This window comes from Ictalurus punctatus, chromosome 27, assembly GCF_001660625.3.
Source record: "Ictalurus punctatus breed USDA103 chromosome 27, Coco_2.0, whole genome shotgun sequence".
NCBI lineage: Eukaryota > Metazoa > Chordata > Actinopteri > Siluriformes > Ictaluridae > Ictalurus > Ictalurus punctatus.
The window spans coordinates 10,289,459-10,433,637 of record NC_030442.2 but is presented as its reverse complement, the minus strand read 5'-3'; the positions used below and the strand labels follow the sequence as shown (position 1 = coordinate 10,433,637).

The 144,179-nt window shown below is 38.5% G+C and overlaps 1 protein-coding gene and 1 pseudogene across 2 annotated transcripts in view; one reads left to right on the top strand and one right to left on the bottom strand.

Annotated features, from left to right (window-relative positions):
• Positions 1-73,789: 73,789 nt before the first annotated feature.
• LOC128629251 (putative nuclease HARBI1) lies at positions 73,790-126,584 on the top strand (annotated as a pseudogene).
• Positions 126,585-137,956: 11,372 nt separating this feature from the next.
• Positions 137,957-144,179, bottom strand: part of mtss1lb (MTSS I-BAR domain containing 2b) — a 79,281-nt gene continuing 73,058 nt past the window's right edge. For both annotated transcript variants that reach the window (XM_053676560.1, XM_017459323.3), the window contains exons 13-14: positions 143,762-143,927; positions 137,957-142,757 (exon numbers count right to left, since the gene is read on the bottom strand). In XM_053676560.1, the coding sequence (XP_053532535.1) occupies positions 141,991-142,757; positions 143,762-143,927 (933 nt within the window). In that variant the 3' untranslated portion in view covers positions 137,957-141,990. The remainder of the gene's footprint in view (positions 142,758-143,761; positions 143,928-144,179) is intronic.

Genomic DNA, 144,179 nt, shown 5'->3' with positions numbered 1-144,179 from the left:
TTAAATAATTGCCAAAAAGGAGCAATATCTTGGTTATATGTGTGTCTGTTCTGGCATCAGAGAATGTCAAATTACAGTAGGATTTCAACAAAGTGCATACACTACATGCCACTACAGAATGTGATCATTGTCTGATTCTTCTTATTACTGTTTATTGAATTGGTTATGTATGTAGCATACTATGATATCTTTTATGACCCTCCCAAAAAATTGGATTTCACATATTTGGTATTGAAGTTCTCTCATTCTCTCTCTCTCTCTCTCTCTCTCTCTCTCTCTCATTCTCTCATTCTCTCTCATTCTCTCTCATTCTCTCATTCTCTCTCATTCTCTCTCATTCTCTCTCTCTCTCATTCTCTCATTCTCTCTCTCTCTCTCTCTCTCTCTCTCTCTCTCTCTCTCTCTCTCTCTCTCTCTCTCTCTCTCTCTCTCTCTCTCTCTCTCTCTCTCTCTCTCTCTCTCTCTCTCTCTCTCTCTCTCTCTCTCTCTCTCTAATATTTGCCAGTACAGCAGCAAGTTTGCTGGCAGGTTGCAAAGAGGTGCATGCACATGTTTTTAGGAAGGAATTTGATTATTGACTGACTCAGGGTATTGACAGATCCAGAGTATTTCAGTCATAAGTACATGTAATAGCACAGTGCATGCTTGAAAACAATCATATTTATTGCATGTTTCAGATAATTTTGTACATATAAATAATCTTCTTAATGTTCACAGATTTGTTCAGTTGTAATACAGTGATTCTACTCTTTCTTAAATGATCAAACTACTGAATACAACAGCAATACACATTAGTTAATAATCTATTAGTCTATTCTACTAGTCCATGTGTTCCTGATCTAAAGTGCTAAAATCTAATCTAAATCTAAAATCATGTTACCGACCTGTTGCCAATTAACCTAATTAGTTGCAAAATGTTCCTCCAGCTGTTTCTTTCTAGTAACACTTACTTTTCCAGCCTTTTTTTTTTTACCCCATCCTAACTTTTTTGAGACATGTCCATGAAATTAAAAATTACCTTATTTTTTTCTTGAAATGGTACATTTACTCAGTTTAAACATTTGATATGTTTTCTTTGTTCTATTGTGAATAACATATGGATTTATGAGATTTGCAAATCATTGTATTCTATTTTAATTTACATTTTACACAGCTTTCCTGAGCCTGAATTCTTCCTGAGACGGAGAATGTAAAAACAAAAGACACAGAGTAGCTGCTATTAGCAAAGGAGTGTTGTTTTATAGCCACTTTTAATTCCTTAGGAAGTGTCAGATACTGACATTTAATCAGCACTAAATAAACACAAGTTTGTTTGAAAGATATACAGTTTTCTAATTTGGCAACGGTTTATAGCCTAAGAGTGAATATGGATGACAATAGTTCTTGCATCTAAATTTTGGAAGACATGTGTGGGGTGGATCTTCCCCTCAACTTCTGAAAAGCAATTGGAGTAGAAAAATAAAACAGTGACTAGAAAAATAAACAGTTATATAACATACTTGGTATTGTGTTTCATTTTTCAAGATCATGTCAATTCTCTGTAGGATATTTTGCTTTTTCCAGTTCACAGTTCTGAATGTTTTATAGAAAAAGATATGTTTGCCAAGATAACATTCTTGAACATTCTTCTGATTTTCAAGGAGTCTTGGATTATATTGACAAATAATCATTACAAAAGTTGCTATAAATTACACTTTTATCTGTCCATCTGTATATATATATCCATCCATTGCATCTGTCTGTCTGTATCACATGTAATGCCCAAATAATTTTGGCCCCATGGAAAGCCCTGTAAACCAAAATTGGAGTTTGTACTAATGTAATATCATTTGTTAATGTCCATCAGAGGGGAATCTTACACCATGATGAATCCAAAGCCCATAAAAACAATTCTCCATCTCTCTCACTAAGCACAACTGCAAATCCAGAATATTTGGGGGATCACTTGGACTTTTTCCTCCACCGCTTTTTTTTTTTTTTTTTTTTTTACCACAACCATACCTTCTTGGGTTTTAGCTTGCCAGTTACCTCTTTGAGTTTTGTATTAAAAACATGCTGTCATCACACTGGCAGCGAATGTCATTAATATGAAATCAACCCATGGGTGGATTGGCTAAAATATTACAAACTGTTGAAAGTATGCTTAAAGGTACTTCCTCTCCCGCTGCCCATCCAAACAAACAGATCAGCTCATAGCACCTCTTTGAAAGTCCGTCAATCAGTGCAGCTTTACCCAAGAGCTGGTATTCTCCCTAAAATATTTTAATGAGGACCTGTTATTAGCTCTCCAGGAAGAAACACAGGAGACCCTGCATGTGCTGAACACCCTGCTAAGTGAGTTAAAACCAATGATGATGTGGAAGCATTTTTGATACACTCAAGCAAACTGGTGGGCATGAAGGCATGCACTTTTACTATCCTGCACTAGAAGTATGGCATTTGGCAGACGCCCTTATCCTGAGCGATTTTGAGAATTGAAAGGCTTTACATTTACTTTGCTCAAGCAGTGAGCAAGCCCAGCAGTGACAGCTTGGTGGTGCTGTGATTTGATCTCCAGTAATCCAATGCCTTAACCACTGAACTACCACTGCCCATTGTCTCACCAGAGAAACACATCAAGCTTACTGTAGACTTTTCTCTGTGGAAACCAGTGACTATCAGTGCCTAAAATCAGAGATTCTGTGAGGCTGTGTTGGACTGTTGGAAAACACCAATTTTATGTGTGATCTTACAACCCTGGTGCTTGCCTTCTGGTAATACACAGTGCAGCTCACACATTTGGCTAGCCAATGAATCTGATTAAAACATCAAAGTTGGTAAATGACCAATTTACGCATTTGTTCCTTGCAGTGTTAAAAAGAATAGTCACAAGTCCATGCCTCCAGGAACCTGTGCCGCTCAATTTGGTGAGCAGAGTATGATGATGCTGTATTTACTGGAAAGAGAAACGAGAAACCACATTCCCTGGCCCTGAATGAAAGGAGAGTACCTTTCAAAACCTTTCTGAGATTGATGCTGCAGAAAGGTCACTTTAATGGTGTATTACCAGAATTTCCATTCCCATGAGAGTAGTCAGTGGTGACACCAGACTAATCCAGACTAAGAAACCCATCTATGGGCAAACTCTACCCTCCAGGATAGAAATTACAAGGATGGAAGACAGTGGGTCTGAAGGCAGACTCAAACAAGAGCAGAAAACGTATAACCACCTAGGACACTTCTGAATACAGATCAGACTTGTCTCTTGACTCTGACTTGTATTTCTTCATCCATTCATTCATATTCCATGACCTTGTAACTTCCACACTTTAAAGTGAGAGGAATCCATCATTGTCCTGGCTGTACCTCAATTTCAAGCCAGCATGCCTGGCGCACATCCTCCACCTTTTCAAAGCCACCATAATGAGAGAAATTGCTTCCACTGGCCCCCTCTCCCCCATATCACTCCCTATTATTGAATACACCAAAATGGGCTATGTGATTCACATGCCATATTCATGTATGGCAACAATCTGCAAATCTATTGTGCCTAAGTCTGAAACAATAAAATAATAAAATAAATTCTGTTCTAAACAATGTTCTTTTAAATAGTTAACACCTTTTGGGCACATTTGAGCACAAGAACTTAAAGAAGATAAAGAATTTTTTTTTTAAATGTGATCAAGCTAGCATTATGAATTTAACAGCAAAGTGCAATGTGAAATTTGGTATTTGTTGGCATGAAGCAAAACAAAAATGTTCTGTGAATGAGTAAAATACAACTCAGTAATTTATTGTAAACACATAGCACTCCAATATGAAACATGACAGTTCCATTATCTCCAGAAAGCAGGCAATAATTTACCTATTTTCAAATCAGCACATCAAAAAAGCTCAGTATACCCAAACAAATAATGATACAAGAAACCTAAGTGGGTAACAGCATGTGGTTTTAGCCATAAATGGAAGATAGCAGCGGTAAAAACAGTCTAATAGAAAAGTAGAATGGGCAACTGGGTTATAAATTGCTGTGGCCCAGATCCGGCCCACACCTGACACTTTCATTTGGCCCACATACCTCGTGGAATGATAGCACTTGGGCAGTCCGCTCCTGTTTGCCAAATTTGGGCTACAAGCAAGCCATAGCAATGCTGCATGTACCACATTTTCGCCAAAGGTGGCCCACATTTATTTTGTGATATTTGGGCCATATTCACTATTTATCACATGGGCCACTTTGGGGTCACATTCAGATTACACATTGCCGTGAACACCGCATCTTTGCCTAAAAAGGCCCACTTGTGATTTGGGATATTTGGGCCATATTTGCTATTTTACATATGGGCCACTTCAGGCTCATACCCATTTTGTCCAGGTCCAAAAGAAGGACAGCAGTGCCACATCACTGTCTGAAGTGGCTCACAACCGGATGCTATCTGGGTAAAGACTTTGTTGTCATACAAACACAGAAAACAGCCTTGTCAAGAGACACAGGATTTGTCCCAAACACACCTCTGCATTAAAATCACAGCTTACAGTCTCTTTGCAAGCTTTGAATAGCAGTTCCCTAAACACACTACAAATCCAGCTTAGCAGCCTCTAAAATGCTTACATATTCTGCCTTGCACTTCAGCAGACCCTAATAAGAAACACATCCTGAGCAGATACAGAAACAAAGAGAAAAACAAAGGGGGGAGAAAACAGGCAGATAGACATAGGTCTTGAGTTGCTCGTCTGTTCTGGCAATATTATATGGCACTGAACCAACTAACACACTGAGGCAGCTGCAGCTGAGGACTTGGGCTATCATTGCACTATCAAAGCCTTCCAGCTTACACAAACTCTTTCTCTATTTATTTCTCCATTACTTTCTTTCCCCAATCTTCACCACCATGGTCTCTCCTCACAGTTCAAAAATAAGCAAACTACATCCTCATCAGCCTCAAGAAGCCCCAAAAAGCAGTCAAAGATTGGACAGTTGGAAATCAGGAGTGATCATGGTGGAAGATGAAAGTGATTAAGAAAGTAAAAAAAAAAACACTCTGAAACAACACAAACAACAAGACTGAAGCTCAACAGAGAATCCTCCTAGCTCTGTAACTCAAAGGCAATGTCTCCTTTGGGAAAATGGGGGACAATCCAAAGACTAGAGATACTATCTCTTTTTCTCTCTGCTCCAGGGCAATCAACTTATATTAATGTCAAAAAAATGCCTTGTCCTGGCCCATTCAGCCTCAAGGACGCTAATTCTGCCATTAGTCTCAATAAGGGACCAATTGCTAGCAGGATGGTTTGGGGAGGGGGCTGTTATGGTCTGTTATTGTGGACTGTGATTATTGGGCTCTAATGAGACATCTAGAGGCTGTAGGTCAGAGAAAACCAGCCCAAACATAAACCCCCAGCAGTGCCCCTAACATTAGAGATGGACTAACATCAGCCTGTGTTCCCATGATGAAGGGTTATGTGATTTTATTGCTGTACACAAGATATTGTTACTCTTTTGGCTGGAGGTCAAGCTTCCATAGAATTCTTAATGGTTGTCAAGAAGGATTTGAAGTGCAGATAGCTGATTCAATTACATGGGAAAATTTGTATTACTTACTACCAGGAACCGTTCCCTGAAAAAAAGTAACAGAGCTTAAAAAGATTTGATGGAGCTACATGGTCTCACAATTTAATCCAACCTTTACACTAAAGGGATTTATCTTAAAACAGACTTTTTTTTTTTTTTTTTAAATAATTTTATCAAAAGCATAGGAGTAATTTGGCCACTGGAGAGATCACTTTAATTGTAGTAGGGTTATTGTAGTTAATTGTAGTAGGGTCAGTTGTTACATAACAAGACTTGGACAGGAAGTAAGTGCTGGAGTAAAGTCTTTATTATTCACTAAGGTCAAGGTACTATGAGGCAGAAACCAAGGTCTAAACAAAGCTAGAGCTGAAATCAAGAAACATGAACTTAAACAAGGTGTGGAAACACTACCACCTTTAACTAACTTAAACAGCTATCAATTACCTAGAAATGAGGCAGGAAACACAAAACTTAGAACAAGACTATGACACGAAACTCTCGTTTAACTACGGCCTGAAACTATCGTTTAACAATGACATGACACTCACATTAACTAGGTCATGAAACTCTCATTTTACAATGACATGAAACTCTAAGACACAAGACACAAGACACAAGACACAAGACACAAGACACAAGACACAAGACACAAGACACAAGACACAAGACACAAGACACAAGACACGGAAATAACCACATGGCACCATTGCACCTTTCAGTATCTAATACCACACCTCCTGTGCAGCAACAAGGGGTTTAAATAACCAGTCACAATTACCTTAATTGCTGACAGCTGGTAACACTTGGAAACACACCCTTGTGCCTCCGCCAATAACTGAACAGGGAGGGGACAGGACAAAAACCAAAACAAGTGCACATGTTCATTGTAAACAAAGTCCTATCATCCATGTGCACTTCAAGCACGTGCACGCGCTCTCCAGCTGACCGTGCACGTCATCGCCGCAGCGCCATCTACCGCAGAGATTGTGACATCAGTGAACATGCTTCCATGACAATTCCGGAAAACATTTCCTTTCTGATGACTTTTAATGTCAGCGTTTATCAATCAGTTGAGAAAAAGACAGAAATACAAAAACACTGAAAACCAAGTTGACAGCACAGGCAGACAGATCTTATTGCCTACTGTACATTACTGCTCCGCTTCCCTTTCTCACCCCAAATAATACACTTTGGTTTTGTCTAATCATCCAACTTATCCTGATGAGTTTGTCATATGCTGTTCAGTCAAGCTGGAAGTGTTTGGCAGATTTTAACATTTTTGTTAAAAAAAAAAAAGAAAAAAAGAAAAAAAGAAAAGAAAGAAAATAAAAAAAGTAAGACAGCTGAAAAAAATTAAATAGGCCTACAACAAATTATCAAATCCAACACTTTATAAATTATTTTAATGGTAATGATAATTAATGATTAAGAAGTGATTCAAAACAATGTTTCATCTGAATCATCAGTGCAGATGATTTCAAACAAAGAGGTCAAGAATGCTATGGTGGTAACTGGCACGTGTATATACCTATTTATTTATTTATTTGTTTGTTTGTTTGTTTGTTTTATAACAACCAGGCTTGGGGGGGAAAGCTGCCATTGATGTGTTTCATAATGTGCATGTAAACATGTTATTTATGTCATGATGTGTTCCCATTGGTTTTCTATTTTGGTCATGAAACTGTTAGTAAACAGCTCATACCTCAGCTCTTTAACATGGTTAGGTATAACAGACATGAAAGTTTGGCTTGATTGCACCCTTTTGAAGACTGAAAATGAATGACTCTATGCACAGAGAAGACAGGATAAAGAGTCAAAATTGTTGAGTCATAGAGCTTTCCCCCAGTCCATGTGTCATGGAAACTCCCTGAGTTTCAAAATTTTATTGAGAGTGAAGTTAATACAAATAGGGCCGAGCTCTGGGCCAGCACACTGCATGCATGTAAATGGTCTGCACTTATATAGTGCTTTTTTAACCTTAGCAGTTCTTAGTCACTTTACGCTGGTTCTCATTCACCCATTCACATGCAATCACACACCAATGGTAGCAGAGCTGCCATGCAAGGTGCTAATTTTCCATCGGGAGCAACTTGGGGTTCAGTGTTTTGCCCAAGGACACTTCGGCATGTGGGCCGAGAATCGAGCCACCAACCGTACGATTAGCGGACAACCTGCTCTACCACCTTCGCCACAGTTGCCCATGTAAGAGAGTAAATTGTTCCTGTATATTGTTCCTCTCAACAAACACAGAATTGTATTTTTTGACATGTTACTGAAACTATGAGCAGGACCTATCCTCAAGGACACACTCATGCTTTATTCGTTATCCCCTCATTTTCTCTCTCGTGCTCTCTTGCGCTGTCTGCGGTATAATAATCACACCTGAAGAATTACACTTTATTTATGTCAGCCTTTGCAATGCATCATTCAACATGTTTAAGTACACCCTGTGTGTATGTTTTTGAGCATCTGTGCTATTAATGTGTGTGGATGTTGAAGACATTGACCATGTATATAATTACAACTAGCCACTGATATTTTTTCACCACCCTAATTAATCCTGGCAACATAACTCTGGTCTTTCTTCACAAGTACAAAAACACAATGAACTGCACACAGTCGATGCTTGTTCTCATTTCATTTTATGAAACAAAACACTATTGTGAACTGGCTGGACATAGTAATTATTCTGTGTACATTCTATTGACTTTGCTCCAAAACAACATACAACAGAGGCAGAATACAATACAAAATGTAAGGAGGATGGTGAAACAGGATCTCACAAAACGTAGTGCCAGAATGCTTGATGCTTTGGGTCTTGTGGTTCAGGGGCTTTTATGAAGATTGATGGCATTGTGAATTCTATACCAGGATATTTCAACCCAAAACCTGGTTGCTTTTGGCAGGAGGTTCAGACTTGGCTACAGACATAGCTTTCAACAAGATGATGGGCAAAACATACTTGCAACTCATTGCAGAAACACAAACTCAGTGTTCCGCAGTGACCATATCAGTGTCTCTTTGATTTAAACCGTGCTGAAAGCAACTGGTCTAATTTGGTGTTCTGCAAGGAGGAGTGGACTAAGACCTCTATAGAAGTGTTTCTGACCTTCTTAGACATTACAGGAAGAGACTTAGTGTTGTCAATAATTTTGAAACCAATTTTTGAAAATTAAGTAATGTCCCTGTAAGTTGAACTGAAGAGATCAAGTGTAATACTTTTTATATATTAATTTGTGTTCATTTTCATGAAGAGTGCTAATAATATTATTCTATATTAAATAACATTTATGCTATAGTTAAACGTATAGTACAGATTACTTTTAATCTTTCTAGGCCCTTGTGATTTGAGCCTAGAGAGAAATAAAAAAGATGAGGTATTGAACGAAAATAAATCTTGTACAAAGAAAATCTATGGAAAAACTGCTTAAAATGTGAGTTCTATGTGCCATATCCAGATAAGAAGCACATTGTGATGCTTGTAGCTGGCATTAAAATATGCACAGCTGTTTAGTTATTAGATCTCACATTTCTGTCCCCATTATGAAAATAAACTCATCTAGACCCAGATAAAGTCATTGTCAAGTTCCCAAGGGAGGAATGCTCATAGGCAGCGTGCTGTAACTCACTGCATCTGCTGCATTTGGCTCGGCTGTAGGTACACCACAGGGACATTCAAAACCAATGTCCCTGTCCAGTTTGTTGAAAGAACAAACTGCACATTGCTGATACCTATGCACTTGGTGAGAGTGTATTTACAATTATCTCCAGATTTTCTGTAATATTCAGAGGTCATGTCTGTCCCCATGGCTGTAGCAGTTGTCCATTTGAAATGCTGATGTCACAGGTGAAGTTTTTTGCCAGTCTCAACAGCTCTCTCCTTGATTCCAATGAATGCATTATAAGAATGGGTACCTCCTTAGAAATGGCAAACTGTTGGCAGAAGGAGTTAGGATTGAGGATTTTTGGCAGTCTCAATAGCCACACCAGCTTAGTGCAGTACTTCTCCCCACCAGTAGAGGGCTGTCTCTCAAGACCACTCAGCACTATGCAACATTTGTTCATTGGTGGACTTGATGGTTTTACCACCTGGTTCTCAAAATACATACAGTGCTTCTTATTTCTTAAATAGACTACATACATTCAGTGTTATGATGCACTACTCTTTTGAACTAGTGCCCTTGCATTCCCAGCAGCATTGTTTACATTCATCATTACAGTGAGATAGCAAGTTGTCATTCATGTTTCTCTATTATTCCTATATATACATAAAGTAGTATACCAGTTTTATAAAATCTGTATTTTTTTTATTTATTTTTTTTTACATTCGTAGTTTTGTATGTATTATGGAAAATATAGTTTGAAGCCTTTATAATGTCATGAATGCGATGAACTGGAAACACAGGATTATACCAAGAAAAATGTGGAAGTGTTGTATCCTTGTTCCTTTCCTTGCTTCCTTTCTTTGCTTCTTTGCTTTGCCCTTTGATGGAGCAGAAAAAACTAAACAAGAAAAGGGAATAAGGACATGTAAATGTCACTGACTCAGTGAAATGTTTCTTTAAAGCTTTAAAACTCATTGATGACATGTTTCCCAGCTGTATTAATGGTTTAACAGATCTACCCATGCAGAACACTAAATGGACACTAAATTATCCTCAACTAAAACCACATACTTAAACACTGATGATTTAGCCTAAACTAGATTCTGCTCATCACATGACTTCATTTTTAAACCAAGGCTTACAGTATTAATTGACAATCATGTAAGGATTTTTATTGTACCCATGGTTTATTTAATTATAGTACATCTATTTTATAGTATACAGTGTTCCTTTTGCCTTCTTTGACTAATGTTTTTAGATCGTTCCTATATCTTGGTCGCTGATACCTTGTCTGCTTACTGGATAACATTCTTTGACTACTGTTTTTAGATTGTTCCTGTATCTTGGTCGCTGAGTACTTGTCTGCTTACTGGATAACATTGGGGCAACACTGGGGCAGTCTTGGGGCAGTGGTGGCTTGGCGGTTAAGGCTCTGGGTTACTGATCAGAAAGTCGAGGGATCAAGCCCCAACACTACCAAGCTGCCTCTGTTGGGCCCTTGAGCAAGGCCCTTAACCCCCCCCTGCTCCAGGAGTGCTATATCATGGCTGACCCTGCGCTCTGACCCCAACTTTCTAACATGCTGGGGTATGCGAAGAAAAGAATTTCACTGTGTATATGTGATCAGTAAAGTCAGTTTGTCATCCTGAACATTATATTTCAATTCCAGGACTTGGATTTACACTTTGCCCATGAGTGCAACCCAATGTTACGCAAAATTTTATTTGTGATACAATTTGTGCACATTATCAAGAAGCTGCAAAATAAAACATGCAGTTCACTCTGAATGTAAAGGAATTGGCATCCTCTGACAAGACCATCAAAGTAGATAATAGAACTTGCCATTCAAACAAACCAGAACTTGTGTGCATCTGGGGGACACACATGCTAGTTGCCATTATATGTAATTACAGAACAATAACACAGTATACGTACCATTGGAGGAATTTAATCTTGAGATTGAAGTAAAGTATATTGGAAATATTTGTTGATTCCAGCAGGCATCAGTGGTTTATAAATGTAAGACCTCGTCTCTGGAGACTCCAATATGAGGTGTCAGTGCCATGGTTAGTAACTCCTGCTGGGCAGCTCACTGACATAAACAAAGCCACTTTCACTCAAGGCTGAGCGAAGCACAAGCTTCCACAGCTGGGGAACAATTATCACACCCACTCACCTCAGCTGGCAGATCATTTGGGTGAGAATAAAGAAGCAGCACACCTTTTTAAGAAGAGTGAACTGCAGCAAACACCATAGTAAATTACCACATGCTAACAGTCTCTTTCTATCTCCTTTACAGCATCACAAGACATTTCCTGCCCTCAAGCCTGACACTGAGAAAGCACAGTTGTGTCTTTGATGGAAAAGATCCAGTTTTCCACTAATTTCGGAGACAAATCATTTTCTAATACATGCAAAATAAACATCTACTTCAACTACCTCTGGATTTGATAACATATCATTTTAAGAATAAAGATACCAGAAAAGTGATGACATGAACTTTTAACCTTTATCCATCATGGTTCTTTAAGGACCAATATGGTTCTTTAGCAAATGTTTTCTAAAGAGTTACTTAAATTTAACAGATTGTAAAATACAAAGTTTAAATGCAATACAACAAATATTGTTTTTATTGCTTTTAGCTGTCTATTCTGTGCATGTTGCTGCTCAAAGGACGTTTTAATGGCATTAGTACTGTAGGGTCTATTTATTTTGTTAAGGATTCATCCATGCATCCATCCATTTTCTGTACCACTTATCCTACACAGGGTTGTGGGGACTTACGGACAATTTGGAAATGCCAGTCAACCTACAATGCATGTCTTTGGACTGGGAGAGGAAACCTGAGTACCTGGAGTAAACCCCCGAAGCACAGTGAGAACACGTGGTTCACACACACACACATTTAGCTGTATTGCTGTTACTTACACAGTCTAGTTTAATCTATAAACATAAAATCTTGTTAATTGTTAATATCAAATAGAAAAGATATTACTGGGAGTGCTCCTTACCAATAAATAAAAAAAAGTTAAATTTTATATGCTGATTTCTGTAAAGCTGCACAGTGACCATTGTTACAAGTGCTATGTAAATCAAATTTAAATGAATAAAACTGAAGGAGAAGCATTGGAAGAACAGGAACAATAATAATTTGAAAACCATGAAATCCAGATAAGATATTAGTGACTCATGAAACCATGTACATGAACAAATTAAATACTTTGTGAAGTGTCTTAATAATGTCCTTAAATGAGGACATCTCAGATAAACTTGGTGGACTGGAATTGGGCTAGAATTCAGGTGATGGGGAGTAGCACTGTTCAGTGATCCCATTAAAAATGCAAATTAAATTCACTAGTTAAAAAAAAAAAAAAAAAAAAAAAAAAAAAACCCTCACCATACCTACACTACTAATCAAAGATAAATTTAACCTTATTTTCTTGGTTTAACTTAAAAGTAAATATTTTTAACTAATTGTTTCCATAGATAAGTAGTTTCCTTCATTTAATATTTATAAGAAGCTCAGCCTATTTGTTTAACACTTTTCTTAGTCACTGCAGAAATTACACTTATACTGAAAATATTGATAATGTGTCAAAAATCTTATTCAAACAAACATCTACTCAAGAGAAAATAAAAAAGATGCTACACTTAAATAAATGTTTTTAATTGAGGAAATAATTGTAAGCTAAAATGAGTCCATTTTGCTTCTAACTCACCTGATTTAACCTAAACCAGATTAAACTGAGTAAATTCAGAAGTGGAGAAAATGTGCAGGATGGGGATACTCCAGAACCATGATTGAGAAACATTGATCTACAACATTATTCTCTACACAGTTCAAGCACCATAAAACCACTGCAGATTTGCTGGGGCAATAAACACCATCTCACAGGATATTTATTTCTCTGTTTCTCTGGATTATACTCTTTTTGTCATGTGGGCCACACCAAAAGTCTGATGGCTTGCTGGCTCATTTCCCACAGTCCGCCACTTGTAATAAGTCATACAAAATAAGTGGGCTGGCTGTCCAGGGGCAGTACACATTTCCTAGAAGACCATTACAGTACACCCATGTGTATAAAGTATATCAGAGTACAGAGCTAAAGAGACTAACTGTGTATGTAGTGTAGTGATTATGTATTTATGTTCCATTTGTGTATTGTGTTTTTCTCAGAATGAGAAATTTGATACATTTGTGTAGAGTAAGCATATAATTTTGCAGGCAGCTTGAGAGAGTCATGGATGTCCACGGAGACACGAGTAATCAATTAAATATGATTTCTGCCCATATTCAACTAACCAGAACTGTAGCCTGTTACTAAGTGCAGTTGAATTGGAAAAAATCCAAAGAAAGCGCTATTTAGATTTATAACGAGATATAGGATTTGGAGGAATTGGAAGAATACATGACTTCAGTGACCAGCAATTGATCAGCAAGTGCATTGATAATGTCATTGTCTCCAAGACAATCACTACACGCTCCAACCAGAAGCCATGGATGACTGCGGAGGTGCATGCACTGCTGAGGACCTCAGACTCTGCCTTCAGGGCAGGTGACAAGGCAGCCCTAAGAACAGCAAGGGCCAAACTGTTCCAGGCCATCAGAGAGGCACAGCATGCATACACCCAGAAAATCCACAGTCACGTCATAGACAGAGGTGACATGCAGAGCACGTGGCAGGGCATTCAGGCCATCAGCAACTACAGGACAACATTACCCACCTGTGACAGTGATGCCTCCCTTCCAGATGCACTGAACAACTTCTACACTCGGTTTGAGGCGCAGAATGATGTGGTGGCAAGGAAGACAGCTAACCACGGCTGATGTGAGGAAAACTCTACGCAGAGTCAACACACAGAAGGCTGCTAGACCAGACAACATTCCTGGCAGAGTGCTCAGAGGATGCGCACACCAGCTGGCAAATGTTCTCACTGACATCTTCAACATCTCCCTGAGCAAGCCGTTGTTCCAACATGCTTCAAGGCCACCACCATTGTCCTTGTGCCAAAGAAGTCTTCAGTGTCCTCAATGACTACCTCTTGAGTACTTCAAGAGGCTGGTCATGAGGTGCATCAAGACCTGCTGCCCCCTCACTGGACCCACTGCAGTTTGCGTACAATCCCAACCACTCAACGGATGATGCCATCGCTACCACCCTACATCTGGCCCTCACCCACCAGGACAAAAAGGACACCTATGTTTGAATGCTGTTCAGAGACTTCCGTTCAGCCTTCAACACAATCATTTCTCAGCACCTGATTGGAAAGCTGAACCTACTGGGCCTGAACATCTCCATCTGCAACTGGATCCTGGATTCCCTGACTGGGAGACCTCATTCAGTCCGGATCGGTAACAGAATCTCTAGCACCACCACACTGAGCACTGGGCCCCCCAGGGCTGTGTGCTCAGTCCACTGTTGTTCACTCTGCTGACTCATGGCTGTGCAGCAACACCCAGCTCCAATCACATCATCAAGTTTGCTGATGACATGATTGTGGTGAGTCTCATCAGCAAGAATGATGAGCCAGCATACAGAGAGGAGGTGCAACTGATAATGGACTCGTGCAGAGCCAAAAACCTGTCTCTGAATGTGGAAAAAATGAAAGAGATGGTTGTTGACTTCAGAAGAGCACAGAGCAAACACTCTCCACTGAACATCAACAGATCCTCCATGGATATCATCAAGAGCACCAAATTCTTTGGTGGAGAACCTCACATGGTCCTTCAACATCAGCTCCTTAGCCAAGAAAGCCCAGCAGCATCTCTACTTTCTGAGAAGGCTGAAAAAAGCCCATCTCCCACCCCTCATCCTCACTACATTCTATAGAGGAACTATAGAACTATAGGAACTATTATGAGCATCATGAGCAGCTGCATCAGTGTCTGGTTTAGAAACTGCACCATATTGGACTACAAGCCCCTGCAGCGGATAGTGTAGGACTTTGTCCCCATAACTGAGAGGTTGAGCCATAGGTGCCTCTCCACAGCAACCAAGCTACCCATTGAATGGCCGATATGACAGGCCGTTTACTTGGTCACCCGGAGAGACAAATCTGTGGCACAGTGAAGCTCTGCCACTGCCTCTGGCCCAACTCCCTCCCCAGTGTAGAACTCATTCAACAAGTCTGCTTGGTAGGCTTGCAACATTGCAACATGCCATTGTATGCAGTGACCCACAAGCGAGACTTGCTGCCACATAGGCCTTGCCCACCAATGTTGAGGTGGCCTTACATGGCTTAGAAGGCAAAGCCGACCTCCCTAAATTACCTGCGATGGAGAGAGGTGGCTCACAAGTGGATCAAGTGGTGGTAAGCAATGGGGAATGTGGCAGTGAGTCAGATTCATGAAGCAGCCGCGGCAAATGTGGGAAGAACAAAACCAGGGCGAAAGTACATAGACAAGCAAATGTGATGGTGGACTGAAGGAGTGCAAATGGTGATCAAGGTGAAGAAGCAGGCGTTCAAGATCTGATGGAACACGCGGCTAGGCACTGACCTGGACCATTACCGATCGTTGAAGTCTGCAGTGAAGCGGAGGTGGCCATCACAAAGAATTGGCAGTACCTAGACCTTTATGACCAACTGGACACGCCAGAGGGGGCAAACAAGATCTACCAACTTGCAAAGTCCCAACACCAATCCTCCCATGACATCAGCTATGTCATGCAAGTAAAGTGGGCAAACAACATGGTGAGACCCGCCAGCCATCCACAAGACAAGAACAAGACAGTGCACATGGCATTTCTGGACCTTGAAAAGGCATCGAGCTCATTTGGTGTGTCCTGCAATCCCATGGTGTCTCAGCAGAGTATGTGAGGTGGGTCAAATTACTACAACGTCACGAGCGCAGTCCGATGCCCATCCAGAACTCCACCATCAATCACCAAATGATGAATTTGCCAAAGTCATCGTCGGCATCCACCAGGGATCAACCCTGTCGACCCTCCTGTTCACCCTTGTATGGACACAGCGACAGCCGATTTGCACTGGACCCTTCTGTCCATGGATGATGAAGCGTCTAACAAATGAGATTTGCCTGGTGCTCCACAACCAAAAGCAAGCGTGGTACAACCGGCTCAAAGACAACGGAATGCGGCTCAATATCCAAAAGACTGAATACTGGGTGTGTGGCCCCCAGACCGATGGCACCATCAGCATTGACAGTCAAGAATTGAAGAAAAGTACCCATTTCAAATACTTTGGATCCCTGGCCTGCTCAGATGGCGATACCTTTCCCGACGCCCGAGCATGAATCAACTCGTCATGGTTGAAGTGGAGACAGGTCACTGGATTCCTGTGCAACAAGAAAATGCCAGACTAACTCAAGACAAAGATATACAAGACTGTCAATGACCCTGTCGCCCTCTGGAGCGGAATGGTGGCCAATGACCAAGAAGCACGAACAGGTTCTGCACGCCATGGAGATGAAGATGCTCCGGTGGTCACTCAGACTGACCCATCTCGACCATGTAATCTCAACTGAGGACATGCGTGCCAATAAATTCAACCCTGAGGATGTCCATGACTGAGCCAAGTGGAGACGATGGAGCAAAGCAGCAGACCCCATATGAATGGGAAAACAGCAGGAAAATGAGAGAGAACCTGAATAAAATCTTCATAACCATCCTCCTCTCAGTTCCAATTATTGAAATTAATTTGCAATAATTTGGCCCATTCTGTTGAAGAGTGCATCTTAGGATGTGTTGTCTTCCTCTGTTCTTGACACATTTCATGACAACATTTCCATGCTTCTGAAGCAAGAAAGACAAACTTATCAATAGTATACAACCCTAAGGAACAAACCAAAATCACTTGTTTTTGTTCTGAAAAAGTACATAAAAAGACTGTAAAGTTGGCTTTTGCGCCATGCCTACCCCTGGACCTGTCTCCTATGAACCTACAAATTAGATTTCCCATGATCCCCAGCCATGCAGAGAACTACAAACCATACCACATGGCTGGTCACAAGCAGCCTTTACCATTTATAATCCCCTTTTTTTTTTTTAAATCAAGCATACATACAGTATTAGCCAAGCACAATTTTTTCATCAGGCATACCTGTTCTCAGTCAAAGTCATCTTTTTCATCTTTGCAATATTTCTCCTGCATTTGTCAGTGATCTCAAATTCCTGTTGTTTTTTTATTATTATTATTTTTGTTTCAATTTTTATATTTTCCTAGTTTAGCCTGTTTGTAAAATTGCTTGACCCATGTTAACCTATTAATAACTATCTTGCTTGTTTAGGCTTGTTTGCCCTACATTTGCCTGGGAAAGATAAAAGTGTAAATTACAAATGTGTCTACCTCACATAATTCAAACATAACATATGATTATGCTTGGAAATGTAATGAGTTACATAACTCAATTTGTGTAAAATGCTACCCCTAGGGTTAGGGGTGAGGTTGGTGTTCATGGGATTTCAGTCAATCCAATCCAAATCCAATCACATCACTTGTTTGGATGGATATAAATTTCTCACACAGTATCAGAAGCATTATCATCTCATCTGTGACACATGTTGACATTGGAATGCATGGCTACCAATGAAACGGCCTAATTTGTCAGCATCAAGATTATTTCTAAAGTGAGCAGAAGTAACCACATTTCAAAACACCAGAAGATATGTTCAGAAAGGTGACCCAATATACAGTGCTCACAAGTTTTCAAGTACACAAGTATTCACACCCCTTGAACCACATACATTTTATATTTGCAGGTACAAATCCAACTAGTCCATATTGTAACGCATAAACTTTGCAGTCATGATCTATTTATGAATGCCCTTCTATAATTGATTCAGCAGCTAGCAGCTGGTTGTGAGGATTTTCTTGCCAGACAAGGCGTATTGCTTCAAAAGTTCATGCACTTTTCTCAGGAAAAAAAAGATTAAATCTGGGATTGAACAGAGTTGGAAAGCACTCTGCTAAAACATCCCCTTATGAGAATGTCTATTTTAGCAAACCTTGTATAAAATGTCTCTCTTCTGTGCTCATGTGTCCGCATGTACTCATGGGTCCTATTCTTGTCAGTGTGATCAGTGCCTGCTGGGAAATTCATCCAATTATGCCCTTGTGCCTGACGAGCCTGTACAACATAGCCTTGCTGCCCCTGCAGTCTGCCATTCTCTCTGCAGAAATGGCCATTAATAATGCAGCTCCAATCTTTGATTAGGACAAGCTCTCTGCCTCTCACTGTCTTTCCTCTAGCTGTTGTTTTTGTGGTCTGTGTATTCTATTATTCCTTTCTCAAACATTGATTCAATCCATATCTGATGTCATGCTCTTTCCTTCTTACTTTAAAGTATGAATCATGCTTCTGCATATGAGAGCAGTCATCAGTTATTTTCAACACTTGTCACAGTTAGCTAGAGAGGGAATACAGTATCTCCTTCTTGATTCAGTACCACCAGTAGAATCTCTGACTCTGCAGCTCATTACAGAGTTTCCTAACACAAACATACACACACACACACACACACACACACACACACACACACACACACAAACTTGCACACTTCAGCGACCTGTTAAAAAGCACATCAGTAGTGCACACACTGTACAGGGCATACTCCCCATCAAACACTAAATCAGCTTCAGCAGTCTCACAGAAAAAACAGCTAGCTAAACACACACACACACATCTGTGAGAGGACACATGGATTATGGAGTGGATTGGGCTGAAAATGGAAGTGCAGAGACCGGTAGAAAATAAGTTTAAAGGGAGAAGAATTGCAAGTGTGAGTATGACAGAGAGTAAGACAATGATGCAATGAGAAAAAAACAAAAAGCACACCAGTTTGTACTGAACATAATGTGGAAAATTTCCCTGACCATGCACATGCCACATGCTTACAGATCTATAAATTATACACAGCAATTTCAAAGTTAGAGTATTAGGCAGTATCCTAAATGTTCCCTGGAGAGGAAGACCAATGACGTATGTGTGCCTCCAGCTCGGCCCTTTAAGAAGCACCCAAGCATTTGCAAGCTGTTAAGCTGTCTGTCGTCGATCGATGACCCCTTTACAATGTTCGCTGCTCTGTTGTAATATTCGTTGGCAGGGCCAGCAAACAGCCACACGCACACTCAGGCTTGAGGTGTGTTCAGCTGAGTGCCTCTGATGAATAGTTTCATTAAAGGCAGAGATCTGAGTCCTAATCGAGTCTTCAGAAGCTGCAATGAGTGTAATTCATTACATCTAACCCATCGCCAGAAGTGTGTGTGTGTGTGTGTGTGTGTGTGTGTGTGTGTGTGTGTGTGTGTGTGTGTGAAACTGCATTTGTTCATGAATTCATTACCCTTGTAGTGTGTGCATAAAAACAGTATACATGTGTACAATTGGAGTAGAAAGGAAATGGGGAAATAGTGGTAAGTATAGACAATTTTTATACATTTTATCCTGAATTTGTTTAGTGGCAAATAGATTTTTAGGGATTTACATAATGCAGGAGGTTAATATGTAGGGGGGTGGGGGGTTAAAGTGTTGTGTGAAGCCATCCTGAAATACATTGCCTGACCAAAAACAAACACACTAATATTTTGTTGCACTACTTTTAGCTTTGATTACATTGTTTCAAAAACGTCACTACAATATTCTTATCCAGAGTTGATTATTTTTTGGCTGGGATCTTGTATTGAGGACGGGAGTGTCAAACTACTCCACAAAGACTTCTCTAGCACATCCCAAAGACTTTCAATGGGGTCAAGGTCAGGATTCTGTGGTGGCCAATTCATGTGTGAAAATGATTCCTCGTGCTCCCTGAACCAATCTTTCACAATTTGAGCCCAGTGAATCTTGGTGTTGTTAGCTGACTTCAGTTTTATTGCCGCGTAACGTTGCTGAGCCTTGACCTGACCAATTGAAGCAACCCCAGTTTATAACAATGCTTCCAGAGACTTGTACAGCAGGCACTATGCATGATGGGCGCATTGCTTCATGCTCTTCCCTTCTTACCCTGACATGCCCATTGCTTTGGAATAGGGTAAATCTGGACTCATCAAACCACAATGCATTTTTCCACTGCTCTACACAGAAGCTACACACTGCATCAGTTAGTGTTATAATAATTGTTGCCAGCTGAGACATATTAATGATCAACCTCAAGATCATCTGTCCTGATCCTACTCGACCTCTCTGCTGCTTTCAACACTGTGAATCATCAGATCCTCCTGTCAACTCTCTCTGGCCTAGGCATCACCGGAACAGCTCTTCACTGGGTGGAATCATATCTGACAGGCAGATCCTTTAAGATATTGTGGAGGGAAGGGGCTTCTGAAACTCAGCAACTCACAACTGGCATTCCCCAGGGGTCAGTTCTGGGTACACTACTCGTTTCCATTTATACTACATCTCTGGGGTCTGTGATTGAGTCTCATGGCTTCTCACATCATTGCTATACTGATGACACCCAACTCTATTTGTCCTTCCAGCCTGATGATCCATCTGTGTCTGCACAAATATCTGCTTGCCTGTCTGACATCTCAAACTGGATGAGGGAACACCACCTTAAGTTCGACTTTGCAAAAACTGAGCTTCTCGTCATCCCAGCCTGCTCCACAATCAACCACATTCAGGCCAACCAGGACATTCAGAAACCTTGGGGTGACTACTGATAACAGCTTGACCTTCACAGACCACATTTCAACAACTGCATGATCCTGTGGGTTCATTCTGTATAACATCAAGAAAATCAGACCCAACAGGCTACACAGCTTCTAGTTCAGGCTCTTGTCATCTCAAAACTGGACTATTGCAACGCACTACTCTCAGGCCTCTCAGCCAGCTCCATCAAACCCCTTCAAATGATTCAGAATGCAGCAGCATGCTTTGTCTTCAACCAGCCCAAAAGAACACACCCCTCTTCATCTTCATATCACACCCTCTTCATCTCCCTCCACTGGCTTCCTGTAGCTGCCCGCATCAAATTCAAGGCCTTCATGCTCATGTACAAGACCTTGTGTGGAACAGCACCCATCTTACCTCAACTCTCTCCTTGAGGCTTATGTTCCCTCACGCAATCTGTGTTCGGTTAATGACCGACACTTAGTAGGGCCTACTCAGCGTGGCTCAAGGTCCCTTTCCAGAACCTTCAAACTAACTGTCCCTCAGTGGTGGAATGAACTTCCAACCTTAATCTGGACCACAGAATGTGTCACTATTTTCAAAAAACAGCTAAAGACCCACCTCTTCCATGAACACTTAACTAACCCCTAAAATGCCCCCCCCCAAATGTACTCTGGCTCTTACACCTCTACTCTGCACACTTTGCTTCTCTAGAACTCAATTAAAAATCTTGTATGGTAGCACTACTTGTATTGTTCTTCGCTTGATATATCGCTTTGCTTGTATTTCCTTATTTGTAAGTCACTTTGAATAAAAGCGTCTTCTAAAAGAATAAATATAATGATTTCAATAATGATCCAAACATAGGCTCTTAAGTATTTAAGTATTAAATTTGTTTTTGGGCCAGGCAGTGTATTTTATTACAGTTCCAAATGCTTATTCATGGGTGGTTATTAAAAGAACACTTGTGCAGTGTAGCTGATTATATACATGTCAAATAGCATTTGCGCAGTAATTGTGTTATAATGACATTCATAAAAGGTCAACAAAGCCATCATGATGATTTCTCTATACTTAAATACACCAGCTTTCAAAAATAATACATCACATTTTCTGCCATTACTAGCATTTTATTTAAAAAAAAAAATCATGAATGTATTTTATTTCCTCTACATATTATAGTATTAAAACAGCAAGATTAGTTCATAGTAGATGGTGCTTTAAATAAGTAAATAACAAATTCTGAATACCACACTGCTTGTACTACTGTCTTTCATCCACACAAACACATGGGGTTTCACTTTTATCAATTAAATTATACAGGCCCTACTCCTGAAATTCATTCCTGGCTATGCCACAGTTTTTTTTGTATCCATGTTCATTTATGATGACGAGACATTTATCAAATGGGGAATACAGAATCCAGTGCTGTATCCTGGGGACCCTGAGGACTGATTTGGGAACCACTGACACAATCAGTCTGTACAGAACAAATATATGCCTTTGGCTTCTAGCAGGTGAAAATATAACACACTTGAAATGTATTCAACAGCAATATATATTCAACAGCATGGTTTTGGTGAGATAAGCAGTCTCCATCAACTCTACACAAGAAAAAAACATCAGCAAATACAAACATGGCTAAGCAGAGTCCAATGTGCTGCCTATCCACCCAGTGCATCGGCACCTCTGACTCCACTGGGGTTGACTGCAAATTGGTGCTGCTTTTGCGGTGTGAACTATGAACCACCTGCTCATGTCACTTCCAGCCAAAGTACTTATTATAGGCAAATCTTGCACATTTTGACAATCCTACTGGAAAGATTATCTTTCTGCTTCAGTTACCAGTGTGTGATAGGAACACAACTATATCCGAGTTTCATGGACATGGCAAACAAAGCAGCCCTGCTATAAAGTTGAGCAAACTGTGTCATGAATTTTTGAGTCTGCATGTTCAATGCCATGGAAAGAAGATACTATATAGTGGTTTGATAATATGTGCTTTCAACAATCCTGTTACAGACAATAATGCTCATTTAATCCAATTTAATCTTTGTAAAGTATAAAAATCGCCATGCATTAAGGGTTAAATAAGCAAAATGTGTATAAATATAAAGTAAATCTAATTAGATTTAGATCTTATCAACAATCTACAACCCTTAAAAACACTGTGGGATAAAAACGTTCCTAATAATATGTTCTCTGTCTGCCTGAGCTGTGGCTCCTCTTACCCTACCTGCAGTCCTGCCTGATTCATCCTAATGCTTTACGTCTGCTTGGAGATTTCTGAATCCACACAGCCAGGGGTGCAATGTTGTAAATAATGAGTGTAAATCTTGCAAAGCACTTTTTAACTTAGTCAAATACATACATTTTCCAGTTGTATTTAAACATAAAATATGCAAATAAGTTGTACGTGAATGAGCCTATTCATTAGTTCTCCAATAATGATTACTAGTAATGTAACTAGTCATTTGTTTTACTCCACAACACCAATAAAGGTTGAATAAGGCTAATGGAAATACAAAGAACAAGCAAGATTCATCTTTGCTAAAACTTCGACAAACAGCCTTGCTATTTAGTGCTAGGTACATGCAAATGTTTCTGCATGAAAAATGCAAGCTACCAAAGAGACTGAAGTGACTTTCAGAACACGGGTTCCTATTTAAACTGATGTATCAATCACAGTGGGAGATGAGCTGCACCGCTGCTGTAGCCTCAGTTACACCAAAGGGATTCATCAACCACACAAAGGCCCAGAAACAGCAGGGAGTAGGGAAATCATGGGAGAGAGTTATGTTCATTAAAGACTTCCACAGCATGGATCACAGGCACAGAGCCTAGATGCTGCTGATTATGGAGCAATCTATATATTCTTTTAACCTGCCACTGATCACTGAATCCAGTGACGAATTGAGAGAAACATGTGAAGGAAAAGGAGAATTTCATGCTGCGATCTGTCCATCCAGTCTGGGAGAAGACATGATAGAGTGCCAACCCACAGCTTGTCTTCATTCACACAACCTGATGAGTGCATCCAATCGGGATGCTAATTATCAGCAGTGGATAATTGGCTTGCTGGACCTATACAAAGGCTCATGTGACAGCTACACACATCCTAATCACCCAACACCATCTCACTGTGCAGACAGAATTAACTAATGGTAAGAAAATAGATTAAGAAAATGTAAAAGTAAAGAAGGGAAATGTAGTAGACTACTTTATACCAAACACACACGCACACACACACACACACACACACACACACACACACACACACACACACACACACACACACACACACACACACACTCATATGTAACCAATCTTCATTAAAATCTCAAACTATCCTACCCTACTAAAATCACAGTGATGTTCACTTACCTGCTCTCCTTCTTCATCTTTCACACACATGCTCACAACTCACATAACTTTCTTTTGATTACCACAACTAAACACTCCCTCTTAACAGCTGTCCAAATGTCCAAAACACAAAGAACACATGGAGCTAACTAAGAAATAGGCTGATGCTAATGAGAACCCACACCTTAGACATGTTCATCAACTGCATTTAAAGTGCACTTTTCTAGACCCCAACTATAACAGGCAATGGACTGCTAATTATCCTGTGCAAAGATAAGATCTTCCTGGAGTCAAGTAAAATTGTGATAAGTTCTGAATTATCTGCCTGAGATATCACATGTCTGAGGATGGACCGTATCACAGTTTCTCACACAACATTCTGAAACTAGATTTAAACACATTTATGAGAGTGACAGAATGTGATATGGGTTTCTATATGGGCTTATAGTACTATATTGGTTTTGGTACATATAAAATAGGTGTGTCTTTAAGTCATTATATTCATGCAATCGCTTCTTAATACATACAGGGGCTCAATGAATATTCAATATTGTTGACATACTCACCTGTGTCCTTTTTTTCTAGAATATCCAGAACACTGTTTGTTCAGGCACTGTAGGTAAGTTTTAAGGCTATATAAATTTTTTAAAAATTCAAACACTAACCATAATAGTTAAAGTACTCAATAATTGTAGCATCATATGTAAGGTGTTTGAGATCTTATTTTTTTCTTTATGTAGACATTTCAATGCTGCTTCTTTAACATGAAATAAAACAAAACCAAACACTAACTCCAACAACTACTTCAGTTGTGTGTTTGGTTCAAGTTCAAGTGTCCGAAATCACGTACTACCCTACTACACAGTATTTACCTCAGTCTTTTAACACTGCCCACATTAAAATGCCAATTCAGTTAACTTTCCTGATGTGCAGTTTGCCATTTTTGCGGTTGCTTTAATCTGGTGGTCCTGTTAAGATTTTTGTGTTTATGATGACATTGAAGGTCACATGACAATGCCATCAAGGCAGATGTAGTATGTCCAGGATTGTATTCACACTACACACATTAGTACATACTGTTTTAATGGCTGTGCAGTATGTACTGCATCGAAGACAGTACGTAGTGTCACAGTACGTGATTTCGGACACAGACTATTTGGTGATTTTATGCTCAGTGATACTACTGATGAGGTCTGTCTCTCTGCTCTGTCAACTACTGTGAAATGTCATATTTACTAATGTAGAAATCCAGACGTTTGGTATGCAAAACAGACCTTTTGGTGGGTTTGAATGCAACATGAAAGGTTTTTTAAAATTCAAACACTAACTGTAATAGGAAACCCAGTTAGTGTTAGTACTCAATAACAGACTAGAATAAGTATGCAATGCTTGTATATTTAGCAGAGGTATTTGCCAATACATCTTATTAATAGACCATTTTCACATGACGTCACATAATGAACCCAATACACACAAACCACAAAATATATTATTAATTTAGGACTGTAGTTTAATTCAGTGCTTTTTGTGCAGCCATAAAAAATAATGCATACATACTTATATATAATATAAACTTAAATAAATAAATTAAATTAATTAATATATAAGTCTTCTCACTATAACATGTGTCTGCCAAAAACAATACAATAATTTTAAAGCAGCAGATATGACACAAATGAAACAATAACTTAATTATATTTGTATTTTAACCAGCTATTGTAATATCACAGCACTTACCTCCATCTTCTTCCAGTCAAGCAAATGACATATCTATATGGTTAACGTTGATCGGCCAACGCAATTCCAAGCATGCCCCTACCTTTAGACATGCCCCTACCTTTAGATGCGCCCATTTTCTCCGACCTGCAGCTATCCCTATCTCAAAATATTGGTGATATAAGGTAAGAAAACATTTTCCCTGTTATTTTTTGTAACAACCTAGCGTAACGTTATGTTTTGTGTTCATGTCTTTAATTTATGTAGCCCAGACTAAAAATAGTTAATTTTAGACAAATAAATATGTAAACAAATAGAGATGAATAAATAATTTTAAAAGTTTTATATTAAAATCGGACAGTTTAATACAGCTCATAGTGGTTTAAATAATGCTATAGGTGGGTAAACTAATCTTTGTCATTGAGTTGATACAGTTCATTGAAATTCAAATAGTTTGTTTACACATAAGAGTAGCATGGTTAGTGCACAACCTAATCCCAGAGGGCATAAAATAGTCCATGTTGACATTTTGTTAATTGCATTGGTTGTTACGGTGACCCCTACCTCTCTCTCTCTCTCTCTCTCTCTCTCTCTCTCTCTCTCTCTCTCTCTCTCTCTGTCACACACAGACACACACACACACACACACACACACACACACACACACACACACACTTTGATAATAAGTGTAAGTTATGCTACATTATAATATTTCAATGACATTTGCTTGTGTGTGTGAGTGAGAGAGAGTGAGTGTTGTGAGTGAGTGAGTGAGTGAGAGAGAGAGAGAGAGAGAGAGAGAGAGAGAGGTATGCTCTAAAACTGAACTGAAATCTTTTTGTGTTTGTTCTCTGCCTATCCCATCCTTGCTTGCTTGATATGATCAGAGATTACCTATTTCACTTTAACACCTGGTTTTACCATCCAAAATGTGAATTTCCACAAACATTGTGTGTACTGTTAGACAAGTTAGGCTAATCCTGTCCTTGATTAATGTATGTAAAGTTCCATGTACTTATATACACAATATATAAATTCACTGATACTTCTTATTCTAATTCCAGATACATGTTTATCAAGGCAAGATGATGATTGTCAGGAAAACTAAGTAAAAAAAAACAACAACCATACTACAGGTTGTTCTTCAGTGGATGAATGTGAAGAAGTCATTTTTAAGAAAACAAAAGATGTGAATGTTTTCTATTTATTGTAATATGAATCGTACTCTTTACAATTCTTTCTCAAACACACCATGAACACGAATCCCTATTTTCTGTGACTTTTCCATCATGCTGTCTGGTAGGATTTGTAACACAGTGGGGATGCGTAGTAATGTAAGTCGGCTGGTCATTCCCACAATATTATCCAGGAAGCAGCTCTGCAATCCGATGGATACTATAATATGCATTCTGGGTAAAAACCTTTAACTTTGACTGTTTTAAATATCACAAATTTATATAATATGCACATTTGATGAATTAAAATGGACTTGATAAAACAGTTAATGTGGCACCAATGGCAGATAAAACTATTAGGCTGGTAATACTGTGAATAAAATATGATCTGTAAATGTGCATCAATGCGAATAAGACCCAGGTTATAAAAAAAATTAACTTTTTTTTCTCAAATTTTTCCTTTAACTACACAGAAATATACTATGATACGAGTTGTGCATGTCTTGGAAAGATGTTAGAGAGATGTTATATTTGGCCCAAACCTGTTATGTATGTGTATCTTTTTACATTCCCTTTTCCAACACTGATAACTGCTAATGATGAGAACCTTGCTTACACTTTTTTTTTTTAGATCAAGCATTAGAACAAGGTTTACAAGGGAGAACAGTCACCCAACAGAGAGACAAGTCCATAACTAGTAAGTTTCAACTGCAGTATATGAAACAAGATATTTGAATATCATAAAATATATTTGAATAATAAAAGATATTTGATATTTTTATTTGAAACCACTATTTCTACACCTTACAATGTGATTAATATATGTAGTATTAAGTATGATATTTTAACTACTTTACTGATATCATCAAAGTACATTTGTAAGATATTTCCGCCACGGGTGACAGAAAAACTGAATAACTTTTACTTTTGTCTTCTTTCCTCTGAGTTGGCACATTGAAAGGGGAAGAGACCCTTTTCAAAAACATTTCATCAACATCAATCCTTTATTAATTCTCGGGAGAACACTGATTGAAAGACCCTCATGACCCTCATACATGTCATAACGGGGTAAACGTAGCTGCAGTTATTTAAATTAATTAATAATAAACTGTAAACTATGTTTACCTTGCTATGGTACGTCAGTGAAAAGTGTCCACTGTTGTGAATCCATGTTTTCCTTCTTTTGGTGATTCACATTTTTCTAATGGGAGTGTCCAAGACGTGCATTAAGTGCATGTTTAAATCAGTAAACTTTTACTAACTGGGACTCTCAAAGCTGACAGTACTCGGTTTTTACATTGCCAGAGTGTCTCATAATTGCAAATGTTGGTACAGATTATTTAAATAAAGTTTGTTTAAGCTTGTTTAAAGGAATGTGGGGAAAAAATTCAAACCTACTTTTTATGTACCTTTCAGTGAACCTCCCCTCCACCCAGATGCACCAAGGATCCAGCTGATTACTGGCAATTTGGAGGCTTGTTTTTTATCTGCTACGTTGCACTGTCACTTCTGGTACATATTCATTGACCTTCTGTGCTATGTTTTGATTATACTTATTAATACACTGTGTAGTTAGGGTTCTGAATTAAAAAATAGTGTAATGTTTGTCAGCATATATTATAAGAATTATACAAAGCCCAGAGGGGGCAGGAGAATATTGTGGGAAACAATATAAAACTGAATTGCAAACCACAAGCCCCTCAGCTCTACAGCACAATTTGTTGCTTTCTCCACCTGTTTCAAAGGTGAACTCATGACCTCCTCATGATAGTAACCCTAACACAAAAGATACACATGGAGAAATACCATTTTTAGTTTTTAAATTCTTCTTGAGAGGCTTCAAATAACTGTTTGTGAATAATAGGTTGATATTGTAAATTGTAAATTGGAATGCATTAAATAAAAGTGTTTTAGAATCAATAGTGATGTGTACTTAATTACCAATAAAGTTTCCAACCCCACTTTAAAGCAACTGATACTTTTTATATACTTTTTAAAAATGTCTTTTTGCGAGCATTACACAAACGACCGACATGCACTCTCACTGAAGTTAATAAGGCTGATTTCACAGGTTCACACATGACGCACTTAATCACCATGTCACCTGATCATAGTAGGCCTATAAATAAGCATGATGTTACACAAGCTTCAGATACCAGTCACGTGCGAGGACGCATCCCCCAGCATGAAGCTCAGGCAATGTTGAGTTTCCTTTAAAAGGGAACTGGTATTTTACAATCTTGAGCATGTGTTAGCAGTTGATTGAAGGTATTTAAATGTACATGTAAAACCTTTAATGAAAATTTCTGTAAATCTATTGTTTTTGCACTTTATTTGAATTAGGATATTTTACTTTAATTTTACAGTTACAATTGCCAAAAAATACATATATATATACATATATATATTTTTTATATACTGTAGACAAGAGCTGATGGAACCAAAAACAACTATATTTACCTGGTATTGAGATTGTTTTGCGCTTTGACATGACCGCTTGAAGTTAATGACCAGATTGCTAAATCAAATTATCATGCTGGCAGGGTGCTTTTTAGCAGCTGTTTAGATAGATGATCAACAGAACAATTTGGCATTTTTAGAAAGCTTATTACTCTCCACTCCCGCTATGTTGATCTATCCAATTTGCCCTAATGACAAAGTGACATTTTGTGCGCCTGTTTTGTACAAAGAAATTTTTTTTCTATTATGAACAAGCAGCCCTTTCATAAATTTTCAGGAAGTTGGATGTCTACAGTATAACTGAGTACACATGTTTATCTTCATGAAATTCTTTGGAGGATGCATATTCTGTAGGCCTACTAATGAAATATGTCCTTGTTTGACACATGTACAGAGAATTAAGCTTGAAGAAGGTGCTATAATCAATGGGAGATTGATTTAACATGCTTAATTAGCCAATCTTGGCCTTCAAGCGACTATCGGGTGTGGCTCCTGCTTGGTTGGAGTGAAAACCTGGAGCCACACTGGCCCTTTATGATCACCCCTGACTTTGTTAGCCATGTGTACAGCAGAGGCACCAATGTAATGTGATTGTGTAACTGGTGAGAGTGGCAGGCATGGTGGTTTAGTAGTTTGACCCTCTGGGTTTGGGGGTTGAAAACCTGCCTTCGTGCATGGAGTTTGTATGTAATGCCCATGTTTCGGGGGTTTCCTCCAGGTACTCCGGTTTCCTCCTCCAGTCCAAAGACATGTGTTGTAGTCTGATTGGCATCTCTAAATTGTCAGTGTATGAATGTGTGTGTGTGTGATTGTGCCTTGCTATGGATTGGCACTCTGTCCTGGGTGTCCCCCTCCTTGTGGAATAGCCTCCAGGCTCCCCCATGAGCCTGTGTAGGACAAGCGTTATGGAAAATGGATGGAAGGAACTGTTGAGATATTGATTTTTTCAGTGTGAGCAGTAGTCCGATGACAAGATTTCTCTCTCACTTCCCACTGTGTCACTGTACAACTTCCAAACCATGATACAAGACACAAAGAAAAATGTTCAATAAATGCTCAATAAAAAAGAATCATTGCAGTTCTAACAATTTTCTGAGCAAGAAACAATTTTCTGAGCAAGAGAAAGTGTTGATATGCCTTTTTACACACAACTTCTCAGTTCTCCTCAAAGACAAGTTTTTTTTTAGTGTCTGTAGTCTAGTACTTATAGCTTCAGATACATTCCACAACCTAAACCCTGATGTTTTTGATTTCATAAGAGGAACCATGACTCCTAAAGTCAATAATCATATTATATATATTTAGATATAGATATATCATTGTAGAACAATCATTGTACAAAACTAATAAAATCATCAGTAATATGGTGATTACTAGGTTCAGTGTCATGCGTCAGGTCCTGTTCTTATATCTACTTTGGACTGTGTTGGTATAAACAAATGCACTCCTTACAAGAAATGGTGATAGAACTTAAAGATTGTACCTCATTTACTTTTATTCTTGGGGTATTATTTGTAATAAAAAAACTAATAATAATAATAATAACCCAGCCCAGTAAGTGAGTAAACTGAATGTATTCACTGAACTGTCTGGCTAAAATGCTCAATGAGCATGACATGCTCAATAGGTCTGGAATATAATTTGACTGGAATATAAGCCCTCAAGCTCTTATGGAGAACCTAACCATGTGGTATTGCTAAACTGGTTGTTGTTGCTGGTTTTTTTTTTGTTTTTTTTGGTTGTACACGATTTTAAAACTGAAACATGCTCTACGGTAGTCTCTATGATGTAGCTTTTATGTAGCTTATAAAACTCAAGCCAAATATTTAACAAAAATGCTTAAAATAAGTAAGGAATAAAACAGGACCATGGGTGCTGTTCTAGGAAAACAATAATTGACTTGGTTGTGTGATACATGGAGTGGTTCAGGATGGAAAGTCTGCCATACACATACAATGTATGTTAAAAAGTAATGTATGTAATGTAAAAAGTCTAAGTAAAGTAAAAATAAATAAATTAAGATTAATCATATGTAAAATTTTTCCACCCTCAGTGTGAAATTACTATGTATAAAAATTATAGAATTTTTTTTTTTTTTTTTGGAAATATTAAAGTCATAATAGCCTGGTTGCATGAGTGTGCACACCCTTTTACAGTTGGGGATGTGGCTGTGTTCAGAATTAACCAATCACATTCTATCTCATATTCAAAAGTAATTATCATATGGCTGTCATCAATGAAATTATTCTGATTAATTGCAAAATAAAGGCCAGCTGTTTCTGTCGGATTTTCTTGACATCTTCTGGGTTTCATCTGACTGCTGAATCCATGGTCCGCAAAGAGCTTACAAAGCATGTAAAGGACCTTATTATTCAAAGACAGCAATCAGAAGATGCGTACAAAATAATTCAAAAACATTAGATGGAACAATGTGAAGGCCATCATCAACAAGTGGAACAGGACATTCCTCCCAAAACTTACCAGGGAGGCTGCCAAGAGACCTACGGCAACATAGAAGCAGCTGTAGGAATACCTGACAAGTCCTGTATACTCTCTGCATGTGACAACATTCTCTTGTATGTTGGAAGGAATCATAAATAGCTACAAATACCAGTTGATTTTAGTGCAACACATTCAGGTGTCACATTCAGCTATTAAGTTGAAAAGGAAAAGGAATTCAACCTTTCAGCAAGACAATGACCCAAAACATACATCCAAATCAACAAAGGAATAGCTTAACCAAAAGAAGATCAATGTTTCTGAATGGGCTAGCTGGAGCCCAGACCTGAACACAACTAACAATCTGTGGGGTGGCCTGAAGCGGCCTGCGCACAGGATGCCCTTACAATTTGATGGATATAGAATGTTTTTTATATTATTGCCAACTCAAAATGTGCCATGCTGAGAGACTCTTACCCAAAAAGACTAAGTGGTGTAATAAAATCAAAAGGTGCTTCATCAGTGTTAGTTTATGGGTGTGCACACTTATGCAACTAGGTTATTGTAAGGTTTTGTTTTTGACATTGAGGGTGGTGTCATGTATCGTGATGTAACGGAGATAAGGTAGGATGCAAGCGCAGTGTGAACAGTTTTATTGAGAGACACACAGGCAGGTAAATCCAGAACGTGATCCAAAAACGTAATCCAGTAACATGCAAAGTTCAGACGATCAGCAAACAGGCATAAACGATGCAAGGCAGGAATCAAAGTCGTGGTCACGGGATACTGGGTCGATATACCAAACATGGAACATAAACAACAGCGAGGGACTGGTAGCGGAGAAACCAGCGTGAACTTAACAAACAAAACGTGAAACATGAAACATGAAACATGAAACTATGGCCTGACTGTGGTTATCTATCGTAAGGACTCTAAACTAATCTACTATAACTCATTCAACATTCCGCGTTGTGTGCTGGGAGGCGCACGGTATATATGCGGAGATAATCAGCCTCGTAATGGCTGACGGCTGAGGACGATTCAGACACACGTGACACAATAGCCAATGACGGAACAGGGAGGAGACATAACAAAACATAACAAATGCACGTGTCCAAATGTCACGAATGTCAACAACGAAAAAGCAGGTGCTCGCGCACCTTGCACAGCAGCGTGCATTCACACGCTCTTCAGCACGCTGCTTAAAGGGGAAGTCGTGACAGGTGGGAGAAAATCTGACAATTTATCTCAGTGTCATTCTTTTGCCTGACAAAAACCTGCCATTTTAACAGGGGTGTGTAGACTTATTATATCCACTCTATATGGGTTCAAATGTCAGCTGTCAAAGAAATTGGTTGGGTAAAAAAAGCTGGTTTCATTCTTTCACTCAAGTGCAAACTATTACAGTAACTATTTTCAGCATATTAAATTGCAGAGACAGCACAGCTGAGCACTGATTTATTGTAAAGATTTTTAAACTGAGCTAATTAGTAACCTGGCTGACATTTACCATTCAACAGACCCCCAGGAGGAGCACTTACACTGTTAGCCACTTGTACAGTGAAGACACCGTTGTTAAGTAATTTACAACTGATGTGCTGACTGTACACTGGAGGCTTTTTTCTGTGAGCACTCCTGTGTGACTGGTGCACTTGACCATGTCAGTCATTCCTAAAACACATACTCTAGATTTAACAAATTCTGAGGTAAAATCACAAAAAACAATGCCTTCTTGGCTTGTTATGTAAAACCCATCTTGTCAAATAAATAGTGAATCTGTTGAAAAACAACACAAATATTTAGGATTCTATGATTATTCATCCTGATACAACATCCTGTTTGAGCTTTTTGCATGGAAAAACACATTGTGCTGATTGCATTAGACAGCGATTTTGACCTCATCGGGGTTGAGCTTGGTCTGCTGGAAGCAGGTGATGCAAGCAGGGAAATTTGATGCATGCTGGAACACTTACAGAATTCTCCAGGGTCACATTCAATAGCCAGAGTAATCTCCAGCCTCAGTATCATTTACATAGTCTTTCTCACTTGTGTCTTCTTCTTCAGAGAGTGAGACTGAAAAACATAATGTTGGTATGTATGTTGGGTGACAAGACAGTGTGAGACAGTATGTAAAGTGGAGGGCATAAAAAAGAAAGGAAAGGAAAGGAGGAAAAACACAATGAAGAAATGGAGAGGCCAGCAGGGTAATTGCTTCCTTCACCTGACAGAAAAGTTGGAAAGGTGCTAGTGTATGACCTCAGGGAGAGAGAGGTTCACATCCCTGGCTGATTATGCACTGCATGATTTCATACTAAATCGCTAATCTCTAACTAATTATAATTGATTATAATTATAACTTAGTGACTAACTCTTTATTATAAAATATTGTTCATTAATCATCTGTAGCCACTGGTGACAGGATATTGTGAAAGGAAAATTGTTTGACAAAACCATTAATAATTACTAATTGGGGTCCATCTGTGAAACAGTGCTTGGACCCAGATAATCACTGCATGCAGTTATATTGTATTTAAGCAGGTCTATCCTCAGTGTCTTGCTGCTTTGAAGAGGAAGTTTCATCAGGTTCTGCATCTGAACTTTACAGTTATGGTGAAATGATTGCTCAGGCCATCTAACAAACTCCCTAAGGGGAAATGGTGAAGTTGATGAATGCAGGGTTAAATAAAAAAAAAAATAAATAAATAAATAAAAAAAGCAAACGTTTTTCATTATTTAAAATAACATATAAAAATTTTCTGTGACCATAGCAGGGTATGCTGAACAATTACAGTGTATTAAGGATCATGGATTAGTGGAAAACTTTCATATATGAGTCATATACGACAACATTTTCACTTTATCAAGACATTGTTTTTATATATCTGGGTTGGTTATTTATTTATTTATTTATTTATTTATTTTTATTAAAGACCAAGGGCCTTATAAATCAAACTTTCAATAAAGTTGTGCCTAAATGTTTTTGTAGGCCAAGCCAAACTACAAATTCATGACAGATTTACTCAATTGCTTTGTACTCACATATGTATATTGATCAATGTCAACTGTCTATAAAATGCAAAGTGTATTCACAGTACAACTAAGTTATATTTAGGGACAGCCACAAAACTCAAAGTTCACAGAACAAACTGATGACTAAAGAGGAAAGGCTAAAGAGCACTGCCTAAGGACAGAATGCAAGGAGAGAATCTTCCACCAATACAGCACAGCCATTGCAGCGAGTCAGCTACAACATTCATTTTGTTTAAATGAATGGCTAGTCTTATTTGTCTTCATTTAAAGATTTGTTTTGTCTTGCTTTCTTTCAAGTTATTAAGGTTATAAAGTTGAATAAAATCCTGATTCAATGTGTGTAATTAAAATGACTTATAATTAAAGTAATTAATGTATAATAAAGTTATTTAAATGCGACAACATAATCCATAAAAATTGTAACTATTGTGTATTATATTATTTGATGCCACATTTCTTGTGTAAATGCGCGTGTGAACCATTTACAAATAAACATCTGTATCCATCTTGATAAATCTTATAAATCTTGATAAAGGCTCCTTTCATCAGCTCTTATATTGCTCCCAACTTCTCACTGCTCTGTGTGAAACCTTGTGAGAAACACAATGCAAAATGCTTTGTAAAGATGCATTGAAGAGCTGAAGGAAGGACATCCTGAAAATAGAAGTAGAAATAAAGTATAGCTAGAGAGAGAACAGCAAGGCACAGCTAAAGAGAGTGATGCATAAACAGAAAGAGAAAGGAAGAGAAAGAGATAAAGAAAATCAGATCAGGAAATAGAGACAAAAATGGAAAGAGAAAAATATTCTTTTTCCTCTGACATGGTGCTGGTCATGGCATTAGCATTGTTCAGGGAACCAGAAAGTTTCTTTAAGAAGTGATTTATGTGTCTGTTGGTGTGAGAGCCAAACTGTTACATAAATTAGAGCGTAAAAAAAATAAATGTAAAAAGCCATCGAGAAGAATATTTCTGACTTTAAGAACATATTTAATATCACTGTTTACAAGTTGCCTCCTTCAGCATAAATACACAGCACATCCAAATTGACAGAATTTTCATTTTACATGCAAAACGACAGAAATATTTGATTCATTTTAGCTATTTATCCTGAGAGTATTGACCTGCCTGTATTGACAATAGTATGTAGCTCCTGTTTACTTTGGCATTGGAATTGCCATAAAGTTGCTGTTTCCTCCAAAAAGATAATTTTCAACCCTGTCCATGCTGTTCATGTCTTATTTTAACATCAGTCATGTAAATAATATGGGTTGCTGGACTTGTTGCCCTGGTAACCTTAAATCAGTGAGTTTTTGAATCAAATTAGAAGCATTTTGGCACTGGAAGCAGTGTGTATCCAGTGTCGGGTACCTTGTGGGTATAAAAGGCCAAAAAAGAGCAAGAGACACATCAGATGTTTTCCAGTTAAAGGAAGCAACATGTATTTACATCAAGTACAGTCACTTTTACACACACACACACACACACACACACACACTTAACAAAATGGTACATTGTCTGTGATGGACCTGCAAATGTGCAACCCAAAAAGCTGTTTTGCTCCTAATGTCATATTAGCACTGCTTTCAGGCAGTGTTTGATCCCAGACCAATCTGTCAGCGGAAATTCTGAACCCATCAGATCATCACACACATGCATGCATGCACACACACACACACACACACACACGAAAACCCAAACACACTATACCCACAGGTCATTGCATGATGAATTCCATGGGACAGCCATTAGGTATAGTGGCACACACAGAGAGGTCAAGTGCTAATTCTAAAAAGTAGGAAAATCCACATTAGTCACCACCCTACTGTAACAAAGAAGGGTGTGTGTATCTCTGTGTGTGTGTTTCTTCCCACTTACCTCAGTTACTCATGGCCACACAGCACATTAGATGTGGCCAGAAAATGGCACAGAAATCACACACACACACACACACACACACACACACACACACACACACACACACATTTATCAGCTTTATTAACATAGGAGCAGGCTTGCTGCTATTTTCCTGAAAAGCTGAGGCAAGGATGCCATGTTGGAAAGGTCACAGGCTGCCTTCCATTGCTCCTGTTTGTCTGTTTGATTAAGTCTGGCCATTAAAACACTTGGCCAACACACTGGTCATGTCCTATTTCACAGGCAGACTGAATACAAACTAATCAGGAGGAGAAGAAAAAAAAACTGCAGGAGAAAAAGAAGGCAGCGGGGGAAAGAGATCAGAAACTGAACATGCCAAAAGGGCAACTTCAGACAGCTTGATGAAACAATCAATAAGTGAAGGAGAAACAGATGAGACAGGTAAGGTGAGGTAGAAAGTACTGTGACAAGAAGAAATGTAAGGAAAAAAAAAAGAAGAGGAAGATATGATAATGAGAAAAAGATATATACATAGTGCATGATGCATTGCATTTTTATAATTCGTCATGACAGAAATACATAATTTAGTGTGTAAGAGTCAGTCAGAGGATATCTAGGAAGGAGAAAATGACACGTCTGGATTTCCCAGCTCTTTCACACCCCTAATGTCACACACACACACACACACACACACACACACACACGGCATCTTTCAGTAATTAATCCAGCCAACATCTATGTTGTACCATCAATCAAGAGACTGACAGAGCAACAGAAATATAGTTTTAAGTTAAGTTACATAACCAGATAAAAATCAAAACCAATTTAAGCTCTCTCTCTCTCTCTCTCTCTCTCTCTCTCTCTCTCTCTCTCTCTCTCTCTCTCTCTCTCTCTCTCTCTCTCTCTCTCTCTCTCTCTCTCTCTCTCTCTCTGGCTTGAGTGTGGTGACAGTTTTAATGTGACAAAGACACACAGCACAAACGTTCATTTAACACTACTGAATAGTGCTTGAAGAAAGATGGAGGAGAAAGATAAGTGAAAAGACAGATGCACTCATCCATTCTTTTAGCCTCACTTCCCTCTCCAACTGTGATCTCTTTGGACTAAACTTTAAGAAGTGTGTGTACTGATTGTCATTCACCTAGCCTGTGTGTGTGTGTGTGTGTGTGTGTGTGTGTGTCTGCTGCTCTCTGTTTATTTGCCATTGTTGTTGTCATTAATTGTCTCAATGAAACTCAAATTCAATCTTCAAGTACAAATGAATTGGAAAATTGGGCAACCATAAGTTATAGATAACTACTCACTGTTTATTGCTGCTGAAAAACTAGAAGTTCTGATGTTCTGGTGACAATACTTCTGAAGCCACTAGTCAATTTGTTATTGGCCTACCATGAGATTTCATCCCCCCATTTCCACATTGCGGTCTTTTTCTCTACATTGATAGTTTTGGGGCTGAGATTATTGTTATCCTTTTTTTATACTTATTATACTTATAATAATAATAATAATAATTAGTAGTAGTAGTAGTAGTACTGCTTACTATATATTCAATCAAATAGACAGTATTTATACAGAACAGTAACAAAACAAATGCATCAAAGAGCATGTGCTCGCTGAACACTCGCACACCTGGCTCGTGCACACGCGCGCACTCCAGCTCTCCAAGCATGCTACAAGCTGCAGCACTGTCTAAAGGGGAGATTGTGACAATCGCAAGGAAACTGGCTAAAGGGGAGATTGTGACAATCGCAAGGAAACTGGCTATATATATATACATATATATATATATATATCACGGACAGACCATGTAACATGGGGATATAAATATACAAAGTAATCAAAGGGGAAATAGAAATAACTGAGAATGATTAGGACACATGAGGGAAAACAACCAATAACATGACATGGGTGGAGACAGGACAGAAACAAAAATGCTTGTGGAATTAAAGTCAGTGACAACCTGGAAGTGCAGGCTGTCACTCTTCAAATGCTCTGGAGCATTTGAAACTCTGCATTGCTTCCAAAGACCACAGTTTAGTGTGCTCCCTGGTACAACCCAGATAGCAAAATTGCTGTGGCTTTGTACTTTGTACAAACTTCAGATTGTAGTTTCAAATAAATGCCTGACAGAAATGGCACAGGCCAAAGCTTCTTACTTTTTCCGCATGCACAGTATAGGGAAAGACGTTTTCAGATGTTTCAGTGTGGATGAGCAATATTTTAGAAAACGCCAGTGTAAACGGATAGCTTTTAAAATGAAAATGCAGTTTTAAGATCTATCCAGATCAACGTGAACATAACCTAAGTTAGGCAGTGAAAAAATATGTGAATTTAAAGCTCCATTGGTCATTTCAGTAAAGGTATTGTCGTTTTTGTTACCTTACAATCATTTCATCCTTTAAATATGGTTACAGTACATAAAGAATATATTCTACAGTTTCAGCTCTTTATTTAGATTTCTACAGATTTGTATTCTCCTGATCATTAAAAATGACTTTAATAATTTTAGTCAATCTTTTTTACCCTTATGCTTATAATATCTGAATATCCAGGTCATTATTCAGCAGAATATTTGATATCTGAAATGATCTTTAAAAGTCCTGTTATTGAATGGTGTTGTCATAGTAAAATACCTTTATATGTGAACATAAACATTGACATACCATTTGGCATGTTTACTTAATTTTTTTGAATGTGTCTTTAGGTGTATTAAGGTGTATAATGGCAAACATTCAAGAAGAAGCTTAGATTCAAAGACACAAGCAAAGAGTGAATGAAAAAAAAAATGAAAAAAAATCTGACAATCCAAAAAAAAAAAAAAAACATCAGTCCTTGGAAGCAATTGGAATAAAATTTCAATTTAATTCAGAAAGAGTATTTAGAATTTTTTTGCGGTTATTTGTAATAATGAAGGAATATCCATTAACCTTAACTAAGATATAATGTCTTATTAGTTTCATAATTTCAAAGTAAGTTGTGCAAACATTTCACTTTACTATTTAAAATGATATTTTGTAATAAAAATTAAATGCTTCATTTCAGCAAGGTGATTCCTACTTCATAATCTGCCTTCATAAGGTAAAATATAAAATTAATGTATTCTTGTGTATACATTGACAGTCTGCAAACCACGCTGGCGCTAAAGATTTGGAAAGTAGTTTGAAAGTTGTTCCTTCTTGCTCAAAAATCACCATGTTTGAATGTTTGAAGCCCCACCTAGACCATCTCTGGTTAGAGTCACATCAGAGTATGTTCTGTCAAAATTTCATCTCTGTTGACATTTTTAAAAAGATAACAGAGCATAATTCATGAATTGCCAAGTATCTGTGTGTTGTCTGCTACATGTTATTCCTTCTTCCTTCGAGATTGAGAAGATTGCTGTGGATGGTACCACATGGGTACCCTAAAGATGGCTGTGGATGGTCTCACTTGGATAGCCTTACCAAAATTGCACTTACTGAAGAACGTTTATGCCCAGGTCTCAATTATTTCATGTATAAATGAATTTGAATATTATAGCTTTATGGCTGAAAGCTCAAATGAAATAAAATATTAACATGATGCTCGTAGTGAAGATAATATCAGCATACTCAGTACTGATTAACTTTACTGCATACACATATGGAAGAATAATGACTCATGATTACATATCTGGTGTCACCCAGAAGAGGATGGGTTTCTTTCTGAGTCTGGTTAATCTCAAAGTTTCCTCCTCATGTTGTCTCAGAGAGGTTTTCCTGCCACTATCGCCTCTGGCTTGCTAATTAGGGATCTAATTCTAAATTTAAATCAGAAATTTTGTAAAGCTGATTTGGGACAATGTCCATTGTTAGAAGCACTATACAAATAAAAATTTAACTGTTTGTTGTTATTGTACCAATAAGTGTTATTAGTACCAAGAGGTACATTTTTTGGCAGATACCAAGAAAACTTGTTAAATCGGCATCTATTGTCTCCCACCGTTTTGGTTAGGAAAGATAGTGGTTGCAACTACTTTCACTTGCTTGGTGGTTTTGCTAACTAATGTGGTTTTGACTAGATGGTGTTTCCTTTTAATGTGTGTTGTTGTTGATATTATTAATATTAATATTATTATTATTATTATTATTATTATTATTATTATTATTATTATTATTTTCATTTTCCCCTTCATTCCCATAGTTGTGTTTGGATAAAACACCACACACTCTGTGTGAGGGCTCATATTTACAGAGAGTTTGAACTTTTGTACATGAACTCTGTCGCCCAGCTTTCCTCTGATCTGTTCAGCTACTGTATAGTATTTGCCACAGCTTGACCCCCTTGTGGCTTACAATTCAAACAGATTACAAGTAGTACAGCTGAAAACCCACCAGCTGTGACATTACAGAAAAGTATTATATTCTTCTTGTCACAAATTAAGCTAATTAAATTGCCAATACAATCAACATTACTCTTTTTAACTGTCGCTCACTTACAAAGCACACAGTTCTACCCCATGAATTATACACAAACACTGACTTGAGCTTTCCTTTTCTCTCTGAAACCTGACAGCAGCCTAATAACTGTATGGACTACATGCTTTTTTTCCCCAGGCTACAAATATGTCTATAAGCTTAGACTGCATTGTAGGTCTGGTGTGGATTTGTCATTAATTTTAAAGAAAACTTTCAGTCAGCCTTTCAGAAATACCTTATCTTGAATGTGCTATATTGTCACGTTCCATATATTGTATAGTTTTGGGACATTATGGTGAGATAGAAATGATCATAAAGCAAATCCTGCCTCAATTCTACAACTATCAATTGTTTTAAATCCACAAAAAATATTAAAGATGGCTATTATAATAAATCACCTAATTTACAGCGTAAATAAATAATCATCTAAGAGAGGATACATAAAATATCAGAAATGTCTATTAATGAAATTGTGTTGCCTTATGCTTTTATCAGAGCTGTGCATAATAGTTTAGATTATAATAGTAATAGTTTATTTTAAAAAGACTTGGAAAATGGACAGTCCATACAGCATCACCAAATATTCATAAAAGCTATTTTAGATTCATCCCACTCTTAAATCCTGATGAGATTATAGGCTCTTCTCTCATGTGATTTTGGGAAGATAGTGGCTGATTTTAATTGTTCAAAGGCTATGGGGAAAATGAGCAATGGGTAGTGATCTTTAACTGATATGATTGAGACCCCGTTTTTCAGAACAAAGGAGAACTGTGAAGCTGGTGAGGTGGAGGGTTTAATGCAGTCTTGTTTGAGAGCTTTCATTATTCTTCCATGGCCTCTCTGTAGGGAATGAAGAAATGGGAATGGTCTGGTACATAATACGTACCTTGCAGGACAATTTACCTGGACAAAATATGGATCAGCAATTTCAATGGTTGTGTCAAAATGGTTGTGTAAGTGATATGGTATATTCTGATCTATGAAGTTTCCAGCTACTCCAGTGATGATGTGTGCTGAAAGATGAAAAGGAGAGTGTGAATTATGAATCAAAACAGAAATGAGGAATAGTTGGCAATAGATTTGAGTATACCCAGCAGATTTACAGGTAAATTATTACACAGTAGTTATTTAAGACTTTTGGGTAGCAGGTCTGATGTGTGATGTGGTGGGAATCATGTCCACAACAGAAACACAGACCATTCCCCAAACCATCAAGATTTATCAAGATGGGTGGCCTGGTCAATGAGTGAATCCAAAGACAGCTGACTATTTCTAAAGGCTAATTCACTCATCTATTGAAAACCCTTGATGAAAAGAGCCAGTGAAAGCTTGGTCTTTCTGACAGTGTTCTGAACTCTACTGCCATGTGTGGCATTTTATAGTAGGCACATCCCTGCTTCTATGCCCTTGAGAGGGTATTAAATATGTTGTGAAATAAGTTCACAGTAAGGTTATATCAAACAAATGTTTAGCATAACAGCAGTGGCCCAGTCTAGCATATTACCTGTGATCAATTATAAGTTGTGTAAGTGCAATCTTTATCAAATGAATGATTGGTGTATGACATACATTAAAATCACCTACCTAATATTGTGTAGGTCCTCCTTGTGCTGACAAAACAGCTCTGACCCATCATGGTATGGACTCCACAAGACCTCTGAAGTTGTGCTGTGGTATCTGGCACCACGATGCTAGCAGCAGACCCTTTAAGTCCTGCAAGTTGCGAGGTGGGGCCTCCATGGATTAGACTTGTTTGTACAGCACATGCCAAAGATGTTCGATCGGATTGAGTTCTGGGGAATTTGGCGGCCAAGTCAACTCCTTGAACTCTTCGTCATGTTCCTCAAACCATTCCTGAGCAATTTTTGTAGTGTGGCAGGGCACATTTTCCTGTTGAAAGGGGCCACTGCTATTAGGGAATACTGTTGCCATGAAGGGGTGTATTTTGTCTGCATGTCACGTACCGTGGGGAATACGGAAGCAGATGCAGGCAGCAGATTCAGGCAGTATAATCCAGAGGAATAGACAAAGTTCATAGTCAAGAAACAGGTAAGGGTCAGGCGATCATGCAAACAAAACAAAATGGGGCAAGGCAGAAATTAAGGTCGGGACGTAAGCAATGGTCAAAGTCACTTTGCACTAAACACTGTAGATTAGGCTTGGATAACGACAGAGAAACTAGTCTGCTGAATGTTTACTTGAGAGGGTGAAGTGATTAGCTACAGGTGTGTGTGATCAGAACACCGGGGAAGGTGAGCGTATGCGTGTGTGGGAAGTGTAGTCCTCAGTGGTCATGTTAGAAGTGGGTGTTGCTTCTCGGGAAACCGAGTCATGGCTGGGCTGAGATATGACACTGCAACAATGTTTATGTACAGTTCTGTGCAAAATGTAAGAAATTTGCTGGAAATAAAAGCAGTTGAATGCGAGTGGACGTTTCTTCTTTTTTTGCTAAGTATATATCCCACCCTTTGACAGATGCCACCATAATGAGCTAATCAATGTTATTCACTTCACCTGTCAGTGGTTTTAATGTTATAGCTGATTGATGTATAATGAATTTTGTAGCAAAAAGCCTTGACAATTAGATTGAGCTTCATCACACTTATTGGGTTGGATGAATTGACTGCACAACAGGAAAGATGAGATGAAGCAATAACTGCATAGAATGGAACGAATGGCAGTGATTTTATATAACTGCTCACCAATGATAACCTGCCATAACCTGTTATATCCATTTTGCAGAGGAAATCTTCTGTCATGAGTCAAAAGTAGATTGTTTATTAAAGAAAAGAAAAGTTGATGATAAGCTAGTACTTGCTGGCCAGAAACTACACAATGAAAGATTAAATGGGCATGAACTTTGCAAAAGCAAATATACAATGTAATATATGATTGGATGTTGAATCAGCTAACTTGGCAAAGACAGACATTAGGTATGTTCTACTTATAACAGGTGTACACAGCCCAGGATAACCTCTGCATAGCTGAAACAAAAGGAACAACTCCTCTCCCCCAACGATGTTGTAATTGTCAACACTGTAACATTAGCACTTAAAAACCAATTCATTTCAGTTCTCTGTAGTTGTTTTATTGCTGAAATTTATCTTAACTTTATCTGAACATCCCTTTGCAGATTTAGTCCACCCTTTGTTTTTATAATAGCCTCCACTGTTCAAAAAAAAAGAAAATTTTCTATGAGACTTTTGGGAACTCAACTTTTTTTTTTTTTTTTTTTTTTTTTGCTGTTGTTGTTATTGTTGCTTTTAAAGATCCCTCTCTGTAATCGGTTTACAACAGCAAGTACAACAAATGGCAAGAGCTCAGTAAGACTTAAATTTTGCATGTGATCCTTGGCATCTTATGAATTAAACATTGGAAAAGAGTGCTACATATTCCATACTCACTCTTAGCTCAGCTATTTTCCCTCATTACTGCTATTTTTCAAACCACATTCATACATAAAGTGACTATATAAAGCTCTCTGTACATATGCCGATACATACTTCATGTCTGCTCACCTGCAACACAAGCTTTAGTCAACACACTGACAAATTGTGCTAATTATTTTATTAATTCTGGCCATTATCATTCCTGTGAAAGCATGGTCAGCTGATAAAAGAGTAATGGTGACAGGGTCACAGGCTCTTCTGGTACATTTGATGCATTATTCAGAACAGCTTCTAGAAATAAATTTTTACACCTAAATTATCCACATTCACAATTTCATATGCTTTGTCTATAGAAGAAATATACATTACAGCATAGCAAAATTCTTTTCTTTACATCGCCCAGCTTGTTAGGAAGCTGGGGTCAGACATGATATGGTGGCCCTGGAGTGGATAGGGTTAAAGGCCTTGCTCAAAGTCCCAATATCAGAAACTAGGTTGGGGCTTGAACACCTAGCCTTCTTAGCAGTAATCCAGAGTCTTAACCTTTGAGCCACCACTGTCTTGATAGACATGATGTAATTATAATGCCTGAGACAGATCATCCATTCGGTGACTGTTCCTAGGGCAGACGATTCTCAGTACAACTGTTAATAGTGTGAAAGTATCGGAACATTGAAAAAAAAAGTATAAAATTAAGTGAAAAAGAGGCAGTGTATCAGCTGCAAACCTCAGTGAACAAAAACTGATTAAACACATTGTTTGTTTTTTATTTTGAGTTTACATTTGAAATTCATTAATTCATTGATTCAAATTGATTAAGTTCACTGACTCACATGGTGCATTCCTGGTTTTTGCAACTCCAACTGTAAAGCTGAAGCAAATGTAACATGCAGTGAATAGGGATTCAGCGGGATTCCACAATATCTATGACAATCCATAAACAAAGTCAAAACACAAGCAAGAATCAAAAATCAGAACAAGCAGGAAAGCAAGGCCCTGACTTAAGGTTATTAAATACATGAGACTTTGTGATAAGACTTTGTGATGATACATTAATAAAACATGGTATACATAGACAAACTAATAAAGGGCTAATCACAGAACAGGTGATCACACTCGGGTAACAAACCAATGACAGGAGAGGAGTGAAATGAAAGGACTAGAAACCAATATATGAGCGTATGGTCTTTGTTGCCATGGAAAAGGTTAAGCAATGGGGAAACCATGACAGAGAACCCAAAGACATGCAGGCCATCTAAGAACAGTATACCAAATTATAAAAATTGAACAGCCACATATTTCAGATATTAAAAACACTGAATATATATATATATATATATATATCACACAGCGTCTTCTCATCCCCATACAGCGTTATCACACATTCAGTTTTAATTTTCCGAGGCATGAAGCATAAGGTACATTCAGGACAGAATCACAAAATAGAACTCACCCACCAATCCCCCTACACGTGCACACACACACACACACACACACACACACACACACACACACACACACACACACACACACAGTGTACAAATTATTGGATTTTGTGAAGATCGGATATGGGCTAGTAAATATTAATGTGCACCATAAAAATATTGGAAAATAGCACTACTCTTCATAAAGCATGGTTTGTGCTTCAGCAGAAGCACTTCCAAGAATTACTGTGGTTTTTCAGAATACTACATGCTATTTCAAACCATGTTTAAGGCAGGTATGGGGTAGGGAGCCATGTAGCATGCACATACTGCATTTAGAAGTGGTGTGTTTTATAAATACTGATGTACATATAAAACCAGCCAGTACACTGAGTACAAAAAGCAAGTTTAAGATTTCAGTCTCAATTCATGCAGTGTGAACTGTTCAAAATTGTGTCCAGGTTGTTTCCTGTGATCTCACTGGTTTGCTTGTGAATATAACCCTGTCCCATTTTGTTAACAGTTTGTGTTCTCAATTTGTATTGAGATTAGGGTGTTAAAAAATACTTTTCAGTTTGTTTAAGGTTAGGTTAGATTAGGGTGATTAAAAATACTATTAAATATCCTATTATTCAATAGTATAATATGTTTAACGTGCGAGGATGAACATACCCTCATAGCTTATACACACATATCCATGTCATCTTTGTGTGCTTTCTTGGATCTAAACACACAGTTTTAACTACTGAAGTGTGAAAGTCTTTAGAAGTTGCTATATTTTGTGAATAACACCATTATTGTATGCAAAATTATATTATATATGTTATATTCACATTCACAATAACAATAACACAATAATATAATTGTACTTATAGTTATAGTGCCCTCCACTAATATTGGCACCCTTGATAAATATGAGCAAAGAAGGCTGTGAAAAATTGTCTTTATTTTAATCTTTTGATCTTTTCTTCAAGAAATAAAAAAAAATTAAAAATACTCTGCTTTCGTGAATATCAAACAACTGCAATCACAACACAGGTTTATCCAATTTTATATATTTTATATTATATTATCACGAATTGTGACGGAGCAGAGATAGGACGGATGCAAGTGCAGGATGAACAGTTGTTTATTTGAAAGAGAGACAAGCAGACAAATCCAAAACGTGATCCAAAACGTAATCCACAAACATGCAAGAGGTCAGGCGATTGGCAAACAGGCATACACGGGGCAAGGCTGGAATCTAGGTCGTGGTCACGGAAAACAGGCTCGATAAACTAAATGAGAAACGAACTATGACGAGGGACTGGAAGCGGATAATCCAGCGCAAACTAACTCTAAACATGGAACGTGACTATGACTACTATACGAATTAAACTAATTCTAAACATGGACCGTGACTATGACTATGACTATGACTATGATACGAACTAAACTAACTCTAAGATAATCTTCCGTCTATTGTGTGCTGGGAGGCGCGCGGTATATCTGCGGACATGATCAGCATCTAAACTGCTAGCAGCTGAGAGCAATACAGACCCACGTGAAATCCCAGCCAATGACAGAACAGGGAGGAGACATGACAGAAACATAAACAAAACACACCTGTCCAGATGTCACTATGGTCAACAATGGAAAAGCAGGTGCTCGTGCATTCGCGCTTAGATCTTAAATATAGGTGTGCAACAATTACTAGCACCCCTATAAATTCATATGAGAACAATATATATGAAGTATATTCCCATTGATATTTTAAACATTTTTTAGCACACCTGAGTGACTAGGAACAGGAAATTGTTCAACCATGACTTCTGGAGATGACTGGAGATGTTATGAATCAACCTGGAATTGGAGGCGTATCTATATTGTCTAAACGCACCATGAAGAGGATCTTTTGAGCGGCTAAAAAATCTACAAGGATCACAGCTGAAGAATTGCAGAAAGTTAGTTGCATCTTGGTGTCAGAAAGTCTCCAAAACTACAATGTAAAGTCACCTACATCACCACAAGTTGTTTGGAAGGTTTCAAGAAAAAAGCCTCTGCTCTCATCCAAAAACAATCTCAAGGGTCTTCAGTTTGTCAGACACTACTGGAACTTCAAATGGGATCGGGTTCTATGGTCAGATGAAACCAAAATAGAGCTTTTTGGCAATAAATACCAGTTGTTTGGGCGCACACAGAGAGGTAGCCATATGGAAAAGTACCTCATGTTCACGGTTGAATACTTATCAAAACCTTCTATCCAATCAAATTTGTAAAATTTTCATACCAGCATTTATTCATAGGCTCAGCCCACCCAGTAGTCATATTTAAAAACAACATGTTTTATTTTACATGAATTATTTTAAGATAAAAATGTATTTGAGATGTTAATAACAAATGTTGTTTTCAATATCTAAAATAAACATTTTTTTGCTGTAAAGATTTGTTCAATACACTCAAAAGATGCCAGTGGGCCAATGTGTCAATTTCAGTTCCTCTTTTTATGTAAATATTTTATGCAAATATTTTTATTTGGCATTTTATTTTGCACCAATATTATTTAAGTTGTGTCTGCCCATTCTGAGGAGATCCTGCGTTTTCAAAAACAGGAAACTCCTATTTTCAGTAAAAAATAAATAAATAAATAAATAAATAAATTTAAAAACAAAGAAAGAAAGAACGAAAAGAAAAAAGAAAGAAAAGAAAAAAGAAAGATGTCATCGGGTACATTTTTCTCTTCTGCAGCAACTTTTGAAAATATAGTTGCTAGGGTTTATGGTTAACTTCAGCTTTATTGAGGCATTAAAACACTCATTTACAGAAATATGAACTTGTTATCCTACAGATGCCAAGGAGAAATATGGGCTGAGGCCAGTAGCTATAATGCTTCTACCTCCTGCATTTTTAAAGTAAATTTTAAAAATATATATATATTCTCTACCTTGAAGTTAGAGAAGCAAAACCATCAGCAAACTTGGAGAAATCAATAACAGTCAACAAGAGCAGGTTAGATCATATCTGCCAGCTCAGAGTTATTTTTCTTCACCACAGTATGATTGACATTTAGCAGATAAGGATGATTAATAGATGAAAAAACCACTTTCAACAGAGAAACGCTTTAGTGTGTTCAGTGGCATTGAACTGTATTGATGCTCTGTTTCAGGTGTCTTCAACTGGCAGACACATTCTACAGATGCTAATACAGCAAAGTATTCAAATGCAAAAAATCCAAAACTTGAGAAATACTTTAGCAGAATTGATAAAATAAAAACAAAATTGGTTGTAAATCAGAGAATCCAGTCTGCTAAACATGAATCAGCTCAGATTCTGTGGCAGATCCTCTGTTGTGACCAATCACATTTTGCAGGTATGTAATTTATTTAGTTGAAGGAAGAAGGGGGTTTTCACAGCCTTTTTTTAATTTCTTTCACTCGCTCTGATACTTGCTCTGATCTGATTAGTGAATTGACATAGCCTGTTAAAAAAAAAAAAAAGAAAAGCTGACAATGAAAACGGAATGGCTAAATAGATATGGACAGTATGCAATTATCTCATCTGCTCAGCTCATCTGTTCAGTTAGTTTGTGTTCTCACTTATGTTACGGCCATGATAAACAGTCATTCCCTCACCAGCCTCTCTCTCTCTCTCTCTCTCTCTCTCTCTCTCTCTCTCTCTCGCTCTCAAAAAAAAAAACATCGCTTGTCATTTTACAGAGAAACCAGAAAGTGTGAACTACTCTGTAGTGAAAATTTTCTTGTGCTGATAAACCTCACAAAGAACTACAACTGTTACAAAGTGCTTCGAACTGAGATTCCTTCCATTAATGTGCAACAAATCTCCTAACAATAAATGTTACCACATCAATGATTACAGGTTTTATTCCGTTAAAACAGTTTCATAAATCTATTTATTATTAGTCTAAGATTATGTTGAGCATATGCAGTACAAGTCCTCGTGTGTGTGAGCTGTTACTATAGAAACAATAACTTATTATAATGAGCATATTAACATTAACCTATCATTAATGTTATGGCCTGAACTAGTGTCTGAGCCATGCTGTTATATGAAAATAATGTACACCTTCTGACTAATTAGATTTGAGCATTCAGCTGTGCTGTTGTCTAACATCAAATAATCACCAATGGATAACCATTTAAAGGTAACTCATGTTGCCATTTAGTCATGTTAGTTGCTTATCTGGACCTTTGTAAGCAAGAAATTCTATTTTACTGGACCTCCACAAATTTTAGCTAAACAATCCTGCTCTATTTTTCTCAATTTGGGTAAGACTGTTATGCACCCTGTAAAGGAGTAAAACACGAAAGTGGTATAATAATGATGCATTGATTGAATGGATGTCACCAAGTGTGAAGCAGCACAGATGGGGGAAATGATCTGTGTTACTATGAAAAGAACAAAAAATTGAAAAGAAAGTAGGGTAATTATTCTTTTTAAATTCACAAATCTCCCAAACATGATGCAATACTGGAAGCTTTGCAAAGAGTTTAAATGTTTGCATCTTTACTTTCTTTGTATAAATTCCTTTGATCTGTTTCAATGCTGTTCTCTGTAACAAGAAATGTTCCGGGAAGCCAGCCCAAGAATAGGTGATAAAATGAGTTTTTATTGCAGTATTGAGTAGCCTGGGTTAAAGTGTCTGAGTCTGTAATTCTGGCCCACATGCTGAGAAATCTTTAGCTTTCTAAAGTTAGTTTACATCATATTAAGTGTAAAGGCAAAACACACATTGGCTATGAAGATTAGAGACGTCTCAGCTCCAGGACTTGATCAACCATCAACACTTATCTACTGAAAGTGTTGCTTTGTTATTATATAAATATTTTCAATGAATAGCATCATGCCTAAAATAATAGAAAATATAATGCGTGCCAAGTTTTGCAAAATTGGCACCAGGAAGCGATAGTTTTTTTTTAATCTATCCTAATGGAAAGAAAATTATTATTTTGAGTTGAAACCACACTTTTTGGCCCATTACCCTTGGCTAAATGTGACATTCAATAACATTGTTGTATGTCAATGGAAAGCTCATAAAACAAAATATTGAAACGTGTGATAGAGTTTTACATGTTTGCCCTTGGCTTCAGCAGTTTTTACAATAACAATTTGGCTTTGAGACATAAAGCTTAATGATCAGGGCTGTCATATTTGCATACAAGGGTTTTGGGGGAGCTATTGCTTTTGTGCAAGATGCCAGTTACAGCAGGTAATTAGAAAGTCTGGCAGTTGGGCCCATCATCATTGGCACAGATTCTGCAAAGGAGCGTGCACTGTTTCCTTTTAATGAGGCTTATCACCATGCACCCCCCCACCCCCCACCCCATTCACCGAAGACACGCCACTGCATTTACTGGGCATAATCAGAACATAAGCACACTCATTACATCCACTACTGAAATAAACCTCCTCTAAATGTCCTCTGTAATTACATCTCATCCCAAGGGGAAAAACACAATGATGACACAATGTGAAAGACTTAGGAAATATTTACAAAGTCAAATGTTGAGAAAAACATGACACAAAGAAGCAGTTTACCTTGTTTATGTTGCACAAACATGTGAGAGATAACTTTTCAGGGTCATGGTGTTTGGAGAATTTTTTGTCTGATAAAAAATAGATATATATCAAATCTCCAAATAAAAAAAATAATATTACAGCAATGCTAGCATTGTGGTGTAAAACAAAATTAAATTGTGTAGCGCTATGTGACGTGATGTAAATACCAGGCTGAATAAATTAGATCTTTGTCTCAAATAGCATATATACTATTTACATATGTACTGTACATTGTGTACTTATGTATTTTTCTAGACCATTTTTGAATATCATCACTAACTGATTTTCCTGTTAGGGTTATAATATGAAAACCTCTCATATAGACGTCAAACCTATTGAAAAATCTGTTTTACTTACTAGTTCTCTGGATCTACTTGATTAGTAATGATTTCTGAAAGTAAGGTCAGATTTTGATTTGAGGTGTGTTTTACATCTGTATGCTGCTACATGGAGACTTGTATGTTCTCAGAATAGAAAATAGTTATAAAGAATAAAAGTTAAAAAAAAAAAAAAAAAACATTTGACAGGTTCGACATGGAACCCTGATGGACAGGAAATGCTTTAGCTATGACATATCAAATAACAGATGTCACTTTTAATTGCAGCTCCACTGCTTTTGCATGTGCTTGCATAGCCAAGTATAAACCATGCTCTAAGGTTAGTGGTAGATGATTGGTGGGATTGAGACTTAAGTAGCTAATTGTCATAGCATGTTATGTTAATCATCTGCCCTGAACAACTTCAACTGGGATATTCAGACAAACATTTCTACTTCCATATTTGTATTACTTGCATTATATGAACAATATATGGCCAAAAGTTTCTGGACACCTGACAGTCACACCCATATGTGGTTCTTCGCCCAAATTGTTGCCACAAAGTTGGAATTACACAATTGTATAGGATAGCATTGTATGCTATAGAATTACAGTTTCCCCTAACTGAAAGTAAGGGGGCCAGACCCTTATGTTCTAGCATGACAATACCCCTATGCATAAAGCAATGTTCATGAAGACATGGTTTGCCCAGATTGGAGTGGAAGAACTTGAGTAGCCTGCACAAATCCCTGAATGAAACCCCACTAAACACCTTTGAGATTAATTAAAACACAGTTACCCGGGCCTCATAGCTCAACATCAATGCCCGACCTCACTAATGCACTAATGCATTTCAGCACTGTAGATTTGAACTGTTGTTGTAATCATAAAGAATTGTCACACTTATGCTCACACTGAACATCCTTCCTACACACTTAGTACTGTTTGACTTTATAGTACATAGTCATAGAAGAATAAAGATTTGTAATTACACTATCTGGTGTCACTCAGCAGAGGATAGGTTTACTTTAGAGGTTGGATCCTCTCAAGGTCTCTTCCTTATGTCGTCTCAGGGAGGTTTTTATTGACACTGTTAGATTTTCCGTACCTCTGACTTGATCAGACACTGTAATACACACATGCACACACACACACACACACACACACACATACAGAAATATTGGATGTTTTCTCTGTCCCCTGTTCAGACAAGTTGGCATTATGAGTAGCATAATCTGTTAAATCTCTTTTATGAGGCAAACATGGAGGAGAATTCATCTGTGTGGCTTATGAAATGTTTGCCAAAGAGCACCGATTTAGCAAATTATTCTACTAATAATGCAGGCTTGGGGAAAACAGCATCAGTGGGAGCAGTTGAGTGGTAGACTTTGCTAAATTGGCTCTAAAAATACACAGAGGAAGGGCACAGTGTGCCTCAGGGAGTGGAGCCTGGAATGGAGAAGTAGAACCTGTCACAGAGTGATGTCCATCGAGTCTGCTGGCTGGTCTCTTGCAGCAGCATACATCTTCACGTTGGGAGAAAAATCCACAGAACTAACTCCAAATCTTTAACAAGCACCCACATCAGAGTCACTTAATGATGTGATCCAATCAGCATGTTTCATTTTCATATGAAACTAATTTAAGTTTTGCTACTCATCATTGATCTCTCTCTCTCTCTCTCTCTCTCTGACTCTTCTTATACTCACTTTTCTAGTGTAAAAATTACATGATTTCAGATTGAGCTGAACAAAGCAGTACATTAATGATTCTTTACAAAAATAAAGGACTTTCAAGCCCTCTGAGTCGACTGCACATGCACCCTTGTCTGTGTTCTCGGCTGTAAAGCAATTACTCCTTTCACACATGCACAATAGAAATGTAATATTTTCCACTCTGCTACAGCCAGCATTTATCCAAATGTGGCTTTATGGGAATTACATTTGAACATTCCTTCTCTCAGAAAGCTCATTATCTTGTTCAGCCCTGTTTGAATAATTGCTTCTCTCATGACCTATCCAATATTACAAATGAGTTGCTCAGCATGAACCCATGCATTTACTTTGACAATGAAATTCCATGCATCAGTCATATAAAAGAGGTCATGGACACCTCCATGCAATACACTTCAGAATGCAGTTGGGCTGGTTATTATTATTATTATATTCAAAAATTTAATTTTCTCTGTCAATTGCAATGAGAACTAAGGGCATTTAAAAGTCTTTATAGTGCTGTTAAAAACCTGTGCCACATAGTGGATTCACTTAGCTGGTATACTGTCAACCTGCTGGGCTTTACATTAATTAAATAATTTGTACTACTCACTGATTAATTTGTCTAATTGAGTGTCATATCTTAAAAGCACATTTGGGTTTCATTAGTGAAATGGTTATTTAATCCAAAATTGCATCAGAAACAGCATGCATTATAGATTTCATGTCAAAAATCAACAGACTGCTCCTGCTATCCTATTACTGGACTATAATTTTAACATAATTATAACTATAACAAAAGACATTGCTAGTGACCCAAATAGAATATTTGCTTCCCTTTGTTTTTATCTGAGTGAAGGAAAACTTTAATGGATGAATCATAAAACTTCTACCATTTTAAGTGCAATGTGATCTGGTTTTATAGTTCAAAGAAATATTCTGAACATACATTCTTGTTTCAATGAAAGATTTAAGAAATGTGGAAGACTAGAATTAAGTTATTGAAGAGTGGTTACAGTATATAATTGTCATATCACAGCAAACCACATACTCCGATTTCCATCATACCCCTCGGTCTACAAACATGGCTGCCACATACTACAACTCCCAACTCAGCACACAGGCACATTCACAATCTCTGGAATTCTAATCACACACACTTGTTGCCAATTACAGTGCATCCGGAAAGTACAGCTCCTCATTTTTTCCACTTTGTTATGTTACAGCCTTATTCCAAAATGTATTAAATTCATTATTTTCCTCAAAATTCTACAAACAATACCCCATAATAACAACGTGAAAGAAGTTTGTTTGAAATCTTTGCAAATTCATTAAAAATAAAAAAACAAAAAAAACACATTTACATAAGTATTTAAAGCCTTTGCCATGACACTCAAAATTGAGCTCAGGTGCATCTTCTTTCCACTGATCATCCTTGAGATGTTTCTACAACTTGACTGGAGTCCACCTGTGGTAAATTCAGTTGATTGGACATGATTTGGAAAGGCACACACCTGTCTATATAAGGTCCCACAGTTAACAATGCATGTCAGAACACAAACCAAGCCATGAAGTCCAAGGAATTGTCTGGAGACCTCCGAGACAGGATTGTATCGAGGCACAGATCTGGGGAAGGGTACAGAAACGTTTCTGCAGCATTGAAGGTCCCAATGAACACAGTGGCCTCCATCATCCGTAAATGGAAGAAGTTTGGAACCAGCAGGACTCTTCCTAGAGCTGGCCGCCCGGCCAAACTGAGCGATCAGGGGAGAAGGGCCTTAGTCAGGGATGTGACCAAAAATCCGATGGTCACTCTGACAGAGCTCCAGCGTGTCTCTGTGGAGAGAAGAGAACCTTCCAGAAGAACAACCATCTCTGCAGCACTCCACTAATCAGGCCTGTGTGGTAGAGTGGCCAGACGGAAGCCAAAAGGCACCTGAAGGACTCTCAGACCATGAGAAACAGAATTCTCTTGTCTGATGAAACAAAGATTGAACTCTTTGGCCTGAATGGCAAGTGTCATGTCTGGAAGAAACCAGGCACCACTCATCACTTGGCCCATACCATCCCTACAGTGAAGCATGGAGGTGGCAGCATCATGTTGTGGGGATGTTTTTCAGTGGCAGGAACTGGGAGACTAGTCAGGATCGATGGAAAGATGAATGCAGCAATGTACAGAGACATCCTTGATGAAAACCTGCTCCAGAGCACCCTGGACCTCAGACTGTGGCAAAGGCTCATCTTCCAACAGGACAACAACCCTAAGCACACAGCCATGATAACAAAGGAGTGGCTACAAGACAACTCTGTGAATGTCCTTGAGTGGCCCATCCAGAGCCCAGACTTGAACCCGATTGAACATCTCTGGAGAGATCTGAAAATGGCTGTACACTGATGCTCCCCATCCAACCTGATGGAGCTTGAGAGGTCCTGCAAAGAACAATGGGAGAAACTGCTCAAAAATGGGTGTGCCAAGCTTGTAGCATCATACTCAAAAAGACTTGAGGCTGTAATTGGTGCCAAAGGTGCTTCAACAAAAGTATTGAGCAAAGGCTGTGAATACTTATGTACATGTGATTTTTTGTTTTTTATTTTTAATAAATTTGCAAAGATTTCAAACAAACTTCTTTCATATTGTCATTATGGGGTATTGTTTGTAGAATTTTGAGGAAAATAATTAATTTAATCCATTTTGGAATAAGGCTGTAACATCACAAAATGTGGAAAAAGTGAAGCGCTGTGAATACTTTCCGGATGCACTGTATGTGTGTGAATATCATGGATAGATGTTTTGATGCAGTTGATAAAGTTTCACACCTTCATACTGCCCCTGTGTGTTGCTCCAGCAGAACCCCTTGACCCCAGCTCACTTCTTATTATAATACAGCTATATTAAGTCTGGAGGGCTGAGCTTTCAAATAAATCTACAAAAGAAGCCAGCGAATGCTGAATATTTCTTAAGGACATAAGAGTGAGCTCTATTGTCTACTACAAGAAAATTAACAATTGGTGCAGCCACATTTAATGACATATAATAAGTGACAATGAACCCTGCTTCAGAGAAAGAATTTTCTCTCTCATTAAAGAGTCCAAGAAAAAAAAAACACCAATTACTTCATTCTACTCACTTTGTGCATGTATCAGTTCTTTTTATGATATAAAGATGCCTGTCAAATTAAAAGAAAAAGGTAAGGTTAGTAAGGTGCAGATGAAATGAAATTCTACTACTGCACCTTGAAATTCTACAATTCTCTGGAGCTGGAGTTGTTCTTCCAAAAGAAATTCCCTTAACTGATATTTTGATGATGTTGATGGAGACCACTGTCTAACACTTCAGTCTAAAATCTCCCATAGGTGTTCAATTGGGATGACATCTGGTGAATAAGGTCAGAGCACATGATTTACTTCATTCATCCTCATGAAAGTATTCAGTGAGCTCTCGTTTCCTGTGGATAATGGCAGTGTAATCCTGGAAAAGACTTCCATCAAAATAGAAATGTTTCATTAGGATTGCAGGTTTTTCCTTTAATTTGTCACCCTGTCTGTTGCTGTTTTGCCTACACCAACATCCCTGATCTATTGTTTGATATACTTTTTTATGTAGTTATTTAAATTCATTTAGATTTATTTTGGCTTTGCATTGGGTTTGTATGGGTCACGTTGCTCGAGGCTCGAGGAAATGTGAATTTCAGCTAAGCAATCATGAGTGATCTCAGTGACTGGCTCAACAGAATTAATTAGGCAATACAACAGTTGGTGTGTTAGGTACACTAGTAGGTTTAATAGTTCAATTTTGAGTGGCACAAAGAATAACCTCATTCCTGGTCTTTGTTGTGCTGTCATGTGTTGGATGCGGATGTAATTCAAAATGTAAGATCAATGTGTGAGAGAGAGCAATTTTCCCAGTGGTCTGCACTAAGAGTCCAACTCCAGCCATGGCATACAAGCTTGCTGGCAATCCGTGTGCCACAAAACCCAATGTTTTCGATAAATAAGCTAAATTCCTTCAAGCGCCCCATACTCCTGAGCCAGGACACCCAACAGCAACTCCTCCCCCCTCAGTCACATATAAGTGAAAGTCTTTGTTGTAGTTAGACAGCCACAGTACAGGTGTGCAGGCATAAGGTAGCTTTCAGTGTAGAGCATAAATCCATTTAATCTCAGGTTTTCCCTCAGAACACCCAGCTCTCGTGATTTTGCCATGAAAAGAGCAATCAGTGATCCACTGATGACAATAGTTGATAACGCCCAGGAAGCTTAACATTTGTTGTGTGTTAAGGGGCGGAGGATGACCCCAATCATGTCCTATCTGCGTTGGGAGTGTGAGAAATTCAAGGGAGTCTCTGACCACAGATGAGAAGACCACAGGGGAGTCCAGAACTCCTGAGGGAGACACACCCAGGTGCATTGTAGATTTTGGAATGTTAAGGTGAGCAATTGCCTTGTGCTCTCACATGCAGGCACACTGGAAGAAGATCTGAACACAGTTCAACAACAGAAAAATAATTATTATCATGTGAATGGAAGAGATTGATCCCACAGATTGAGCCGTAGCCAGTATGAAGTAGCAGTCACAGAACCAACATATTAAGTCTGTGGGAATTGATTGGAGCAACTTGGGGATCAGTGTCTTCCACAAGGACACTTCAACATGTGAAACTATGTGGGCTGGGAATTGAACCGCCAACCCTGCAGTTAGTGGACAACCTGCTCTACCACCTGAGCCACAGCTACCCCATATATGGACAGGACAGGTAACACTAACTGCAGGGTTGGTGGTTCGATTCCCAGCCCACATAGCTTCACATGCTGAAGTGTCCTTGTGGAAGACACTGATCCCCAAGTTGCTCCAGTCAGTTATATTGGCTCTGTGACTGCTCCTTCATACTGGCTACGGCTCAAAAAGCCAACTTGTTTGTGAACAACACATCACTAACACAAATTGGCCATGTATTCCGGGCTAAGACCTCCTTGTATAGAAAAATATTAAACAGAGATGTTAACTGCTCTTCTTTAGTTGATCTAGGTTTATGTTTCATTTTATCTATGTGCTTATGAGATATAAAAAGAGAAACCCTTTATTATCACTTAATTTATGGGATATAGATGAAAGGTCCAAATGGACTCTTTTCTCCACATTCCGAGCGACTCATTAATTCTCAACAAAGGCTTAGGGGCCATTTCTCCAGCAAAGTTTAGATTTATTGCATCACTATGACCAGCGGAGACGCATTTTGTTACATAAGGCAAATTATTAACCCACATCTATGCTGACGAAGGGTACTCAAAATCTTATAATTATCTTTGTAATTGTCTGTTTTGGAGTATATCTGTATCTTTTTATTGCTAATAAAATATAGAAAGCGGACTGACTGCCAGTGTCTCACTGTTTGATTTGTGTTTGCCTATTTTGTTCAATTTTGATACAATGATGGATTCACAATTCGGAATTCGATGGAGTAGGACGTGAAGTTGGAGGCTCCTGCTGATTTCGATTAAAATTGTAATTAATTAGCGCTTTTCGGTCATACAATATATTTTGACTTATTCTACTCTGTTTCCTTGTTTGCAATTTAAACTTTGTGGTACGTTAAAATGTCTGGAAAGAACATGAAAACCCATGGTAGCATTCAGACACGACTGAGGCCAAGTGTGCGTGCCGCAAGCGAGCCTCCTTCTTCCCCTGTATCTGCATCGCTGAGCAGTGACCCTGACTTCGCCGCACTCAGGCTTGAGTTGCTGGCTTTACGGAGGAAGGACATCGCCGATATTTTTTAAAAAGGAGCTCCAGAAGCTCCAGGAGACTCTCGGGGCGCACTGTCTAGTATCCAGCTTGACCTACAGGCCGTGAAGACACAGCTGGCTAGTGATAAAGTTGCTACCGAGGCTACCATAACAACACTGAAAGGTACTGTTGGGGAGATGGAGCACGCACTCTCCAGTTGCACCGATGACAGTTCATATGAAGACTACTATCGAGTCTCTCACTGCGACCGTGACTCAATTAGAGAATAAATGTGAGGATTTGGAGTCGAGGTCACGGCACAATAACGTTAGGATAGTGGGAGTTCCAGAAGGTGCTGACACCTGTACAACTGCTGCTGTAGCGGCCTTGTTAAAAGAGGCGTTTGGTCTGGAGAAGGAGCTGGTTTTGGACTGGTCCCACCGGACCCTTCAGCCGAAGCCCAAGCCTGGTGAACGACCACAAGCTATTGTGTGCAGATTCCACTATCACAGTGACTGTGTTGACATTTTATGCCATGCGAGAGGATTAGGGCCCGGGCCGCATTTAATGAGGTTCGGCGTCAACTTCGTGGTATTGAGGGCGCTCGCTGTGGAATACTTCATCCAGCTCGGCTTCGCATTACATATAACGGTGTCCAGAAGGACTTTATTTCAGCGGAGGAAGCAGGAGACTGTGTTAAACTCTTGATATCAGGGTGAACTGCATCATCTACACAGCGGAGTCTTTTTCGTTCTTCTTTTATTTTTATTTTTTGCACTCGGCCTTCCAGCTGTACAGAATTCGGATTCTTATTGAAGATATTGTCGTTGCATTACTCCACCTAGATTTTATGGACTTACTCCTCTTAAAATTTACTTCTGTATTAATGTGCTTCTCTCTTTTGATGCTCTGACCGGGTTAGAGTTTCAGTTTATTTAATTTCCTTAGTGTTATCTCCTCGGCTTTACGTGCTACACTGTTATATTATTTGTTACAAGTCTTTAAAAGGTAAGGACATTATAATTATATTTATTATCGTGTGCAGATTGTTTATCAGTCTTGGTAATTTTGTTGGTTAGTCCAGTTTACTCTCCGAGTTGTTTTCACATTGTGGACAACGTTCAGTTTTTGTAGGATACACTGCTGTTTCATTTGTTTATGGAGACTTTGGGTGTGTGGGTGTTTGGAGGATTGTGAGAGTAAGCAGAACATGCCAATGCTTTGAAGGATGTAATGTTATTTAATTGCGAATCTGTTTTTAGAGGATTTAAACCTAACATGGTGAACAAATTATATTATAGAATTGAGGCTATTTTACTGGGGTTATCTCATACAGCGTAGCAAGTAATAATCTGGAAAGACCTTTGTAATATCACAGTCTAAAACTGGATTTAAAGAGAAGCAAATTAGTAAATGAATCAGATGTAAATGAATCATACGTAAATTAATCACATGAAAATGTAAAAAAATAAATAAATAAAAATTTTGATACAATGATGGTCAATTTTTAAGTTCTTAAATATGCACTATTTAGATTGTTTTTTACCCCAGTAGGCTACTTAAAAATGAACAAGCTTTGTTAACAGATTTCTGATCTGGAACACAAGAAAAGCTAAAAGATGGGGTTGAAAACAGAAAAATCCATTTCCACAATAAAAAAAGTTATGCATATTTCATGTACATTAAATTATATTACATTAGGAACATCTCAGCATTTGTTAACCAAAAAACATAAGCCAAATCTATGCTTGACAAGCGTGAGTTTTCACAATTCCTTCTGACAATTAATCATTTTCCAAGTCTAACTATTGAGTTTCAAGTAACTGGAGACAGAACAGGGATTGTTTTGACAACGTTGTCGTCTGTACGTGAAATTTTTCAAAAACACAAAGGAAAAACTTTTCCGCCTTTAGTAAATCGCCGTGTAACATACCCCCAGTCTCTCTTTCTGGATTACGTCGACAAGAACCAGGAGAATCACCAAACAATTTTACAAAACCAATATCTTGGAACATTTCTTGTTCTAGTATTACTCATAGGAAAGACCCTTTTCCAACTTTCCACCAACAATTTTCACTTTTATCTAAAATGCATTCAAAATTTAATCCCTTGTCCACATATACGCACACACTCACATGCAGTTAAGTTTCACACAGAAACAGGAGCATACACACACACACACACACACACACACACACACACACACACACACACACACACACACACACACACACTCACACCAGTGCATCTATCTCTCTCTCTTTCTCCTACAACCGCAGGCATGTCCACACAAATAAGAGAACACACACACACACACACACACACACACACACACACACACACACACACACACGCACACACACACGGACATTCGAGCAATCACACACACTGGTTTATGTAACATTCACACTGTCTCCAAAACTAATTTTCAGCGCTCATCAATCATACCTGTCTCTTTATTTATGGAGCATGTTCACATCCACACCTTATTCCAGTTCTAATTCATTTATCAGTCACACGCAATAACAGAGTGATATCTTACTAATGTAAGGCTCCCGGAGCGCTGCCCCTCACCCAAGTGGAATCTCGCTTGGCATGGACACCCTCAACTCCCTCCACTACTCACTCACCCGGGGGAGTCCAGCGACCATGCACCAGCCTAGTATCGAACCCCACGAGACTGCGATCCATACCACAGGAGAACATCACTCAAAAATGAAGAAATCAGACACTCTAATTCAACAATTGCAGTGCTCTCCTGCTCAGATCAGTGTGGCGTTTACGATACCCTGTGTCAATGACGAATGATACAAAGCACCCCCACAGCAAGCCGTGGATGGCCCAGAGCCAGGTGGCCAGCTCACCAGAAACTCACTCAAGAAAAGAAGACCACGACTATACTGCTCCGAAACTAGGATCAATCACCCAAAAAAAAAACAATAAAATAATGAAAATAAAATAAAAATGAAAATAAACAACACAGAAGAAAAAAATCTTAATGCAACAAACAGCACATATAGAATACTTAAACAGCACTCAGCACATATAGAATTCTTAAACCAACAACCAGCACAAATGACATTAAACACTTATTGGACACACAAGACTCACAAGATATACACCCCTTATTATTTCACTCTATAATTACTTTATGCCTCTCTGTGAACACACCTCTGCATGACCTGCCTATCTCAGCCCCCTTCCCTGGTACAATATTCTGGCTCAGTGACTCCTGAAACTCCACCTAGTTCACTCCACATATCTCACTCTGCAAGCACAGCTGGCAAAGCTCACTTTTTAACCAGGTTGTATGATGAAGGGTGCACGCATCTACTCATATTCTCTTTTTTCCTCTGTACTCTTTACTTATACTCAGTGCTCAGTGCTAACCGCACAACTCTGTCTAGTTTTTCCCTATCCACTAAAAACAGCAGGATGCGGACTCTGGTTACCAAATACTTTTTCTTGACAACAACAGCATATATATTTTTTGCATGAATTTACATGGTTCGAGATGCATAAACCCTGGTCACTTCAGTTCTTTTCGGAGAAGCTTTATGGGAGTGTTCTTACTGCCACAGGCAGACCTCTAGCAAACCACACAATCAACGTTAAACTAGAAGCAAAAATGCTTACCTTTATTAGTGGCTGCTCATTTTCACAGTCAGTTCTTGGTCAGCCCACCGCGGGGAAACTCTCCTGGCTCATTTCTGCTCCATGTTGGACGCCAGTTTTTATGTCATGGAAAAATCTCTCCAACCAAAGTCAAAAAACTTCCAGAGACCGGGGGTTATGGACGTGAAAAGAAATGAAACTTTATTTAAACAATAAAGTGAGACTGTCTGCAGAAAGTCTCAATTCATGCAAAAATACAGGGGCTTTTATACTCTTCTGTGACAGTGAGTTCATCTCTAGGCAGGATATTTCCTTTTCTTCTCCACAATTAATTATTCATGTCTATATGGTATCTTAGATTTGTGGCGCATGTGCATTTAGTTGCTTTTTAGAGGACAGCGCTTTTAGTCTGTACAAAGTTCATTTTCTAACACCTTAATGACTTTCTGGTTTTCATCCCAGCTCGATACTCTTCTTTTGGAAGGCTTATCTTTTATTTTAACATTGGTTAGCAAGCTTCAAAAGGTTTTGATTGGAAACACAGTTTCAGTGAATGAGTAATTGCTAATGTATTGCCATAGAGTGAAGCTGTATGCAAAATACAGGGTTCTTCTAACTCAATACAAAGGAAATACAGAAAACACCTGCATGAGCAGTAAAACCCAGACGTCTTCTAGCTCAGTACACACATAGAATATAACTTGATCAGAAAGGGTTTTATGGTTTAGATTATGCTTCTAAATATTGATTATACATTATGCTTGTTAACTAATATTGATTATTAGATTATGCTTCTCAGTAATAATTCTAAATGTTAGTTATACATATTGAATATACTTTATTAACATCTCAAAATGTTAGTTACACATATTGATTACACCTTATCAATATATTCTATAGTAGGTGGATTGGCTACTCTAAATTGCTCCAAGGTGTGAATGGTTGTGCATGGTGCCCTCTGATTAACTGGTGTCAATTCTCTACTTGCACCCAATGTTTCTCCAGGATGGGCTCCACATCCACTGCAATGACAAGTGGTTACTGAAGACGATTGAATGGATTAGTTTCATATAGAGAGTAGAAAGTTATACATGGTGCAATAACATATCAAATCAAGATGCCTTTATTGTTATTTATATGGCAGGTGCTTTGAAATTCTTACACAGTTCTCAGTCAAACACACATGATTTAGCCAGCACACAAAGGTAGGAGTTGTAATAATGCACATGAAGATATTGTGCATTAAATATGTAAGAAATATTGCTCATTTGAATTTGGCCAGTACAAAATGTAGGGGGAACAATAATAATAATAATGCCCATTGCGCATGGAACTGTGGAAATATAATGTTACACATGATGAAGGGGCATATATTCATAGGATATCAGATCAGGAGATGTACTAAAGATATACACAATCCTTTGGACAGACTGTTTTGCACTGTATACAGGTGGAGTAGAGGATTGTATACTTAAATTCTACTCCAATGATCCTTAGGGCTATTCTGACCCATCTCTGAGGCCTTATTTGTTCTTTTAGGGCCATATGCCCAAACCTCCAGGAAGAGCAACCTGATAGTCTGATAGTCCCTTCTGATAGTACAGATGCTTACTTTGGTTGTGTTTGCTGTGCACTTCAGAGCTTCAGTGGTGTTTGGTCTCTTTAAAAATCCAGTATTCAGTTCTTTTGTCAAGCATCACGCTGTTGACAGCAGGTAGTGTTGTCACATCACTCCTGGGTCCATTGTTCGATCCTGAGCTTCACTTACTGTCTTTATTGAGTCTCAAATGTTTTTACAGAGTTTTCTCCTGGTTTTTTACCAACTCCTAAAAGAATTGCTGGCATGGGAGACTTTAAATTTCCACTAGTTTAAACGAGTGTGCAAGTGTGAAAGATGGACTGCAGTGTAGAGAAAATTAGCTGTTTAGATTGAATTACCTGTATTCTAGACTAGCAGATCAGCTTGGAGTGGGAAATTTGGCTAATTTAATATTTCTGATCAACTTTTCATCCAGCAATAATAACAAAAACAATTATTTATTAATTATGCATTAGAAATTACCTCTGTGGCCACCAACAGTAATATCCTAAATATAGTGAAAGATTATTTTAAGAGCACTGTAGCAAGATCAACAAGTCATGGCAGTAGACTTTGTGAAGCACATAAGACAGATATATTTGTGAACAGACAAAACTTTATTAAACTATTCTACTACATAGAAACGAATCTGTGTAGAATTGTGTAACACAAACACACATAAACGGGGGGGGGGTGGCTTTCAACAGAGTGAATGAAGTTCTGAGATTCTAGCACTGTATGTTATTTCACAGACCATGATCTGAACAAACCATCAATTTATTAAATTTACTTTCACTTCTTTAGAAGAGCTTTAAACTTAATACCATATGCACCAGTTTAGCTAGACTCTGGGGTATTGTACTTGCCTTTTGGATGGTTGTGTTGAAGGGATTTCCTCGTTATGTCATAGTGTTGAGTGGATTCCTGCAATGGTTATTCATCAGTGGTCTGGTCAGCATTTGAGTGGTGTCTGGAAGACCAATCGTAATGCTGAACGGAATGGAGTCTGGTAGGAGGGAGGTTTGAAGAGCTGGCAGATCTTGTCTTCCCAAAGATGTTGACTGTGGAGAACTCTGAGCTTTGGAGGTTCTCTGACGACTCTGTCCCTCGTCCATTTGTTGTTGTTCTTAGTGGTCTTAGCTTAGTGGTTAGCATGTTTGCCTCACACCTCCATGGTCGGGGGTTCGATTCCCACCGTGGCCCTGTGTGTGCGGAGTTTGCATGTTTTCCCTGTGCTGCGGGGGTTTCCTTCAGGTAATCTGGTTTCCTCCCCCAATCCAAAGACATGCATGGTAGTCTGATTGGCATGTCCAAAGTGTCTGTAGTGTATAAGTGTGTATGTGATTGTGCCCTGTGATGGATTGGCACCCTGTCGAGGGTGTACTCCGCCTTGTGCCCGATGCTCCCTGGGATAGGCTCCAGGTTCCCTGTAACCCTGAAAAGGATAAGCGGTATAGAAGATGGATAGATGGATTGGTGTTATAAGATTATAACCCTTTCTGTCTAGTCCAGCCCCCGGATGTTCCTCCAGTCAAACATTGTCTTAGGGTGGGGTATAAGCCATATTCTCTGCCTATGATGTTAATCAGTCAATTGTAGATTGCAGGTGGGTGGTTCCACACTTTTCATGATGTGTGGATCAAACTTTGTTTCAAAATGTTAACATATACCTATAATGACATTCTACCCAAAATTCCTTATTCTTATCCTTCAGGAAATCAATCAACGAGCACACACATACCACACATATATAAACTGTTGTTAAGGACACTCCTAAAAATCCACTACAATAATCATACTAGTAATATTAATACACACTAAATAAATGTAATAATTAGTGGCAACTTAGTGGTCATAACATGATAGTTACAGGACAACACATGGAAGAAATTACATAGTTAAAGTTGCTGATATATTACTCTTGCAGTCATTGTAGGCTGTATAGATGTGCTCTGGTTTGGGATATGTTCCTGGCTGAGGGAGTAAAATGTCTCATTCCAAGGGGGGGGACCTCCCCCTTTTCCCCTTGAAGTTATCCCCTTTAATGGTGAGGGCCCTTTATCTGTTGGGTGAGCAATCTGGACTGGCGCAAAGGCCTAAATCATGGGATTTGACAGAGGTTTCTGTGGTTGAGATGGTTCAGCCCTGGGTCAGGGATGTATCTAACACTTGCCCTATTGTTGCAAAATAGGTGAGATAATGTAGATGCAAACAGGCAGTAATTAAGCGGTTCCTCAGTGTCTGTTGAGTGAGGATTCATTGCTTTATGATTCCTATGGCTAACTGACTGCAGTCAGTATATACTGTAACGTTTCCCCCAGAGCTATCTGGTGGGTTTTCTGGCTGAGAGCGTCTATGGTTTTATGTTTCTATTTTTCAGGAGTCATATATGGTGCTTGTGCATTGAGATCCTACAGGGGTCTGTTCCATGTTCCTACCTTGCTCCCAGTGTTTCTTGGTTAGGCCTGCAATTCACACTATTGTCACAGGATCATGCACCTTATGAAGATGAATATATTAATAATCATTCTTTGGGACATTCTTGTCAAGGGTTTTGACAAGAACTCACGGTTTTTGTAATTGATACCGGCTATGGTTGTGTCTTTTTTTCAGTCTATTCTAACCCAATTTGGTCATTTGCCAGTTCCCACCCAACACCTACTGTAGCTCTCCCTATCACACATCAGCTACTAACCAGGGATGGTTCTTCTGAGACACCTGAAGCCAGCCATGGTGATTTCCGGTTTTTCTACTTAATGTCCACAACCTTAAGCACTGTACATCAATAACTACTTGCTTAAATTTAAGGACAAACTATACCAAAAATAGGTAATGGTTTAATAAATTAATTTAGATATAACCATTGTTTCTACCCATCAGCAATATTTTATTGTTGTAACATGATTTTTTGACAGTAAAAGCATTTGATTTGTGATGTCCCAAATACTTGACTATGTTACGTTCCTGTCTTGAGGCCACACGTCTTTTCAGTTATTGAATGCTACACAACAGAGACAGAGAAAGCTCAAATTTCATATGCAGATAGACAGTTTATTGCTTTGAAAGATGATATGAAGCTTTTGTTGATAATGTTGCTATATGGTTTATATGAATGCTATTTTCACACAGTAGTCAGACTGTAGATGCTGGCAACTACGCCACTCGGGGGCCTGAACAGACAGGCTACAGTAGACCATTTTTATCCATACTGAGTGGTGAAAACCTCCAGACTCACTAGCAATAACTAAATGTCTAGCTTTCAAGACCAACCTTCAAGCAGAGAAAATGTACAGTTTTTCTCTGTAAAGGTGTGTGTTCATTGGGAGAGTGAGTTTTTCTGGGAAGTGGGAACAGGGCCGGATAGGGCAGCAGCTGGCAACCAGTATTGTTTAATAAGGCAGGATATCCACATGATCTATATACTGTAGAACACAATGTGATGGTGCCATGCCTAACAAGTTGCCCTAGGTAATTCCCTATGCCAGGGACCGTTAATTCTGCAAGAATAATTTGTGGCACAGAAATAAAGTATCTGCCAGTTTGAGATACATGCATGTGCAATATGAAAGTCCACTAGGTAACTGGCTCATTTTAGAATATGATAAATAGTTGATGAAGTTGTGCAATTTTTCAAAGTCCAAAGAGTTTTTGAACTGTATAATCACTAAAAGACCGAACTAACATGCTGCAAAGTTTTAATCACATCCAGGACCCCCCCTAAATCAATAAACATTATTAACAAAAAAGCATGTCTCTTGACTCTGAAAAAAAAAAAATCAAGAAAAGGTTAATAGCTTATTGTAATTCCAAGTGCTGATGACAGATACATTTAGGTTAGTTTATTGATTTATAAAGCACATTTAAAACAACAGTTGTTGAAACCAAAGTGCTGTCCAATAAATATAAAACAGAATTAAAATAAATTAAGAGTAAACAAAAACCAAAAGATAAGACCAATGAAAAATGTATACCCTCAATTAAAACATATACAAATAAGACTTCAAAGAAGATTTAAACACTGAAACAGAAGGTGAAGATCTAATGTAGAGAGGAAGACTATTCCAAAGCCTAGGAGCAGCCACGGAGAAAGCCCAGTCACCTTTGGACTTAAAACGTGAAGGAGGAACTGAGAGCAGTAATTGTCTGGATGACTGAATGTGTCTTGTTGTAGTATATGGAATATGAAGATCATAAATATACTGAAAAGCAAGTCCATGCAAAGCTTTATAAACAAAAAGCAAAATTTTAAAATCAACACAGAACTTGACCGGTAACCAACGAAGAGAAGCGAGCACAGATGTAATGTTCTCACGTTTTTTAGTGCCAGTCAGTAATCTGGCCACTGCATTTTGTACCAATTGCAAACGATCAATAGTTGTTCTGGGCAAGCCCAGATAGAGCGAATTACGATAGTCCAACCTAGATGTGAGAAATGAATGAATAACAGTTTTGAGGTCCTTCTTGGAGAGCATCATCTTGATTTTAGCAATAGATCTTAACTGTAAGAAACTGCCTTTTACTACAGCACTAATGACACCAAGGTTTTTGACACAGTCACGCACATTAGAAAAGAGGGGACCAAGCTGACTGAAAATGTCAGAGGACAGAGCTGATGGACCAAAGACGATTATTTCAGTTTTGTTGTTGTTTAGCTGTAAAAAGTTCCTGTCGATCCAGTGCTTAATGTCATGCAGTCAACAACTAGACACAGAGCAGGTCTAATTTTTCACAATTAGATAAAGCTGAGTGCCATCGGCATAGAAATGATATAAGTGGTGTCTCTCAATAATATAACCTAGAGGAAGCATATATAGAGAAAAGAGAAGAGGACCCAAATTGGAATACTGGGAAACACCATAGGGCATTTGAGCACAGGATGAGAAACACTTCCCTACATTACCATAAAAATATCTCAACTTGAGATAAGAGTAAAATCACTCCAGCTGAAACCCAGCTACATGACCAAGTCTTTGCAAAAGGATATCATGATCTACTGTGTGAAATACTGCACCCAAATTTTTGCACTTTGCAATTATTGCAATTAATGTATTAAAATACAGCAAGGGCGTACGGTGGCTTAGTGGTTAGCACGTTCGCCTCACACCTCCAGGGTCCGGGGTTCGATTTCCGCCGGGGCCATGTGTGTGCGGAGTTTGCATGTTCTCCACGTGCTGTGGGGGTTTTTCCAGGTACTCTGGTTTCCTCCCCCAGTCCAAAGACATGCATGGTAGGCTGATTGGCGTGTCCGTAGTGTGTGAGTGTGTATGTGATTGAGCCCTGCGATGGACTGGCACCCTGTCCAGGGTGTGCCCGATGCTCTGCGATGGACTGGCACCCCGCCTTGTGCCCGATGCCCCCTGGGATTGGCTCTAGGTTCCCCCGTGACCCTGAAGAAGGAATAAGTGGTAGAAGATGGATGGAAAATACAGCGATAGCCTGAGTCAAGAGTATGTAAGATATCATTGGTAAAACAAAGCAGATTCAGTACTGTGAAGTTCCCTGAAACCAGACTGAAATGGATCAAAAATACTAAAAGCACTGAGGTACGAAAAAATCTGAGAATAGACAACTTTTGAAATGATAGATAGTTTGGAAATGGGTCTGTAGTTATTCATGACATACTGATCAATATGATGCTTTTTATCAGCAGTTGTACTATAGCATGTTTAAAAGTGGCAGGCACAACCCCATTAATTGGAGAGCTATTAATAATAATGGTCACGACCAGTCTCAAAGCAGGAAAAGCTTCTTTAAAAATATGCGAAGGCAGAAAATCAGAAAGGCAGAAAGAGGATTTCATACTAGAAACAATATCAGAAAGATGTGAAGGAGACACTGGTTGAAAAGCGTAAGAGAGCTCTGACACGGAAGCGATTCTAGAGGAGGATAACTATGAGATGGTATGTTAGACCAAATACCCTCAATTTTATGAGTAAAATGAGTTAAAAACTGATCAGACAGGTCAGTAGAAATCTCAAATGAAACACTAGGAGAGGAATTTAGAAAGGCATTAATTGTAATAAAAAAGGACCTTCAGTCTTTGTGCATTTTGTGTAATTAAATCAGACATGTATTTTGACTGTGTCTACTTAACAGCACTCTGATACCACTTAAGACACTCCCTGAAGAGTTCATATGATATCTGCAGTTTGTCTTTCTTCCATCTGCGGTCAGTGCGCCTACACTCCTGCCTGAGAGCACGAGTGGAACTATTTAACCAGGGCTGAACTTTCTTCATCACCTTGGATCTGTGTAACTTTGAGGGGGCAATTGAGTCCAGGGTAGCAGTGCAGGTACTGTTAAAAAGATCAACCAATTAATTAGGATAGACACAAGAGGAGAGGGAATTAACAACATTAGGGATTTAGGTAGATAAATAGACATCATTGAATGACTTGGCAGTAGAGGAATTAAAACATTTAGAAAAAATTGGTCACTGATAAGATGATTAGAGTACAAGCCAGCACAGAGACAAAAACCACTGGACAGTGATCAGAAATAACAGCGTCACAAATTTCAAGATTAGTCACTAAAAAAACCAAGTGAAAAAACTAAGTCCAAGGTGTGACCATTCTGGTGAGTTGATCCAGAAACAAACTGTACAAAGTTAAGTGAGTCCATGAGACTCCATGAAAGAAAATCTTTGACCAAGGGTTTAGACTGGCAGCAGACATGGATATTAAAGTCACCTAGAATCAGAAGCAATAGTGCGACATCACGGAATCCAAAAAGTCAGAAAATTCTCAAATAAAATCCTAATTGAAATTAGGTGGTCTGTAAACCAGGGCACAAAGCAAGGAGGTAGTGAGATCAACCTTGAAGAGCTGCACCTCAAAGCTTGGAAAGATTTCAACAGGCACAAATTTACACTTAAAACAGTTCTTGAAAATTGCTGCTATTCCACCACCATGACCTACAGTTCTTGGAGAATTGAAAAACAAGCAGTCTGGAGGAGTAAGTTCCTTTAGAACTGTAAAATCACCAAGGCTGAGCCAGGTCTCAGTCACAAATAAAAAATCCAGAGCACGATTAAGAAAAAAAGTAATTTAAAATAAAAAAATTTGGACAGAGATCTAGCATTTATTAATGCAAATTTGACAGGACGGTTCAAAATCCATGATCAATCTGACAAGGGATTAGATGGTGAATGTGTTGATAAATACTCCAATGATCTGAGATTACCGAAGTTAACTCCATTTACAGCACTTGATCTCAAAAGTAGTGAAAAGGAGACCAAAAAGATGGTATAAGTTCATCTGCAGATGTGTGAGGAGAAATGACAGTATGACGTGTGTCTCTCTGAACATAGAAAGGGCGACGAGCAATCCCCAGTGCAACACAAGTTTTATAAATTCCTGCTGGTAAAGGTGATGCAGAGTTCAAATGTAGAAGCTCTGCTGATGAGTAGCGAAAAGTCATTGTAGAAAAAATATTCTGAGGAACAATAAATCAGATATGGCTGACCAGCCATGCACAGTAAAAGAGCTGTAAAAAAACACTCTGCCATAAACAGCGCCTCTTGCTACCCCGTCAACATGACCATGTTAGACAATACGTTAGCCTGAACACCACAAAACCACCCACAAAACATTTTGGGTAGGAAAAAAGTAGTCTGGAATGGAATGCCCCAGACATTTCCAACCCAGAAAATAGTAGCAGGTAATAGACCAGAGAGAAAGTGGAGACTAACCCATGGGTCAATACGCAGCAAACTGGAGGTAATGTGGGATCGAAGGCTCGCAAATAGGCTGATGAAGAACAGGGAGAGCAGTGAGTCAACGCTGGCGTTCACTCATTCACGCTGATGTCCTGTAAAAACCATGAAACAAGGTCAATGAAGCATATCGAAAGTTTGATATTAGGTGCAAAAATTCACATTGACCAAAGGATATAATCCAAAATGGGCAGAAAACAAACCAAGTAAAATTACCACAGATCAACGGCAGCCAAATATGTCAGCGTACACTCAACTGGAACCGTTGAGTGTTTACCCATCCTTTGTAAAATGATAAATGATGATGCTGACATTCAAAATAGCTGGTTGTCTCTTTTCATCTGTTTGTAATGAATGATTTAAGCCTTTCTGTTTTCCTCATTGTGGATGTGTGTGAATATCCTTATTCTGTTTAATACAGTTCCATTCATTATGAGCTGTTTATCACATTCTAAAAATAAATGTCCCTCAGGACTACTACTACTACTGTGAACCTTAGGCCTAAAGAGAATATCTACACAACCCTAACATGTGAAAATTATCTTCTTAGATTAGAGAATAAAACAGTGAGAGTATGTGGCAGCTAGAATAACACCATAAATGTAACCAAATAAATGTTGTGTGTTTAATTCTCGGATTATTAGAGAATTACTAATTACTAATTACTAAATTAGAAGGCATCAAAAACAATGAACTCAGCACCATATGGCAAAGCAAATGCATTTGTGCAAAAACTAAAAAGGTGACCATTATGCATCTGCTGCACACACATTATCCCATTACCATCTCATAGGCACAGCTCTAAGCATTCTCATCCTCCTGTCTTCATTTGCCAAACCTCTGTTCAGAGCACTGCAGAAAGACTCCCCTGGGCATGGCTGTTCACAGCTGCCCCTATGAATTGCAAGAACACAGGGAACAGGTGGTTGAGGATGAACTCAGGGCTATGTTTGACATGGGGTATTGGTGCAGACCTGTGGTCACTGTGACCAAGGAAGACAGCACTTTGCATTTCTGCATGGATTACATGTTTTGTGTAATCCATGCAGTCACCTATCTAGTAAGAAAAATACTACCTGTCTTCACCAATCTTTAAATGAGTTACAAAAAAAGGAACGCAAACAATACATTGATTTTAAGACCAAAAAATCCTATGATATTAAGTCATTTATCAATCGTAAGGTAGGTTATGCGACTTACCTGGGTAAGTTTACTCAGAACCTAAACTTCCGGTTCCAAAAACGGAGGTAACTTTCAGGGTAAGTAAGTTGAAAAAGCAACTTACTCGCTGAACACAACCTGGTCTGGAGCAGGTTACGTTCCAGGGTTAGTTTGTTTCAGAGAGCTGACTGAGCATGGTGTGCCCTTTTGAAGAAGATAGAGTGGACATGGAAGCAGATTATACAAGGTCTTTTTTGTTGTGAGAGGTGATAAGACCACATAATGTGTTTTCATATCCAGAAGAATATTTGTGAGAGCGTTTATCATTTTTCACTTGAATCATTAATTTAACAAATCTTTTGAAACCTCACATCCACACCATGATACATCATGGATCAGTGCTTAACACTGAGCACATTTTATGCATTGCCCTTCATTTTTTTTGCCAAGGGGAATTTTCTGTATAACGTGGGTGCTGCAGAGCATGTGGGAAAGGCAACTGTGTGCAGGACCATTTGTTCAGTATCCCTTACACTCAAATGACTCCTACACAGTTTTGAGCATTTCCCTGGCCATAAACCACTGGGACTTATTAAAGAGGAATTGCAAAGAGTGGCGGGTTTGTCTGTTCTATGATATTGTATGAGACCTTTTTATTTGCATATAACACATAGTTCATCTATCCATACATATGTACACAGCCATAATAACTTTAAATGTTATCTTTCAATTTCAGGTTTCCCAAATGTCATTGGATGCATTGATGGAACCCATATTCGTATTAAAGTGCCTTCTGTCAATGAAAAAGACCATGTTAATAGGAAGTCATTCCATAGCATCAAAGTGCAGGTAACAGTATATTGGTAAAACAGTATATAATGTTGGGTGCTAAATCTAAAGCTTAAGCAATTAAATGTCACTCTCCAGTGGCCTCCACTAACTTGGTAATATGTGATGCATCCCACCTCATCACCAACACTGAGGCAAAATGGCCAGGGTCTGTACACGGTCCTGGAATATTTTGGGAATTGTTGTTGTGGCTTAAATTTCAACAGGGTATGTATTGCCTTACACAATGCATTAAAAAAAATCTAGGTGGTAACCAACATTACAGGAAACTTCAATGATTACTTGCTGGGGGATAGAGGATACCCCTGTCTGCCCTATCTGATGACTCCTACGCTCAACCTGGCCTACAGGCATGATTTAACCTGGCCGATAGTAGAATATGGGCCAAGGTGGAGATGACTATTGGAATCCTGAAGGCCAGGTTTCAGTGCCTGCGTAGGCTCAGGGTCAGTCAAGAGAGGGCATGTGATATCACACTGGCTTGTGCTGCACTGCGCAACATCACCACCGTAAAAGGTGAGAGGGGCCTCCCCTACTATTGATGAAGATGGTCTTGAGGAACCCCCTGTAAACCCAGTGGACCAAAGAGATGGCAGGGTGTTACGAAATGTGATCTGCCAAAATCACTTCACAATAAATTAATAAAAGCACAAAGTCAAGTTTTGTTTATTTCCTGTAATTAAAAAAGACATTTGTGTATATTGTTTTATCATTCAATAATAAATGACAGAATAATCATCATTAGGCAAATACAGTGCTCACCTTTAGCCACTGCTCCAGCAATTCAGTTTCAAGCCTGGCATTTTTTTGTGGGTTCAGCTTTTTTTTTTTTCCAGCTATTTGATGTTATATAAGGTCCATCTCCATGTCACTTTTTTTATTTGTCTTTGAAGATGGACCTTATACAGCTCCTTTGCAGGCAGCAGGGAACATAGAATGACTATTCAAAATTATTATCATAAATGTCTGTATGTATCATAAATGTCTCGTTTTGTTTGTCTGTTTTCATGACCACGAACTTTGTCTTTCCCATTGGATTATTCTGCTTTGATTCTGTCACCCATTTTAATATTCTACCTCTATCACAGCAGAAGTAGTCTCTTCATCTTCATCCTACAGTGCAAATTACTAATGATGTTTAGTCTAGCAAGCAGTAACAATACCTGAAGACAATAATTACTTACAACTGTGGCAGGCTGTGCTGTTGCAAGAGGGTCCATTAATACAATGTGTCCATCAGCAACGGAAAGGAAATAAATCCGGTAAGATGCTCCATGCATTCTCAAAGAAATACAACTAATATACAAATACATAAGGGACATCTAGTAAGGGCACTAGAATTAAGGTTACAGTATACACCATATTCAGTCAAATAAGCATGCACAATACATAAGTGAAACAGTGACAATTATTGCAAAACACATTTTTCAAAATGGTGACAGTGTTGGTCATCTTAAGTTTTAAAAGATAAATGACTCAAAGCACTGGAAACTTAAATAAGTTGCAAGTACTAATATGCTACACCTACATTTTACCAAGCCACTTGTGTCATGGGAGGTAGCAGACTCTGAAGTTCCCCCAGGAATGCTATCAACTATAGGTCGTTCTTGATTAAGGGACAGTACCAGCTCCTTGGCGGGAGTAAGTGAAGGTGGTGGTGAAGCCCCACCCATTTTCCGGGCCCCAGCCTTCTTCCTTTTGGCTATATACAAAGAGAAAGTTTTATATAGAACACTAGGGCAGTTACAGTACAGTTACAGGTAACAGTTTAAGAGGTTTTTTGCCAAACCAACTTTCTCTCCTTTCCCAATGCAACAGTATTGCTTTTTTAATATAACTGGCTTAAATTCCAATGGCTGCATCCGAAATCGCATACTATGACAGTATGTACTGTATTCAAGGCAGTACGTACTCCATTGTCGTTGAAACAGTACATACTAATAATCAGTATGTGTGTGTATTATGATTACAATCCTGGACATGCTATGTCCGCCATGTTAGCATTATCATGTGACCTTTGACATTATCATAAACACTAAAATCTTAAACAAGTTAACAATATTTATTCCGGTATTGTTAAACAAGTCCTGTTTAACCAAGGTTTAATACTTAAAAAGAGCCAACATGGTCTTCCGTGTTTGTTTGTTTTTCTGAGCTCGTCTGCACCAGTTCCATTGCATCATGGGATTGACTTGCGTAGTGTGAATCAGTTGCATAATGAAAAATCTCGCCGGAAGCAGTATGCCATCCGGGTATTCATTGCCTGCTGTTTCTCACATACTTAGAATTCGGACATACTACCCCTCTGGCATATTGCTTTTCACCTACTGTGTGGTAGGTAAGTATGCCGTTTTGGAGGCAGCCAGAGACTTTATGTACTCACCGTGCACGCACATTAACTCAGAGTTACCAATTAGAGGTTGATTGAACTAACTATCAACCTAACAGGTGGTGCCCAACACTATCAGGTGTTCTGGAACCGACATACTCCCAGTAAGCAAGATTTTGGTTAATCAACCTAGAGTTCAGGGTTTATCTGATGGTAAGTTAACATTGCTTTCTGAAATACCTCCCTGACCATACCAGATTTATTATGGGGTTTTTTGTTTGTTTGTTTGTTTGTTTGTTTGTTTGTTTTTTGTCCCAGTTCCTCTTGGCTTTCCAAGAGGCCCAGCCATGTTTCAACATCCAGAGTGTCTTGAGATGGGCAGGTCCCATATCAAACCCAAAACAGTGTGTAACTAGACAGGTGGATGTATGATATCTGGGATTCCACTGGGTCATGCTCAAGTGCATCCCCAAAATTGCTGACAGCAGTAATTACAGCCTGCTTGAGATCTAAGACCTAAAAAAAGGTGAGGCAGGGTATTGGGGCTGATGGGCTATTATCAAAGGTCCTTGCATAATTATTCAGATGTTACCTGTTTAATAAAGAAGGAATACCAGATATGGTCTGGTGTGGTCACATCATTTATTATTTTCAGCATGCCCCATTATGTTTTATTCTTTGCTTAGGTTGCAATGGCTTGGCAAGCTCCAGAAAAATTTAGAGCAGATATTTATACGATCCTGAAATCACTAGTTAATATGAATGCAAATGCCATTTCACTGTACTGTGCTTTGACACTGAAAGATTCAAAATTGTTTAATCTGCAGACATACAGTACATCAGATCTGCTTAAATCATATCAGTCACATGACATGTTGCTGGTGTACAGCATCTATTATTTCAACATGAATTTTCATATCAGACAAAATCTTTTTATTTTATACATTTGTGTACACATATTTCACATTCTGAACTTTATCAATTCCACTTACAAATGCCAGATATCAAACCACAGAATACTATGTCTCTCCTGACATCCACTTCATTAATCAGCACCTCCATCTTAAAATTCCTTTTTTTTTTTCTTCTTTTTTTTTAACCATCATTCAACCAAAAATAGGTGGATATTATTCATTTGCACATTCCTAGAGACAAGATGAGGTGAGGGCTTTCATCCATGTGCTCTCAGTTTCATGTTAATTGGAATGTAAATAAGAATAATGTATAAGGCCTTGTGTATGTTGTGGTTATATAAATGTGATGTCTCCATTACTACAAGTTCTGTAGTCATTTATAATCCATCACATTGGAAGTCTGCTAAATTATCTGAAGACTAGCTATACACACACAACCACATGCACCAAATGATTAACTCACTCCCAGTAATAAACCATGCAAGAAATTGCCAACTTACCTATATATCATTGTTTGGCAGCTGTTGTAAATGTCAAAGTTTCTAGTGATGAAGTGGTAAGGAACATGACAGTTTTATGAATGAGGACGCAAAATTAAATCAGTTTTCTTCTGTATGCATCAGTTTCTTTTCATTCTGCTTATGCAAAATTCCCACCATGTGTCCTTTGATTAAGACTTGACTATACAGTATTATAGTGTTGGAGAGTGGGATCCTCTTCTGAATCTTGGCTCATCACAAGGGTTTATAATTTCATTTTAGTGAGCTTTTCATTTGCCACTGTTGTGCTTTGACTTGTTTGTTAAGCACATGGGGACTCTGAGAAGCTGAATAATAATTTTTAAAAAGACCTATACAAATAAACTAAAAAAACTTGACCTGATTATGTTCAGATTCACTGCTGGTATTAATCCTTTAGCACAACTCAATTATGACTCCTAGTATTCTAGCCTTTTTGTTCTTTGGAGAAACAGAACATTGCAAACCTTCAGAATCTTAAAAATGCATTATATACAATATATGAAATTTCGAATGAATTGGAACATGTAAGAATATTTCTTTGGATTATTTAAAGAAATATATTTTATAGAAAATAAGACATAAGAAGAGGAGCAAAATTGCAGTTTACAAAATTTACAAGTTTACAACAATCTATTATCTATTTGTGGTTTATGAAAAACTAGGTAGAATTCTTTTTATTCCCTTACTGTCGATTAACAGGGTGATAATTTCAAAGGTGTCACATGTTCTAATTCCTAACTTTTTAGGAGATATCAGGTAGATTTTTAATGCATTTTTTCAAGATTCCAAAGATTTTGTCTGGTTTGCACAGAAAATAAATAAATAAATAAATATTATATATTTTTATTATTATTATTTTTTAAAATTATTATTATTTTCACTTAAACCAACAACATTATTGGATATGAAGGATAATGTTTTTTAGGTTCAGCTCACAGTATCTTATTTCTCAAAATAACACTGGTAACTGTTTCACAGGAGATGCATTTATGCCTCCTAACCATTAGTTTTGAAGAATATATAGTGAAATTTTACACAATGGGGTCAATTTTATTTTGTTGGGGGGAAAAATCTAGATATAATAACACTAATAAATAAATACAGTGCAACCTATTACAACCTTTTACAATTGATAGTAGCACTGTCTATTACATTAAATTGGTTAATCTTCCACGTTCATGGTTTAAAAAAACAAACCAAAAAAATCCACACACAGAAGCAGCCATAACTTTAAAACCAGTGACAGGAGAAGTGAATAACATTGATTATCTCATTACAGTGGCACCTGTCAAGGGGTGGGATATATTAAGCAGTAAGGGAACAGTCAGTTCTCAAAATTGATGCGTTTGAAGCAGGAAAAATGGGCACGCATAAGAATCTGAGGTAGCATAATGCTGAGTAGCCGCAGATCAGACAAAGTGCTCATGATTACCCCTGTCCACCACCAAGAGGGCCTATAACATGAACACTAGAACTGGCCCATGGAGCAATGGAAGAAGGTGGCCTTCATGTGGATGGCCAGGTGCGTGTGCATCACTTACCTGGGGAAAAGCTGGCACCAGGATACACTATGGGAAGAAGGCAAGCCAGCAGAGGCAGTGTGATGCTCTGGGTAATGTTCTGCTGTGAAACTTTGGGTCCTTTGGTCACCTACCTGAACATTGTGCAGACCAAGTACACCTCTTCATGGCAACGGTATTCCCTAATGACAGTGGTCTTTTTCAGCAGGATATTGCACCCTGCCACCATGCGAAAATTAATCAGGAATGGTTTGACGAACATGACAAAGAGTTCAAGGTGTTGACTTGGCCTCCAAATTCCCCAGATCTCTATCTGATCGAGCATGTATGGGATGTGCTAGACAAACAAGTGGTACCACTTGGAGGCCCCACCTTGCAACTTACAGTACTTAAATAATCAGCTGCTAATTTATTGGTGCCAGATACCACAGTACATCTTCAGAGGTATTGTGGAGTCCATGCCTCGATGGGTCAAAGTTGCTTTGGTGGCACAAGGAGGGCCTACACAATATTAGGCAGGTGGTTTTAATGTTATGGCTGATTTGTGTATGTCTCATCACAGAATCGTTCATTTGATAAAGATTAAATAAGGTCATTGTGTACTTTCTGTTTTTTTTATTGTGTAATTTTTGTCAGAGGAACAGAAGATAATGTGTCCCACTCACTTCAGTTATGGATTTATTATAACGTAAAAGTCTTAAAATTATATATATTATCTCTCATTCTGGTCCATAATTGAGTTGATTAGGGTCTAAAATTGGCCAATGCTATTACTCTGTTCTGGGAATATGGAGACATTACTGAGACAGACTCACTAACTCACTTTCAGTAAGCTCTTTATCCTTGTCAGGGCTGTGTTGGACCCAGAGCCTATTCCAGGAACATTGGCCATGACATGGGAATACACCTTGGATAGGACCAGTCCATTGTAGAGCACCATCCTCACACACATTCACACACACCTATAGGCAATTTATTTTAGTCAATTTACCTATAGGCATCTTTTTGGGAGGGGGAATGAAGAAAACCCAGAAGAAACCCACACAACCACAGGGAGAATAATGCTAAATTCTGCACAGACAGCAACCTGAGCTCAGGTTCAAACCAGGAACTAAGTACAAGACTCATTGAATTTATTTAATTTACCTTCACTCATTTGGCTGATATTTTCATCCAAAGCAGTTTACAGTCATGACAGGATACTAAGCAGTTGAGGGGTTAAAGTTCTTGCTCAATGACCCAGCTGAGATACTACGATTTGAAATCACAAACTTCTAAGCAGTAGTAAGCACCCAACTAAGGTGATCAGGCCTTTTTTTGTAGAGTTTCATGTTTTAGAACAGTAACTTGGCTAATGCAATGAACTTTGTTAACCTCCTATATTTTCCATTGAGCTATCTCTCTCTCTCGTGAGCTCTCTTTCTCTCTTTCTTTCTATCTATCCATCCATCCATCCATCCATCTATCTATCTATCTAAATTTTCACTTCTACAGCCTAATATCTCGATTTTTGATTAGCTTCTACATAAATTTGCAGATATCCTACTGAAGAGTGCATTGAAAGATTACTATTTTTATTTGTAGCTTTAAGCACAGTTGATTAAATGCACTGCTGTTGCAACAAAACAAGCAGGCAAACCATCATAAGAAAAGTGCCCTAAGGGCTCTTTTGTCAGCATACGTGCAATTGTTTCCATTTAACATCTCCAAGTCCTCCAGCAGTCTCATATTAATGTGAGAAATTAAAATAATACAAGAGCACTAGGGCTTGGGTTGTCAGGACATACAACAGAGGAAAGTTTCTAAACCTTGCTGTAAATTTACCAAATGGACTAGTGAATATTGCTTGTGTTACAAGAAAGCTTATTTTAATCACTTTCACACATTTGCATGGTTTAGCACAAGACGGACGAGACATTGGCTTTGATTGCAGCACATTATTTGATCTAATAAGAGACAGAATGCATACTATGCTTTTCTTTTCATTAATATATTGCATGTACATGTGGATCTACCTAAAAGGGAGAAACCATAAGAGTACATTTTTAACATGGTTACTTTTATTTATTATTATATTTATGTATTTATTTTAATTACAAGGGAAAACAGGGTCAGCAATCATTATTATCATAAGTAAAATTTCAAATGAAAGGAATGATGCAAAATGATGCTGGCTGTATAATATCCACTTTAGAGCATTCATAGTTCTTCACCTGCAATCACTGACGCTATCAGCCAGACCTTCTTTCTCATCTTTTCAGATACAGTACTCTGCTAATCAGACACTTGCATAATCAGTAACTCATCTCCTATCACAGATTAATCACTAATCTAGTAGTCTCACGCCATAATTAAAACCCATGAATGATTATTCATTTCCAGATGTAAGTGTGATATTCTTGGAATCACAGCTGAACATATTGGTATTCTTTAAAAAATAAATAAATAAATAAATAAATAAATAAATAATCATTTTAAAAAAGATTTTCCAGTAGACTAACTTGCATCATAATACCCAATAATTTTGTTCACAAGTCCTTCAGCTACATATTATGAAAGGGCAGTCAAGGATACCATAATGTCAGAATTACTATTGTATTAAATTAATACTTTTACTTGCTGATCCAGGCCTCTAGACTATTCAACAGTCCACTTTTGATTAAAGATTGATTTTCGTAAACCTGATCAATTATGATGATCTTGGTTGCTACATTAGATAAACATTTATAAGTTTATTGCACCCCACTGTTCAACACTACATACTGACAGAAGCTCTCCTAGTTTTTCATGTCTACACTATGCTACCTATGTATATTACACTGAAGAATGAACAAACAAGTAACAGGTAAATATAAAACTTTAGCCAGTTTTGGAAAGAGAAGTTATAGGTTGATAAACTGAGATCAGTCTCAGTGAATCTTGTTGGATGGTGCAGCTCAAACAAGTTCCTCAGTATTTTACAGTTCCACAGTATTTAGATAGGGTTTCAGGGAAAGAGCCATCATCTTACTATCATCCGTCAACATTGTCTGCAAACTGTCTAGGTTTTCTCTATCTCTGCTGAGAGAACAAACATCCATTCATCTTCAGTTGCTGCTTTATCCTGGTTGCAATGGATCTGGTGCTGGAAACCCTGGAAACACTAGACATGAGGTGCGAATACACCCTAGATGGAACACCATGTATACACATTCACACCTAAAGGGAATTTAGAATACCAGCATGTTTTGGAGAGTTCTGGAAAACCGAGTTCTGGAAACCAAAGAACCTTCCCACCAAGGACCAGACATCCATGGATGTTGTTTTTTTGTCTGTATGATTTGGTACAAATTTATCCCAAGATGGAAGTTTGTTTCGGACTACATGTAGCCCTAATACAACCATGAAAATAAGATCACATTGCAGCAAGTGGGGAATTATATCTTGATGAAAATGTGTGATGTGTTGTGTAAACGTTTGTCTTTCTGAACATTTTTTTTAACAATCTCCGCTGTTCAAAAATGTAAATATATTTATATAAATATAAATGTTTAAAATATGCCATACAAATAACTTGACGTTACTGCTCTTTAATATAATATTTGTCTATACTGTAAGAAAATATTTTCCTGCTGCTTTATGATGCGCACACACACACACACACACACACACACACACACGACACAAATTTCAGGTGTTAGCAGTTCAGAACTGCCAGGGTTGTTTATTTTGTCTGATTGGTCACTCAGAATTCAAAAGTCAAATTATGTGCAGGTGGGCATGGAGGAGGAGAACGGTGGGGCTAGTGAAAAAAGAGGCAGGCAGAAGTATGTATGTTAGATCAAAACTGAGAGGGATTGAGAAACAGAAATGCATGTTTGACTGATGTTTAATCGAGCTAATCAGTTGCAAAGTAATCTGAAGATCATGGCTCAATCCCACAGATTCTTAAAACACGTTAAAATGTCTTAAATTCAGTTTTGTTTCCACAAACTGAAGTTCCTTGCAGATCTGTGGCGGATTGGCACGTAAGCCTGTTAATCAAGATGTTAATCAAGACGTGCTTAGAGAAAATTCTGAAGTGCTTTTTATTGTAAATACAATAACATGCAGCTGGACAGTCTGGCAGATGTATCTGACATGTCAATAAATGTTTTATTGGTACTTTGTCAATTTTGGGAGTAACAATGAATATAATATGATTATATAATAAAATAATGAATATAATATATAAATCATGACTTCATGGTTGAAATTAGGTTGAATTCAAGGCATTGAAACAGACTGAAAAAGACATCTTTACAACTTTGCACCCACATTTAGACTTAGAGGGACGTCTTTTTATAGACGTCTTTTCAACAAGCTGAAAAAGACCGTTTTTTGCCTTTCAACCAAATCTCAATGTCGTTGAGATGTCTGGCAAAGTTGTCTTTTCAACTAGTTTTTGCTCAATGGGTTAGGATTGAACCACGGAGCCTGGAGCTGTGAGGAGGTGATGCTACCCACAATGGCACTGTGCCACCTTGGGAATTAACCTTCCTTTTTTAAAACTTCATTTGGGAGACTTTATTTGTGTCTTGAGGCAATGCATTGACACACCTTAGCCTTGTTTTATTAAAGCAAATGTTTTAAAACCTAGCATATTAATGCAGAATTCAATTATTTAGATGCAGTCACAGATACTGTATATATTGAGGCACAACATATATTGAGGATTTATTTTATGACTTTGAACCTGGCTCAGCCAATCATATATTTTAGAACCGAAACTAGAATTTTTATAATTAGCAGTGGGTGTTGTACAGTGCTTCAGGATGTCATTATAAACAGCAAACGATTTCCCACATGCTCAAAGGTTTTTTGTTTTGTTTTGTTTTTGTGTATGCCAAACTATACCCTGGTTACAAAGCACAATAAAACATTACACACACACACACACACACACACACACCTCATTAACATCTCACTTAGGCAGAATTATCCTACTATAATATAAAAGCCAAACAGGAACAAATGACTAAGAATGTACAGTAATATTGGTTTTAATACTGGCTTTTTCCTTTAAGCAGTAAGCTGAAGTTGTCACGAGTTCCCCTTTAAGCAGCGTGCTGTTGGGCATGTGAGCGCGCGAGCACCTGCTTTTCCCTTGTGGACAATCGTGACATTTCTACACGTGCATTTGTTTATGTTTCTGTTATGTCACCTCCCCGTTCTGTCATTGGCTATTGTTTTATGTGTGTCTGAATCGCCCTCAGCCGTCAGCCATTACGAGGCTGATTATGTTTGTACATATACCGCGCGCCTCCCAGCACACGGCGCGGAATATTGAATGAGTTAGTCACGTAGTTTAGAGGCCTCGCGATAGAGAACCATAGTCTTAGACTGTTTCCTGTTTCCTGTTCACGCTGGTTTCTCCGCTACCAGTCCCGTGCTATTGTTCATGTTTCTTGTTTTGTTCCTCTACCCTGTATTTCCGTGACCGCGACCTTGATTCCTGCCTCGCCCCTTTATGCCTGTTTGCCGATCGCCTGAACTTTGCATGTTACTGGATTACGTTTGTGGATCACATTTTGGATTTGTCTGCCTGTTTCTCTCTTAAATAAAACTGTTCATACTGCGATTGCATCCTACCTTATCTCCGTTACGTCACGATACGTGACAGAAGTCTATTACTTTATAGCATTGTAGCATATTGTCTTATGTCACCATTTTGCTGTGAGTGTTATGGTCATTAGTTGTATTGCACGAATACTGTCTATAAAGAAACTATTCTAACAGTTCTACTAATTTGTTGGGGGGGATTTCAAGAAAGTAAAAAGAGGATTGTTTCTGGGAAATGGGTCTTGATTTTCTAAAAAGAAAAATAATATTGTCAAGCACGTTTTTGCCTTGTGTCCACTGTTTATGCTTCTTGTTTTCACAGTTTTGGTTGTTTCTTTTGCACTTTATTTAATAAAACTCTGCACTTGCATCCACTACCTTCTACAATCTCTGAAACAATATTGCGGAGTTTTTCCCTGTTTCAATAAAAATAAAAAAACAATGTTTCTGGTGTCTTAATAAGTTACTTATTTATTATGCTGTTTGAAGAAATTGTGTCTTATTGTGTTTTTTCTTTTTTTTCTTCTTTTTTTTCTAATTATTAATCTTAAATTAAGGGGGAAATTCCTAAAGTCTTTTAGAACAAAATATTAATTTTAAGTAAGTCTATCTTAAATAACTGAGTTTCCATTGCTTAAATAATAAGCAGAATTTGCTTAAATTTGGGCATTTTTGCCTAGATATAAGGCCCATTATAGTCTTTCAGTGGTTAGAATTTTATGCTAGTTTTAAGAATTCTAGGCAAGCAAAATTGGCTTACCCCAGTGGTAGATTTCTTTGCTTGATACAAGACAATTTGATTATATTTAAGAATATTTGGCTTCTTTCTAGTAGGGCTGTTTTTGCAGTGTTCAGTGTAGGGATTAAATGCACCCATTGCACCCTTCATATAATTGTACATGTATGATTACCATTTGGCAGGGAACCATTAACCCTCTAAAGTGCACCTCATGTACTTTACTAAACTACATCTAGATGAAAAATGTAGCCTAAATATTATTTTGCATTGAATAACTTTCCCAACCTTGGCCTTATACCAATCAGATGCTGTATAGGATGATAAAGACTACTATATTCCAGTTTCTGGGCTCAAATCCCAAGTTCATAGTATATCTGATATGAATTTTGAATGAAAGAGACCTTCACAGACAGCAGTTATATAACATTAATAGGTCTCCATAACAGGTCGAATGTTCCCTCAAAGTTGTGGGTACATCGACTGACTGTGTGTATTGACTGTATTCTGAGATATCATACCCAGCAGGTGGGTCTATGCTTTTGCCTCAGCTTATAGACTGTATTGCACAAGTAACAAGTCCTTGAATGATGGCTCTTTGAAGATGAAGAAAAAGCTCAAAACCACTACGTGTTTTGAGCAAAATTCAGTAAGTAAATCATCTGAATCTATGATAACTGATGTGTTAATACGAGCAATGAGACAATCAACAATGATCAACTGATGATGCATGAACCAATTTTTTTTCTCATCAGTGAATCACTGACATTCTTAGATTTCATAATGTCTAATTTTTAGAATACATTTTCAATAGCACATTAGTAACACCAACACATTTGTCATTCCTTCTAAATAAAATCATGTAATGTTATTAGCAGCTTTGAATCTGCCAGTAATTCAGCAGGAGGTATTACACTGTCATTTAGTACACACTCATTTAAACCTACTGAAGTGCAAAGTGAAGTGAGTATTAAATGGCTATTAAAATGAAAAAATTGTACAGGTTCCATTGTGCATTTACAGAAACGCTCATTAAGTAAATAGGAGTAAATAGGCTCTCTACATTTCTGAGATTATAGTACAGATGGACATATTGTATTTGGCTGCAATTATTCTGTATGACAAGGCAAAGGCTCATGTTTTAAACTTGAAAAATTTAAATAATGGAACTCATTTCTCAATCTTTTGATTAAGCTGCAAGTAAATGTTTTTGTAGGCGAAACCAAACAAAAAACTCCTGGAAGAATTAGAAAAAGAGAAAACTCATGTGCATATTTGATAAATACTAAGTGTATTCTGTGTACAGATGATTTTCTTTTAGTGACATCCAAAGAAATTACATAAAATTAAAGCTCACAGTCAGATGAAATGATAAAAATCTAGCCAGACTAACCCTTCCTCCTATAGGTCACCATTTCTTTTGTCCTTATTAAATGGCTATCCTTATTAATCTTAATTTATGGATTTATTTTGGATTGGTTTCTTTTAAATGCAACTTCATAAAGAGCATGTTTCTTGTGTAAATGCTCCTGCGAAGAATTTACAAATAAATTAATTTGTATCCAGTTTGATTAATAAGGCCAATTATAAGGGAAGTGCAGAAGTATAAGCCTATAATCCTGGTGATTTTCCCAATTCACAGGATTATTCCATTTCTCATACGTAAGTTAACAGTGAAATCTTATGTTAATGCATGATATGTCTCCCTTTGTCATTTGGTTGGACTCACAACCAAGAGCATGGTATAAATTTTTTGGCAAGAAGGCAACGGTGTGTATGGCTAGCCATCTGCAACTTACTTGGCTGTGTGTTGTCATCCTGTTTTTATGTCTGGTTATTCAAAATGCTTCAACTCTTCTGGTTTATGATCGTCAAACACTTTTTAACATCTGAAATTCTGTTAAAGAATTGATCAAGCAGGATCTGACAAGACCAAGCAGCTGTCTTCCTCTGTTTTTCTCTACTATATCGGTAAGCCTACACTGGCTATCTTGCATTGTTCCCCGGAAGACATGCTGCCCAAGATGTGGAAAGCATGGAGGCATATCAACCAGATTTAGAGTTATACCTGGCATCCCTTGCTGTGCCTTATACTCTCCCTTTTGTCCTCCAAAACAAGCTGGATCAGGATCGCTATATTTCTTGGCATTATCTAGAGCCACTGTACTGGTGGATTCGTTATGTTTTACCGGAGTACTTTATTAACTTGCCTCAACTGCAACCACTTCATCTCCACACCGGTAGAGTGGATTCACTGAACCTACACCCGCTGTGTCGTGCACCAAAGTTGGCTTGTGGTTTGAGTCTGATCAGGATGGCTCTGGTTAATCCCCATAGAATAATGGATTGGCGGTGGAGGACTTGCTTCAATATTTAAAAGAAAGTTTGATTGTTGAATCTTAAAGGCTGATGTTTATGCCAGTTTTGAATTACAGTTAGTTCACATTGATCGGTTTAATGCTGTGCTGTGTGCGGTGGTTTACTGACCACCTGAATTAAGTGCTTTGAAGTCTCTAACAATAAATAGATACTGATACTGGTTCACTAGGTCATGGACTAAGAATACCATCAGTCTAAAAACTCAAAACAATGTTTCCTACTCTCTTAATCTTGGAAGCCCACATCCTCATTTGAATGCTGAAGAGTTACTTACTTTGTTTAACTCTACATGTTCCAGTATTCTAGACTATGTTGCTCCCCTAAAGGTTAAACGTGCTAAACTTAAATCAGAACCCTGGTTAAATGATGCCACTCGTGCCCTCTGACAGGTCTGTATGAGGGCAGACAAGCTACAGGAGTCTTATGACATTTTGAGGCATTCCTTGCAGAAATATCAGGAAACAGTCAAACGAGCTAGGGCCATATATTTTCTGATATTATTGGAAAAAAATTGTCACAGACCTAGATTTTAATTCAGCACAGACCCCAGCAAAATGTGAAAACTTTCTTAAATATTTTGTTAAGAAGATTGCTGCTAGTAGATCACTTATCCACTTATCCTACTTATGACCCATCTGTTCCATCTATATGCTCTGCTGTCTTTAATCAGTCTGAGCCTGTCTCTCTTACAACTCTGGCAAAAATTGCTGGTCATTTGAAACCTACAATTTGTCCCCAATATATTATTCCCACACGTGTTTTTAAACTGTTTTTTGTTATTTTTTGTCCCAGTATTCTGCCTATAATAAATCATGGCCTGGTTACAGGTTCTTTAAAGATGTTATAGTGTAACATCTTTTAATACAGCCTACACAAGGGGGGTTTCACGCTGAAAAAGTTTGAGAAGCAAAAATGGTATAAAAAATACAACTAATTAAAATTTGCTTAGCGCAACACATGAATGAAGCACATTAACAAACTACAGAGCCGAGGTTATATACCAACACAGCCTTCTCTTGTAGGAAAAATCTTATACTACCGCATGCACCAATCCAGCTCACATGCCACACAAGCACACAGGTGAAATCAAGCGGTGAGAAGAAGGGGAGCTATCCATCTGCCCTGGGTCTTGAATCGCCACCCTGCAGTCTCAATCCGATTAACCCTAACCCGGCTTCAAGGCTGCTAACATACCCGCAGAAACAATGGACACCAGCATGCCAATAATACCATGAACCCAGAAAGGAGCAGGGGAGATGCTGGGAAAATGCCACCACCAGCAGACCAATAACCTTTCTGAATCAGCAAAAACTCTTTAGAGCAGAAAAGGGATAAAACCAGAACAGACGGTCCTCTGGCAATGACGCACCCCAGTTGATACCAGGAAGCCCCTTTTCATACACTTCCCCAGAAACAATGATTGTACACCAATGTGCCCGGAGGCATGACACAATAATTAGGAGGAAAAAGGTCAGTGCAATGCCCACTATCTGTCCCACTACACTTAGCTGGTTTCCTATCTTGAGCACTGTGTTGGTACTCAAGGAGTGGCCCTTCAGTGGTTTAAGTCCTATCGGTCAAATAGAAGTTTTGTAGTCAATCTTGGAGAATTTTTATTGTCTTCACCTCCTCTTACTTACGGGAATCCTCAAGGGTCCATTCCAGCTCCGCTTTTGTTTTCACTGTATATGCTCTCCATAGGGTCTATCTTTAAGAAACATGCCTTTCTTTTCAATGTTGATGCAGATGACATACAAATCTGCCAGTGCAACAGAAAAATAATAATGTCCTAACTCTGCTTTTAGCTTACATAAATGATTTAAAGAGCTGAATGTGTTTACATTTTTTTTTTTATCCTAATGAAAGTAAAACGGAGACCATTATGTTTGGGCCAACTGATAATTTTACTTATTCTAACTTTAACCTTGTCCCCTGGCTCCTTACAGTAAATCCAGCTTCTTTCACTTAAGACTTCTGGCCAAAGTCATGCCTTTGCTTTCTTTTAAAAACTTGCTTTTCAAAGTCTTTTAAAATCTTCCTTTCATTTCACCTCAGCTTGATTACTGTAATTCATTATATATAGGAGTCAGCCAGATGGACTTGTCTTGTTCACAGGTAGTGGTAAATGCGGCTGCTAGGCTATCAACAGGTACATATAAGCAGGAGCACATTACTGCTATTTTATCCTCGCTCCATTGGTTGTCGGTATGCTTCAGAATAGAGTATAAGCTTTTATTGTTTGTTTTTAAATCATTAAATTGGTTAGCCCCACCATACCTTACAGATCTTTTACAAGGGTACACTTCCACCAGGTCTCTAAGGGCTTCGGATCAGCTGTCTTCTGATCTTAACTGTTTCCAGGTGCAAATTAAAGCTTGGGGGGACTTCAGGATAGCTGGCCATAAGCTTTGGAACAGTTTACCTCTGCATGTCAAAGCAGCTTCAACTTGATCTATTTTTAAAACTCGATTGAAAAACACATTTCTTATCTCTGGCTTTTAATTATACGTAAATTACTAGCTGAGGCATGTTGGATATTTCAGCTTCATGATTGTTATATATATTATTTTTTATCTTTGTACAGCACATTGGTCAACTGTTGTGTTTAATTGTGCTCTATAAATAAAGTAAAAGTAAGTAAATACTTTACATTACATTATATTGAATATATAACAAAAAGAAAGTTTCATTTTGAAATGAACACTTTTTTATCAAACAGTTTAAAAAAATGAATAAAATCAAATAAAGTGTAATAAAAAAAAAAGCCACACATTATAAATTGTGTTACTGACATTTTGTTACTGACATTTCTGAAACGTGCCTGTTTGTCTGTTTATTACAGATTCTGTTAGAAAAGAGCTAAGCCATTTTGAAATCCTTCAGCAAGCCGTTCACTGCTGTCAAACAAAGGCAGGGAAATAATTAATTACACATTACACTCACTGTTGGAGGAATACAATGTGTGGCAATCATAATCAGTGGCTGACTGTAGTCAAGGTCAATGCAATCCACACACACATACCTCAGTCCACTTCAGTAAGCTCCATATCTTTGATTTACTTGATCACACTACTGAAGGAGGCTAAGAATAAATCATGTGAAATCATGTGACGCTGATCACAACATAGAAAATAATCAAGGGCCATCAAACATGAAAACCGCAGCATGTATAGACAAACCATCTGGGTTACCCTGTTCCCTAAGAAGGGAGACATTGCATGGGCTCCACATTGTGGGAAGCATCCTTGTGTGTGACTGGCATCTGAAGCTTATGTAAAATCATACCTATTTATAGGTCTGCCATGATCAGGTGATGTGGCAATTAAGTGCGTTACGTGATATATAAATGGCACCTGTGAAAAGTGCCATCAGCCTCTATTATCTGAAGCGAAGACGCTATTCATAGGCATACCCAAGTATGACAAAGCTACACAACATCTCAGGGAACAGGGTTACATGTGTAATCCAGACTTTCCCTTTTAAAGGGAACTCAATGTTGTGTAAGCTCCACGCTGTGGGAACCAGAATACCCACTCCATCATACCAAGGGTATAGCCTGTTCAAAAAGATCCGAGCCTGAGGATCACTGCAAGACACTCGATCCCGGGGTGGAATGTATATCCAGGCTGTAATATTGACTTAATGTGTGCTGTGTAGACCACCCTACCACAGCACACACATCCTGTAAGGGTACCCCTTTGGACAAAGCCTTCAAGGAGGCGACCAACCTATTGGAATGAGCCCTTATGCCCAGAGGCGTAGCGAGACTGTGCACCTCATAAATGAGATTGCTTCCACTATCCAATTAGAGATGTGTTACATTGACACAGCATCATCTCTACTGTTGCCGCCAAAGCAGAGCAGCAGCTGCTCTGATTTATGCCACTGGTTGGAGCGGTGGATGCAAATACCGAGAGCCCTTACTGGACATGGTACTTGCAATTTCTCTTGTTCTTGTGTGAGGAACAGAGGAGGGCAGAAAGCCTGCAACACTACTGGCTGGGCAGCAGATGTAAACACTTTAGGAATATAATCCGACCTAGGATATAGTAAAGCCTTGGCTACTCCAGGGGCAAAGTCAAGGCAGGAAGAGGCAACAGGGAGAGCTTGTGGATCTCCTATTTGCTTGAGAGATGTCCGGGCCAGCAGAAGAGCTACATTTAGACTTAGAAGCTTCTCTGAAGTTTACTCTAAGGGCTCAAATGGGACACCTGACAGACCTTCCAGGACCACAGAAAGGTCCTATGAAGGTATGTGTGGTCTGCAGCTGGGCTTTAGCCACCTGACACCACACATAAACCTTGAAGCTAGAGGATGTTTCCCCACAGAGGATACATCAATAGGGTGGCCAAAATGGCAGTCACATAGACCCTGATTGTAGAAGTATCCAACCCTGCTGAGAAATGTCCTTGTAAGAACTTCAGGACTGTAGCTATTGTGCAGTTCAGTGGGCCTAGTTGATGTTCCTCACACCACGAGACAAAAATCACCACTTGAGCGTATATAATTTCCTCATGGATGGTGTTCTAGCATTCAACATGGTCTCTTCAACCTCAGTTGTGAGACCAGAATCTATAAGCTGGTGCCCCTCAGGGGCCAGACCTACAGTTTCCATAGTTCTGGTCGAGGGTGATAAATCAGCCCTCTGGCTTGAGACAGTAGATCCCTGTGGACAGGAATCTCCCAAGGAGTGCCATCTAACAGGGATATTATCTCTGAGAACCATATTTGAGCTGGCCAATAAAGTGTTACTAGCAGCAGACGTACACAGTCTTGGTGATCTCTCGCTAGAACTTGTGGGAGCAGAGCGATCGGGGGAAAAGCATACAAATGTGACCTCGGCCATGTGTGCACCATGGCATCCAGCCCCAATGGTGTGGGAGGAGTGAGGGCGAACCACAGCGGGCAGTGTGAACACATCCACTTTTAGTGACGTTAACTCTTCCACATTCTGTTGGAGGGAAAGCATCAGATTTTGTTGCCCTCTGACAGCTCACTGACTAGAGAAGGCTGAAAACTTTGGACGACCTTGGCTGGGGAGGCCCTACAGTAGTACTGGGGTCTATCTGCCCTAACAACCTCATGTCCCCTGATATGTCCGTCCGTGGCACATCAGGCCTGGGCCTTCTTTGATCTGCTTTGCCTTTATGATCATTCTCAGATCAGGCCTATTAGCAGGCTGCGACTGTGGCCACCTGGTCCCCCTGGCTCTCCGCTGGGGGAGCTGGGCCACCACACTTGCCTTCTGGGCCTCTGCAAAACCTGTCAGCGATGACATTAACATTCTGGAAGGTTCAACAGAGGCATCCAGCAAGGAGACCTTATTTTTGTCCCCTATCCCTGAGGTGTTGAGCCATAGGTGCCTCTCCACCGCAACCAAGCTACCCATTGAACAGCCGATATGACAGGCCGTTTGCTTGTTTGCCTGGAGAAACAAACCCGTGGCACAGCAAAGCTCTGCCACTGTCTCGGGCTCAATTCGCTCCCCAGTGTCAAGCTCACTCAACAGGACTGCTTAGTAGGTCTGCAACACTGCCATTGTATGCAGTGACCCACAAGCAAGATCCGCTGCAGCATAGGCCTTGCCCATCAATGCCAAGGTGGCCTTACATGACTTGGAAGACAAAGCCGGCCTCCCTAAATTATCTGCTGTCAATGGAGAGAGGTGGCTCGCAAGCGTCTCCTCCACCTTCGGCATAATTAAAAAGCTGTGCTTTTCACTCCCCACAATGGCTGAATAATCAGACATCGCGGGTTTATAAATATGGCTAGTGTATGGTTTTTCGCAGAAGCGTGGTATTTCATAATGCACTTCTGGAAAAAAGGGGAGTTTTCTGTGGTGTGAGTCTAGATTTAATTTTTCAACTTCCCTAGTAATCAATCACTTCAAGCATCTCTTTATATTCTTGAGAGCTGCTCTCTGTTTTTGGTGCAATGACACTCCCTACTGGCTCTGCGGAGTCAGAGAGGGTGTTTTGGCTTTCCATAGCAGAAGGAGGAATCGCAACACGAGCTCAAAAATCTGGCGGAGAACCGACCCAGAAGAGATAGAGCAGCGCTCGTCTCCCAATCCTCTTCAAGATCCATATGAGATCCCCAGGACCTGAGCCAGCTGGCTGTCTTGGTAGCGGCCTGCCCAGGTCCGCAAGGCTCTGAAACCCAACTCTGTTCTGCCGAGAAGAGAGCAAGCTGTGAGCGGAGCTGCCTAATTGTAAAGCATTCACAAGACCCCTTGAGGGCTGCCCTAGCATGCTCCACAACTAGACACTTCACACAGAAAGTGTGGTCCCCCCTCTTCCCCGTGATGAAACGGGAGCAAGACGTGACACACTTCCTGATTTCTCTCTTGCTCATACTTTTTTCTCTTTTTTTGATGGGACAGAAAAGTAAGAGATTTTTCTTTCTTTCTTTTTAAAAGATAATGAGAAAATGAGAGTCTTTTTGTGAGCATTACACAAACGGCCGACATGCAGTCTCCCTGAAGGCTGATGGTGTGGTTCAAACGTGCCATTTTTATATCATGCGATGCGCTTAATTGCCACGTCACCTGATCACAGCAGTCCTATAAATAGGCAAGATGTTACACAAGCTTCAGATGCTGGTCATGGTGAGGGTGCTTCCCACAGTGTGGAGTTCACACAACGTGGAGTTCACACAACGTTGAGTTCCATTTGAAAGGGAACTAAAAAAAAAAAGTCATGGAGTGGGAGAGAAATCAGAGAAAGCTCCAACCTGGCCTGTTAAAGGTCATCAATCTGATTAGATTTCTCAGACGGAGTGCTTCCAGATAGCTAATGGGAAAAGATTCATGATATGCGATCCATCTCACAGTGGATGGAACCTGTTATATGCTATCAAATGATTTCCAACGTTTTGTCTCACAATGCTCTGTAGGATGAATAAACATCCCCTGAATTACTGAAAAACTAAAAACTAAAATTTAAATAACCAATTATCCATGTATTGGATGAGGGCCAGGTCACAGCAGTTCTAGGCAATGACACTAGCCTTCATATCAGGCTGATCTGATCAAGTTGCCCATCATCTCCAGGTAACCAGCTCTTTAGTCAGCCTATCTATCAACTTCCGGTGGAGTCTGAGACTGATTTATGATGTTTTGTGGCAAGACCTGAGGAGAGAGCCTCCTGCTGTAGCTAATAATGTAATCTCTACCCTGTAGCACCAGCCTCAATAAGCTCTTATTCAAAGCACAGTGCATGACACAACCTTGGTTGTAGGATATTGAAAAGCTTGCTTACTTCTTGAGGTAGATGTGGAAGTAAGACGTGTATCTTCAAGCATAAAACATATGATTCGCATTGATCCCATTTAAATAAATTATTTGTGCAAGACTGATTATCTAATTAAACACTAATTCTTAATAATAAAAGTTCAACTGTTACTGTTTTTGTTACTGTACTAACTCCTTGTATCCCCCTCTAACAGGATTTTAGTTTGATAGGAATCTTTGACCCTGACCTATTTATACTAGCATGAGGAATTTTTTGATGAGACCACAAAGAACTACAAAGTCATTCTGCATATGCAATGTCTGCCGTTCAACACTATTTAACAAAATACTGTAATTAGCAGTAATGAAAAATAATTAAATGAGGATATCGCAATAGTGCAATGAGTCTAAATGAGTTTCTATTTTGGCAGGATATTGCTTTACCTTTGGGGCACAGTGGCTTAGTGGTTAGCACGTTTGCTTCCCACCTCTGGAGTTGGAGGCTCAAATCCTGCCTCTGTCCTATGTGCATAGAGTTTGCATGTTCTCCCCATGTTTTGGGGGTTTACTCTGGGTATTCTGGTTTCCTCCCCTAGTCCAAAGACATGTGTTGTACGCTGACTGGTGTTTCCAAATTGTCCATAATGTGTGTGCAATTGTGCCCAATACGTTAGCATCAGGATAAGCAGTAATTCAAATTGATGACTGGATGGCTTTACCTTTAAACATGTCTTAAATGTTTGTTTACATGTAGTACTCAACTTTCTAATTCGTGCGGACAGAGAGAGAGAGAGAGAGAGAGAGAGAGTGCACGTGTGTGTGTGTGTGTGTGTGTTCGCATGAATAAACTCACAGCCCATAGCCGGTGCTCAGCCAGAAAGCAGATCCACATTAAACACTGCTAAATAAATAAGAAAGTGAAAAGCAGAAATCCCTACAGACATGGCAAGTCAGGCTAGTAAACATCTTTGAGGGAGACTGAGCATAAATCATGCTGAACACGCTTCTAGGAAATAGTACCCATGACTTGTCTAAGGAAAAGACCTTCAGTTCAGCTCATGCTTATACGGCTGTGATTACTGAAGGAGCAAATAGTCAGTTTGCAATCAGATGCAATGACTGTTATTAACAGCAAAATAAGTAGAATCAATAATACAACTGAGCAATCAATAATGACATGTTCCCTCTTCAAGGTCTTCTAAATGCTTACTTGTATATATTTTTCTTTTTCATACCTGTTGAGAAATACACTGGGGACACATTTGTAGTTCTGTTATTTCATGCTGCATATAAACAGTGCGTTAAGAATAATATAGTATTAGATATGAATAATCACCTTCCTCACATTGTCACAAAACTATGGATAATTCATTATATATTTTTCACATGCATATTGTTTATCATGTTAAAAAAAATTCTTAAATATGTCTAATGCTTGAATCCTCTTGAACACACTGAACATTCTGAATTTATCAAAACATAAACAGCTAGCAAATCCATCATAAGCAAATAGCAGATAAATGGAGGTCATCACCACCACATAATCATTTGAGTCGTTCTACTGCCTTGTACCGATTAGTTTATTGAAACATTTGCCCAAACCATATTTCTCACTGCTTCAGGCCCATCTGAAGAATGCTTTTCAAAGTTGAACAGACACAATGTGATGAAAGACCCAGCAGCACCATGCCACTATGGTACAAGCTGCACACAGTAAGAGCCTCATGCTGATATAGTAAAGACTGAAAATGGGGGTCCTAATGGAGACTGTTTTCTTGAGTGAACATACATCCACAGAGAGAGCTTATTAGACAATAAAGTGCCAATTTCCACATGTCCCTAGCCAACGGTGGAACAGTATGGTCACTGCCTCTCTGGTATTCCGATTCATTAGGAAGCAGTGGAGATTGCGTAACAGAGCAGCGATAGCAAGCTAACACTGATTCATGCAGCATCGAGGCTATTTAGAAAGATAATTGACAGTGCTGTCAGATCAAAGTACTTACTACCTTCAGCTTACAGGGCTTCTAGTATTGGTTTCAAGTGGAAAGTGGAAGATTTTTAGTGCTCATGCTGGTTTAGAAGCTTTCAGTACACGATAAAAGGCCTTGGGAGAGGCTTTTGTTAACAGTGAACTACAATGCATTTAGTCTATACGACAAACATCTTTACAAAATGTAATTATCATCAGTTGAGGGTCTGGTTTTCTTGGTCAGTTAAAAAACATTTTCTGCAAAGTCATGCACAGGGCAGATACACACATGTAATCCACATATTATATACTTTAGGGCTTCTGGTCAATCTAGAGTATGTGAACTAAATAACATACCACATGGAAGAAATTATTAGCAGTGGAATAGCAAAACTGTCCATGCCTAATAATATGCACCATTCTGCTGCATAGATAACCAGATATATATCCTGAAACCCTGCTATTTGACCGTAAAATTGTTTGTGCCAGATGGGCTGGTTTGAGTATTTCAACAAAAGTCCAGTGAGCAACAATTCTGCAGGTGGAAATGCTTTGTTGATCAGAGAGGTCAGAGGAGAATTTTTAAAAAATTTAATTGTAGTTTTACAACCTTGCTCCAGTTCACACAGTGGAACACTCATGTAATTAAAATCAGCAAGAGAATTTCTGAAACACTGAATATGTGTTCACAAAAATTTCTTTCTATGAGTATTTCATGATATGAATCATATACAACTGTGTGATAGAGAATGTGAGTCCAAAGTCCAACTCTGCTGGGAGGTCCAAAAGCAATTTTTCACTATCCATCAAATTTCACAAATGCTTGAACACATTATTACCAAGCAGAGTAATGAATCAGCTTAATACTGATAGATCTGTGTGTCTCAATCACTTACTGAGCTCCCAGTGATGACCTCTCTAACAACTACTGTACTGTTTTATATTTCTAAATGTTTGTAATTTTAATAATATTAACATTAACAAGCCATGTGTGTGCAGAGTTTGCATGTTCTCCCCGTACTGCGGGGGTTTCCTCCGGGTACTCCGGTTTCCTCCCTCAGTCCAAAGACATGCATGGTAGGCTGATTGGCATGTCTAAAGTGTTCGTAGTGTATGAATGGGTGTGTGAGTGTGTATGTGATTGTACCCTGCAATGGACTGGCACCCTGTCCAGGGTGTACCCCGCCTTGTGCCCGATGCTCCCTGGGATAGGCTCCAGTATCCCCGTGACCCTGAAAAAGAGTAAGCGGTAGAAGATGGATGGATGGATGGATAACTTTAACAAAATTTGCATTACAAGACAGCTACACGTTCACAGAATGGAAAGCCTTGGGATTTATTTGATGGAATTAACTTTCGGATTTAAAAAAAACTTTAACTACAAGAAGACAGTCAGGATATTGATGTCAGAAAAGTCCTGTTTCACATGTGCACATTGGTATATGGGAACTGGATAAAGGCTGTGCCAAGAGAAATGGCATCCAACACTGTGGGCATAATCCTACTCAAAGATGTTTGTGAAATACACCCCAAACGTATCTCGAAAATATGCCTGCGACCAAAATCCATATGTTTGAAAGGACCTGGACAAGCACAGGTATTGCATTTTTGTGCCGCAGTTCTCTCTACAGCTTAGATCCCAGTTGATCCCTGCACAAATTTGCTGTAGAAATCTGGTGATAAATTACTCACAGCTTTCAGCTAAAACTCAGTCAACTAATTTGTTTGCATTGAACACAGATTATTTCCAATTGAATTACTTTTAAGCAGAGTTGGGTATAACACATTACTGTATTCTAATGACTTTTTCTGACACAGTATATAACAATGAATAATTTATATAATTTGATTACAGTTACTGATGTCAATAAAATTACATTACTTGCATTACAAATTTATTGTTAAGATAAAAAAATTTAGTGAAATGCATTTTTAAAATAAATCATGTTTTGCACGGCTGCCAAGGGTGTAACCTGGCCTGGGCATTCGGGGCTTTGAAGATTTTTTCTTTCACCCTGAATAATTATCCAATTGGAGCGGTTTGTAACCACGTAACTGAACATCAGTAAAAGAAGATGGCGGTGATGTAACTTCTATATCTTCAGTGAACGGAGGTGAGACCAATCAGACAGGGTTTACAGGAAAATATGTGGAATCACACGTGTCTTATTGGCTGACAGTCTCTCAATTCTGCCAAGCGTTAACTCACACAATCAGTATGAGAAAAAATGGTTATACGCAGATTTTTTTTAAGGGTTGAAATTGAAACAGTAACACCCTCTCATGCTGAGCAGGAAAACAAGGTGTGTAAATGTCTATATGAGTTCCAGTTTATGTGAAAATGATGCACAGAGCATAAGGAAAGATGATGTACTTTGAATGGTACTGTAGCAGCTAAACCCATAGCTTGATTGTACCTCCCTTTGGCTAGTGACAAACTAGCCTAGCTAGAAAAGTTTTATATTTTATCGGTCTGGTAGTTCTACAAACAGTGACAACACGCAAGGCAAGTTTTATGATAAATCCAACTTTTTTGTAGTGTATTTTTGTAGGTTTGATAGGTTTTGAAAGTAACTTGAAAGTAAAGTAATTAGTCATCTGATTACTTTTTACAGGCAGTAAGTAATCAGTAATGTAATCAAATTGAATTTCAAAGTAGTAATTATTAATCTGTAGGGAGTTTTTTGAGTAACATACCAACACTGCTTTCAAGTAATGTAATGTATTAGAAATTCAGCTCCATAATTTCACAAGTGCCTAGATACAGCAGTCCTCAGTGAACACATTACACATGCAACTTTCTTTTTCTTGGTCCAGAGAGTCCATTATATTCTCCCGAGTCAATCAAGCCTCCACTACTAAGGCTTGGGCAATACATCAGCAAGTCCACTTTGCCAAATCATGAAAAAGGCCCTGGAGGCATCAGTATTAGAAAGGCTCAAATCTTGCAAAATAATACATTAGCTCCAACAGTACTGGTAAGAAGCAAAGTCCCTAAAGTTTAAACCTAAATTGTATGGTGTCAGTGTTGTAGTGATGGAGTTGCACCTAAAAGTGCCTTCTTGGGAACATCATATAGGACTAGCTTGTGATGATGTACCTGAGTAAGCAGTTTAAGTTCTGTCAGCCTGCACCAAGGCAAATCTAATGGTTTTATTATATAACTGGCATAGTCGAGGCCGGGGGGCAAGATGCATGCTTTTGAAGGGAGAATGTAAAGACTTTGCAAGCCAGACACTTTACAAAACATACTCTACACTCTGCATCACAGGAGAAACAAGGGTCAGAGAGAGCCTCTTTATGGCTTTTGATCAACTGAGCAGATTTGTGGAAGACTATTGCTAGGGCAAAGGCTAAGACCTGATCAACCACTGGGTAAACTGGCCAATGGTGTCTGACCCTGAAAGACCAGAAACACCTGAGGACTCAAAGTAACACACATAATATTTGATTGAAATTTTGATTGATAGTGAAATTTTAGATTTTCTGTTTTGTTAATAAATTTCAGGATATTTTAGTCTTCTAATTTAGCATAACACACTAAATCACTTGAAAGACATCAGATATAAGACAAAAAGTTGCAGTAAAAAGCTCATTTTCTACTTCCAGGGTCTATAGAAGAGCAAGGATAGAGCAGTCCATGGAAAAATTTGTCACTGTGCTCAAACAGTGGATTCAACTAATAATCCATTGCAGTGGTGGGGCCGCCAGGAGGCACCCGGCAGATGTTTTAAAGACATCTTGCAAAAGGGGGGCCTCGGTCAAATGTTAATGCCATGTGGGGGGCCTTGCCTTAGAAAAGTTTGGTAACCCCTAATCTATTGAACATATTGTTCAATAGGTTGTGTGTAGGAGTGTGCTTGTATATTTAATTCTAGGGAAAGGAAAGGTGACTGTCATTTCATGCATACCCTTGTGAGCTGACAGAGGCACATATGTGTGCTGCATTGTATATGTTGGATGACATGTTCTCCTGTAGGTTAAGGCTTCCCAATGCTACTGTTTGAAGTCATCAAGAACTTAAAACCAGAGAAAATATTTTATAACATTAGTTTATTATCTAAACATAGTATAGACCAGGGGTGTCCAATCTTATGTGGAAAGGGCCGGTGTGGGTGCAGGTTTTCATTCCAACCAAGCAGGAGCCACACCTGATTCCACCTGTTTAATTAGTTGATCTTTGCTTTCAATAGACTCAGGTGTGGGTTCTGCTTGGTTGGAATGAAAACCTGCATCCACACAGGCCCTTTCCAGATAAGATTGGACACCCCTGGTATGGACCATTTCAAATTCAAATTTTAGAAATCACTAATTTGAATATATTTTTTAGTTTATAGATATACATAATCTAAATTATGCAAAACATTATGAGGACAGCCTGAGAACAAAAAAAAAAAAAAAAAAAAAGAAAAGAAAATTAAATAATATCAGGCCACAGTACAAAAAAGTAACTCTCAAAAAATAAAGGAAAAAATATTGAATCAAATGAAATCACATGAAATCAAAATCAAACATCTGGGAATTTGGTCACACTGAGATGGTAATCCTGTTAGCATAATATAAACCAAAGAAAGCAGAGATGGTTGCAGGTGATCGTCAAGTGTATGCTGGAAAAGATTAAATCATGGAGAATGCACTATTTATTGAGATGTAAATATCCAGTACTAACTTCTAACTTAATCTATTAGCATTCTGGTTTACGGTCTTTACTTGCATTGCTGTGAGTGCAGTTCTGTCACTACAACACTGCCACCATGCTGTTTCTGGAAATCCCAAGGCATCATCTCAAACACTTCTTTATAGCAGCCTAGCACTAACCAAGCATCTTTTACTCTGCTGTATGTTATTAGCATCCCATACTTGTCTTCTTTTAGAGCTTTTAACACAAGATCCTCATAACAAAATATAACAATACCACTTCAGACACATTCTGTGAAATCATTAAGACTCTCTTAATACAGTAGCGCTGTTCGGAAACATGTGGAGCTTTTTATATGGTACACCTTAAGGATAATTGTTTTTTAAATAACCATTTCTATGTACCTCTTTTCATCTGAACATGTTTCATTTCCTTCTTCTGCCATTCTTTCTCTCAGGCTCTCTTCATTAATGTCCAAATAGATTTCTTTTATTGATGAAGGAAGCGTCTCATCTCACATCAAAGCCCACTTCTGATGTGGAAATAGTGTTGAACTAACTGACTGAACAATTGTTGAATTATTGCTTTAATGCATAAATAGTTTTATAGATCAGTCTGTCCAGATGAAACAGTAACATTAAACAAAGAGGGTGCATGCTGAGAAGGAAATGAACGTCAGCATTTTGTCTAGAAAAAAATAATAAATTTCAGAAGAACAAAAAGATTCATATCACTGCAAAACAAGTGGTACAGTACAAGTGAAAATGCATGGTTTGGCTATACAAAGCATTAAATATTTAGTTGCAGCATTAGTGACTAAAATCAGTGCCTCAGGGATCATAAATGAGACACATGGACACAAGCGCCCACATCTGACAAAAAAGTTGAAACAAGCTGTATGTGTGTATGCCCATGGCCCCTATTCAACATGATCAAAGCAGAGCCCTATTTTCAATCTCCATGGCCTATATAAAAGGATAGTGCACAGGGCCTAACACAGTCGACCTCCAAACACACCCGCCTGCAACAACATGAAACAATGCCAGCTGAGATACAGAAAATTCACTGTTAATTTATACATACCAGCACGGAACCACGATTTATCTTTTACTCCGAGTTGCTGACTGGCACTCACGCAATAGCATGCTGAATATATTAACTTAGCTTCAAGGTAGACTGTTTTAATGAGACAATCAGTTTGTAATCATACTAATAGTATCAGACGAATTACTGCATTTATTACTCGCCTGAGAAAGTACAATTTTAGAAAACAATCACACATTGCAATCTAAATATTCCTTTTAATTAATACATCGCTGAATCACTCTTAGCATATTAATTCTTGTTTAATAAGATCTCTCTTCTTAGCAAATTTCTTAATTGGCAAATACCTTGATTAAATATGATGATTCATTTTGGAGAAGGCAAGTTTCTTTTTCTTTATTTTTTCCTTCCCTGTGAAACTATCCCTCAAGGTCTGTCTAATTTAACAGTGAATTACAAAAAAAAATAATAATAAATTAAGCACTTTGCACAATGAGCAAATCTGATTTAGCAGTGAGGTAATTTTTCACAACAGACGCTTAAATAAATCAATAAGTGTCCACTGAAAGTAGTGTGCTTACTCAGGATGTTGGGAAGAAGATGTCTGGTTGAGCTGTTTCATTTTCAATTACACCTAATCTATTATGGCTCTGTACCCCTACTGTATCTCTTATCAATGATAAGTAATTACCTCCACAAGAGGTTTGCACAATATTGTTAGCCAAAGTGAATTCCTTCAGGCATTTATTAAATGGCCATCCATTCACTGGAGGCAGAATTGGAGTCTGTTTGCTTCACCCTGACCTGAGAACTGTATTAAAGGAGATGTTTTTTTTTTTGTTTTTTTACCCTTTTTACAAGATGTCAAATAAGTCTCAGGTGTCCCCAGAATGTTTCAGTAAAAACACACTGTTTTAATGTGTGTCTCTTTAAATGCAAATGAGCTGCTGCTCCCCTCCCCCTTTCTGGAAGAGAACAGCTTGTACTTTGGATACTAAGGCAACAACATTAGCCATGGAATCTGCTAACAAGCTCGTTCACAAGGCAGGCTGGTGTAAAATGATTAGCACAAAACATACACAGTTTTCAAAAAGACACTCCCTTACTGTATTGTGCATTGTAAATGTGCAATTATCAATTAAAGACAGTAAACATTTTTGGGTTAAAAATAAAATTTCAACGTAGTTCTGGTCTCTATGAATACAAGCAGAGACAATGGCAACTTTAGCCACATTACCCATGGACTCTGCTAACAAGTACATTCGGAAAGGCGATTTGCAATCATACACAAAATATAAAGTTCGATACTTACATCTTTTGGATTTGAAACTGGATCACGAACAGTTGGTACTGATCCATGCTTGAGAATCAAATTTTTAGCAAATGTTATCTATGCTAATAGGGCAGAGTCTGTCACCAGTCATGGCCAGGTCCTGTTCCAATGTGACATCACGTTGGAGAGAAAACGAAAATGACTAATTTTGAGACACTGTTTATGATGTATGGGGACAAAAAAAAAGTGGATTTTTACCACTGTAAGGTAGTTGTGGACACACACTGCCGACACACATTTATGTTCAAACAACATGTAAAAGTGAATTTTGCATAATAGGTCTCCTTTAATACAGACATCATACTAATAAGCTAGTCACAGAACTTTGACAGACAAAGCACACCAAAATCTACCTCTCAGACATGAACATTCACACACATGCATGCACATTTAAACCCTCCCCTCCATCAAAGACTTAGTTAATATTATCTGTGACTGCTGGCAGCAGTTAATTATGGTCATGTTTTCCTAGTATAATTTAAGCACGGCATGTCATTGCCAGGTTATTCCTCTACATTTACATACAGTAATTTGTAGATATGCACTGATCAAGGCAGCTAAAATCACTTAGAAACTACCACAACTGTAACATGCACTGAGTAATAAAGAAAGGTTATGAGTGCAGGTGCTCCTTGTGATAGTTATTACAAGTACTCCAGGAATTGTTTTCAGAATTCAATGCAGGGGTCAAGACACAGGCAGGGCAGGCCATCACAGTTAAATCCATAGTTATAAACTTGGTGAATTGGCAAAGATCAAATCAGGAAACAGTATGCATGGGACACAGAAATCAAACTAGGAAAACATATCTTAGACTTGGACAGCTTAGAATAAACACAAAAAAAGGTTCTCAATTGTGCAACAAACCATTCATGGGACAGGGGTGGGGACAGGACTATAACTGAAACCAATATAAACAGGAGGATATAGTGCTCATCAGCATGGGGACTCCGAAGAGGAAAACTGTAGCAACCAAGTCAACTACATCCACTATGGAGAAGATTCACTGCCAAAGCAAAAAAACTAAAAAAAAAAAAAAACAATAGTTGCACCAGTGAAATAGCATGAAATGCATTACACAAACAGTGTTGTTTTTCATTTCTGACATGCTGACAACATACCACACTGACCGTCATTGCATTGCTCTTACGTCACTGATATCTGAGATCAGCAAGGGATTTCGGTCATGAAAAAAATAATCAAAGTGAATGGAATTACCTATTGTATTGCATTTCACTTCATTAGTGTGCAAGATTTTTTTAATTTATTTTTTTAAGAGAAAAGTAAATTTTAAAAAAAAGCTTGTAGCGGCCAATTAAGAATGTGTGGGATTGCATTCATTCATTCAGTTACCTGATTTATCCTTGTCAGGCTCACAGTCGATCCGGAGTCTATCCTGGAAACACTTGGCACAAGGTAGGGATAAACTCTGAACATGATTTCAGGTTATCCAAGGATCAAGATTTCAATCGAAAATATTACTCACAGTAAAAAGTGGCTTTGTGTGAGAAAGACTGTGGGTGCGCTCTGCTGAAAACGGAACTTTTCTGATTTACAAACATGTGCTCTTTTCTTCTGGCTCCACCATTTATTTCAAAGATCTCTAACAAGCTGGAAATGTAGCAGCCGGTTAGTTTATTTCCTGACAAGTGGTAGTGAAATAGGCTTAATAAATCTAACAGGACGACCTCCAAAAAGTCTTGAGAAATCACAGATTTATTCAGCCTATTTCCCTACCACTTGTCTGGAAATAAACAAATTTAGTGTGGGTTGACAGATTTAGAGTACAGTGAACAGTGGAAATTGGAAGGTTATATAGGAAACTATGGTTTTACGGTTCTTCTACATACCCAATGGTAATATAAATATAAATATATGAATAAAAATCCGATTCACCCTATTAGATATTCCTGATGTACTGTAGGTTAAGGTTCGGACTGAAGTGGCCTGCAAGAGCATAACAGCTCATTCCTATCTGAAAGCACATGTTTTGTGAACAAAGAACATAATCAGCATAATGAGCATTCTCTTCTGAATGATGACTTGTTCAGATCACACTGGAACTCTATCTATGGTTTCAAATCAAATAAAGATACCTCTCAAGCAGCACAACTCACTGCCAGGAATTCTATCAGATAAATCACTGCTGGTTGATACATGGAGCCAGTCTTTGCCTGAAGGAAGTAGTGGAAAAATATGAAACCAAGAGCGATCTACAAAGTTAAACACAGGTATAAGTCTATCGATCATTTGATTAATGTCCTGGCAGATTTGGATGACTGACAATTAAAGCAATTTTCACAAATGCAATACATTAATGATATGGCCTTTGGCTATAATAGCATAGATACACTGTCAGTTAATCTTCCTGGAATGTTTAAACTTATAGATCGGTATACTTACAGATATCCCTCACAAGGCCAGGCTTTTATCCATGTCAGTAAGCAGTTATTCTGCTATTTTACTCTCCTATTTATAAGCTGTTTGCAAGTGTCTTTCTTCTTTGAATGTAGGTTCTTACCCCTTTCTTGTAGAACACCAGCATTCCATTCTACCTGTGAAATGGAAATCAAATTATCTGACATTTTCAATCACTATGAACAAATTAATTATTTTATTGCTGCAAGTCTGTTATAAGATTAGTCAGGACACTGTTGGGCCAGGACACTCTGGGCAGGTTTACACGACAACAATGTACCAAAAAATGGAAAAGTTTTGCGTACAGGCGACAATGTTGTCAAAACGATCCCCGTTCACATGGATCTGTGAAAACAACTACAAATGCTGTATTATGCATGCCAGGCCAGTAGTTGGCTATATTCTTTGTAAAGAAACACTATGCACCTGTGCACATAAGCATTCACATCAACGTGTCCACCATATTGATCCGGACACGACTGCCTAGACATATACAAGTGAACAGGGGAGCTGGGATTTTTCTGGTTAAAAAGCACAATAACGTTTACATTTCTCAAACAATTTCAATGGTTTATGATCTACATGGAGTACAAAAAAGTTCTGTCTCCAGTTACTTACAATCTTGATGATTAGACTTGGAAAATTATTTATTGTCATAGGGAATTTTGAAAATTCATACTTGTCAAGCATAGGTTCAGCTTACTTATCTTGGTTAATAAATGCTGAGATGTCTCTAATGTAATATAATTGAATGTACATGAAATGTGCATAAAGTTTTTTTCATTGTGGAAATGGCTTTTTCTGCCTTCAACCCCATAACAGAATTCTGTTAACAAGGCTTGTTCATTTTTAAATACTGGAGAAAAAAAAAGAAAGAAAAAAAATCAAAATGGTGCATCTTTATTACTAATAATTGACCATCACTGTACCAAAATGGAACAAAATCAGCAAATATAAATCAAATATTGAGATACTGGCAGCTTTCTATATTTTATTAGCAATAAAAGGATACCAATACAGCGCCTCCGGAAAGTATTCACAGCGCTTCACTTTTTCCACATTTTGTTATGTTACAGCCTTAATCCAAAATTGATTAAATTATTTTCCTCAAAATTCTACAAACAATACCCCATAATGACACCATGAAAGAAGTTTGTTTGAAATCTTTGCAAATTTATTAAAAAATAAAAAACAAAAAAAGCACATGTACATAAGTATTCACAGCCTTTGTTCAATACTTTGTTGAAGCACCTTTGGCACCAATTACAGCCTCAAGGCTTTTTGAGTATGATGCTACAAGCTTGGCACACCCATTTTTGGGCAGTTTCTCCCATTCTTCTTTGCAGGACCTCTCAAGCTCCATCAGGTTGGATGGGGAGCGTCGGTGCACAGCCATTTTCAGATCTCTCCATAGACGTTCAATCAGGTTCAACTCTGGGCTCTGGCTGGGCCACTCAAGGACATTCACAGAGTTGCTCTGTAGCCACTCCTTTGTTATCATGGCTGTGTGCTTAGGGTCATTGTCCTGTTGGAAGATGAACCTTCAACCCAGTCTGAGGTCCAGTCTGAGATCCTGACTAGTTTCCCCAGGTCCTCCCGCTGAAAAACATCCCTACATGGTGGTATTGGCCAGGTGATGAGTGGTGCCTGGTTTCCTCCAGACATGATGCTTGCCATTCAGGCCAAAGAGTTCAATTTTTGTTTCATCAGACCAGAGAATTTTGTTTCTCATGGTCTGAGAGTCCTTCAGGTGCCTTTTGGCAAACTCCAGGTGGGCTGTGGCTTCCGTCTGGCCACTCTACCATACAGGCCTGATTGGTGGAGTGCTGCAGAGATGGTTGTTCTTCTGGAAGGTTCTCCTCTCTCCACAGAGACATGCTTGAGCTCTGTTAGAGTGACCATCGGATTTTTGGTCACCTCCCTGACTAAGGTCCTTCTCCTCCAATCGCTCAGTTTGGCCGGGCAGCCAGCTCTAGGAAGAGTCCTGGTGGTTCCAAACTTATTCCATTTATGGATGATGGAGGCCATACAATGTTTCTGTACCTTTCCCCAGATCTAAGCCTCGATACAATCCTGTCTCGGAGGTCTACAGACAATTCCTTGGACTTCATGGCTTGGTTTGTGCTCAGACATGCATTGTTAACTGTGGGACCTTATATAGACAGGTGTGCCTTTCCAAATCATGTCCAATCAACTGAATTCACCATAGGTGGACTCCAATCAAGTTGTAGAAACATTTCAAGGATCAGTGGAAACAGGATACACCTGAGCTCAATTTTGAGTGTCATGGCAAAGGCTGTAAATGCTTATATAAATGTGCTTTTTCGGTTTTTATTTTTAATAAATTTGGAAAGATTTCAAACAAACTTCTTTCATGTTGTCATTATGGGGTATTGTTTTTTAGAATTTTGAGGAAAATAATGAATTTAATCCATTTTGGAATAAGGCTCTAACATAAATTGTGGAAAAGGTGAAGCGCTGTGAATACTTTCCGGATGCACTGTATACTCCAAAGCAGACAATTACAAAGAAAATTATAAGATTTTGAATACCCTTCCTCGGTGTAGATGTGGGCTAATAATTTGCTGTAACAAATGCATCTCCGGTGGTCGTGGTAGTGATGCAGTAAATCTACATTTTGCTCGAGAAGCGTCAAACACAAACACAGTCCTGTACTCCACCATCGTAGTTTTGAATGTCTTGCGTGTTGTTTTGAAGCACTTGTGTGCATGCCTATAGAGTGAACATGCGTGCACATGACGTCATGGTTTTTCACAGATTCTCATTTGTACTTTTACACCGAGATGATAATGGCATCATTTTCAAAAAACTTGCACTTTGACCCCCTTTTTAAAAGCTTGCGTTTTCAGGCCCCAAAACGCCACTGTCGTGTAAACGAACAGTCAAAACACATAAAAAAGTTTTAAATTTTTTTGTTGTAAACATTGTCGTATAAACGGCCCCTCTGTGTGTAGAGTATCATGACTCTGTGTTTAGCTGCTGGTGAGCAGGGTGATGGGAAATGGGAAGGGTGTGAGTACCCTGCTGGGCAAACAATTAACACCTCTCCACAAAAACACTAATAAAGAGATAAAACTGACAGCACAACTAAAGCTTTTAATAAGTAGTAGTAGTAGTAGTAAAACACCACATACAATTGCCACAGTAAAAGCATAACATTTAAACCTAGAAAACTAAGTTTAAAAAAAAAAAAAAAAAAATACATATGCGAATTCTTAAAGCCGAGTGTCTACTTTTATATGAGCCATTAACCACTACTGTGGAGTGTGGCATCAAAAATAAATTAAATGCTGAACATGGGCACCCCAAAACAGCAGGAAATTGCATTTTCTTGGCCTCTGGTAAAAAGAGTTAACTTGCAGTCACATTAGCAAGTGACAATTGACACAGAATGCAATGTTAACCTAGTCACAACTGCAATAAGGCCTGTATTTTATGACAGTACAGATTCAACCAGAGTGTTACACCTGTCTGTCACATTCACTGTAATGCGCCTAATGCAGTAAACATTTTCTATTAAGTCCTTTTACAATTAATTTGTCTAATGACCCTCATGGGAACCCTGAAGAAGAATAATGTGTAGACCTCATCAAAGAGTGATAGGGCAGTAAAAATTCATTAAACAGTGAAAAACATAACAGTACAAATTTTAATAGTCCTATTACAAATTTCTTGTCTAGAATCCATCGTAGAAACCATGAAAATTGTGCTGCTGCTCAAACTGTTTGTAAACATATGCACTGACCAGCACAAGACAGCAAACAGAATTTCTAAATCACTAAAATGATTAAGTGTTAGATTTGACAAATTTTTGTAGGCACAAATAAAAAATTTTTGGTCAAAATGTTCAGCCGGAAGGGCTGTTTTTAACCATTTGCCGCCAAAGATTTTAGGCGGCTGTAATTTCAGCACATCCACTATAAATATAGTTCATTGATGTTGACTATATACATACATCTTTAGCTAACTATATGTTTGCTAAGTGGAACATATATTGATGTGAAATATAACCCATCAATGAACTCAAAACATTCTTCACTTACCTTGATAGAAAGGTAATTGTTCTTCCATGCAAGAAAATGAATAGGGAGCTAGTCAAAATAGTACTAATGTGAGATGGGGAAAAGAGGGAAAGATTGCTCTTTTCTAGGGAAAGATTGCTCTTTTGGTGTATTTTGAGTGATAATTCATACATGTGTACTCCAATGTTAAAATTCGGAGCTGCTACGAAAAATGCATGATGGTTGGCAGGTATGCTATTTCAATGGATAAGAAATGTGAAATTGGAGTGAAGGTCAGGTGCCTACATAGATGGCCATATAGGTTATATGCAGCAGGACACACTATCAACGTCTTTCTAAAAATTCAGTAAGTAGTTTTATTATAAAAGGTAAAGGTACATGTTACCATCTTGTCTTGCTAGTTAACCCAATATCAATAGTATTACAGGAAATAACTGCATTTTTTCCCCTCCCTCTCTTTAAAGACAAGTGATTCAAATGATCTGACAGTGATACAAGTGCTGATGTTGGACCAACTGAAGAGAAAAAAAAATGGAAATTAGTGGATTGAGAAAAGGACAGAGAACCAGATCTAAACATAAGAGCTGGAGTTAATTCTAATGTTCAGAAGTGCTTGACACACTAATCACCAAATGCACAATCCAACTAGGAATGATTTTTTAATACGCGTGTTGCGGCAAAAAAAAAAAAAGCATTCAACCTACGAAAGCTTTTATATATAAATAGTGGTGGCTTAGCCCTCCCAAGGGAATCATTAGGTCTGATGACAACTCTGCATCACTCTATAGCAGCCAATGAATAAGACCATTTCACATGGCCAAGGGATGTACAAAAAAGTCAGATTTATAAATTCATGCATAAGAACACCATTTCCACCTTATAAATCATACTCATCTTTCATCAGCATACTCTTGAATGAGTCCTCTATACAGCCTTGTTACTGCCCTCTATTTTGTTTAAATGGCCAATGCAAATTCCTTCATGAATACATAAATATGGTGTGCACCATCATTGCTGAGTGATTGAGAGTGGTGACAATGATAAAGCAGAATACAAAAAGGCTCTCGTGTTAGAGAGGTGAAGAACATATCCATCCATCCATCTTCTATACTGCTTAATCGTTTTCAGGGTCAAAGGGAAACCTGGAACCTATCCCACAGAGCAACACCCTTGATAGGATGCCAATCCATTGCAGGGCACAATCACATACACACCAATCAGCCTACCATACATGTCTTTGGACTGGGGGAGGAAACCGGAGTACCCGGAGGAAAACGCAACAGCACGGGGAGGACATGCAAACTTTGCACACACAGGGCCACGGTGGGAATCAAACCCCCAACACTGGAGGTGTGACGCGAACGTGCTAACCACTAAGCCACCATACACCCTGTGAAGTATATATATATATACACATACATACACACACACACACACACACACACACACACACACACACACACACACACACAGTAATTGCAAATGTTAATACACAGCTACTTTAGTTTATGTACTTAAGAACCTGATGACTCATTAGGCGGATCAAGAATTTTCTAAGTAGCAGTCTGAGGCTCTAAAAAGAAGCTTTTCAAGATTTGAAGACCAAAAATGCTTTTGAAATATTTTAAAACTGCCTATATGCTGGACTGACAGACAAAGCAAACCCCCAATATGACATTAATAATATGCAGGAAGGTTTAGCTCACACAGGAGTGATGGTGTGCCATTTTACTGTGCGGTGTTGCTTGCATAAAAATGATCTGCATGGAAGAGTCATCAGAAGGAAATCTTACCTGCAACCTTATAAATAAAATCAGTGTCTGAACATCACTAAACATCATCTAGATAAGCCAGAGACATTTTGGGGACAAGTACTGTGGACTGATGAAGTGCAAATGAAACTCTGGCCACAATCACCAAAGGTATGTTTGGAGAAAACAGGAGCAGAATTTGATAAATAAAAAAAGGACACCTTGCTATCTCATAAGCAAGGGATGGATCAATTATGCTTTGGGGTTGTGTGACAGCCAGTGGCACAGGAAACATTTCATAGGTAGATGGAATAATGGCTTCCAGTAAATAACAGCAAATGTAACAGTCAGTCAAGAAATTGAACCAGAAAAGAGATGCTGCAACTGGACTATCCACCATGAACTACCTCAAGAAATGCTGGCTGGATAGTATGAAATGGCCCTTACAGTCATGTAACAACTGTGTAACATGTGACATCACTGAAAATATGTAGGTAGTTCTTAAACATGCTGTGCATGCTAGACAAGAACTAGAATTGGTCTGCAAAGAATAGTAGATAAAAATTCATTAAACAAGTATAGGTATGAAGTGTTTGCAAGCTGTGATATCTGCCAAAGTGGGTGTTACTCATAGATGCAGTGGTGGCTTGGTGGTTAAGACTCTGGGTTACTCTGGGTGGGGGTTCAAGCCCCAGCACTGCCAAGCTGCCACTGTTGGGCCCTTGAGCAAGGCCCTCTCTGCTCCAGGGGCACTGTATCATAGCTGACCCTGCGCTCTGACCCCAACTTCCTAACATGCTGGGGTATGCGAAGAAAAGAATTTCACTGTGCATATGTATTTGTGACCAATAAAGACTCATTACTCATACCTAGCTGCTATATTTTCTATTGATAACTGTTTATGAGACTCATCAATGGCACAATATTGGGGAGTATTCAGTGCTGAAAAAACCAAGCATTCTAGACTGTCAAGTAATGCTTAGACAACTGCAACAACAGACAGATCAGGCGTTCATTTGGAGCCAAAGAGCATACCATGGCCAGTTAAGAGGTCCTTGGGTATCAGTACTTGGCTGAAGAGGAGAATGAGTTCCCTGGTAATGTTATGGGAGGTGGCTTTCAAAAGTGGGACTGCCTCGGAGTACCAGGTGGCATAGTCTACAATGACAAGTATGTACTCATATCCCTGGGAGGATTTGGGGAGTGACCCTATGAGATCCATGCCCATCCTTTCAAAGGGCACACCATTGATGGGAAGTGGAATGAGTGGGGTGGGTGTGGGCTGCATGGGGGAGGTACGTTGGCACTGCTAGCAGAAGTCTGTACTTCTGCCTCATACCTGGCCAGTGGAAGTGGTCCCTTAGGCTCCTCTGGGCCCTCCTCTCTCAACTGCTGACAGGGCCCTGGTGCCAGGTGAGGCCATGGAAGAATTCTCATTGCTCTCCTCTGCCGATTGTCAGGGTGGCCAGAGCACACTCCATCTCCTTGGGGGTGCCAGGAAATTGAATATCGACTGCCTTGCATTATTCTGCTGGTAGGGACTGGGATGGGGTCAGGGAGAGGGGTGGCTGGACCACATTCAGTTTGCAGAACACTAGCAGTTCGTCCTTGACTGCTTTAGTAGGGGATCTGGGTCCATGCTCATGCCTGCATTCTTCAACAGTATAGCAACTTGCAGCAGTGGCAGGCAGAACACAGACAGAAGTGGGGCTGGTGGTTTTTGTTTCCTTAAGTGAGGGGAAAGAGAGGATGGGAGTGTAAAAGGGGCATAAAATGCTTTCATCAAGGGCAGTGGGCTGTGAGGGATGTGTTAGGGTGGAGCATGGGGGTGATCACTGTGGGCTGGGCAGAGTGGCACAGGCTGGCAGTTTGGCAGTGACATGAGGTCCATGACACTCTTGCAGGCAGGAGTGAAGGGGTGAAGGGTCTCAACCAAGATGTGCAGCAGAGGGGGGAACATCACGGTCATCACGGAACAGGAACAAAGGGGGTCAGCATAACCACATAGACAGAAACCACCTCCTTTTTCTGTGGTCGCAGTGCTCTTTTATTATCTCCGGTCTTCTCTTAGAGGGTGAGGAGCCGTGGTGATTATCTGCCTCCATTCTCCCACACCACCCCGTGGCCATACACTCTCCTGCCGTCCACAACAGTAGTGCTGAAATGGTGCTGTCTAATTTCATATTGGGTATTTCTTTATAAATCCTGATGCATGTGCATGAAATGATATACACAATTTTACAAGCCTTTCTGTGTGTACACAACATTTATAAATTAGACTGCAGGTTTATTGTAGTGACAACATAATGACTTTAGTGAGTCCCCAACACTGTTCTTCTGACTGCATCAGTTCCTTTTTTCACTTATGTCCACATTAAATACCATTTTAATATCTAACTACTCCACATTATTTGCAGCACATAGAAGTGCAACCATTGGCTGTTTCTGGTTGTTTTATAGGCTTTCAGCATTTGCCTTATTTTGTAGATAACTGCCTAGGCCCTGAATACCAAGGTTGCTTTTCTATTACCAACTATAGTACACATTGAGTTTTTCATGAGAGTTCATCACTTAGCAATCTCTGAGCACCAGATAATACCACAAGGCCAGTTTTTCATGCATTCAATAACACAAATCTGAACCAGAGTAAACATAAGCACTGAAGAACCCAATGCCACATTGGAGTTTAATTTCATCCAAGCATATAGTTGTGCTCAGCAATCCAACTCTTTTTACAGTTCTACAATTAGACCTGGCAACCAAATGGTTGTACAGGACCTTAACTGCTAAGCTACCTCTACCAATCAACATGCTGCCCTTCAAGTTAGACTTGAGCCACTGGCCATGTTAAGGGTTGCATCTTGATCAGTTAAGCTATTAAAGATTATGGGATTGAGGACACATACAAAATCAAAATCAGTTAGAGCGTATTGCTCAAGCTCATCTCAGCCAAGTCAGGGAAGATGTCAGCTCTATTTCTCTGACTCTTGGCAGCCTGCCAAATGGGAAAAGAAGCACATAAATAAGTTACCATAAATCACACAGGTGTAGACCATCACTTATTACCCAATTGTTCTCCATGACTCCCACTCTGGTTCACAGCCTAGACTTAACCACATCCCCACTGCCACAGGGTAACATATCATTCACTCATTTATAGGCTTGTTTTTTTAACAAATATGTGACACTCAGTAGTTGTTTGAGCTAAAGATGATTAACATTAACAAGCACAATTTGTTCCAAGGGTGCTATATTTACAGTAATATGAGAGTGAGTGATAGATAGCATGAAGTTGTACATGCTTAATGCATGTAATAAGTGGTTTTTCAGACTCATGGACACAAACCATTAATTTAGGGTGAAAAGCAAGGGACTAAACTAGGGAATATACATCTACAAACAAACATGATATACTTACACTGCTTAGATCACACACTGCTTAAAGCTGGCATTATGCTATACAATTTCCAGATCAATTGTCTTATTGCAGACACAAATTACCTATAATAATATCATTCTTGGTCATGAGTTGAGACATAATGAGACATGCTTACCTGCAATGAGTTTAATGCCATTGTGACTAAAGAAAGCTGACAACAATATGACACATCTTAATTGAATGATGCTAATGGACAGAAAGAGAATCCTTATTAACTCAACCTTACTTTGTTTATGTGAGCCTATTTTCTTCATGAGCCCGGATCTTGCCAACAGATGATGTAAGCAGTACATACTAATTTTCTTTAATCACAGGTCTATAGTTAGAGGAATTTCATTGTATAATCTTACATGAATAACACGTTATTGCACAGTCCATTATAAAATTTTGTCCAAGGTTTGTTTGGCACTACCTTGTACAGTGTGTAATAATTTTAAAAGTGTGTCAACAATACCAAGAAGCAATGACCAAATAAGAAAGTTGGAAATAAAATGGGTCAGACAAGTGTGGAAATTAGCTGCTGTCAAGGGTTTAGTTTTTACCGTAGGGATGAGTGGATTGATATGCATGTTTCCATATAGTGAGACAGTGGGAAACAATGGCTATGTCTATAGTGGGTTCTTATTTTTGTGTGACACTTCTGCAATCTCTCTCCACCCACCGCTCTGTTTCATGCACTCAGTCAAACTCACACACACAAAACGAGGAAGGCATGAACGAGAGAGAGAGCACAAGTAAGAATATTGTAATATTGATGAAAAGAAAAGAAGGACTGTATAATAAAGAACAAGGGAAAAAAATATGGATGCCAGATATTTATTAGCATGTTCCTGTAAGAAATAGCTGTTGTACACATTATTTAATTACTATTTATAATTTAATTGTACTGAATTAGCCTATCCTGGAGTAACTGAAGTGATTAATTGAAGAGAACCCAAAAAAAGAACAACCTCAAATTATTTATTTCACTTACAATTCTTGATATTCACATTTGCAAATTTCTAGTGCAGAATTCAAAGATTCCCCCCTTTTTCAAAGTCACAGTATCAGTGTTGATATTGTGATACCAGTCTTGGTGTTACTTGGTATTGGATTGGGGAAGATAATTGTGGTATCCCCCATCTGTTCTCATTTCCACTGGTACACACATTGCTATTTAGAACTTGTAATGATATATATATAGCAGGAACTGACAGAATGCAGACTAAGACATTAAAAGGTTATTTTCATTAGGATTTGAACCCTGGTCTCACAGGCCCAGAGCTGATGTTCTATGGGAGTGAGCCAACTGAAGCCTGAGGATAAGAGACCAGTATAAACTCAAAGTAGATTTTCTTGAAAAATCCCAAAACAAAGTACAACAAAAAAATCTTAGGATCCAAGCCTTCAAAAAAGAAGACGGCAAAAGAACACAATGGCTAACAAGCCACTCAAGAGACTAGATAAACAGATAGGCTCAAGACTGAACGGAAAACAGTGAACAAGTGCAGACTTAAATTGGATAACAAACAGGTGAGGATAATCAACAATGATTAATGAGTGAAAACTGAGAGTTCATGACAATGGTTGCCCCCTGGCAACTGGGAGGAGAAATGCAGGCAGAAGGCATCCTGCACCCCTTGTGACTGGGAGCAGTACTGCTGGTCAGGGCAGGACTTAATCATCACCAACCCTATTTTCTATTGATGGATTGAGAAAAGTGTTCAGAATTTCAGTGTACACCCATTGACTGTTGAGGTCTCTCCTGGTCTTTTACCTGACATGAAACCCCATAATAAATGAGTGGGGAAATTTGATTGTTTTCTTCAGGCAGACATCTTTATATGTTTCATTAGAATGGCACCAGACAAAAGTTCTAGCATCATCTCCTTGGCTAATGCGGATTCATGATTCATCACTGAATATCACTTTCATCCAATCAGTCACACTCCATGAATGCTTCTCTTTAGCCCACTTTAGCCTTGTTAGTGCTGGCTTTTATTTTGCTTTTTTATATGTAAATCCCATTTCATTCAGTCGATTTCTTACAGTTCTGTCACAAACATTGACTCCTGCTTCCACCCATTTGTTTTTCATTTGTTTTGTTGTGCATTTTCAATTTTCAAGGCATATTGCATTTGTTTTCTATCCTGATGCTTTGACTTCTACCTTGGTCTACCTGTATGTTTTCCTCTTATAACCTTCCCATTTTGTTTAAACTTGCACCAAATTTTAGACATAGCTGACTGGGAACAACCAACATCTTTTCGCACACTCTGTGTTTGATTTCCTTCTTGAGGGAGTTTTATAATGCTTTCCATTGTTTTCATTGAAAACTCTCTTGTTGGGGCCATGTTTCATTTCAATTAACAAAATCCAACAGCTTGTTAAGGTCTGTAAGGAGTCTTTTTTTAACTGCAGACTAATTTGCATTTTTTAGATTTGTGATGGTCTTTGTTTTAGAAATGCAAATTATACGCTGATTCTATTTTTTTTTTCTCCAAAACACTGAGTGTTTCCCTATTTTTTTTATCTACTTGATTTGGGAAAAAAATGACATTAATGAAAGTAATTGAATTAAATTTGTTTGAGGTATGTTTTATGAAGTCTGAATGTTCAGCTATTAAATAGTTTTGTCTCATATCTGTGACTTGTTTATTTGCTACAAAGTTAAAAAAAAAAAAAAAAGAAAAAAGAAAAGAAAAGAAAAGAAAAAAAAAACACTAGAACATCCTCTAAGTGTGGTAATTCCATATATTTTTTTTACCAGGGGTAGTACAACTGAATGTGTCACACAAATGTTCTGTGTTAAACTCTCTCTAATTTAAATTATTTGATGCTTAACCAGTGATTAATACTTGTAGAATCAACAATCTACTTCAGATCCTCAGCTCACTTTGAAAAATAACCCAATTCATAAATTTAATAGCGAGTGGTCAAAAACACTGCCTGAGAACATGTCACACTGAACAGCTTTCCTAATGACTTGCATGTAGATCTGAAAAGACTCCAGATGCCATTGTGATGTTTACAAGCCTCCTGGCTCCGGCTTCCAAAGACTGGAATATATTCAATTATGTTCACAAAAAAATACGATGATCACATGGCTGATAAATATAAAATAGATTTGTATTATTTAAATGCAAGCTGTAAGAAAGCAAATAAAACAGTGGTAAATGAAATTACTGTGCGAAATATGTAAATTATATAAAGTGATTAAGGAGATGAGTAGTTGTGCAATGAGCTTAAGATGGAAAAGAAAGTGGAGGAAGTGAAGGAATGAAAGAGGTGTTGAATGGGAAAACCATACCAAGTGAGAAAAGAAAAGAAAATTTTGAGAGGAAAATAAAATAAAGGCAGCAAGAAATGTGCAGAGCTAACAATAAAAGACAAGATGGTAAAGAATGAGCAGAATAAACATATGTAATTTGCTCCATAATTATGCCTTCTTTGACCTCGTATCCTGTACATGCTTATTTTGAATGTCTAGGCCAGTGTACCCCCAAATCCAATCCTGAGGGTCCGGAGTCATTTACAATTCAGCAATCTTTCTTTACTACACCTGGTAATTAATTTTTCAGTTGAAGTAGCTGTCACCCAGCAAGCCTCACCCTTAACTCATAACACTAACTTATTAGATGCTGGACATGGAAGAACAAACACACTCGTCCGGCCTGAAACACACCGAGTTATTTCCTCCTCCAGACTGTTCTTTCGAGTCCACTCTGGCAGGATCAGGTTCGCCACTGCCCCCTGAACTTTTTACTTCTATAGCGAGGGGTAATTGTGTCATGTAGGAGAATTTTTATTATCATTATAAACTAAAATACAAAATATTTCTTTGAGACTTTTTTGTGCTTTTTTTCCTAGGATGAACAACATAGTCAGCTGACAGAAAGCTCAACATTATTATTTTTTTCTTTGCAGGAAGGTTGAAATGATGGGTTTTTATTTTCTCATATTACATGAATTCTGAGACTCTTTTGAAGTAATAGTATGTTTTGTACTGCATATCTTCTTTCCTGATTCCCTAGTCTTACTTTTGTTTTAACCAGTGGATTAGGGATTTGTCTCTGCTCACCTTGTTTGCCTATTCTCTGACCCTCGCTATTGACTTTCACTATGATTATCTTACAATCATTAATAAAACTCTAAAGATTCCTGAGTCATTTCTATTACAGTAGAGGTCTTGTAAAGGAGGAATTGTCAGAGGGTAATGTTAGTAATGAATATGAAATGCAGTATGACAGAGCAAGGCTAAAAGGCAAGTGAAAGCATAAACTATTGTTAGCAGTGTCAGATCCTGTCAAGCAAAATGATGAAGGAGAAGAGAAAAAGTGAGGAAAAATTAGGAGTGTGCTGCTTGTATCTACATCCTGCTTGTCCATATTGCTTCTTAACAAGGTCTAAACTCCTCAGTTCACTCCAATTGGCCACATATAATCACAAACTGTCAAATGGCTGGATACTTTATGAAATCTCATACATAAAATATCAAACCCTGTCAGAGAGTCAATGGAAGCTGACTCTTTTGCTCATTTTCTACTCTATATTTTATCCCATCTATTTCAAAATCATCCATTTCTCTGATTGTGTTAAGTCAGTAAATAGAAGTTTGTATGGCAGCATAATAATTGAACCTGCTATCTTGCATGAGCAGAGCTTTTCATTAAAGCATAAATTCTCATCACAGTAACTCCAACTTATCATAGCCACAGAGCAGATAGGATGATAAGTGTTCAAAAGCACTAGGAAAAAAAGAGAAGGAGAAAGAGAAAAAGAGAAAGTTAGCAGATAGTCTTAAAGAAAGCTACACTGCTGGGCATAAAGTCTATGGTGTGATTTTGATAGACCCTAAGATAATCAGACAAAATCTGAAAAATCATATTAATTTCTACATTGTGTTTAATCAGATGTTGGTTGTCAAACACGATGATCGCGTTCCATCCCGCTTGCAGCAAACATCAATCCTTTTCTTTAAAGGCCTGTGAACTAGGGTAAGTTGTTGCAATTTGCAGACTTTGAAACAAAGACTCTGAGATCCTAAATAAGCTTTGGAAACAGGACTTAATAAAATATGTTAACTGTAATGGAGCATCTGACCACGAAGATAATTTCCATCACCTCATGACATGACATTAATATGGTGTATAAAAGTGAATATTCTCTGTTGGAGGATAAAAAGGCAGTAAAAACACCAATACCAACCCAAACAAACACCTATATTACAAACACAAATCTTAGCCCATAGGCAAGCTATTTTCTTCAGAGAGAGCAGTGTTCTCCCACACTAGAGAACATTATGAAGATATAGTAGTACCTTGTTGTTTGTATACTTCCCATTACAATTATATGAAGGATGAGTATCCCTTCACTGCAACTCATACATTATTTACAACCACATAAAATTGTGTGCTTCTTAGCACTATATGAGCATCGGGAGGTCTAGAGAAATGTGTATAAGCAAGCGTTAGTGTGCTTTGATCTATAGGATTCATCTTTTCTCTGCCTTACCTCATGATAAAGAGGTCATACTCATTTTAGAGAGATTTCATATAACACATTTAATTTAATTATACAAGCAATTTTCTTGTGTAAATCACCAAAAAAACATAAAGCTGATAGATCATTGTGAGGCTAAACTAAATGGATGTCATGTAGACAACAACAACCTACAACAAGTGCATGTCATTAAAACGATACTTCATAAATATTCTGTTGCAATGTTTGTTTGTTTGATTTTTTTTTTGTCAGTAGATTAACACTAACTTAGATGGAATTAATAGAGCCCCATCCTCTACAGGCTTTCCTCCATGATTTGCATCTTTAATGTTTTTTTTATTTTTAATTAATTTTAATTATTTTTTTAAGTGGGATTCTATTAATATAACAATTACAAACTTCAAGATTTTACATTTAAAATCTGCAATTGGTCAGTCCCTCCAGGATTTTTGCGATTTTGCAATCACAGAAAATCAAGCAAACGCCTCAATATTCGGAGAAGCTTGCAATTTTTTAACTTTAGCGCAGACTTACTGCAGATTTGGGGCAAGATGTGTTGTGACATCATCGCAACACACACAGCCAAAGCCCTCTTTGATTCACATACATTGAACATGAGTACACCTAAAAGGTCTCATTTACCAACAAACATCACTTCGAAAGGCAGTGCAAAAGAATTCTGTGCAATTGCAATTTTACCAATTCAAGTAGTTTTCTGCAAAAAAAAAAAAAAAGCACAAAAAACACTGCAAGTTGAATCGCATATTTTGAAAAAAGCCACAGCAAAATCAAGCATTTTTGGCTGCAACCCTCACAAAAACTCAGCGAAATCCTGTACAGACTGATTGGGTGTGTCCAATGTCTCATGGCATTCTCATGGAAATAGAAAATAACAAATGGCAAATACAATCTCACTTAACTACACCAAAAAATTTATTTAAATTTATTTTATATTTTTGGGTAAAACGTAATGAAACTCAGTACTGAATTCAGCTTTTTGGTTATTTTACATGTGTTTTATACAAAATAAATATAAAAAGACTTTTCTGTGCAAGACGTCTTACTCTTGGCAAGGCATCTTTTCTGTCTTGTGTCAAACCCATCAAAAGTGTTATCCATTAAAGGAAAAGAACCAAGGGCCTTTCTAGATAACTACATGTTAAGTCTCATATTAGCATCCCATTCCCATGAGGGTGTAAGGGCCTTTCAAGATAACTACATGTTAAGTCACATATTAGCATCCCATTCCCATGAGGGTGTAAGAGAGGATGAATGTAGTGGATCTGCATATTTGCTCTGAATATTAAATAAATATATAGATTAAAAATAGGTCTTGTTACTTCAAGCTGTGCTTTTTAACAGCATGGCACCAGCTGCTCCTGTTTTCCACATTAGAGGCTGATACTTATTTGCCCGTGCTTGTGCTTCTCTTGCTATTGGCCACCAATTTTCTCTTATTTTGCAGAGCTATGTGGGCAGCCAGGAGATCAGTGCTAAAAAAATAATAATAATAATAATTAAAATAAATAAATAAATAAATAAAAACTTCTAAAAGACTGCTGGATTCAAATAAGTATTTAGAGATTCTTAAACACACAATGTAAAGTCCTCTCAAAAATTGTCCAATTATTCAAGCAGACTTTTGAATTGACAGCCATTCAGTCTATATTTCTATAATCCTGTAATTGAGGAGTCTTCAAACTTTATCCTCACCACCATGGCTAGAATTATGCATGGGCTTACCTTGGCTATAGTTCAGCATTTCAAGCCAAAAATGGCCCCCATATGAATGAAAATGCATTTAAAATATTAGGAATTTCATTCCAGCAATAAGAATATTTTCAAAGAAATATTGCTATTGTCATGTCCAGTTTCAATATTTTATTAAAATAAGTGCTTTGATTTGCTTAGTTGTACATCAGTCATATTTTTGCTTTTGCTTATTGGTTTAAGTTCTGTGGGATATTACATAATTGTCAGTGTCATATATCTTTGGAGGTTGAATTTTACTGACCTGCTAGTTATTGGGGTGCTTTTTTTTTTTCAAAGAAATTCTCACAATTTAACTTCTAAAAGGTAAAGACCTATCTTGGTATTTTATATTAGGGATTTAATTTGGACTAGCTTTCTCATGGATTTTGTTAAATGGGCTAAATTTCTGTGTGGTAATCGTACATAATATAGTGTACTTTAGTATAGTATAGTATAGTATAGTATAGTATAGTATAGTATACATTGCTGTGAAAAAGTATTTGATTTCCTGATTTCATCTGTTTTTGTGTATACTATATTTCAGACTAAAATGTTTCATAAATGAAAACAAAATCTAATAAAAAAAAGGAAAAGAAAGGCAACCTGAGTAAACACAAAATACAGTTTTTAAATTATAATGTTATTTATTGAAGCAAAAAAGTTATCTAATACCAACTGGGCCTGTGTGAAAATGTATTTGCCCCCATAGTTACTTATTACCCAAAGTTATGAAACTGCAGGGAAACATGAATTCTGCCATCTACCAGAAAATCCTAAAGGAGAATGTCTGGTCTTCAGTCCGTAAGTTGAAACTCAAGAACAAATGGATTATGCAGCAAGACAATGATCCAAAGCATACAGTAGGAGTAGGTCCTAGTCCTAGAAGTAAGTGAAAAACTGATCTCCATTTATCAGAAGCTTTGGTTGCAGATATTGCTGATAAAGGTGGCACAACCAGATTTTATGTTTAAGGGGGCAATTAGTTTTTCACATTGGTAGTAGGTGTTGGATGACTTTTTTTTGATTCAATAAAAAAATAAAAACTATATTGTGTGTTTACTCAGGTTGCCTTTGTTTTATGTTGGGTTTCATTTGAAGATCTAAAACTATTTAGTATATGCATATATATATATATATATATATATATATATATATATATATATATATATATATATATATATATAATGCATATTTTATGCATATGTATATATGCATAAAAACAAGAACTCCCAGCACTATAGTATAGCATAGTATAGTACATAGTATAGTAGAGGGTGTTGTGGGCTATGCAGAAATTTAATTCAATGAAGGTGATGGCATAGTGTTTCTTTTATAATGTAAAGTCAGTTTCATACATCCATATACATATGTTCATATGTCCAGGGAACACTGACTCATTCTTCTTCATGAAATATGTGCAGTTTTTCGCAGTGTAGTAATGATACTGAGAGTTGAAGTTGCCAAAATTGACATTAATTTCAATTGATCTTTCCAAAGTAAGACTAGAAAGTGCAAATATGCACATTCTTCCTAACCAAGTTGGGGAAAATGAATGGGGGACAAGATAAGAACAGCAGGAACAGCAGAAACAAAAGACAAGCAGAAAATTTGGGGGAAATAGGGTAGTGTTTCATGTGAAAACTGAGCCTTCAATGTGTAATAGCTTGAGTAAGAAGTAATAAGTGACAGAATCTTTCTTTCTTTACTGAGATATGAGCCAGAACATGAGCATTTATATGCTAATGTTGCTCCTCATTAGCTGCAATTAATTATAATCGGGTGGTTAGGCACTGGTTAATGTGCAGGGTAGCCAATGGTTTGACAGAGAAGATGTGGTTGGACATGAAGGTATTCTTGACTGAACAGAGGGAGGAGACCGAGATACAAAAACCACTACTGAGGAATGTTTCACGAAGCCGGTTTAGGTGGCTACCCAGGTAAATTTTAGTTTAGTTTGAGCAAACTCTGGTTTTTCGGTCTCATCAAGGTGGATTGGTTTTTAGCGTGTTTCATCACCATGGTAACTTACACCACACAGCTAACCTGCTCCAGAGCAGGTTTTATTCTGGGTAAGAAAACTCTAACCCAAATTGGACCAATCAGCTGTTAGCAAAGTGATATAAATCTGATGCATGAAAGTTAACCTTTAGTGGTTGTAGAGGTTGTGTCACCATTTGTGTAGCTCAGAGCGCAAATAAAGGCACTTTGAAGGGAAAGAACTTTTAGGGACAATCACAATCCCCTGGCTTTTCTTGATGACCATCTGTATGAAAGATATTGATTTTCAGCAGATGGTATAGTTTATCATGCTGGCTTCTTGACCTGCACATTAAACATATGACACACTGAAGCCACTCTTACTGTACCGCAAACTGTATGTGTTGCTTTGTGGTTCTTTGTGAGCGGTACATATTTTCATGTGGTGGCATTATTCCTGTCCTAATATACCATCACAAACATATATATATAATTATTATCATTATCATCCATCAATCCATCCATCCATCTTCTATACCGCCTATCCTCTTCAGGGTCATGGGGAACCAGGAGCCTATCCCAGGGAGCATCGGGCACAAGGCGGGGTACACCCTGGACAGGGTGCCAATCCATCACAGAGCACAATCACATACACATTCACACACCCATTCATACACTATGGACACTTTGGACATGCCAGTCAGCCTACCATGCATGTCCTTGGATTGGGGGAGGAAACCGGAGTACCCGGAGGAAACCCCCACAGCACGGGGAGAACATGCAACCTCCGCACACACAGGACCTCAAACCAAAACTAGATCAACTTCCCCCATGACAGCATTACCTGTTGTAAGCAAGAGAAAGGATCCCTGCTGTTTCTGACTTTCATTTTTGGAACCTTCACAATGAAAACAACTTCCAACACAGTTTAATATTTTTTTCTGATGTTGCTTAATCACCTTTTTAAGCTGCACGTAAATAGATCTGCAATACAATACTGTGCATAACAGTTACAGAACTGACAGAAAAAAATTCACACTTGGAAGCATTGGGAAAAAAAGTTTTTATTGTGTGTTTAGGTGGCATTACCTTTATTATCTTTTCTTCATGTTTTTGAACAGATCCTCTCAAACTCAGTAATACTGAATGGGGAGTGTCTGTGAACTGTCATCTACAGATCTCACCACAGATGTTCAGTAGCGTTCAAGTCTGGGCATTCACTGGGGCACTCAAGTACATTCAGAGACTTGTCCTGAAGCCACTCTAGCACTGTCTTGACTGTGTACTTTGGGTTGTTGTTGGGTCAGCCATTTCTGAGATGGTTTTCCTTCCAGCAGGTTCTCCCATCTCTGTGGAGGTGGAGTTCTGAAGATCTGTTAGAGTGTCCATTGGGTTCTCAGTCATCTCTTTGACTAAAGTCCTTCTAGCCCAGTCACCAAGTTTGGCTGTATGGCCTGCCCTAGGAAGAGTTCCAGTGGTTCCAAACTTCTTCCATTTCACCATGATGTAGCCCACTGTGCTCCTACTTTAGAAAGTTTCAGAAATGTTTTAAACCCTTTCCCAGATATATGTCTCCACACAGTTTGATCACATATGTCTACACTGCACTGTGAATTGTGGATACTTATTGTGGGACCTTAGGGGCAACAGAGATGTCAGAGCCAGCAAAAAGAGCTACCTTTAGGGTCAGAAGCTTCTCTGAAGCTGACTCTAATGGCTCAAATAGGGTGCCTCGAAGTTAGAGGATGTTGCCCCACAGAGGCTCCATAAATAGGGGCATAGCTGGCCAAAATGGCAGCCACATAAACCCTAATTGTAGAAGGAGCCAACCCTGCTGAGAAACAATTCTGTAAGAACTCTAGGACTGTAACTATTGCGCAGTTTACTGGGTCTAACTGACATTCCACAAACCATGATACAAAAAGTTGCCACTTGAACGCATACAATTTTTTCATGGATGGTGCTCTAGTGTTTAGCATGGTCTCTACAACCTCAGTTGAGAGACTGGACTCTATGAGTGGGTGCCCTTCAGTGGCTAGATTCACAGTTTCCACAGTTCCGGTTGAGGGTGAGAAATCAACCCTCTGGCTTGAGACAATAGATCCCTGTGAAATTTCGTTACATTACAGTTTTGTGATAAAGACACACCCCTCGAATGTGACCTGAGGCTAGAAACTAGGGAAACCTCCAAGTTCTTAGAGTACATAGGCATCGCCGTGTGACACTGACTACTTTCAAGGGTTTCCTCTTTGGAAGAAACCCTAGATTTTCATCTAATGTTGCGGGGTTATAAACATGGCTGGTGTGCAGCTTTCCCTGGAAGCACGATATTTCATGATGGACCTCTGGAAAAAAGGAGAGTTTTCTGTGGTGTGTGGCAGATTTATTTTTACTGGAAAGAAAGTGCTCATCCAGCCCGCCACAAACCTCTTTCTCTTCCCCAGGCCAGTGTAATTTTAACTTCTCGACTGCCCTAGTGATCACTTCATGTGGCTCTTTATAGGACTGAGAGCTGCTCTCCATTCTTAATGCACTGGCTCCCCTCTCTGCTCCTTGGAGTTTCTATACTGGAGGGAGAAGTCACGTCGTGAGGTCCAAAACCCGGAAGCGGAGCGTCAGATCCAGAGGAAAGAACAAGAGATAGAGCACTGCTCATCTCTGGTTCCCCCTCCAGATCCATACATGACCCCCAGGATGTGAGCCAGCTGGCTGCCTTGACAGTGGCCGGCTCAGAGTCTTGAGGTTCCAAAACCCATCTTGCTTCAGCTGAGAAGCACGAGAGCTGGGAGCAAAGCTGCTTCGTGGTGAAGTACTCACCATGAGTGCAGTCAGCCCCATTGTGGGCTGCTGCAGCATGATCCATTCTCATACACTCCACACAAAAAAAAAATGTCTCCATCCCCCTCTATAATAAAATGAGAGCACGGTGTAACATACTTTCTGAACTCTCTATGGCTTATTCAGTTTGCACAGGATAGTGACAGAAGAGAACAGAAATCTGATGGCATGGTTTACAGGCACCATTTTATAGTCATGCATATTACCTGATCATGGCAGGCCTATAAACAAGCATGACTTCAGATACCGATTGCACGTGAGGGCGCTTCCCACAGCATGAAGTTCATGCAACGTTGAGTTCCCTTTGAAAGGGAACCTGTCCAATCAAAATAATTTGTCACAAATGGACTCCAGTCAAGTTCTAAAGAAATCTCAAGATAATATAAGTAAGCAAGATTCAACTGAATTCTATCTGATGTGCCTTAGTCAAGGACCTGAATGCTTAGCTAAAGGAGATATTTCCATCATGTCAAAACATGAAAACATGTCATGTCATGGTTTTAGATTAATGGGCAACGAATGAAAGTAAATGTATTTATTTTTAAATTAAATCTATAACAGATTTATAGTACAATAAAGTGTGCAAAAAGTAAAGAGGTCTGGTGCCAGGGTTCTATATGCCACATTCATGCGATTGCTCGAAATGAATCTTAGCAAGCTAGCACAGATAGCAATGCAGTAGTTATATAGTTTCCTCCAGGGCTGACTTCTAAATTTTTTTCTGCACACCCCAGCAATTTAAGGCCAGATTAATATAAATGGCTAAGGATGAAACAATGTTTTGTTTTGTTTTTTTTATCTCTGACTATTTAAGGAATTATGTTCTCCTGGATCTATCTATCCAACTCTACAACTATTGGCCCTCTTTCTATCTATCACTTCCCGTGGCGCAGCACTACTGCAACCTTTTGTATCTTGTTCTAGACCTGTTGTCTCGTCGGTGCAGTTAATGTTGTTTTAATGTGTTTTATGTTTTTTGGATTTTAAACTTCTAAACTTTTAAATGGAGGAACTGTGTGCATGTATATCTTAGCACAATGACGACCCTGGCTAAACTTTTACTGGCACTTATTTTAGCACTTTTACTACTTTTTAAGAACTCCTTCAGCCATGCCAAACATCAGGAACGGGAAACACCCTGGCGCTGTCATACACCAGAGACGAGCTGCTGGCCCTCCGCACTACAGGAGACTCCCCATCCCCCAGCCTTCCTCAGGACATATGACTCCAGGACCGAGGAGATGCCTTTGGAGAAGGGTAAGGAGAGGAGGGATGCGGCAGGGCCTCTGACAGAGAGGTAACCGGCCACCGCTACCCTCCATGATACATAGCAACATGAGGTCATTAAAAAGGAAAATGGATGAGCTGCAGTACAATGCTACAGCCTGCTATGAGTACCGAGAGTCTCATGGCGTTTACTGAGACACGGCTGCATCCTGATGTTCCTGACTCGATGTGCAAGGTGGAGAGTTTTTCTTTAACCCACGTGAGGCAATGGGGAAAGATAGAGGGGGGTCATCTGTGTTTTGACAAATGGTGACAAATGGTGCAGACAGCACACGCTGCATAAGGCTATTTGTAAACTCGATGTTGAACTGATCTGCTTGAGTCTAGGACCCCTGTACCTGCCCAGAGAGTTTGGTAGCATCATCCTCTGCAGTGTGTATGTCCCTCCTAGCGGTAACGCTGTGAGTGCAGCAGCACACATCACAGACTGAGTACACCAACAGTAACTACGCACTCCAGAGGCCCCAATTTTTTTTTTAGGGGACTTCAATCATTGCAAATTGGAACTGTCACTAACAGGTTTTCAACAATATGTCAAATGTGGCACAAGAGAGGACAGAATCCTTGATAAGTGCTAAGGTAATGTGAAGAATGATTATGTTGTTACTATCACACTATCCATTGTTATCCAGATGAGGAAGGGTTCCCTTCTGAGTCTGGTTCCTCTCAAAGTTTCTTCCACATATCATCTTAGGGAGTTTTTCCTTGCCACCTATACCTCAGAAAGAAATAATTGTAAATCCTAACAACAAACCATACACAACTAAAGAGGTTAAAGACCGCAAGAAAGTAGCATTTAGGAACTGGGACAGAGCACAACTGAAAATTTTGCAAGTAGAACTTAATCACTTGCTCAAGGATGCCAGAAAGAGATGACATGAATTAATTGAACAAAGTTTCCCAGAAATTAACTCAAAAAATCTATGGAACACTATGAAAGTAATGAGACCAGCTCAAAAATTCATCAGTACTTCGGATGACCTGCAAAAAGCTAATGAATTGAATGATTTTTACTGGAGATTTCTCTGAGTGGAAGAATGTTTTAGAGATAATTTCTGTCACAGAGCAGGACGCAAGGCTGGTGATAGAACCCCAGGAGGTCAGATTACTTTTTAAACACTTATGCACTACAAAGGCCACTGGGCCAGATGGAGTATCTGCATTTCTCTTAAAAACATGCCCAGAGGAGCTGACACCTGCATGGTGCCCCATTTTTAAAAAGTCAGTGGACTCACATATCATCCCCGCCTTGTGGAAGAAATCTGTAATTACACCTGTACCGAAAAAAACATGCCCAAAGGTGAATAATGATTTCACGGCTGTGGCACTGACATCCATTGTCATGAAATGTCTTGAGAGGATAATGATGTAATTTCTTAAGCAAGATGTTTGTGCATTTTTAGATCCCTTTTAGTTTGCTTATAAGCAGGGGTGTGGCACAGATGGTGCTATTAACAGCATTAGACATCTGGTCAGCAAACACCTTGAAGACACTAAGGCTTACGCACGCATTTTATTTGTCGATTTTAGTTCAGGGTTTAACACTGCAGCCATGCATGCTCATTCAGAAACTGAAACATATGAATGTTAACTCTTTAAGTCTCAAAATTGGTATTTTTCTTTTTTAGCAAACAGTACTCAACAGGTTAGAGTAAATAATGTTCTCTCTGAGCCCAGGCTGATCAGCACTGGTGCCCCTCAGGGCTGTGTTAGCTCTCCAGTCCTTTTTACACCGTACACTAATGACTGCACTAGACTCCACAATGAGAATTTCATTATTAAATTTTCAGAAGATACAGCAATCCTCTGCCTTATGCACAGGGATAGAAGTTTAGTAGCTTATCATTCAGAAATTGAGAATTTTGTTCAGTGGTGTGACAGCAGTTAGGTTGTTTTAAATTTAACCAAGACTAAGATGGTGTTTGACCCAAAGGCCATAGCTGATCCCATGCCTGTAGTCATCAACAACATACCCATTAGTCAGGTTTGCTCTTATAAGTATCTTGGTGTACATATTGACAATGTACTCAGCTGGAGGGCCCATGTTGAGAGTCTCTGTTCCAGACTCCAACAGAGGATGCATTTTTTACATAGACTTGGATTGTATGGAGTTAAACAAAAATGTATGTTGTTGTTTTACCATGCAATATTAGAGAGCATTTTAAGATATGGTATTACAACCTGGTATGGTAACTTTACAGTGCAGTCCAAATCACAGATCGCCCATCAGGTACAGACAACTATGAAGATTATGGAGGTTAAAAAACATTCGCCCCTTCAGATAATCTATGAGCAGTCAGTTATTAGACAGGCAGAAAAAATAGTATCTCTAATCTGACCCACAATCTAGTAGAATTTCAGCTTTTACCCTCTGGTTGAAGATACAGGGTCCCAAAGTGAAAGCTGAACCGAAATAAACATTCATTTGTGCCTATGTCCATTGAGTTTCTCAACGCTAGTATGTATGTGATGTAGGTGTTGGCCATAAAGGTTAGGCTACTTGGGTTATGCAATATGTTATTTGTGCAATGTAGGCTATATGGGATGGGCAATATTTTATATTTATGTGGGCAACGCAGGCTTTATCTTCGATCAGATGCCACCATTGTGTGTAGACTTGAATGAGTGAATGGGTGTATTTACATATGTATCTGTCTTATGTACATGAGAGCATGTGTTGTGTTGCACGAGAGTATGTGTTGTGAGATGTTTATTTTATTGTTATTTTGTGCTGTTGTGTTGTTGTTGTGTTGTGTTGTGTTGTGTTGTGTTGTGTTGTTTGGTAAAACTGCGGAACAGACAGAGTCCAAAACAAATTTACCTTCAGGAACAATAAAGTAAATCTTATCTCTTATCTTATTATTTTTTTATTGAATAAAACATTATTCATTAAGAACAATGATCTCCACTCCAAAACAATAGCAAACTACCAAGGCGTGTGTTTTTCTGACAGATACCAAACATATACTTGCAAAACCAGCCTAAGGAAACTGATAAATGCAGACATGAAAAACTCAGGAAAACCTACCTGAAACACTTTTGATGGATGAACCATGGGTCTCTACATCTCTCATTATTTGCCACTGGCCTGGGAAAGGTCTATTAACCAGAAAAATAACATTTACTTATAGATTGGCCTTGAGTGTTGCGATGCCTTAAGCATAAATAATATAGATTGGTAACCAACCTACTAGTTTTAATCTGTTCTTCTTTTCTTATTTTCTGTAAGGCTAGACTCATTAAATCTAGTAAACCTCTAGTGTACATGGTGTGAAGGGAACTACTTTAAATTGTGAGTGTGGAGGATGGTTGTTTTCCTAATAAGACCACCAAAATGTATAGCGGATAAGAAGCTTAAGAGAGATGATGCAAAATATGTGTTTTATTACAGAAGCTGTATGGAAAGTGGAAGGGAAACTGGATGTAAGTTCAGCTTATTTTACTTTCTGCTATTTTGGGGTGAGACACGACCTAAGTGAATCCTTATGTAATTGTGAAGCCTGAAGTTCTACATAAAGAGTAACTATATATTATATGACTAAAAATAAACTACCACTAGGGAACATTTGCAGTGTCATTACACATACATGTACCTGTGAAGTTATTCATGTGTACCAGCTGCTGAATTCAGCTTTGCGGCAAATTAATTGGAGCTAAGACGATGTAATTGACACCTAAGATTTCATTTTTATACCAATACAAATGGAGTCCAGCTGCTGCTTCAACTTAATGGTCTTAGACAGAGTCAGTAATAAAATAGGAGTTCACTGTAGTGTTGCAGTTGCACAGCTGGACAAGTTCCTTTACACATTTAATTAATTGAACAGAATAGAATGATAAACTGATATGCAGCATCCCTCTGTTTCAGCCTTCAGTGTGGTTTCAGAATTAATTTCTTTTGTGAATTATCTGTGGCTTATTTCATTTTAATTAAACCTGCCTTGATGTGGTTTATGAAGTCTTTGGAGAGGCGATATGCTAAGAGGATCCATCCTCATTAAAGTCTATTATATGAAGAAAGTCATTATCGATATAGAAAGATACTTGAGTTGTTAGAAATCCATTGCACTAATGAGACTGGCATATCCTAAAAAGGAAAAAGGAAAAGAAAAACAGCCAAATAAATTATTTGTATCACTTACTTTAATGGTATACTGATGTGTAAGACTCTCGTTCAAAACTGATTACAACCTAAACATACTAAATAAATGGAATGAACACAGTAATATCCAGCTCCAAACATCTGTAGTTCACAAGAAGGTCTCTAGTGCCCCCTGCCTTCTACAAAAAAAAACAAAAAAAACCTTCAACTTATGTTTCCCCTTACAGTTAAATGGTTTCAATGTTTTTCATGGCTTGTCAGTGTCACTGGAGTGTCGGTGCTGCATTATGTTAGCCATTATATTTTAACAGGGATTGATAGTTGTAAGTTAGTCATTTCCTTTTTTAAACTTTGATTATACAACATAATAATTTCATAAGGTTGATTTATTCCTGAGGCTTTAAAATAGATATGTCAAGCGGGCAAATTGTGCTAGTCCAAGATTTTGAGTGGGTTATTTAATATAGTACATAAACATTAAATCATTCTTTCCCTCAGAACACAGTGTACCCAATCATTTTCTGTCATATTTAAACATGATTGATTTCAGCAGCGTGCTTCAGACGTTTAGGGCTTCAGTAATTGCATAATTGACTGATGAGGCTTTCTGGTGTTTCTGCTTGCCAAGTTGCATTGTGATATTTGTTCTCCAACTTTCCATGCAAACATTAAATGACAAAAGAAAACTAAATCAATGTGCACAAATGCACACACAGTTTAAGTACAATTTTTATTAATACTGGGATCATCACAGTGCGTTTTGTTACAATAGCAGTGACTAAAGTTAACAAAATGAAGAGAATAAATCTTACAAAAAAGGAATATTTGTCATCAGCAATAGAGGCAGATTAGCTTCAGAAAAGAAAAAAAAACAACACAATAAATTAAAGTAAAAAAGGACAAAGATATAGAAGCAGACTAAAGCACCTGTAGTCATACTTGACTCCATTGGAGGAACTGCAGGGGTTTTGCACAAAAAACAAACGCACACTTTATTTCTCTTCACAAGTATGAGAACTAGGAAAGTGATTTAAAGACAGTGGCTAAGGTCAGGTCACATCGATGCAGTATTCTAGTGGTCAGAAGTGTCAAAGTGAAAGTGTTTCTGTGAGAGAAAACCAAGGAATTTAGAGGTTTTATACAGAAGACAGAAAGGCGCTGTTCAGAGATTGGGCCAGGTTGCCATGGTACCTGCTTACATCACGCTGTCTGTTTGGCAGCGCTAATGACAAGAGGAAGCATAGGGTCCACTGATGGTTGATATTTCTGAGCTTGAGTATGAGTGGGTGAGAATGAGGGGGCATTATACATGTAAATCAGGCCTTCAGCAGAAATATGATGAGCAATGCAAGGCCAAGCAGATGAAAGACATTCTGCACAGCTGAGAGATTCTTAGACTTCCAAAGCACATTTAGCACAGGATATTTAGCAATTTTCCACAATGGCAGCTACTCTTTTCCCACCACTGGGGAAATTAGGTCATGAGCATTAATGGCCAAAACTGTCCTAGCACTGTTAATCAGCTTTTGGTAAGTAAACAGATGGAAAGCTGCAATGTTTATATGGATAATTCATAAACAGGCATTTTGAAATAGTAATGAATGAGTTTTTGTGAAATATTTCTATTTATAATAATTTGGTTATTTCATACACCTGTGTGGCTAAGAATATGTTGCAATTTAATTGAAATGTGTGAAGGTAGGAAAGTCCTAATCAACAGGAAAGAACAAGCAAAAATAGGAAGCACAATTATTAAGAAATGTGTAAGTATGTACAGATGCATGACAGCAAAATCATGTAGGTTGAGTTTTGCTTTACAGACTGTAGTCTAGTTGATGTACAGTAGAATAGTTTGCTAAAGTTCATATCCCAAGCCACTGATGGATTTTGCAAAGAACTATGAATGAGTGAGAACAGATCTTCACTCAGTCACCTGTGCTAACACAAGATAACAATTTTCATCAAAAGGATTTCATTAGCTTCTCATGCAGAAACAGTGTGTAGCTCATCCATACCGGCCACAATCAGCGTGCTGTTTTAAATGAACTAGCATAGAAAATAAGAAATAATAGTATAAAAAGATGGATGTTTGACTGTTGCCTGCATATGAATAATGCATGAAGAAGGCCAATGGTGAAAATTATTGAATTGTTGAATGATGCAAAGAGATCTTTTTTAGAGAAGAAGAAAAGATAGACAGGTGAGTGACCCAAATACCAAGATAGGTGATACAGCAATTGTATGTTTGCACCTGTGTGTACCGAGTGACGGTTTAGTTCAGTGGTGCCAATAGCCAGGATTCCATCCAATTTAACTGAATTAGTTATACACAGACCCTTCTTGTTCACTGCCTCTAGCAGTTCTGGTTCACATTTTAGTTGCACAGTACATGCACAAGTTTAATACTGCATTGTTGTCTGTTGGAATGGAGTTGTGTTACTGTGATGCATTGGTGTGTGAAAGCAAATAAAATTAGAAATGGGTAATTTAATGCAATATGCTGAAGAAAGCTGTTTTTTTGGACAGGCTGGATAAACAAAGTGAGTATGTTGCATAAGGTTAAAAAAATATTAGGTAAAATGCCTGACCAAGTCATTTATATTTACTGAAAAAATACAATGAAATCCTAAACATGAATGATTTGGTCATTCAGCCATAGTGAGTGCAGTATTATAGATATTAGACACTGCTCTTCTGTGCTCATCTTTCATTTGTGCGCTTATAGTTGACAAATCGAGGGCTGATTTGAAAAACTCATACACTGGACTCATTTTAACTGGGTTCTTTAGGCTAATGCCTAGGTGCTAAAATATTTCTGTATATGCCTGCATATGTACTGCTTGTTGTCTATCAGTCACTAAGGAAGACACTTTCACTTCAGTCTGATGGAAACACTTTCACTGGAAAAAAAGCAAATCATCAAGTTTTATATTTGATTTTCAAGCAGGGGGCTCAAGAAGAAGAAGAAGAAGAAGAAGAAGAAACATGTTACTGTGGGGGATATCAAATTTTCATTCTTCGAGGAGCACAACACTAAACAGTTTAAGATTTTCTGCTTCAACACACCTGATTCAACCATAGTTACACATATTAGAAACCTATATAGCCAATAGAGGACACAATACTAGCTCATGTGATGCATACTCCCTTAAGATTTTCACCTTATTTTAAATACCCCTATAAGGTATATTTGTTGTTCTGAAAAAAAAAATAAAAACAAATAAATAATAATAATAATAATAATAATAATAATAATAATAATAATAATAATAATAATAAATACACTATCTGAGTCTGTAAAACAGTGTCATCATGTGAAATACACTCATAAACACACTAAGTGACTATTTGTTGCAATATGTTGCATTATTTGCTTATCAAATAATCTCACCAAATAGTCTAATCCAGCAAACTAACATAGCTGGCTAAACTTTAGAGAAAGATCTCTAAATAACTTCTAGAACTGCTAGACAATACATTCTCAAGCATACAGCAGATACACATTTAAATTTTGATGCAATTAAAGAACCCTAATATTGTAAATGTTTTCCCACAACAATATTCTTATATTCTGTCCACAGATATCTGTTCATTTTACAGCTCAGAATTGGAGCGGTTATGGAGTCTGTGTACTGAATGAGTTCATTAGGTATCTAGGTCTCTAATATGTATATTCATTGATTTAACTTATCAGATAATTGAGATCTAGTTAAGTTGTGCAGGAAAAAACAACTCTTAAAATGTAGCTCCTGGAATGGAATTTGACACCCCTGATAGAGAGAAACAGTGAGGATGATAATTCTTTAATTGTTTTGTTTTCAATTGTTTGAAATTTTGTTTTCTCCAAGTGCCATTTAAACATTCCTTCTTAATGGTTTCATCTCTCAGTTTTGCATCCCCATTGTATTAGATCTTCACTCTGTTCTCTTCCTTTCATCCTTCTTTCCCTTGGTCTTTCTCGCACCCACTGCATGGGTTCGTATGAGGGTCAGTATGAAATATCAGAGCAATATAAGCATGACAAGAAATTAGCATGTTACACATTTAAACAAATTTATCAGACTTATTATTAGACGTGATCTTTTTTCTTCCTTAAATTTGACTAGACTTGACCTTTACTTTTTTCCCTTCTCCCAAACTTCTGGACAATGTGTCAGACGTTATTTTAACCAGTAAAGTAGTACCGTTACTGTCCACCTCCTTTTATAGAATATGTATCTACTGTATACATGTGATTATATATACAGAGCCACAGTGTCCTCCACTAATATTGGCACTCTTGGTAAATATGAGCAAAGAAGGCTGTGAAAAATTGTCTTTATTGTTTAGCCTTTTGATCTTTTGTTTATATGTATATATATATATATATATATATATATATATATATATATATATATATATATATATATATATATATATATATATATAAACTTTGTTAACCATTGGTGTGCAACAATTATTGGCACCACTATGAATACGTATGAGAAAAATATATTTACATTCCCATTGATATTTGTTTTTTTTTTTTTTGTTTTTTTTAGTACACCTGAGTGACTAGGAACAGGAAATTGTTCAACCATGAGTTAAACAGGGATAAACAGGGGTAACAATGAAACAGGAGTAAAAATATGAGGTAACACATAGGCCAGATTCCCTTAGTCATTCATAACAATGGTTAAGACCAAGGAATATAGCTATGATGTATGGCAAAAGGTTGTTGAGCGTCACAAAATGGGATATGGCTATAAGAAAATAGCAAAAGCATTGAACATGCCCATTTCCACCATCAGGGTAATGATTAAGAAGTTTGAGTCAACTGGAAATGTTATGACTCAACCTGGAACACACTGGACGCATGTCTAGATTGTCTCAATGTACTCAATGAAGAGGATGGTTGAAGTGGCCAAAAAATCTACAAGGGTCACAACTGGAGAATTGCAGAATTTAGTTGAGTCTTAGGGTCAGAAAATCTCCAAAACTACAATCCAAAATCACCTACATCACCAAAAGTTGTTTAGAAGGGTTTCAAGAAAAAAGCCTCTACTCTCATCAAACAAAACAAACTCGAGCATCTTCAGTTTGCCAGACACTACTGGAACTTCAAATGGGATCGGGTTCACCAGAGATGGTTTTGGCGCACACAGAGAGGTGGCCATATGGAAAAGTACCTCATGCCCACACTTAAATATGTTGGCAGTTCTTTAATGAATTGAGGCTGCTTTTCTGCCAGAGGACCTGGACATTTTGTTAGAATACATGGCATCATGGACTCTATCAAATATCAACAGATTAAATGAAAACCTGACTGTCTCTGCCAGAAAGCTTAAAACGGGCTGTGGTTGGATCTTCCAGCAGGACAATGAGCCAAAACATACATCAGAATTAACAAAAAATGGTTTACTGACCACAAAAATAAAGATCCTGCCATGGCCATCCCAGTCCCTGACTTGAAACCCATAGGAAACCTGTGGGGTGAACTGAACAGGAGAGTCCACCAGCGTGGACCTCGACATTTGAAGGATCTGTAGAGATTCTGTATGGAGGAACGGTCTCAGATCCCTTGCCATGTATTCTCCAACCTCATCAGGCATTATAGGAGAAGACTGAGCGCTGTTATCTTGGCATAGGGAGGTAGCACAAAGTATTGAATAAAAGGATGCCAATAATTATTGCATACCTATTTTTAACAAAGATTTTTTTTTTAGATAAACCTGTGTTTTGTTTGCAATTGTTTGATATCCTTGACAGCGGATCATTTTTGTGATTTTTTTTAAACAAAAGGTTAAACAAAAGAGGCAATTTTTCACAGCCTTCTTTGCTCTGGAGAACACTGTATACTGTACTTCCTGAAAGAGTGATCATTGCACCTGGCACATAATGCCAGTCTCATGCCCTTCTCACACTATTCCTTCTGGTACAGTCGTATACACTCTTGCAAAGCAGATACACTTTTTTAAATTCCTAAAAGACAGGCATTCCTAAAACAGAGTGCTCTATTTATGCAAAATAAATAATCCCAAAACAAACAGGAAATATTAATAAGTATTACGTGTCCATTTAGTCGCACATGTAGTGGTCATTTCGAGCGACAGAACTATGCGAGACGGCAGGGGTTATAGTGAACCATGGGAGCACAGAAGGTCACTCTACAGACAGATACTACAGGACTAAAACAGTGTTTTGGCCACCTATTACCCACTCCAATTCCAAAAGGCAATCTTTCCCATCACACTTTGAAATGGGTACTCACAGGAAACCTCTGTGTCCATGCGATATTTTATAAAATGCCACATTGTTTAATTTCATAACACGTCCTATTTTCTATATCAGGCAGTGGAATGCTCACATTATAAAGCACTGGATGTCTATCCTTTGCCTTCTGTGTTTCTCCTCCTCATTTCTCTCTGTGGGTCCACACCAGACCCTACACAATTACTTTCCTTTTGTTTTCATACGACTACCAGGTTTATGCCTTCATCTCAGCTCATATACCAACCTCCAGGATTTCTAGCTGAGTCAGAGCAGTGTGGTTGGAGGCTCAGGATCTAAAGGTGAGACCAACTCACCTCAATTCATTAAAAAAAAGATATATTCTCAATTTGGAAGAGTTATAAAAAAGATCAATTACTACCCAAACTCACTCATTCATTTTCACATCTGATTCACTTTCTTTTTCACTCATTTCAATATCACGCCATTTGTAAATTCTTTCTGCATCTATTAGGGCAGGGGTGCTCAACTATAGCTGTGTTAGGCCAGAGGTCAGTCCAGTTTGGTGATTTTTCTGCTCACATACACCTGCTACATGTGGTAGGTATTTTTTAATACCCTCTTCTTTTCTTTTTCACTTGGTAATGAATTAGTTTTGGAGCAGGAAAATGTCTTGTCAGATCTTAAAACACGCCCTTCAAATATTTCTGAGTGGGCATTCAAAGCTATATTCAGAGAGGTCTCCGATATCTTCTCAAGTTATATATGTTAGCCAGCTAGCCAGTGTTATCCTTGATTTGACTTGATTTGTTAATTTAGCATTAAATATTATTAACATTTATAAATATTACTTAAAAATCCACTCAGAAATCCTGTAACTCTTGCTAGACAGCTAACTAGCCTTAGCCTTGTGGATTATGAACATTTATCAGTATTACCTAAACTTTTGAAAAATCCTGTCAGGTTTGCTCATGGTAAGCAGCTCGCAAGTGTTAGCGCTGAAGATTATGAACTTTTATCGGCCACCCTGAACAGTAAAAAACTAAATCAATTCAGACCATCCTTATGACAGTTCTTCATCATCCTCTGGCTATATCACTTGCTTCTCTCTGCAGATTCTAGACAGCCATGTAAATAGGTGATCTTTTTATCTAAAAATAATCTTTTGTTAAAGTTATTTACTTTAACAACATGCACAGATCACCAAACTGTGCTGGACTTTAGCCCTACATGCCCTGAGTTTGCCCCCTTGCTTTAGGGTAAGCAGCTCTTCTCTCAGCACCTACTGTACACAGTGCAGCTACACTGACCCCTAATGGCCAATACTATGTTTTCAAAGTGCTTGGCTTCCCCTTTGCTTTTCTTGGCTTCCACTTCCTTCCCCAAATATCACAAGCAGAACAAAATTACCCAAGGCTTTGCCCTGTCTACAACCTCTGCACCTACATGCATTAAAAACTATTCTTGTAATTCTGTCTTTCTTCAGCTGTTGAACAGAAATATTATTGCTCCACATTATATTGGCATTTTTTTAGGTCAGTTCTAAAAAATACATACACCTGATAAACACCTTCCACTTCAGGATCTGCAATCAAGATTATTTGCTTAGAATTAAACAAACAAGCTAACAGATGTTTGCTAAAAGATAATTTCCAAAACCACAAGCTGACCTGCAGCAGAGCTCTGCTCATCTTCAGCCTAAATGACAGCCACACTGACCAATCACAGACAGCTCTGTAGCCGTTGTTTCAGCCAGCAGTGTGATGTCACAGAACTGGAGGTGGCAGTGGGGTGAAGTACAGGGAAACTGTCTTAACGAGACTGTGCACCCCGACAGTCCTCCATTCATTAGATGAGCTTTTCCAGCACTAATTCCTGGAGTCCAGAATTAGGGGATGTTTTGTGTTTTCAAAGATCCTTGTCCCCTAATGTCCCAATTCCTTGTTCTTGAATCTGTCCAGTGTCTTGCTAGAGCCTGACTATCCTGCCATGATGGGTAGTGTTAATAAGACAAACATGCGTCCAGACACGCTACAAGTTACAGTGGCCTGAGCCTGTTGTTATTTAGAATTTTTCTTCTATTTTTTTCTCATGATCGTTACTTACTATAACGACTTCTTTTAAACACTGAATTGATTTTTTTTAATCCTCTTCTTTTCGTAGGTGGTTCTCTACAGAGTCCGCGCAGAGTGCAGAGCGCAGACTTTTTTATGCTGCACCTTCATTTACCTCTCTGTCACAATATGCGTGGTGCCGAACGGTCATTGGAGACAGTCTTGCGCAGCCGGACGCCTCGACGGATAGATACCAGCATGTCCTCTCCTTCCTGCGGGGGACATTTACTCTGTGGATCAGTCTGGCCCTCTGGTGCCATTGACGGAAAGGGGTATTGGCCATCTCCCAGGGCTTGGGCACTGGCCACCAGCTCACCAATTTTTTCCACCAGGCTGTGACGGTTAGCGGCTAGCAGCTGGTCTTCTTCTCCTGGCTGCCCATAAACACTCATCTCAGCACCCGCTGTGCCCCAAGCTGCGTTGGGCAGGCTCAGGCGCTTCGGTGAAGCCTTCACATACTCCAGAGCAGCAGGAGAGGCATCATCTGCTGCGTAGAACACACACTCCTCACTGCCCACACGCGCTGGAGGTCCTGGGTAGCCACCAGGTGAGTCAGGCACAGTGGGTGTCTTAACTGGCACTATGGGTGGCCGGATAGGGATGGGTCCTGCACTGGAGAGGGTGCGCCTCACACCAGGCTTTGTGGAAGGTGTTCGGCGGATAGTGGCGGTGCCGGGAGTGCCTGATCCTCCACCTCCACCACCAGAGCCTCCCTGGGCACCCATGGCACTGGGCAAGCCAGCCGTGCTGGCTGGCCGTTTGGTCTGGATCATGCGGCGGTAGTTCTGAGCAATATTGCTGTGGCGTGGGATTGTGGACGATTTATCAAATTCAGGCTGGCCATCAGCTTCAGCGTCACCATTTACAGAGTAGCAATCATAATCAGAGCCTGAAGGGGCATAAGAAAGACAGATGAATGCATAAACAGAAAAGCACTGTAATATTTTACCTTAACACAAATAAAGAAAAATATTATAACTCCATTTTTCCATCAATTCTACAGAATATATATACATATACATACATATACATATACACACACACACACACACATATATATATATATATATATATATATATATATATATATATATATATATATATATATATATATATATATATATATATATACAGTATCTTACAAAAGTGAGTACGCCCCTCACATTTTTGTAAATATTTGATTATATCTTTTCATGTGACAACACTGAAGAAATGACACTTTGCTACAATGTAAAGTAGTAATTTGGACATTTTCACTTAGGGGTGTACTCACTTTTGTTACCGGTGGTTTAGACATTAATGGCTGTGTGTTGAGTTATTTTGAGGGGACAGCAAATTTACACTGTTACATAAGCTGTACACTCACTACTTTACATTGTAGCAAAGTGTCATTTCTTCACTGTTATCACATTAAAAGATATAATGAAATATTTACAAAAATGTGAGTGGTGTAATCACTTTTGTGAGATACTGTATATAGCTGGCATACACTCATTTTGTGTCAGTGCTTCAGAATCTGGATTATTTGCTTCGATAGGAAAGATTGGCACCAACCAAGGCCTGCAGACTTCTGTTACACTTGAACACACTGCAAAGATGACAGCTGGCTACTTCGATGTTCAATTAGCTCTGACAAGTGTTGACTACTTTCAGCAGTGTGAGATACACCACAAAAACAACATCAGTGGTGAACCAATAATGCTTCCCAGGATCTGATAGATGTCAGTGGGCTTTTTTACCACTGTTTTATTTGCCAATTTGATTATCCAATGAATGTCTGTGTTATACCACAAGTCCATTCTCCTGGACTTACTATTGGACTCCAGTCATCCCTCTATAAGAGGTATGGGTGTGTGTATGTGTGTATGTGTGTGTGGTAAACATGTGCTTTACCCTGGGAGGGAATAGTGTCCTCAGAGCATGATGGTGTGGTCGTCTGAGTGCTGTATCCACTAGAGTATTGAAGTGAGTCTCTGCTGCTCTTTTGCTGCTCCATACTGAGGCCACGAGTAAGTACCATGGCCAGGTCACTGGCTGCTGGGGATACCTCCTCACCATGCTGGAATAATGAATATATATTTTGAATCAACACTAATTATTACCATTAAACAGGCACATCATACACTACATCATTCCACATTTAGTCCCTACTTTGCTGTTATAATAACATCCACTCTTCTGGGAAGGCTTTCCATTAGATTTTGGAGCATGGCTGTGGGGATTTGTACTAATTTAGCTACAAGGGCACTAGTAAGGTCAGGCACTCATGTCAGGTAAGGAGGCTCGGGTGCAGTTCCAATTCAGCCCAAAG